This window comes from Lutra lutra, chromosome 8 (assembly GCF_902655055.1).
Source record: "Lutra lutra chromosome 8, mLutLut1.2, whole genome shotgun sequence".
Taxonomy (NCBI): Eukaryota; Metazoa; Chordata; class Mammalia; order Carnivora; family Mustelidae; genus Lutra; species Lutra lutra.
Genome location: NC_062285.1, coordinates 5293161 through 5437339, shown reverse-complemented (window position 1 = coordinate 5437339; position 144179 = coordinate 5293161). Strand labels below are relative to the sequence as shown.

The 144179-nt window shown below is 48.9% G+C and overlaps 1 protein-coding gene and 1 long non-coding RNA gene across 7 annotated transcripts; both read right to left on the bottom strand.

The window, feature by feature from the left end:
- Positions 1 to 47755: 47755 nt before the first annotated feature.
- Positions 47756 to 56026, bottom strand: LOC125106205 (uncharacterized). Its single transcript, XR_007129267.1, has 3 exons — positions 54914 to 56026; positions 54525 to 54625; positions 47756 to 47938 (listed from the first exon to the last, which is right to left on the bottom strand). It is a non-coding gene; the product is annotated as an uncharacterized LOC125106205 (long non-coding RNA).
- A 14114-nt stretch (positions 56027 to 70140) lies between these two features.
- PFKFB3 (6-phosphofructo-2-kinase/fructose-2,6-biphosphatase 3) lies at positions 70141 to 143243 on the bottom strand. 6 transcript variants are annotated; one of them, XM_047739928.1, is made up of 16 exons: positions 96921 to 97053; positions 88575 to 88700; positions 87577 to 87673; positions 87156 to 87222; positions 86501 to 86575; positions 86098 to 86154; positions 83876 to 84000; positions 82815 to 83022; positions 82376 to 82522; positions 82081 to 82185; positions 80694 to 80823; positions 79972 to 80034; positions 79781 to 79845; positions 77807 to 77980; positions 76433 to 76455; positions 70141 to 72736 (listed from the first exon to the last, which is right to left on the bottom strand). In XM_047739928.1, exons 1-16 carry the CDS (start codon positions 97030 to 97032, stop codon positions 72730 to 72732), a joined length of 1581 nt encoding a protein of 526 aa, XP_047595884.1. In that variant the 5' UTR covers positions 97033 to 97053; the 3' UTR covers positions 70141 to 72729. The 6 variants fall into 6 exon arrangements, with proteins under 6 accessions (XP_047595884.1, XP_047595887.1, XP_047595883.1 ...); XM_047739931.1 differs by lacking the exons at positions 76433 to 76455; positions 96921 to 97053 and adding an exon at positions 143108 to 143243; XM_047739927.1 differs by lacking the exon at positions 76433 to 76455 and having other exon boundaries at positions 96921 to 97052.
- Between the last annotated feature and the right edge of the window lie 936 nt (positions 143244 to 144179).

The window sequence follows — 144179 nt, the reverse complement described above, 5'->3', positions numbered from 1 at the left end:
CACATTGGGCTCTCTGCTCAGCAGGGAGCCTGCTTCCTCCTCTCTCTCTCTCTCTCTCTCTCTCTCTCTCTGCCTACTTGTGATCTCTGTCTGTCAAATAAATAAATAAAATCTTAAAAAAAAGAACGAAATCTTGCTATTTGCAGTGAAGAGGATAAAGCTAGAAAGTATTATGCTAAGCAAAATAAGTCAGTCAAGAAAGACAAATACCATATGATTTTACTCATATGTAGAATTTAAGAAACAAAACAGACGGACATAGGGATAGGGAAATAAACGAGAGAGAGGGAAACCATAAGAGACTCTTAACTATAGAGAACAAACTGCAGTTGGTGGAGGGGAGGTGAGTGGGGGATGGGCTAGATGGGGGATGGGTACTAAGAAGGACACTTGTGATGAGCCCTGGGTGCTATAAGTAAGTGATGAACTAAGTTCTACTCCTGAAATTAATATTGTACTATATATAAATGAACTAGAATTTAAATAAAAACTTGAAAAGGAAACAAAAAGAGGAGGGCTCCTCCCTCATGACCCCATCATTTCCCACAGCTCCCACCTCCAAATAGGATCACACTGGGGTTGGGTTTTCAACATATAAATTTGGGGGGTGGGGAGACACAAATCTTCAGTCTGTAATAGCATCTGATACACTGTCTGACATATTAAATCATGAATTTACATCGCATGGTTCTCAACCTGGTTGGCATCCTAGAATTACCTGGACATCTTAAAACATATACTGATCCATGGTCCTGACCCCCAAAGACTCTGGCATGGGGCATGGTCTGGACATTTGAAGTGCCACTGATGATTTTAATATGTGATCAAGGTGAGAACCACTGGCATAGAAAGAACATCACAGAGCTGGTGCCCTTTGCTGCACAGGTGAGGAGAATGCACAAAGGATTCCCATCCAGACACCTGCTTTGCACTTGTCCAGTGTCCAAGCTGTCTGTGGTACATTCCAACCAGTTCCGTCCAACCATCTCCCAGGAGACCATCTCCGGGGCACACTCTTCTCTTCTGCTCTAAAGTCTCCTGAATGCATTTCTGTGTCTTTGGCTTCCTCTCAAGAGTCAGAGGCCACTCAGCCTCACATCAAATGTACTTCCTGGAGAAGTTCCAGAACCCTCACATAAAGATTACATAACAGAGAGGAAAGGGAAGCCGACGTGTGGGCAATGAGGGTGAGGGAGGAGGCAGCTCAGCTCAGAGGCTTGGGCAAAGGTAAATGATCCAGTAACCCACCAGCGTCTCCATCTCCGTAAACAGCTGTACGTGTGAGTCTTCTGGAGAACAGAGCTGAAGAAGTTTTAATCAATTCAGCAGAAGGGGATTTGGCCTTGGAGAATTTTCTCGTGGCCTCCAGAGCACTCCAGTGATCAGCTTTCCCCTCCGCCTGTGTGCACAGCTCTAACTGTGTTGGGGGTGACAGAAGGATTAGGGAGAGGAAATAGATGGTTTCATTCCCCGGCTTTGGTTCTGTTGTGATACAATGTATCAGGATGCACCAGCAGGAGGAGGAAGCTGGCAGTGGGGCCCTTGGTCCTAGACCTCCACTTAGCCCTGCATTTTGGGCAGTCCGTACTTGCAGCGTATGCAGACCCAGCACCCAGGCTGGCTTGTGATTTTGAAGGTGCTGGTTTTGTTTGCTTTCCCGGAGCGGAGCCCAGATAAAGGCAATTTGCCGTGGCAGTGCCCATAAAGAGAAGTTGAAAGTGAAACCGAGATTTTGCCGGTTTCTTATATGCTACTTCAGAGACAAGGGGTAATGCATATTAATGCTCTTATTTTTTGGAAAGCTCTCGGCACATAGAAGTTTACATGCTTTTATAAGATTAATCAAGTTTTTTAAACTTCAGATGATTTCGTCATTATTTAACCTTGGATGATGACCTGAACGGATGCATTCACTTATACTTTTCACATAGGTAGATGTAGGACCTGCTCGACATGCCTCTATCCGAATTAGCGCATTCCAGAAAAAGCTAGAGGCAAAACAGACGTAATTTAATAACATGATGTCAAAGTCATTTTTCAATTTACTTTGGGGAAGGATTTTTTCATCCCTTGGTTTCAGCCAAGTACAAGAAAAGCAGGCGTGTGTGAATGGGTCTGTAAAAGTTTTACCCAGCATGGAGATCTTTGTTTAACCCATTGGCAAGATAGCGATCAGACACCACATTCTTGGTGAAAAGCCTCTTTCACAGAGAGAGTGCATTCAAGAAGAAAATAAAACTTGAATTGCTATTTATAAAGCAGAGTTTGAAAGACAGATGGAAGGAGCAGGTTCCATGGGAAAGGAAAGAGGGAAAGAAAGGGAAACACTGACTTGCCAAAGTAAAGCTGGCCGTGGCTTCGAGTTCTTTCCAAAATGCTCGGAACCTCGGGAAGCAAACAGTCCTCTCCTGGGAGGAGACCCAGGGCAAAATGGCAGTTTGGTAACTGCGAATGCACTTCTCCAAGGCAGAGCCCCACTTGGAAAGCGTTAAAAGAGTTCACAAAAGGCCTTCTCTGCTCTAGCGAATCAACTGCGGAATCAGTAAGAGTACACGAAAACCCCCGGGGTCAAGGGGGGCTTCACATGGTCTCCAAACCTCTGGAAGTTTCGTGAATGAGCCCTAGGGGTCCGTGAAAACCCCAAAATGTAGGTAACAGCTGAGTTCAGGCGGAGTGCAGAAGAAGAGCTCAAGGCCAGCCATCTGGGGCGTATTCAAAAGACATTTTCCTATTACAAGCATAGTTCTGCGTGTGCATTTTATTCAGTTGTGCACATATACTTGGCCACAAGTAACTGTTTGAGACAGCTCACCTTTCTTGATGTTCTAAAGCTCCTGAGCAGAACTTGTTCATGGGTCAGGGGTGGTGGTGGAGGGACAGAAATTAGTTCAGGGAAGTTATTACACTGATGTGTTTTTATGTCCATCTTGATGGACCACTGCTGAGTGTGTGCACCTCCGGGTTGGGCCGTATGAAGACACGTTTCAAGAAGTCAATGGAAACCTAAATTTTTGCTACCATTTTAACCCATCGATCTGATCAATGCCTTAGAAGCATTGTACTTACTGTGTTCTAATGCTTTATAGTTCACTTTAAATTGATCATAAAGGGGAGGCTGCCAATAATTTAATTCTGAAAACATCTTTATTCAGAGTGCTTTTTGTCTTTTAAGAAATTTTTGTCTTCATGAAAGGCAAGATTATATTTATTTTCCTGATTGAGTTGGTGTGGTGTATTTTTGGTTATTGAAATACTCCCGGCTTTTCCTGGGATGGTACTCCTCTTTCTGGGACGCCTGCCCCCAAGGTACCCCTTCTATTCACTGTGTTAAACTTACACCATGTTTTCTTCCCTTCTATGGCAAATGTCAGAACTCGCCCTGGATTTTCTGGAAGGATTTATGATCCTGCAGGTCATAGGGTAACTGGAAAACTTACTTAACATTTCCAAGAAGAGTGAACTTCCAGGTGAGTCACACCGAGATCGCTGGTGTCACTCCCTAAAGTGACACTTTCGGTCTCAGTCTCTCTCTCACACACACACCCCCACACACTTTCATGACTTTGGCTCTCTGGTAAATAGTCATGATGTATGAAAAAGCATGATACATACTATGTGACCTTAACTCCAGAACAATATGGCGGGCAACTAAGAAGGTCAAGGTCAAATGTAAAGTGCTTGTGATTACGGAATGATTTCTGTATTCTTTGCTCTTTGTGTTTTACATTTTCAATAATGCACACATTAGACACTTTTAAATGTTTTAAAACAATAAGTTCTATTTTAAAAATTATATGCTGAAGCTTGTATGGATATGTACGTGTGCATATTTGTAGAAAGAGGATTTGTTTTGATAGACTCCAAGAAGCTATTAACTCCCAAAATTAAGGCCAACTGTGCCTTCTCAATGTTTTTCCCCGTTTCTTTTTTGTGGCAAAATTAGAGAGGGCACGGATTGCATGGAGCACTGGGTGTGGTGCAAAAACAATGAATACTGTTACGCTGAAAAGAAAAATTTAAAAAAATACATATAACATAAAATTTGCCATGTTGACCATTTTGAAATGCATAATTGAGAGGCACTAAGTACACTCTGTGGGGTAACCATCTCCACCACCCATCTCTAGAACTTTTTCATTTTCCTTCATGAAACTGTGCCCATTCAACCCTAACTCCCCCGTGCCACCCTCACCCCAGCCCCTACACTACTTCCTGTCCCCACAATGTGACTGGGTGTCTAATGGAAGTAGAATCCTGCATTTGTCCGTTTGTAGGCTTACTGGCCTCAGTAGGACGTGCTCTAGGCTCAGCAGTGCCGGACCAGCTGTTGGAGCTTCATGCTGAACAATAACCCCTTGTACAAGTGGACCACATTGTGTTTATCCATTCTTCTGTGGACGGTCACTTCAGTTGTTTTGGCCTTTTAGCTATTGTGAACAATGCTGCTATAAACTTGGGTGTGCAAATAATCTGTTTGAATCTCAGCTTTTTTTAGGGTACACACCCAAAAATGAGATTTGGGGGTAATTTTATGTTTTATTTTTTTGAGGAAACACCGTACTCTTTTCCACAGCACCTTCATCATTTTACTTTCCCACCAGCAAATGCATGAGGCTTCCAACTTGTCCACATCTTCCTCCCCCACCCACTTGTTGTTAGATGTAGGAACATACCTGTATGTGTATGTGTGTGTATGTATATATGTATATACATATGTATATGTGTATTTATGTATATATGTATGTATGTGTTTTCATGTATGTCTATGTGTGTCTCTATGCATGTACACACATATACACATACATACACATGCATGTACACACATATACACACGTGTGCCATCCAAATGTGTGTGAAGTGGCACCAGTGCCCTTTTAATTGCCTTGCCAAGTCATGGAGTTAGCAGTCCTGGCCTCAGACCCTCACTTGTCCTAATGATCAACTTGAAGCCAGTTTCTTTCTCTCTAGCTAAAGTTGTTTCCTCATTTCTAAAATAAGAAGACTAAATTATTTGTATAGCAAACACATATAGTGTGCAAAACATTGGGCTGGGTCTTGCAGGGTGAGACCTGGGGGAAAGGATGTAGGATGAACAATCTGGAAGTCCCCTGCTTTCAAAGAGTTTGCAGTCTGCTGAGGACACCAGCCTGAGGTTGAGTGGGATGAGGAGGGGATGAGGGAAGGAGGAAGCAAGTCCCCTCAGGGACTTGTTATCCAAATTCCAAACTGCAGCATTGGCGTCACAGTGGCATTCCGAACACCAGCGCGGTGGGTGTCAGGAAGCTTTGTCCAGACCAGTGATGTCTCCATCACTCATGGAATTAATTCCCCTTCCTTCCCTCCTTTCCTTTTTTCCTTTCTTCTCATTAATGACTAAACTTAGATGTATTCAAAAACATAACCTTGTATAGTCCTCACAGCAATAAAATATAAGTAATATTGTAATTGTTTTTTTTACAGCTTGGGAAACTGAGTCTCAGAAACATTAAATAACTTGCCCAGAGTCACACTGCAGAGCCAAAATTAAAACCCAAGACTGAAAGACTCCAAGATCCATAATCCATGGATCCAAGATCCATGATCAGTCCATTTTATCAGTTTGTTTCTGATTTTTAAAAAAAGAAATCCAGGGACGCCTGGGTGGCTCAGTTGGTTAAGCAGCTGCCTTCAGCTCAGGTCATGATCCCAGCATCCTGGGATCGAGTCCCACATCGGGCTCCTTGTTCTGTGGGGAGCCTGCTTCTCCCTCTGCCTCTGCCTGCCACTCTGTCTGCCTGTGCTCACTTGTGCACTCTCTCTCTCTCTCTCTGACAAATAAATAAATAAAAAATCTTTAAAAAAAAAAAAAAAGAAATTCATTGTTGAGTAATCCTAAAATTTGCATGGAACTGCAAAAGACGTCAAATAGCCAAAGCAATTTTAAGAAAGAGGAACAAAGCCAGAAGTATCACAACTCCAGGTATCAAGATACACTACAAAGCTAAATTAATCAAAACAAAATGGTTGGCACAAAAACAGACACATAGATCAATGGAATAGTATAGACAGTCCAGAAACAAACCTATGCTTATATGATTAATTTTTTAAGTTTTTATTTATTTCTTTGAAAGATATTTGCAAATAGTATATCCTAAAAGGGGTTAATATCCAAACTGTGTAGAGAACTCATATAACTCAACACCCAAAATAAAAAGAACCCAATTAAAAATGGGCAGAAGACCTTAACAGACATTTTTCTGAAGAAAACATCGAATGGCCAAGGGACACATGAAAAGAAGCTCAACATCACTGATCATCAGGAAATACAAATCAAAACCACAGTGAGATACCACCTCACACCTGTCAGAATGACTTAAGTCAAAAACACAAGAAACAACAGGGCTGGCGAGGATGTTGAGAAAGGGAACCTTCTTGCACTGTTGGTGAGAATGCAAAATGGTGCAGCCCCTGTGGGAAAACAGTACAGAAGTTTTTTGAAAAGTTAAAAACAGAAAAACCTGATCCAATAATTCCACTACTGGGTATCTACTCAAAGAATACAGAAACTCTAATCTGAAAAAGTATATGCACCCCTATGTTCACTACAGCATTATTCACAATCGCCAAGATGTGAGAGCACCTCAGGGTGCATGGATAGATGAATGGATAAGGAGGATGTGGCATTATGTACACGGTGAGTATTACTCAGCTACGGAAAAGAATGAGCTCCTGTCATTTTCAATGACATGGATTCTCCTTGAGGGTATTATGCTAAGTGAGATAAGTCAGACAGGAAAGACAAATATGATTTCGCTTATACGTGGAATCTAAAAAACTAAAACAAACAAACAAAAAAACAAAAACAGATTCATAGACACAGAGAATAAACTGGGTGTTGCCAGAGAAGAGAGAGATTGGGGGCTGGGCAAGATAGGTGAAGGGGATTAACAGGTACTCTCTTCCAGTTACAAAATCATTAAGTCACAAAGATGAGAAGTACCACATAGGGAATATGTCAGTAACATTGTAATAACGTTGTGTGGTGACAGATGGAAACTATCCTTAGGTGATAAGCATTGTGGAATGTACGCAATTGTCAAATCACTGTGTCGAACACTTGAGACTAATGTAACATTGCATCTCAACCGTACTTCAGTAACAAAAAGTTTTTTAAAAGTCATTGTTAAAAAAAAACAGTAAAGTCTTTTGGGGGTTATTGAAAGTTAATTTTAGGGATGCCTGGGTGGCTCGGTCAGTTAAGCGTCTGCCTTCAGCTCAGGTCATGATCTCAGAGTCCTGAGATCGAGTCCTGCATTGGGATCCCTGCTCAGTGGGGACCCTGCTTCTCCCTCTGCCTGCTGCTCGCCCTGCTCTGACAAATAAATAAAATCTTAAAAAAAAAAAAAAGTTAATTTTAAAGCTAATGTTAAGGAAGAAAAAACTGGCAAAACATAACATAAATTGAGAAGTCAGCATGTTTTTATAGCCTTAAGCAAAAGATAGACTAGAAAGAAATAGACTTGAACAGGATGAAATGTTAGTGTTTCCAAGACTCTTCTTGATGCCTTATTAGAATTGCTCACCACTCCTTAAAAACCATAATATAATTATCTGGGGTGGGGGGAATTCAGGAACAAAATGGGAAGGAGAAAGGTGTAGACATGTCAGATGGTGCAAAACCTGGTAGAGGAAGCAAAATAGAATTTCCATGTGGATTTGAGCTTTCACTTAAGGGCAGGGTATGAGATTCTCCAACAATATTCAGTACTTCAGTTCAAGTACAAAGGAAGTAGATCATTAGATTCAACCGGGGTTGGAATTTTGCCAGGTGAGTGCAAAGGAGAGAAGATGGATTTTTTTTTAAAGATTTTTATTTTACTTATTTGACAGACAGAGATATTAAGCAGGCAGAGAGGGGGGGGGAAGCAGGCTCCCCACTGAGCAGGGAGCCCAAATCGGGGCTCAATCCCAGGACCCTGGGATCATGACCTGAGCCGAAGGCAGAGGCTTTAACCCACTGAGCCACCCAGGCATCCCAAGGGATTCTTAATATATGCTTACTGACCTGCACGAGAGTGGTGCCTCTACAGGGTGATTTTTTTCTTTCAGAGAAAAGAAAGCCAAATACATCGATGTAAATACAGAAAGATTATAGAATACACCCAAGAGGAAGAAAATGTGTCGCTTATCAGGGATCATCAGAATGAGTAATTCTTGTCAAATTTTTTGACTACACCCCAGCACCTAGAACAAATAAGGGACTCAATAAATACTTGTTGAAAGGTTACCCCTCGGCTCTCCTCTCGGGCTCTGTGCCAGACACCATGCTAGGATGTGGGAAAATGCAGGTCTCCAACAGCAAAAGGCCACGCTATGGAGCAGGACCATAGAAGCATGAGGATCAAGCACATGGATAAAGGCAGCCTTGGAAAATCTCCCTTGGCCTCCAAACCTTTGCCAAGCCTCCTGATGTTGGTGCATGACACATTCCCATTTCACCGCAAAGCTGGAGCTCCACGCAATGGCCTGAGTCCACAGCCCATGGACAGATTGCCGGCTGGGAATAATATTTTCCCCCTTTACACAAATTGTCAGTGGCCTCCCACACGCTTCCCTTCAGGCCCTTGATCTGTGAGGCTCCTGGGATTTTTCCACAGTGAAGTAAGTGACATCAATCACTACAAAGCCACAGCAGACAAATCATAGTGGTCGGGTGTAAACATGGAATGAGCATCTGTTTCAAGTCAAAACATCGCAATGATTGTTGCAGGAATGTGGCCAGCCGCGGTCTGCTGGCAAGAAACAGAAGCACGGCTCTGAAGATGGGCAGGAGACCTCACAACCTTCAGACTTTCCACCCACATCTGAGCTTCCAAGAGATAAAGCTGTCAGCCACTTGGGTTGTCCTCAAACCTCAAAGCCACCATTGTACCACTACCCAAAAAAGAAAGCAGGTGACGTGCCTCAAAACTCCCCACTCTGCCAGTATGGTCTCCATCAAAGAGGAGTCATTCAGGGCGCTGCAAGACACACCCGCCCCCCAGGGCCAGTCTCCGGAAGGGGCGGGTGGCCCACTGAGAACATTGGGTGGGGTTCTCCAGTCACCCTCTGAATCTTCCCCATTGCAGGAGACCTGCACCCATCCCTTCCCCCCAGAATGAGGAGCACATAGAAGTTCCAGAAGAACAGGTTCCTGCCAACAGTAGCTATTTCCTGGGAAGTGCATTTAGGATAGAGGGACCCAGTGCAGTGGAAAGGGACTTTCATGCTTTTATTTTATATATGTCTGTTATTTGATTTGTTACCATGAGTACACATGGTTTCTATCATAATTAATTTTAAAAACATCCTTGGTCACACTGGGAATAACTGAGATGCTTCCAAAGATTCTATACCTATCACACAAACTAAAGCCACTGGGTCCTGAGAACAAGCAGTCTGCTCAGTTTCCCCTCTCTGAAACACCCCTTCCCTGATCTGCCCCCTCCTGCACAGCCCACCCCCAAATATCTTCATGTTTTTTCAGCCATTCCTACCCTCAGCCTCCATCCTCCAAATTATATACATTTTACTAAGCACTCAGAAATGCATTTCATCTTGGGGTGCCGGGGTGGCTCAGTCGTTAAGTGTCTGCCTTCAGCTCAGGTCATGATCCCAGGGTCCTGGGACTGAGTCCGGCATTGGGCTCCCTGCTCAGCGGGGAGCCTGCTTCTCCCGCTCTCATTCCCTTTGCTTGTGTCCCCTCTCTCACTGTCTCTCTCTTTCTGTCAAATAAATAAATCAAATCTTTTTAAAAAATGCATTTCATCTTGTATTTGCTATCACCACTCTTTATGGAAGAAGGTAAGATAGAAAGCAATGTAAATGAGGTATCTAATTTGCTGAATCCTAGACCTCAGGGTTTTGAAGTACTTCATTTTCCTGCTACAATATCACCATCCAGCTCTCTTTGACTCCACAGTCCTGTCTGAGGACACAGCACCAATGCTCCGTACATGCACACTCTATTAATAAACATGATGATTTCCCAGACTCCCTACCTCTCCCTTGCCCTGGTCGGGTTGGACAATCTAGGAAGGACCTGGAAATGGACTTTTTCCTCAACCTTAAGCTTAAGATACCAGCTTTCCTAGATTCCAATATCTCCCACCCTACTTCTCTGGAGCCAAATACAGAAATCCCACTGGATACCAAAAAGTCATGAAACAATTTGTTAACCTCCTCATCACAAAGGCTCCCTACCAAAACTCAAAGAGAGGGGTCAAGGGAGAGGATGCCTGCCACTCATGGAGTTCCATCACTCAACAGCCTCTCAAGGCTTTCCCGCCCATATTGCAGCCATTCTTCCCCCATTAGATTTTGTGCCCTTGAAAGTGCCCTAAGCATGTCCCTGATGGGGTACCAACGGTAGGTGGGGAGTCAAATCCCAAGGTCTTTTAAGGTGGGGTCTATGAGCCTGAGGAATCCACGAATAACCTGAATTCAGAATTTGGGGCTTATAGGCTAGTTGGAATTTTTCTGGGCAAATGAGCCATAATTTTAATTCAATTTCCAGAAACGTCTGTGTGAAAGTTGAGTCCTCCAGGAAGCAGATGCTGAGGTAAGAGTTCAGAGTACCAAAAGCTGACTGGGGAGTAATACCTTTGAAAGAAAACTAGACAAGGAGAGTTGTCATACTCTAATGTAGACCCGATAAAGTGTCTCCCCACCAAATGGGAGCTCCAGAGCAGAGGCTGCCTACACGTAGGAGGTAAAAGGTGGGGAGATATGTTGCTACGACCCTAGAATAAGACAAAGCTTGAATGAATTTTAAAATCGTAACAATTCCTGAACCCATTATGTCTCATGATGGGCAGGCTCTCGTGCCATTGCCTTTCTAAGTCATTGGTCAACACGTCCACCCTGAGGAAAACACGTGCTGGGTGACCACCACCTTGCTCAGTCATTGACTGAGGATTCACCAGGAGGAGTGTGGCTTGGGAACCATTGAGGTGGATCCTGAAGGAGCTAACAGAGACTGCTGGTCAACCATAGTACTTGTAGTTGCGTGTGAATCCTTTCCTAAAGGGGGACTGAAAGGTAGATCTACCACAGTCTCTCTCTTGCTCCTCACACATCCACTCCTTCATACTCATTTCAGGATCAGCCCCCAAGGTTTCAGTGGGATGCTCTTCCTGAGGGCAAATTTACCTCCAAAGAGGGAGGTTAAGTAGGAAGAAATAAAGTTCTCATCACTGCTGCTAATCTTAGCACGACGACCTGTTACTCATTGCCTCAATCCATCCACCACCTACTCTCAATTCTTCTTGCTCTCAGCCTCTACCTCTGAAAGCCTTGGGAACTTTCCTGGTGATATGACACAAATCTTTATTCCCAGGGATTTAAGCACTTGGTAACCATACCTTTCTCTGGCAGTGTTGCTGCCCTTGTCCATTCAGTCACTAGGGGTACCCAAGTAAGTGACCTAAGGTGCACACAGCTCTTCCCTTCCCACACAGTATGTGTCACAGTATGACACAGCTCCTCCTGCTGATTAGGGTCAACCACCCCTGCCAAGATGGTGACTCCTCTCCTTGCCTGCAGGTCTCTGGACACCGGGAGCCCACAGTGCCTGGTCAGCATCCATGGACTCTAATTTAGTGGGACCCTTACTTATTTGCTGGTGAGAGAACACTCCTTTTGCAGAGCTCAGAGTCATGGGGACAGAAAACACAAAGTTTCTTAGTGGTTCACTGGGACTAATGATAAGTGGGGTCATTCCTGCTTCTATTCTTAGTTCCCAGACCAATGTATTTTTCCCAGTGGGCATGTAGAACCACATACAGGTCTGGAGTTCAATGTAGATATTGGATCTTGGAAATGTGTACCATCCACACAGGGCACTGCCTCTGAACTTCAGTGGTATCTTTGCAGTCCATCCCAACAATCTGTCAAGCTGATAGCTTCTGGGTGGTACAGAATGTATACAGCCAGCAATCCCATGTCATGGAGCCACATCCGTGCCTCCTCTGATAAAAGTGGGGGCTCTGGTCTGACACAGTGTTACATGGGGTCCCATGACAGTGACTCAAACACTCCATAAGGAGGTTCCACTCCCACCTAAGCTATAGAAAGCTAGCAAAAATATTGCTGTCACTCTGAAAAGAGGAAGCTGAATAAAATTTAAAAGCTTAGCTTTTCCTGAACCCATAGAGAGATTAAATTGTAGGGCAAGCAAATAGCTTAAAATCCAAGGAAAGACCGTTACCTCCAAGGGGAAATGGATCTCAGTCATCACAGCAGCACATAGGAAGAATTTTAGATTTTTAACAAAATGCTAAAATAAAATGAATAGGGGCTACCATGGGGATATAGAATACCAGGTGTTGCAGACCCAAAAAGTTTGCACCTACCTACAGTTTTCTCCATGGCTCTCTACGGTGTATTCATAAGAAAGATTGGAAGCAGGAAAGAAGACCAGAGTAAGTGACCCCTCAGTGCCATAGGCATGGGGAAGAAAAGAAAGTAGCCATCTCCATGAGAAAGGCACAGAGTCTCCTTGAAACCTCCCTTCCTATATAACAAAAGTCTTAAGCCCCTTGGAAAGGGGACAGAAGACCCTGGTACAGGTTTATAGGAAAAGCTGAAATCTGAGGGTAGAATTAAGACATTGAGGGAAAGTCTCCAACACCTCAGCTAAAAGGACAAGAAAATTCTAGAGAAATTTGAGATGAGCGATGAACTGAAGGTTATCATAGCCAAAACAAAACCCAGCTCCATCTCAATTTCTAATTCTATTCTGATTCTGATACCAATTCTAATGTATGTGGTGGTTGTGGTGGTAGAGGTTCCACACCAAACGATTCCCCAACAACAGCTGAGTGTACTATAATTCAACTCAATCCTGACCCTGTCTACCTAGAGATAGGTCAGATCCCACAGGTTAAGGGCTCAGTCCTACAACATTGTCCTCCCTCTGTTTCAGGTACCAAGTACAAGTCCAGGCTGTTACCTGTGCTTCTGGCTGACCAGCTATAGATTGAAGACTCCAATAACCACCCCCCGCCGCAATCACACACTCACTTTGAGTTCAATTAATTTGCTAGAGTGCCTCAAGGAACTCAGAAAAATATTTTACTTACTAGATTACTGGTTTATTATAAAATGAAATGTCCTTGTTAATGTAAATTCAGTTGTAGTTGAAAGGGGTTCATTTCCCAGAAATAATGAAATTCACAAACCATAGATGTAAGAATCCTCAAAAACCCCAAGCGATAAATAAATAAATAGATAAATAAATAGATAGATAAATAAATATGATAAAACATCTAAACATAATGCAAGTCAGAAACAATGAGATGACATTTTTAAGAGCTGAAAGAAAAAAAACCTGTCAATCAAGAATTCTATAGCCAGGAAAAAATATATTTCACTTACCATACAACCTGGAAATTGCATTCCTGGTCTTATTTATCAGAGAAATAAAAATGTCTACATAATCCCCTGAAGTATCATGCATGTTCCTACACCACCCTGACTTCTGTCCCTTTTCCTTGATTGTAAGAATAACCCTGAGATCACCTCTTAGTAGTGGTTTTAACCATTAGGTACAGTGGCTGTGCTGCTACAGGTGTATACATGTGATGTACAATGCACATATCCTTGGATCCCCAGAGCTTGATCCCCTTCTCAACTAGCCCTTTATAGTCTGATGAGTTAACAGGTTGGTGACATTTTCCAAGTGAGACACAGCTATTTAATTTCTTGCCAGACACCATCTCTCTTGGCACAATGGGGAAAATGTTATCTCCACACAAAAGTGTATACACAAATGTTCATAGGAATAGCCAGATACCTTAGGACCCTCAGAGAGAGGTCCTACTTGAAGGCTTGCAGGAACAAAGGGCAAACCCACTCCTGGAATGTGTGTCTACTCCTATTACAACAAACCTCTGGCCCTTCCATAATGGAAGGGGCCAATATAGCAAACTGGCCACCCAGTGGGTCTCCTCAATGTATAATCCTAATCAAGGGCTCACCATTGATTTCTGTTGCTAGCACGTTGAACATTAGGGAGTTGCAATAACCACATCACCTTGGTAAAAGGAGTCCATAATTATAAGCCCATGAATAGCTTTCATCTTTCTCCCCATGGACTCCCAGTTCATGTGCCACCAGCACTGACGCCTGACCAACATGATCCAATGAAAGCATCAGTGCCTCTGTTGTGGTGGGTGTTCCCTGGCAGCTGTTAACCTGTGATAAAAACTATCTCCACACTTCATTCCACTCCTCCCCCAACCGTTCTTGTCACTAGTCTTCCAATATCTCTCCTTCCAGGCTTCCATGTTTGGGTAAGCTAGCCATGCCATCATCCACTCCGATTCAACAAATATTTTAACCTCAGAATGCTTCTCCTTCAGCACAAAGGAGGCAACCAGCTTCAACACCCCAGATTTTGCCCACTGAGAGACTTCTCCCTCACTACTGTCTTTCAAGGCCACTTCAAACCAGCTGTATCATCGCTGAAGGTCATTTTCGGCTCGCCTCACCCACTCTGGCTCGCTGGAGATGGTATGTCCATAAACCAAGCTCAGAGACTGTCCTCCTCTATGTTGCTACTAATTTCATGGACTTCTGTCAAATCCTGTTCATCAACACATGAGGCTTTCAACTTTTCTATTCCAGAACATCATGTCTCTGTCAACATCCCACCTTCATCAAAACTGTCAAAATTTGTGGTGGATCTGAGATTTTACCCTTGAAAGCTATCAAGCTAGCTTGGCATAGCATAGAGGCTGGGACAAAACTCCTGGGTCAGAGATGGATGACAGCTTGTTAATCACAGCAATAGCGGCTTCCAGAGTAGCAGCATGTCCAAGCACTCCCCAGACCTTAGTTCCCATGAGGCTACAAATGTCAGGTAACATATGCGTGTGCACGGGGTTGCATTACAGGAGATAAATCCCGAGCTAAACAAATCTTTTGGAATAGGAGGTAAGACCACCTGACCATTGCATCAGAGAGAGACACTAACTTTGCCACCCTGGACAGTAAACAACCTGGCCTTTGCTCCAGAAGGAGGCACTATCTCTTGTCTCCCAAGGCTGCCTGCTATACAAATATCTTTGAAAAGATAACCTGAAACAAAGCCATGAGTGCCTCTGTTCACAAGACATGTAGAAACATGAGAGACCCACAGAGAATTGTCTCCCAACATAATCTGGAAATTCCATTTTTAGGATTTATCCTACAGATATAATTGTACCAAGGCAAAAAGATAAATATACAAAGATATTCATTAAAGCACTGTTCGTAACAACAAAATGTCACAAACAACATAAATGGCAATCCATTAGAGAGCTAGATAAATTATGTACATCCAAACAATGGATTGAAATACTACACAGTCACTAAAAAGAAAACCTGCTCTACTTGTGCATATATAAAGCAATCCATGATATATTAAGTTAAAACAAAATAAGATAGAATGATACATAGTAAACTATGTTTATATACAAAAATTAAGAATGCATTTTGTACATATTTGTCTGTTTATAAAGATCTCTGGAAAGATATATAAAAAGCTAACAACTGTAGTTGTATCTAGAGCAAGAAATTGAAAAACAGGAATTAGAGAAAGTCTTATTTTATATTGTAAGTTCTTTTGTGCATTAACATTTTAAATGTATGTGTGTGTTAATTATTCAAAATGATTAAATATTTTTAAAGAAAACTGGAATTTCAAATCTTTTGATTTGAATTTGATCCTGAAATTCCTGGCTGAGCTCCAGGAACAATATTGGATAATCCCCCCCATCCCTTCTTGGGGGATAGGGATTAGGGCGGGGCTTCTTTAGTCCCCCCAGAGCCTTCCCCCAACTCACATGGTTAACATTATTTTTAAATCCAAGGCCAGGAGAGATGAATCCAAAAAGCACTATTTTTCATCACATGCCAAAAACGGGATAGAGAGAAGGAGTGGCAGGCCTAGGCCCCTCCAATTGTCCCTTGGGGGTTACCCCTCAGCCCACCTCAGTATGGTGCTGGTAGTGGGGGTACCTGGGTTCTAACCTCTAAAAGGGGAGACCCCAACCTCTAGACAGAGACCTTTTTATTTTTTATTCTGATTAGCCATTTTAAACCAACAAGGAATAAAAAGAAATCCTGATCTAACCAGCAAAAAAAAAAAAAAAAAAAAGATGGTTCTTCATGTTCCTATGGATAGCGCATTGGAATTAATGACTTTTTGTTTAAGGTGATACCTTGATGGGCTATTTTGATTGAAAAAAGTAAAATCCCCCAATGATGGCCTAGAAAGAAAATATGGCTTTGCACAATAAAGCAACATGAATTTGTTATTTTCCTAGTGAGAATTTCAAAGTTTGGGGAAGGGAGGTGGGGGAAGGTTTGTAGAACTGAGAAAAAAAATAGAGTTTATGGTTGTGCAATACAACAATAATGATATCTAAGTAGAAAGATTGCCATTGAGAATATCCCTGTGACGTATAGAAGCTGTCCAGTACTGAGTCTTCAGCTTTTTATTTTTCTGCGTTCTGCTAAAATGCATTCTATTATTCCCAAATATTAGCATTATATTCTATACTTGCTTTATTTATATACATGTAAATTCTGTCATATAAGCACAAATTTGTATTGATGGTCCTTTGTTGAATAGAAAAGAAGGAAATCATTCTCGGCCCTATTCTTGGAATATGAAATTTAACAAATCTGTCCCTGCTAATAGTAGGACAAGCTGACATAATGAGCCATCTGGCATGACGCAATATGAACACAGCATACCTGTTCTTGTCAAAAATGTTTTACCTGAATCTAATCAGCATGCAAAAAAAATACTGGGGTAGAGAAACAAGTTAAACGACACCTCAAAGAATAATTAGATCTAGAATTTAGAACATTCTAGAAACAACTGGTCTGGTATCCTCAAAAGGTTACTGTCGTGGGGGTAAAAATAGTGGAGATACTATTCTGGCACAAAAAAGATTAAAGAGACACAAAAACACAATGCAGTGCACGACTCTTGATTGATCGCAGTTCAAAAAATATATAAAACATATATGTAAATATTGGGGGATGAGAGGGAGTTTTGAATATGGGCTGAATCTTCCAAGATATTGAAGTTGTTTTGTTTTGTTTTTGTGAGAGACAGAGAGTGTGAGCAGGAGTAGGGGCAGAGAGAGAAAGATAATCTTAAGCAGCTTCCACACTCTGTGGGGAACCAGACCTGGGCCTCAATCTCATGACTCTGAGATCATGACCTGAGCTGGTATCAAGAGTCGAACATTACCCTCACTGAGCCACCCAGGTGCCCCAAGATACTGAAGAATTCTTTTTTTTTTTTTTTTAATTTTTTTATTTTTTTTCAGCATAACAGTATTCATTATTTTTGCACCACACCCAGTGCTCCATGCAATCCGTGCCCTCTACAATACCCACCACCTGGTGCCCCCAACCTCCCACCCCCCACCCCTTCAAAATTCTCAGATCGTTTTTCAGAGTCCATAGTCTCTCATGGTTCACCTCCCCTTCCAATTTCCCTCAACTCCCTTCTCCTCTCCATCTCCCCTTGTCCTCCATGCTATTTGTTATGCTCCACAAATAAGTGAAACCATATGATAATTGACTCTCTCTGCTTGACTTATTTCACTCAGCATAATCTCTTCCAGTCCTGTCCATGTTGCTACAAAACTTGGGGATTCATCCTTTCTTTCTTTCTTTTTTTTTTTTTTTTTTTTACAGCTTTATAAACATATATTTTTATCCCCAGGGATACAGGTCTGCGAATCGCCAGGTTTACACACTTCACAACACTCACCATAGCACATACCCTCCCCGATATCCATAACCCCACCCCCTCTCCCAACCCCCTCCCCCCATCAACCCTCAGTTTGTTTTGTGAGATTAAGAGTCACTTATGGTTTGTCTCCCTCCCAATCCCATCTTGTTTCATTTACTCTTCTCCTACCCCCTCGACCCCCCATGTTGCATCTCCTCTCCCTCATATCAGGGAGATCATATGATAGTTGTCTTTCTCCGATTGACTTATTTCGCTAAGCATGATACCCTCTAGTTCCATCCACGTCGTCGCAAATGGCAAGATTTCATTTCTTTTGATGGCTGCATAGTATTCCATTGTGTATATATACCACATCTTCTTTATCCATTCGTCTGTAGATGGACATCTAGGTTCTTTCCATAGTTTGGCTATTGTAGACATTGCTGCTATAAACATTCGGGTGCATGTGCCCCTTCGGATCACTATGTTTGTATCTTTAGGGTAAATACCCAGCAGTGCAATTGCAGGGTCATAGGGTAGTTCTATTTTCAACATTTTGAGGAACCTCCATGCTGTTTTCCAGAGTGGTTGCACCAGCTTGTAAATTATGTACATCCAAACAAGCACGGAACTCATGGCTTTCTCCCCCTCTGGAATTCCGCCGCTCTCCTTGGTAGGTGAACTTGGTCCTGGCTGGGTTTCCCGTAGATCTTCTGGGGGAGGGGCCCGTTGTAGTGATTCTCAAGCGTCTTTGCCCCAGGCGGAGTTGCACCGCCCTTACCCGGGGCCGCGCTGAGTCATCCGCTCGGGTTCGCTTTCGGGAGCTTTTGTTCCCTGAGCGCTTTCCGTAGAGTCCGGAGGACGGGAATGAAGATGGCGGCCTCCCGGTGTCCGGCCCGGAGGAGCCGAGAGCCCGGGGCCCCACTCCTCAGTGCGCCCTCAGAGAACAGCGCCAAATGACTCCCGTCACCCTGGCCTCCGGCCGCGCTCCGAGCTGACCGAGCCTGCGACCGGTTCAGGGCAACCCTGAGCTGAGAGTCACTCCTCGGCTCTGTCTCTGCAGCCGGCTTCCCCGTTCTAATACCGGTAAGCTCTGCGACACTGAGACACCCCCGATCCTTCTGCGACCCTGCGGGACCTGAGGCCGCGCTGACCCCGCCTGGGCTTCACCCCAGTTAAGCCTCTGGAGCGATGTCCCTCAGCGGAACAGACTTTTAAAAGTCCTGATTTTGCTCCGTTGCTCCGCCGCTCGCCGGGAGCCGGCCCCTCCCCCCGCGGTCTATCTTCCCGTCGCTTTGGATTCACTTCTCCGCCAGTCCTACCTTGCAGAAAGTGGTTGATTTTCTGTTTCTGGAATTGCTGTTCTTCTTCTCTTCAATCTCCCGTTGGATTTGTAGGTGTTTGCAATCTTTAGATAAGCTATTTAGCTGATCTCCCGCTACCCGAAGTAGTCTCAGCCTGCTACTTCTCCGCCATCTTGACTCCTCCCCTCATATACTGAAGAATTCTTAATTGTTTGGATGACATGATGGTTTTGTAATTATGTAAGACAGTGTCAATAGGAGATATATGTAAAGTATTTAGGAAGGAAGTGTCGCGTACGTAACTATCCTACACATTTGGAGACAAGGCAAGTATGAAGTTTGAAAAATTTCACGGTAAGTAGTTGAGGACAGAGATCAGGTTTGAGCAGAAATTCAGTGCAAGAGACTCTAGAGGAAGCTAGGCGGGAATCTTTGAAATGTTCCCCAAATGTCTGGGTGAACTCTTAGCCTTTCCTTTGAATATTTTTTAAAGGATGCCCCAAGGAGGACTTCATTCAGTTAATCCTTTATTAAGCCCTCATTACATGCCAAATCCTCTGTCTGCAGTGGTGATAAGAAAGCAGACATGGGACCCTGGAGAAGTTTCCATTTGGGGAACATCTGTGACATCCTTCACCCTGGAGGCTGGCAGCCTATCCCCCCTGCCTCCTTCATCAGGGAACCGGATATGGTTCTGGCAGGCTGTGCCAAGCCCCAGACACTTGTCATGTTTGAAGTAAATCAGTCAGGATGATTTCCTCCCCCTTTACCACTGACTGGCCTAGAGACAGGCAGGCGAGCCAGGTCCAGCTACTGTGATGCAAGAGAAAGTCTCTTGGGAGCTTCTAGGTCAGCTTTTCCTCCTTAACAACAGAGGGGACAATGTAAGGGAAAGTTCCTCGCCCTGGGCCCTTCCCTTCCTGCTTGGGTTCTGCTGTGTGAGTACACAATGCTTTGAGCTGTGGCATCTGTCATTACCTGTGACAGGAGACATTACCAACACACAAAGAATGACAGCATCAAAAGAAGGGAAAGCCTGATCCTTGATGGCTTCATTGGGGCGGGAACTGACCTTGGAATCCCCTACCTCGAACCTAGGCTTCTTTCTATAGGACAGTAGCAAACCCATGTGAACCCTTTGCATCTGTTACCTGGAGTTTATCAACTTGTAACCTTTGATCAAGCAGCTCCACTTCCAGGAATTTACCTGAGGGTCTGATGAAGCATTTCCTTAAGGATTCATCTATAATTATAAACAGCTTATGTGTTGCTCTCAAGCAGTAAAGATAAGTTTAAAACAAACTCAAATATCCATTAACGGAATGTGGGTTAAATAAATTATGACATAATTGTACAGAGAAATACTAGTCAGCCATTAAATAAAATACTGTCAAGAGTATGTAATACCACTGAAAGATGTTGATGATACAGTCTCCAAGCCAAGCCTAGCTTCATAGCTACCAAGAACCACATCATTCTCCTTTCCCTTCCTTCTATCCTTCACTCCAAGAGTCATTATTTGGCACCTGTTGTATGCCGGGATTAGGCTCAGAACTGAGGATATTAAGATGAATGAATTACAATTCCTGCTCCTAACTAGTTCGCCATCTAGTAGCAGAGAAATTTACAAATAAATCATTAAAATTCAGGATTTTCAATGCAAGAAGAAAATAGTGTACAAAGAATAGTAAAGGCAAAAAAAAAAAAAAAAAAGAGGGAGTGATTGATCATTTGGGGGCGACCGAATCAGAAAAGTTTCACAGAAAGGTGATGTGTGATGTCTGGAGTTGCAAGACAGGAAGGACCTTCCATGCAAGGAGTAGCAGAGACGTGAGAGAGCCTGTGGCACTGGGGAATCACAAATCGTGGTGGGTCTGGCATATTTGCAACCTGGAGCAGGACATTTAAAACACCCCACCCCTACTCTATAAACCTATTTTTAGGGATAATCATGAAATTAAATGAAAAATAATAAAGGCCAAGGTAGAAATACAGGGGATGACATTTTTCTTGTATAGAAATTTCTGTCTATAATTATCCAGTTATAAAAACAATTGGTAAAATTTTTTAAGATTTTATTTATTTATTTGACAGACAGAGATCACAAATAGGCAGAGGCAGGCAGAGAGAGAGAGGAAGCAGGCTCCCCGCCGAGCAGAGAACCCAATGTGGGGCTCAATCCCAGGACTCTGAGACAAAGGCAGAGGCACAACCCACTGAGCCACCCAGACGCCCCACAATTGGTAAATTCTGATAAAATCAAAATATTGCAAAAGATATGATGTGGGCAACTACTAGGTTATATCACTAACACTTAACCTCTTGATTCATTCTTTAGTTCTAAAAGAAATAATGAACAATTAAAATGAAGGTTTCGTGTTAAGGATATTACCAAATTCAGGAAAATATTTTACACCCAAGCTAAAATTAGCTCTTGCAAAGCAAAAATAATATACCTACCAGCTCACACAGTTTTATTGATTTCAGTTTTAAACACTAATGAATAATTCCAGGTGGTCACAGACAACAGTGAAATAATGTGAGTTCTGTTTCTCTGCCTTTCCAATCACTGTCTGTCCTTGTTTATTTGAACCTATTTAAATATAAGACTATAGTGAGACAGCTGCTAGAGACTGCAGTTGTGTCCAAAATGTGCCAGAATGGTGCTGGACTCTTCCAAACTTCCTCCTGAAACAAAGGTGGGTAGCCATGTCCATGTGTGTTGGAGGCTGACTGTACAACTGGGCGTTCTCTGGATTAATGGTCACATGGAAAACAATATTTATGAACAAAGAATAAAAATCTGCTCACTTGAAATTTACATGATTAAAACCGAGCATAATCATGGCAACCATTTAGAACTTATATCAACAAAAGACTTTTTTTTTTTTTCTGGGAGGTATAGTCTATCCCTGACATTTTTAAAGAGTTTTAGGGAGATGTGTGTCAAGAATGTTGAGAAGCCTGTATGTGAAGACAGTAACAATAGTGATGCTATCTCCTCAGTAGTTTTCTTTCTTTCTTTCCTTCTTTCTTTCTTTCTTTCTTTCTTTCTTTCTTTCTTTCTTTTCTTTTCTTTTCTTTTCTTTTCTTTTCTTTCTTTCTTTTTTCTTTTTTTTAGTGGCATGTATTTCTTTTTTTTTTTCTTTTTTATTTCTTTCCAGCGTAACAGTATTCATTGTTTTTGCACCACACCCAATGCTCCATGCAATACTTGCCCTCCTTAATACCCACCACCTGGTTCGCCCAACCTCCCACCCCTTCAAAATCCTCAGGTTGTTTTTCGGAGTCCATAGTCTCTCATGGTTCACCTCCCCTTCCAATTTCCCTCAACTCCCTTCTCCTCTCCATCTCCCTATGTCCTCCATGTTATTCTTTATGCTCCACAAATAAGTGAAACCATATGATAATTGACTCTCTCTGCTTGACTTATTTCACTCAGCATAATCTCTTCCAGTCCCGTCCATGTTGCTACAAAAGTTGGGTATTCATCCTTTCTGATGGAGGCATCATACTCCATAGTGTATATGGACCACATCTTCCTTATCCATTCGTCCGTTGAAGGGCATCTTGGTTCTTTCCACAGTTTGGCGACCGTGGCCATTGCTGCTATAAACATTGGGGTACAGATGGCCCTTCTCTTCACTACATCTGTATCTTTGGGGTAAATACCCAGTAGTACAATTGTGGGGTCATAGGGAAGCTCTATTTTTAATTTCTTGAGGAATCTCCACACTGTTCTCCAAAGTGGCTGCACCAACTTGCATTCCCACCAACAGTGTAAGAGGGTTCCCCTTTCTCCACATCCTCTCCAACACATGTTTCCTCAGCAGTTTTCCACTGAAAAGCTATAGTAAGATTTACATTACCTGTTGGGCTGTCGCACCAGACAGTGGACTCTCAGACTCCCAATCTGGATCATCCTATTTCTATGACCAAGGAGGTACAAGATGTAATTGTGGCAGAAGGAAGGAAGGGGGAAAAGTCAGGGAAAGAGGAAGGGGGGAGGGAATAGCCTAAATGTTAATATCTCCCTAAAATTCATCCACTGAACCCTGACACCCCAAGGTGATGATGTTAGAAGGTGGACCTTTGGCTTGATGGTAAAATGAAGCAGAGCTTTCATGAATGGATTAGTGTTCTTAAAAAGAGTCTTCAGAGAGTTCCCTTGCCCCATGTGAAGAGAGAGCAGGAAGATGGTGGCCTATGAACCAGAAAGCAGGTCTCACCAGATATCAAATCTGCTGGCACCTTGATTTTGGACTTCCTGATTTCCAGAAATGTGAGAAATAAATTTTTGTTATTTATAAGCCACCCAGTAAATGGCATTTTTGTTATAACAGATCAAATAATCTAGGGAAGGAAGGAAGGAAGGAAGGAAGGAAGGAAGGAAAACTTCACTTCTGTAGCCATTCCAGGGACTACAACTCACCACGATCACTTATTGCTCATGTTCTAGATTTCTATCTTTTAATCAAGAATAAATAAATGCTCTTTTAGCATTTATTGAAGTCATGAGTTTTGTGTTAGACCCATCTATGTGATATTTACACTTATAAAACTTTTTATATTAAAACTGGGTGATGGGCATTATGGAGGGCATGTGATATGAGGAGCACGGGGTGGTACATGCAACTGACGAATTATTGGATAGCACATCGGAAACTAATGATGTCCTGTGTGTTGGCTAACTGAATTTAAATTAAAAATTAAATATCAATCAATCAATCATAATTGCTTTAACAGCAAACCATCATTGTATGGTGGCATATTGCTATCTTGTACCATTTGCTCATATTTTTGTTAGAATTTCCACTTCTCTACAAAGGAAACCAGTCTCTTCTTACTTCCCTTCTCCTCCTCCTTCTAGTTCTCTGTATTAAATTTCTTCTAGCTTCTGTAAACTAATCAATGTGTTGCCTACACAATATATGACATATTTGTTACTTTTGTAAGATTATAGTGCTCCATAAAATCCTTAAAGACATTAAGCTGGATTTTTTTAAGAGTTAATGAGTAAATAGTTGTTGAAAAACAAAATATCTGTGCTTTACAAGGCTTCTAGATGCTTGTTTTTTTTTCAGCATGTGCCAGAACAGCCGTTAGAGGAACAATTCTAGTCTCTGCCCTGTCCCACTTTTGCTGGGGCACGTCACAATGCCACATCACCAGCAGCTTCATTTTTATTGATATAAAGGGTACTGGGTAGATGCGATAACCAAAACTTCTTCCAATAGCTCAGCGTTTTTTCTGAATCCCACAGATAACTTCTTTAGTTCAGAAGTTAAGAAAGATCACTTTAAAACTAAGATCATTTTTTCTTTCTTTGCTTTGGTTTCCTACCCAAAAGGAAGGCGGGTGTGGAAAAATCACAAATATGTTCACTTTGTATAATTAATAAAATCAGCACACTTCTCTGTCCCTGTCACTCCAGGAGGGAGTGAAGACAGCAAAGTGACACTCCCATCACTGAACGGGTCTCACGAGGCACCTGTCAGGTTGATCAGTCATTAATCATTTACCGGAGCAGCTAACACAGCGGGTGGCCCTCCTCCCAGCTTTCTTTGTAGAGATAGTGTGAGCTCTCATTTCCCGGAATTTAATCATAATACAGGAATGATTTGCAGTGTGGCTTCCCTTATCAGAACGGAGAGTTGATAATTAGTTAGAACCCCATTTCCGCTGTGGCTTGCCCCCATTAGGACAATTCCCACATAAGACCTTCGAGCTGGGCTGCTATTTAAGGCAGACTTGTTGCCCAACTAAGCCAAGCTGTCACTCAGTTACATCAACAAGTGCCTTTCAAAAAAGGGGTGTGGGGGAGAACTTTCTTCACTCTATTTATCATGTTAAGAATCTGAAAATCCAGATTAGTGCAATTCTGTTTAAACAAGGACTCTTCACTTTAAGAAATGATGTGCTTCCCTAGTGTAATTAGAACAAGTTCATTTCCAAAGAAAACTCTGGATCAACACTCACTATTTTTTAAAGGTGTATCTCAAATAATCAGAGACTATGCATGACAATTACCTACAGTCAGAGCAAAGGAAACTAATCTTTATCAACTCCCTTGAACATCCAGGAACTGTTAGATGTCTTACATATGTGCTTGGAATAAGTCTTGGTCCTGCGATCAAGATATGCATGACTTATCACATGACTTTATTTCCTTAAATCAAAGTTAGTTCCAAGTCACTGAGAGAGTACAAAGTCCAACTGTGGAGGCTTCTTTCCATTCAACATCTTCTCCAAGGTGAGAAAGACACACACACAGCAAAACATTCATCTCCTGTTCATACTCACATGGCCCCCCGGAGTTGGGTAGCCTGTGGTATTCATGCCAACCTTGGGCAGAGGAATCTGCATCAAGATGGTAACTTCAGTTGCTAGGGTTCAGCCTGGGGGACCACATGGCCATTCCCTTCAGTGGTCTTCCCACCTTTCCAGATGTTGCCAGACAGAGAAGGGAGCAGAAGCCCCCTATTCGTGGGACCCACAGATTCCTGTTCACTTCTAAATCTTGGAATTACCCCTCTCTCAAAGTCAATAGCTTCTCTTTACTACCTATGGCTTAATGCCCTCAAGAAGCCCAGGCTTCCTGAACTCAAATCCAGGAAGAAATCAAATCCCATTGTACACAACTCCTGACTTCCATTCTGCATCACAAGACTGGCACTGCTGAAGCATAGGCTCCTGGGTGGCAGTTAATAAGAAAACAGCCTGGGGCACCTGGGTGGCTCAGTCAGTTAAGCATCCAACTCTTGATTTTGGCTCAGGTCATGATCTCAGGGTTGCTGGATCAAGCCTGTGATGGGCTCCGCAGTGAGTGGGGAGTCTGCTTAAGATTCTCTGTCAGCTTGTGCTCTCTCTGTCAAAATCTTTTTTAAAAAATAAATAAATAAAATGGCTAAACAGTGGGGGGAAAAAAGGAGTGAGAGATTCTCTGTTAGGACAGGAGATAACCTGACCTTCTCAGAAATGAAGACTGACATGACTCACATTCTTGAGTTATCTTTGCCGGATCTAAACCCCTTTGAACATTCATATCACTGGACCCAATGGAGCCAGAGAACTGAGGATGCCGACTTTGAGCGGGACTCAGTCACCTTAAGATGACTTGCCCCAGCTCCATGCTTTGCTCCCCCTTGTGTAAGCCCCTTCATGACACCCACCAACAGGCAGATCCAAATCCAGATCCAGATCCAGTTTTAAAAAGTGCCACAGTCAAAACATTTTCATGATGGGAATGTAAAATGGTACAGCCACTGTGGAAGAGAGTGTGGAGGTCCCTCAAATAATTGAAATGGAACTACCTTTTGATCCAGTAGTCCAACTTCTGGATACATATCCAAAAGAATGGAAAGCAGGATCTCAAAGAGATATTTGCACACCCATGTTCATTACAGCATTATTTATAATAGCCAAGATAAAAAAGCAGCCTAAGTGTCTATCAAAGAATGAACAGATAAAGGAAATGCGGCATGAGATCTATCCACACAACGGAATATTATTCAGCCTTAAAAAAAAAAAGAAGGAAATCCTGTCACACAGAACAATGTGGAAAAACCTTGAAGATGTTATGCTGAGTGAAATCAGCCATTCACAAGAAGACACATACTGCATGATCCTAGTTATTGAGGTAGGTAGAGTAGTCATATTCACAGAGACAGAAGGGAGGATGGTGTTTTTCAGGGGCTGTGGAGAGGGGAGAGGGTGAGTTGTTGCTATTCAGTGGATATTATATTTCAGCGTCAGAAGATGAAAAGGTCCTAGAGATATGTTTTACTACAACATGCATGTAGTTACTATTACTGTACACTTAAAATTGTTAGGGGGTAAAATGTGTTGTACGTTTTTTACTACCATTCATTTTAAAACATATTTTCAGGCTTTAGCCTTGCTCAGGAATCAGTTTTTAGGAAAAAAGGTGCTGTCTCTGCAAAGCCTCTGTAAAGGTTGGTAGGGGAAACAAGGTTGGGGAGAAAGGATTCTAAGCCAAGGAAACATACAGAGCCCATAAGACTGGGGAATTTCTTGGGAAGACAAGTTTGAGTGATTCCTGTTTGAGGAGCACAAGTAGTGAAATCAGAGAAGAGAGCTAAAGTACTATTCTTTATCAGCCCTAACAGAGGGAATAATTGCCTGTGAATGATCAGTGCCAGGAAGGGACTCAAGCTCATGTCCAACAGCCCCTGACCCACTGCACGTGATTCAGCTACACCATCTCCACAAATGCACATTAGCACCATGACATGACCCCACGCATTCCAGGGCATCTCTCTCTATCCCAACCATGGAAATACCACCATCTGTGGTCAGCCGACTCACACCTGACCATACATCCTAGTCAGGAAGAAAGGGGTGGAGCATAGACACACAAGTATAAATCCTATCTGTCTCTGAATAAAGATGAAAGCAAGAGTAGGTTCATTATAGCACAACAAAGTCATCGCTGAAAGCACGTACCATTCCTGGAAAATATAGGCAGAATGCATCCCTATGGGTTACCGACTGATGTGTTTCCCCGGTGGTGTGAGCTGATCTGTCTCCCCTAGTGTGGGAGCAAGGCCTTCAAAGAAAGACTGGGGAAAAAAAATTTTTAAGTCATGTATCAAGCAAGGAGTTAACAGCTATAATTTGGGTTCCTTTGCTTTATCAGGGAAGGAAATGAAATGAGCATGTGTCGGCATGGGTTTGGGGCAATATAGTAAATACGGAGATGGAAGAGACACATCCTCAAGGAGCTCGGAGTCCGGCAGAGAAGAGAAGACCTTTTACACATCCAAACAGTGGTTGGTACCCGTAATAAGTTCTTGAAATGATCAGCATCATTCACAGCCACAGAATGCCAGGTTCTTTTAGACACCAACAGATTTGGGAAGCCTTTAGAGAGTATCCATTTGAGGGTGCACTACAGAGATCCATCTGGAAGACCCTAAATCTTTCAGGACCATTCACAACTAGACGGGCGGCCGAGCAGCTTCCTGGGCCTGAGAATGCCTCTAAGGATGAAGGGCGACCCGAACAATGAATAAATGGACGTGGCTTCTCTGTTCTCCTGCCTCCTTTCTCAGTCCAGCTTCCATGGGCATCACCCAAGGACATTCTGTAATGGTTACCCTGGGAGGCGCAGATCTCATGGAGCCGAAATGTGGCTCTGGGTTTGGCTCGACTTACACCTACATGTCCCCAGGCTGGGTCACAGCGTGGGCCTCATCTTTTCTTTTGGCTTTTACTCAGATTGATTTGCAAGACGAGCAGACCGCCAGCCAAGAAGTCTCTTTCTTTTCCTCTTCTTTTGGTAGGGACAAGTTCCTTCACTAAATGGAACATAGTGACTTACAGTACCAGCCCAATTATTAAGAGCCACTTCAGTTTAAAAATGCAATTTGTATTTTTTCATCTGCATTCTAGACAGATGAACAAACTGATACCCTTAGGAAGTTGTCAGCAGAGGAGGAAAGCCTGGTCTTTGGGGACACCTCTGACTCAGCTGTTACACAAAAATGAAAGTATAGTTATTAGAACCAGAATACCTACAGACATGAAAGAGGCCCCACCTGTAATAGAGTGAGAAGGAAAGCTTTGCCGACTCAAAAGTATTCTCCACTTCACACAGCCTCCAATACCCCATCATCAAGGGAGCACTCACCCACATAACACACCTCCTGCTCGATGCAAATGACCTGAGACAAGTCCCCACACTCGGAAGCAGCTCTGCTTGTATTCTGTCCTTCATGTACCCCTCACGGTGGCATCTTGCCAGAGCTCTTACAGCAGAAAATATATTTCTTCCTCCCAACAGTATCACCACACCACACCCAACTGTGTTGCATCCATAAAATGTCTGCAAAGAATAGGAAGGACACCTCACTGACAGCTCTAGTCCTGATTCTGAATTTCATTTTGTCATCTGGGCCCTACAGGTGCCCTGTTCCTGTTCTTGATGCACACACATGCAGTCTCTTTATCCTTTACCTACTGTCTCCTTGGAAGTCAGACATCATCCCTGTGTCCTACCTTGGGAACAAGTGGTATATTTCATTTTCTCCCAGAAATCTGCACAAATAATTTCTCCCATGTTCTTCCTCCATGCATGTCAACCACTGCAAATGCATAGCAGGAAGGGGGACGCTGGGCCATCATTCTAGCACTCGGCCTAACTTTCACTCTGATTATGCTCTCGTGGAACACAAAAGGATGTCCTCAGACACCCCCCTTCAAAAAATTCCCAATTTGCCCAAGGAAGCCTGGTCAGTGAAGGAGACCCAAAGTTCATCTCAAGATTGTGTTGTTATCTTCCTTACACCTTTATCATGTACAGGTGAGGTCCAGTCCAATCATTCCGCTGCCTTAGGTCCCTATGAACTGGGTATGGGAGTCCCTTTTACTATGTGAATGTCTGACAATACTTGCAGACATCAGTCTATAGCAGATAATCTCAGTCCCCAAACTAAGCTGTACTGAAAAAGGCTAATTTCTTGCTTCCGGTCCAACATGTAAAGAGGTTAGAAGTCATCGCTACCATCCTTACAACAAGAAAAAAGGCTGAGCAAACTAACGATCAACAAGTCTTGTTAGAGTCAGAGAATTGAGGTTACAAGGCAAACAGCTGTCCCCAAAACTTGAGAGACAGAGAGGCAAATAGAAAAAAAAAAAAAAAAATCACAGCTCACCCAGAGCAGAAGCCCAAAAGCAGAAGCCTAGAGCTGGAGCCAATATTTGCAGGAACACATTAAGCTATAATTGACTATTGCTAGAGGTTCAGGGTAGATGAGCTTAAGAATCAGAAACTCGAATGGGACCCAGTCTTAGGGGTTTCCTCATGCTTTTATGAGTTTTACCTCCAAGAATCCTGCCAAATTCTCACTGTGAAGATTTGAGGAAAAAAAATCCCCTATTGCTTCTAAAAGGAGGAAGGGAAAACATTCTATTCTCATTAACAAGGCCTGCCCTCAAGGGGAATTATTTCCCAGTGTCTCACCAACTGGGGCTTTACCAAAGCCAAGGAGGGAAAGAAAATTCCAGCTCAGACTCAGGGAAAGAATGAGACCTCATCAAAGGACTACACAATGTTTATTATCCCTCACATATTGCCACCACATCAGTAAAGCTCCTATATAATAACAGCTGATTACAGAAGAAATTGAAGGAAAGAAAAAAGAAAGAATGAATGAAAGGGAGAGAAAGGGAAAAGGAGAAGAAGGAAAAGAAAAAGCAAACCTCAGACCCTATTTAAGAAGTCTTTAGGAAAATCCAAGACAGCAGGGGACACAAAAACAGGAACATTAGAGGAAATTTTAGCCTCTGACACCACAGCTAAAGAGTAAACACAGCCTAACTTCTAGGCAGCTAGACCTAAAACTCACATCAAAGGCCTACCCACCTCAGTTTCTTTCACCTGATGCATCATATCTGACTTCCAACAAAAAATTATAAGGAAGCTAAAAGGCAAAAAGCACAATCTGAATAGACAAAGCAAGAATCCTAACCAGACCCAGATATGTCAGAAATCTTGGGATTATGAGACTGAGATTTTTTAAAATATTTTATTTATTTATTTGACAGAGAGAGAGAGAGAGATCACAAGTAGGCAGAGAGGCAGGCAGAGAGAGAGGGGGGAAGCAGGCTCCCTGCTGAGCAGAGAGTCCCATGCGGGGCTCGATCCCAGGACCCTGAGATCATGACCTGAGCCGAAGGCAGAGGGTTAACCCACTGAGCCACCCAGGCGCCCCGAGACTGAGATTTTAAAAGAACTATGATTCATATGTTAAGTGCCCTAATGGAAAATGTAGATAATATGCAAGAACCCATGAGTAATGTAAGCAGAGAGATGGAAACATCTAAAAATGAATCAAAAGAAAATGCTTGAAATTGAAACCACTGTAAGAGAAATGAAGAATGCCTTTGATGCATTCATCAGTAGACTGGACATGGCCAAAGAAAAAACCAGTAAGCTTGAAGAGAGTCAATAGTAACTTTCAAAATGAAAAAGCAAAGAAAAAAATAATTAAAAAGCAGAGCATAATATCTAAGTACTGTGGAAAATTATAAACTATGTAACATACACATAATGAGAATATCAGAAAGAAAAGAAAGAGAGTAAGGAACAGAACAATATTTGAGGTAATAATAGGTGAGAATTTCCTTAAAATGACATATCTCAAACCACAGATCCTCAGAGAAACTCAGAGAACACCAACCAGAATATTTCTAAAAACCTATATCTAGGTATATCATGTTCAAACTGAAGAAAATCAAAGAAAAAGAAGAAATCTTGAAGGAAGCTGGGGGAGGGGGAACACTTTACCTATAGACAAACTAGAATAAGAATTACATCAGACTGGGGCACCTGGGTGGCTCAGTGGGTTAAAGCCTCTGCCTTCGGCTCAGGTCATGATCCCAGAGTCCTGGGATTGAGCCCCACATCAGGCTCTCTGCTTGGCAAGGAGTCTGCTTCCCCCTCTCTCTCTGCCTGCCTCTCTGCCTGCTTGTGATCTCTGTCTCACTTGTGATCTCTGTCTGTGGAATAAAAAAAAAAAAAAAAAAAATCTTAAAAAAAAAAAAAAAAGAATTACATCAGACTTCTCTTCGAAAACCATGCCAGCAAGATGAAAGTGGAATGCAATATTTAAAGTGTTGGGAGAAAAGCAATCAACCCAGAATTCTGTAGCTATTAAAATTATTATTCAAAAGTAAGGAAAGAATAAAGATGTTTACAGAAAAACAAATAATGAGGAAATTTGTTACTAGCAGAACTGTCTTGTAAGAAATAATTTTTAAAATTCTTCAGAGAAAAGAAAAATGATATAGGTTAAAAAAAATAAAACCTCAAATGTGCAAAAGAAAGGAAGAGCACTAGAGAAGTAATAAGTGAGGTTAAAATTAAATCTTCTTAACTGATCTAATAGATAACAGTTTGTTCAAAATAATGATAGCAACAATGAATTTGGTGATTAAGCTTACAGATAAGTGAAATGAATGACAACAACATTATAAAGGACAGGAGGGAAGAATTGGGAGTATCCTGTTTTAAGCTTATTTGCACAACAGTGAAGCAGCCTTGTTGTTTGAAATTGGACTTGAATTAGTTGTAAATGTAGATTGCATACTCTAGGACAACCACTAAAAGAAGTTAAAAAAAAAAAAGCATAATTGACATACTAAAAGAGGAGAAAAAATAAAATCATACAAAGTGTTCAATTAAAACCAGAGACGGCATTCAAAAAGATAAATGCATCCTTGTGTTCATTGCACCGTTATTTACAATAGCCAAGATGCAGAAGCAACCTAAGTATCCATCAACAGATGCATGTATAAATAAAATGTGGTGCATATAAGGGAATATTACTCAGCCATAAAAAAGAGTGAGATCTTGCTATTTGTGACAACATAGATGGACCTAAAGGGTATTATGTTAAGTGAAGTAAGTCAGACAGAGAAAGATAAATACCATGTGATTTCAATCATAAGTACAATCTAAAAAACAAACAAACAAAACAAAACAGAAACAGACCATTAATACAGAGAACAAGTTGGCAACTGGCAAAGGAGAGAAGCAGAACGTGGGTGAAACAGGTGAAAGGGATTAAGAAGTCCAAACTTCCAGTTATAAAAGATATAACTGGGGAATGTAAAGTACCATATAGGGAATACAGTCAATAATATTGTAATAACATTGTATGGTGACAGATGGTAACTAGATGTGTGGTCATTTCATAATATAGATAAATGTTGAATTACTCTTTTGTATACCTGAACTAACATAATATTGCATCTCAATTATACTTCAGTTCAAAAAAACAAAACAGAGTTGGCAGAAGGAAGGCCAGCACGGGAAAAAAGAAACAAAGAACCAAGGGCAAGGAAGCGATGAATAGAAAACAGTCACAAACATGGTAAAGACTAAACCCACTGTCATAATAATCACGATAATCACTTTAAATGTGAATGGTCTAAATGTTTCAATTTATTTTTTTTTTAAGATTTTATTTATTTATTTGACAGAGAGATCACAAGCAGGCAGAGAGGCAGGCAGAGAGAGAGGAGGAAGCAGGCTCCCTGCTGAGCAGAAAGCCCAATGCGGGACTCGATCCCAGGACTCTGAGATCATGACCCGAGCCGAAGGCAGCGGCTTAACCCACTGAGCCACCCAGGCGCCCCTAAATGTTTCAATTTAAAGACAGAGACTGTCAGAGGGAATAAAAGAACAAAAACCCACGCAATTACAAGAAACCCACTGTAAATTTAACAACACAGATAGATTAAAAGTAAACAGAGAAGAAATTGGAACCCTTGTGTACTTCTGGTAGAAATGCAAACTAGGAGTGCCTGGGTGCTCAGTCAGTCACATGTCGGACTCTTGATGTCAGCTCAGGTCACGATCTCAGGGTCGTGGGATCGAGCCCCATGTTGAGCTCTGTGTCAGTGGGGAGTCTGCTCGAGATTCTCTCTCTCCCACTTTTCTGCCCTGTCCCCTTGCGCTCTACCTCTGCTCCTCCCCACCTGCTCTCTCTCTCTCTCTCAAATAAATATTAAAAAAAGGAAATGCAAACTAATCCAGCTGCTGTAGGCAGTTCCTAAAAACTTAGGGATAAAATTACCATATGATCCAGGAAGTCCACTTCAAGGTTTATACCCAAAAGAATTGAAAGCAGAGACCCAAACAGATACTCATATATCCATGTTCACAGAAGCATTATTCACAAGAGCCAAAACATAGAAACAACCCAGAGGTTTACTAATGGATAAGTGGGTAAACAGAATGTCGTATATGCATACAAGGAAATATTATTCAGCCTTAAAATGGAATGGAATTCTGATACGTTACAACAGGGATAAAATTTGAAAATGTTATAAATTTTAAGCAGTCAGAGACAAAAGAACAAACACTGAACAATTCCATTTATATGAGGTACTCAGAACAGGTACATTCATATAGACAGAAAGTAGAAGAGAGGCCACCAGCTGCTGGGGGAGAGTTACTGTTAAATGGTTAAAGCTTTTGTTTCCAAGTTCTGAAAATGAATATCCATGATAGTTACACAATATTGTGAAAGTACTTAATGCCATTGAATTGCATAGAAAAGGTTAAAATGGTAAATTTTGTGTTATATAGATTTTTCACCGCAGGAAAAAAATTAAGAAAAGGGATAGAGAAAGACATTTCATTCTATCACTTATCAAAAGAACACTGGAGTGGCTATATTAATTTGAGACTCAAGAGCAAGAAAAATTATCAGAGATAAAGAGGAGCATTACATAATAATAAAAGGGTCAAGGAGACATAACTGGTCTTAATATGTATGTGCCTAAAATGAGGCATCAAAATACATAAAATCTGATGGAACCACAAAGTGAAACAGAAACACCCACCATTACAGGAGGGGCGCAACACCCCTCCATCCGAAATGGTCAGTCCAACAGGCAGAAAGTCAGTAAAGACAGGGTGAACGGAACAGTGCCGTCAGTCAACTGGATGTAACTAACATTTGTGGTCTGCTTCACACGACAGCAGCAGGTACACATCCTTCTCAAGCTCACATGGAGCCTACACCAGGAGACCACATTCTGGGTCAAGAAAATGTGTCTTTAAAAAAGTGCTCTCAGACCACAGTGGAATCAAACTAGAGATCAACAGCAGAAAGACAGTTGGAAAAAAACCCACAAAATAATTGGGGATTAAACAACACACTGTTAAATAACACATGAGTCAAAGAAGACGACTAAGGAAACATTTTTAAATGTTTTGAAGAAAATGAAAATACAACCCACCAAAATCTGGAGGAGCAGTGGGAGCAGTGCTTAGAGGGAAATGTTTAGCATGGAATGCATATATTAAATACACACACACACACACACACATACATATGAATTAGTGAAGACTACATCTGAAACTAATGATGTCAGTAAGTTGGCTAATTGAATTTAAATAGTATCTAAAAATATATATGAAATCAGTGATCTAAGCTTCTACCTTAGGCAACTAAAAAGGTAGAGCAAATTAAATCCAAAGTAAGCAGAAAAAAATAAATAAGAAAAATTAGAGCAGAAATCAATGAAATTGGAAACAGGAAAACAATAGATAAAATCGAACCACTAGGTAGTTCTTTGAAACATCAATAAAACTGGGAAACCTGGGGTGCCTGGGTGGCTCAGTGGGGTAAGCCTCTGCCTTTGGCTTGGGTCATGATCTCAGGGTCCTGGGATCAAGCCCTGCCTCGGGCTCTCTGCTCAGCAGGGAGCCTGCTTCCCTCTTTCTCTCTGCCTGCTGCTCTGCTTACTTGTGATCTCTCTCTGTGTCAAATAAATTTTAAAAAATCTTTAAATTAAAAAATAATAATAATAATAATAAATTTTTAAAACCTGGGAAACCCCTAGTCATGCTAACCAAGAATAAAAGAGATAAGACATGAATCATTAATATAAGAAATAAAAGTACGGACATCATCACCAAAGGTCCCACGGACATTAAAAAGATAATAAAGGAATATTATGGATTACTCTATACCCACAAATGTGATAACTTAGATGACATGGACTCATTCTTTCAAAGACACAGTCTACCACAACTCCCACAAGAAGAAGCAATCTGAGTAGGCTTCTATCTATTAAAGAGACTGACTCCGTAATTAATAATTTTCCCAAACGGAAAGCACCAGGCCTGGATAGTTCCACTGGTGAATTTTACTGAACTTTTAAGGAGCAAATCATATTCATTTTCTACCATCTGTTCCAGAAAACAGGAGAGGGAACACTTCCTAACGATTCTATGAGCATTCCCCGCACACCAAATCCAAAGACACCACAAGGAAACGACAGACCGTTCTCTCTCATGAACACAGATGCAAAAATGCTCAACAGCAAATTAGCAAATGTGACTCCAACAATGTATGAACAAAGAACTATACATCACAGCCAACAGAATTGGCGCCACAGAGGCAAAGCTGGTTCAACATTAAAAAATCAATTAATATATCCCATCTCATCCATAGGCTAAGGATATAGTTTTGTGATATATATTATGGCTTTTATGATTAATTATATAGATATAATAAGGGATACTCACTACAGAGGACAAAAAAACAACTGATTCTGTCTGGTAGAGGTAAGGAAGGCATCATAAAGGAAGTGACACTGGTAGGAGGTCTTGAGAGATGAGTAGAATCTCTCCAGGGAAGGGTGGTTGAGGGAGAGGCACCTGAGCAAGAAGGTGACTCGTCAGATGTGGCTGGTGTGTGGTGTGCACAGTGCAGAAAAGCTCCGGGGTCCCCTGCCTCTCGTATCTGGCTACTCCACCCGCCTGCAAATCCCAGATTCCTCCAAGAGGTACATCTTAACACCCTTTCTTTTTTTTTTTTTTTTTTTTTTTTTAAGATTTTATTTTTTATTTATTTGACAGAGAGAGATCACAAGTAGACAGAGAGGCAGGCAGAGAGAGAGAGAGAGAGAGAGGGAAGCAGGCTCCCTGCCCAGCAGAGAGCCCGATGCGGGACTCGATCCCAGGACCCTGAGATCATGACCTGAGCCGAAGGCAGTGGCTTAACCCACTGAGCCACCCAGGCGCCCCTTAACACCCTTTCTTACACACACTGCATCCTGCCAGGGTCAAGCACGATGAGAAAGTAATCTTTATAAACCCGACACTGCCTCTCACACAAGGACCTTGACATGTCAAAGCTAATTGACTCTAGCTCCATTTATGCAATGGTAAATATCACTGGTCTTTATCTGTCAAATAGCTGGAAATTTTCCTCACCTCCTCCTGCCCCTGGAGCTAGTTAATGGTTAGTTTCTAATTGCTGCCTCATGTTGTCTGGCGGGAGATTCCGTATGACTCAGGGCTTTACTGAGTATGACATTCCAGGAGGTCACTGGAGAGACACTCCCCCTGAACGTGACCCCAGGCACACAGGCTATGACCCCAAGCAGACAACAGCAGATAGCCTCTCCTCTCTAAGTGTTCAGACAGCCATGAAATTTCTGAAAAAGAAAAGGAAAAAAAGGAACCAAGACACTTGCCACTTAGAGTACGATGGAAAGGGAGAAATAAAATCTGTTCAGCCCACTTTTATGAGACCAGATGCCATTTCCCAAGGTTGATAGGAACCCTGAACAGCTCCACAGAAAAGAACATTCCCATCCTCCCAAATGTCTAAAGTATGCATATGCATGTTAGATATCTGACTATGAATGAAAACATTCGTAACTATGCATGTTAGATATCTGACTATTAATGTTTGTAACACTATGTTACCATGTTAAGAGATGTCACATCAAAGACACAAGATATTGTAAATGTTCATGTATACATAATTTTTTTTTTTTAGATTTTATTGAGAGAGAGCACAACAAGCAGAGGCGAGGGGCAGAGGGAGAAGGAGAAGCAGGCTCCTCGCTGAGCAGGGAGCCCGATGTGGGGCTCGATCCCAGCACCCTTGGATCATGACCTGAGCTGAAGGCAGATGCTTAATGAACTGAGCCACCCAGGTGCCCCTACATAAACATAATTTAAATTTGCCTAAATATCATATATATGATGGTGCATCTTCATTCAAACGTTAAAGTAATTCAGAATAAAAGTAATTAGAAGTTATGGCTAATGCATTATTATGATCTTACTTAGATCCATGATCTGCTTAGGGATAGTTAGTAACAACAGCTGAAATTGATCAAGCACTTACAGATGAACAGACTGCTCAGAGGTTCATGTGCGTCTTTACGACACCCTTAGGACAGCAGTCCTGGAATTATCCCATTTTGCAGATGAGGAACAGAGGCCTGCACTAAATCATCCAGGAGATGACAGTCAGGACCCAAATTCTAGTCTGGATCTAAATCTTTGATTTGAAGTGCCCCTCTACGGTCTCCTTGAAATGGCTGCTTCGTTTCTATCCCGTCACTAAGCATTTAATGAGCTCGTGTAGAGAACACTACACTAAGCACATAAAAAATGTGTATAAGACGCAATCTGCCCTCAGTCTAGTAGACAGTATCAATTTTACCTTTGAAATCACTAGGCAGAAAGCAGCTTTATTCGTAAGAGAAAAAATAAGAAATAAATTTCCTTCAGTGGATAAATGGTTAAATAAACCCTGGTACACCCACATCGTGAAATATTACTCAGCAATAAAAAGGAATGAATTATTCGTACATGCAACATTTTGGAGGATCTCAAAGGAATTGTGCCAAGTGAAAAAAGTCCACCAAAAGGTTAAACACTGTAGGATGCCACTGATGCAACATTCTTGAAATGACACAATTACAGAGATGGAGAATGGGTTAGTAGTTGCCTGGGGTTAGGGATGGGAGGTGGGTGTAGCTAAGGAAGATTTATGTTGATGGAACTGATGGACTCTGGTGAGTTACAGGAATTACACATGTGATAATATTGCATAGAACTATTCACACACACACACACTCACGAATGCACATAAAACAAGGGCAATCTGGATAAGCTCTGGGGACAGATGTCGATACCCTGGTGATGATATCGTATTGTAGTCATGGAGGATGTTGCCATCGGGGGAAGCTGGGTCAAGAGCACAAGGACCTCCCTGTGCCTTTTGTCTTGCAACTCCCTTGAACCTACAAGGATTTCAAATTTTTTAAAAAAAATTTAACTGCTATGCAAATAATTCTCCTTTTTTGGAGACTATTGAACTCCACCAGGGGCTGCGACACCTCTGTCGTTGCCCCCAGGCCATTGCCCTGAGAAGCCAAAAATTTTGTTGGTCCTTGGCAGAACTCAAATTCATGTTATTAGAGTCAATAGTTAAGTAAAGTCAGCTGTTAACATGCAACTAACCTACCAGGAGTTAAATGACAATCCCATATATAGAGATGTTTGGTTTTTGCTGAAGCATAATCTTTTTGTTAAATGGTTCCACAAACACGCATTTGGTACTTTTATACATTTTTTTAAAGGATGATCTAAAACACATTATAATTCATCCACACAAATAGCAACTCCTTCCATTCCCACGCCAAGCTTCTTTTTGAAGAATTATCCTGTTTGTTATCTATATATAAAATATGCTACCCATGAACCTGATTCAGAGGCCAAAAATCACCCCAAATTAAGGTAGCATTTGGCTAACTACTCTAAGCGACCAAAGTCTTCTCTTGGGTGGATAGAAGTGTCGGTCCTTTTCACCAAAATCTTCTACTTCCCTAACAGACTGTTTATGCACCCAATTTTGTCAAATACAAAATGCCAGGAATTATAAGAAACATCCTGATTTCAGAGATATCCAAGCATGAAAGAGGTGCATCTTAACATCAGTGGAACAGCGAGGCGCCTGGGTCGTTCAGTTAGCTAAGTTTTCGACTCTTGATTTTGGCTCAAGTCATGATATCAGGGTCGTGAGACTGAACCCCCCCATCAGGCTCCACATTGGGTATGAAGTCTGTCTAAGACTCTCTCTCTCGGGGCACCTGGGTCACTCAGCTGGTTAAGCATTTGCCGTCAAAGGGTCAAGATCCCAGGATCCTGGGATAGAACCCTGGGGCTCTCTGCTCAGTGAGGAGCCTGCTTCTCCCTCTCCCTCTGCCTCCCCTGGTCTCTCTGTCAAATAAATAAATAAAATCTTAAAAAAAAAAAAAAAGATTCTCTCTCTCCCACTACCCCCCTTCATACTTACACATTCGCGCATAAATAATAATACAATATATATAGTATATATATATATAAATGCAAATAAATAACACAACATATACTTATATTGTGTTATTTATATATATATTATATATATAAATGTATAATTTATATATTATAAATACATACATAGAAGAACCAGTGGAACACTGTAATGTTCCAACCAAACACCTCCAAAATTCTGCCCAGATACCTCCAGAGGTAAACTCTATGTTTATTTGAAGACCAGGATCCTTCCTGACACCATAAAGAAAATGTTTCTATTTATGGTGATGTAATCCCTCCACTTAAAGGACAAGGTCCAAACAGAGGTTTCATTTTCGTGTGATAAGAACCTGTACCGGGAAGGCCTGAGTGTGTGGTTATTTGCATTAATGAGATGAGCTCATGTGAAATTTCCCAGAGAGACCAGGGCCTGGGGTCAGCCGTGTGCGAGCGGAGACCAGCTGATGGGAGGCCCGTGACTCATCGACCACTGGCTCCATCACAAGGCAAGGATGCATTCCCTGGGATAGATAATCAGCTACTTCCTGCCTGTGTGGGACCCCAGCAAGGCTCAGCTGAGTCACACAGCGACGACCAGGGGGACTGGGCCGAGTCACAAGTCAGCTGTGCAGAAAAGTCTTCCCGAGTGAGCACTCTGGTGTTCGCGCCGGAGATGGGGGCCACGTCCAGGAACCAAACGGGCCCTGCCACCAAGACAACAGAAAGGCGGAGGGTGTGGCGTGACCACCAGCCCCTGGCACCAAGTCCCCTCGGCCCAGCTGGAGGGTTCGTGGGACCAGGTAAGAAGCCACAGATGTTCACCTCCAAGAGAAATCAATCCAGAGTCCCCTCATCACAGATCTCAAGACCTCAGCCATCATCCAGTCCAGGAACATGTACACCTGGATGAAAAAATTAAAAAAAAATCCTTGCTCTGCTAACCAACCACGGATATTTAGTGTTTTAACCATGAAGGAAGGCATCGGACCCATCAGCGGTGTCTGTGCCTGCGACCAATAAAAACCATATGTTCACGTCACTTTCTGGTTGTTGCCAGTATCTTCAAATATCCTTGGCCCTTCGCCTCTCCTCAGAGCTCACCGTTGTGTTAGACTTGCCCGATCTCTTGCCATTTAATCTGCTATTCAAGCAGCAACTGTGTTACTCTTCACAAATGTTCAGTATTTTGATAACTTTGTTTCAATAAACATGCTTAGTCATTTGGTATAATATTTTTTACATGGAGGCATTATTCTGAGGAAGGGTCTGGAGTCAACCTTCCATCACCAAAAGGGTCTATGGCAGGAAAAAGCATAAAGATGTCGTATTAGTCAGCTAGGGTTGCCGGAGCAAAGCAGAACAGGCTAGCGATTGCAAAAGAAATTGGTCTCGTGCTTCCAAAGGTTGCAAGCCCAGATCAAGGAGTCAGCAAGATGGGTTCCTTCTGAGGCCTCTCTCCTTGGCTTGTGGACAACGGGTTTTCCTTTTGTCAGTTCACGTCGTCCTCCTTCTCAGTGGGTCCCTGTGTCCAAATCTTCTGTCTCTCCAGCCACCGGCCACGTTGACTGAGGGCGCTCCCTAACAACCAACCGCATTTTAACCTCATTACCTCTGCAGCAACCCTGTCTCCGAGTAAGGCCACATTTGGGGGTACTGGGGGTTAGGACTCTAACATATGGTTTTTGGGGGGACATAATTCAACCCACAACAGACACATCCTTTCGTCCAATCTCCCTGATTTCTTCATGGGGGGTCTCGGGCCACGGGAGTGGAACAACAAGAAATTCGCTGGTGGAGCAAGGTTGCCGAACGCCTCGCTCAGGACCGAGAGCTCCGGAAACTAAAAAGCACTGCTCGCTATGGTCAAACAGGAGCGACACTCTCAGAAGCCTGAGACGCCCGATCAGAAGGCAACACCTTTCCCCTACCAGACAGCCAGTACTCCGACCCCAGCCGAGGAGCGGGCACCACGTGTGATACGATTTCTTTACTTTCTGCCTCATCTGTGATTGTAGCAGTGGTTCAGACCACCTGTAGCACAGCAGACAGGGTGGCGGGCAATGGGACGCGGGGAGTCGCCTCGTGGTCCCCAAGAAAATGCCTGCGACCCTGACTGCACTTACCACGCAGAAGATGTTTGAACTTTTTAGGAAATTGAGAATGTTTTCTCACTCTTTATGTTCTGTCGGGGACTCTCTCTGATCAATCTCCACCTCGGGCCTACTGACGCGACCTGAAATCCTGCCTCCCCTGTATGGTCCTGTTCTCAAGAGAGCTGAAATGGGGTGCCTGGGTGGCACAGTCGTTAAGCGTCTGCCTTCGGCTCAGGTCATGATCCCAGGGTCCTGGGATCGAGTCCCACATCGGGCTCCCTGCTCAGCAGGAAGCCTGCTTCTCCCTCGCCCACTCTCCCCGCTTGTGTTCCCTCTCTCGCTGTGTCTCTCCCTCTGTCAAATGAATAAATAAAATCTTTAAAGAAAAAGAAGCGAAAGAGAGAGCTGAAATGGACTCCTTCCATGTAGCTGAGGGCTTGCACAAACCGAGGATGAGGAACGAGTCCAATGGAAACCAGTCAAAGCAGAGAGCTTCTGGGATCCAGGAAGACCTAGTTCAGTGCATGGGCCAGAATCCATACACCTGAGTGTCAACTCAGGGTCTAGTTAAGAAACCAGCACCCCCATGTCTTAATGGGGCAACCAGAAGGATCACCTCTAGGCAGCTTGAAGTCACGGCAGGGAACTGGGGAGACACTTGCCTACGAGTCCTAAAGTGACGTCTGGGACACTTGTCAGCTCTGGAGCAGCCCTTTATCAGAGTGTACTGGCCTGGGGACAGCCCCCGCATGGCATGATCTTGGGGCAGTCTGCACTTCACCACGTACTCAACGCATACACAACGGTAGTGAAGCCCGGGACATCCGCGTCTTCCCTGCTCGATCAGACGCACTAGGAGGACAGGGGCCACTGCGTGCCTTTCCCAGCAGCGCACCTCAGTGCTAAGCACAGTTTCCCACACGGGGCCAACCCTGATCAATATTTGCTCAACAAATACATGAATGGCTCCCCCACTCCTCACCCACTCTCTGAAAGCCTATGCCCTTTTGGAGCACTTTCTCCCTTTCAAGTTTACCCAAGTTCATTTAAATTTAGCTTTAAAAATATGCCCAGAGTACGGGAGCAAAAAAGCCCACGGCAACCTGCTTTACAGACCCACCTCTCGGACATGGCACTGTGGCTCTCAGGTACCTGAACCCCTTTATTGCTTTCTACCAAGCAGGCACACTGCCTCGTTTGTTCTACACAGTGACTTCCTATTAGAGACTCACGGCTAAGGGCTGACCATCTCACACAAGGTCACACAGCTAGAGCGTAATCGAGGCATGATAGGAAATGTATTAGGTGTTTGTCCCCTATTTCTGGGGCAGAGTTCTGAAAACCCTCGGGATTTCCCGAGTAATAGCAGTGTCTTGTGTTATTCATAAGGCATTCCTTCTGAGCACACCCGAGTTTTTGCTCACGAGGTGACCCAGGTGGGGCCCCCTAGCTCACCCCAGGATGGGGCTTTCAGAGTGGGGAACTTTCAGCCCTACTCCCGGACCCCTCAGGAGGGCAGTGGGGCCTGCAGGTGGGCTCTCTGAACATTCTAGAACAAGATGAGCTTCCTGGCTGGGGAGTGTGGAGAGGTGCTGGGAGGGGGGCCCAGCAGAGAGATCACGGGAGCTCCACTCCCGTCTGGGTGGGTGTTCCTGAGTCTCCTCCTTTATAACAAACCGGTAACAGCAAGTAAGCTGTGTCCCTGGAGCTCTGGAGCCGTTTTAGCAAATCCTCAGACCTCAAGCGGCCGACTTTCCCGGCATTCACGGAAACAACCTAACACTTGTGATGGGTCTCAGGAGGAGGGGACAGTCCTGTGGGACTGAGCCCATCACCGGCGAGGTCTGCGCTAACCCCAGCAGACAGTGTCAGCATTTCATTGAATCAGGAGACACCCAGGTGGTGTGAGAGAACAGGCTGTTATTGGGGAAAGCCCACGTCTCGGGTCGGAAGTGTTCTGTTTAATCAGTACTGAGCGAGGACTGGTGCTCAGACACGGCTGATTCAAACAGGCTGTTTACCAGAGGGTTGTGTAAGCTACCGGATGTGGCTCTGCTGCTTTCAAAGTCCTTTTGGCTTCCCAGCCCACCTCTGAGCACTGTGACCATGAGGTTCATCCCGCCACCCCAAGCCATGTCTATAGTTTGACTCCCTGCCACTCAGCTCCCACCCTCCCAGCAGGCTCCCTTCAGAGCCCGTCCTCCCAGCAGGCTCCCTTCAGAGCCCGTCAGTGACTAGGGGACTTCCCGGACTATCCCGCAGGCACCAGGAAGTCAACTAAAAGAGGACACTTTTTTTCAGTTCTCAGCCCTATCTTATCTGAGGTGTGGCACACAGCGCTGACGCCTAGAACCCCCCGTACCAGACACAGCAGCAATCACGACCAGTCCCTCTGTTCCCTCTGATGATGACCAAACAGCGGGCCATGTCTCCCCATCTCCTGAAAATACCAAGGTCCCTCCCCGGACCCTGGGAGGTCCTCATTACGATGCCTGCAGTTTTAAAAAAAAAAAAAAAGTGAATGTATAAAGAACAGATTTTTCATCCACACAGCCTCCTTGGATATATCTTAGCAAATTGCATTACACGGGTGTTTCCAGGAGAATCTGTTTAAATTCTAGACACATTTTCTCTTGGCACTTGAAACCAGGTTCCAGACAGCGGAAGTGGTTGAATACTAATTACTTGTAGCCGAGGACATTTAAAGACCCATCTTTCATTTTTTTTCACAACTTGAATCATCTGTTCCTCATGCTTCTTGCCCAACCTGCTTTTCAGAAAAGAAGTTCGTAAAACCAGCAAAATCCATACTTGGGATGAGATCAATGAAATTAGCAAGCTTGCTTTCCTTCCTTCATTGATCTGACAAACATTTATTGGGTGTTTCCTATCCCCAGGCAGTGAGCTGAACACTGGGGGGGAGGGAGGGATGAATGAACACTGGCTCGGGGCCTAGCCCCAGGTGCCAGAGTCTAGTAAGAGAGCAGGCAGGAAGGAAAGAATCACACCAATGAGTCTAAGACAGTGACTCTGGGGGCCCAAGGGCAGAGAGGCTAGGCCTCCGGCCTAAGGAGTGCATTTCACAGGGATTCGAGCTGAGCGAGTTCCAGACTGGGAAGACCGCCCTCCGGAGTTGACACTAAGGTGTGTCAGGAGCTAACTGGGCAGGAGGGATGGAGGACACTTACTAGCCAGATGCCCCAGCAAGTGCAAGGTCCTTCCAAGGGAAGGGTGCATGGCCAGGTCAAGGGAACTTCAGAAAGTCTGTATGACTGCAGGAGTAAATGGTCTAAGATGAGGCCGGGGGAGTGGACAAGGGCCAGGCCACCAGGCAGGCGGAGAGTGGTGCTGAGCACGTTTGTCCCAAAGCCCAAAGAGCAACGGGACTCCCTGAAGGGCTCTGAACACAAAGCTGACACAATCAAACCATTACCCGAAAACATTACTTTCACGGTAGCATAATGAGCAAAATCATCCCTATTGTACTTGTCATCCGAAATAGAAAAAATGATATGGATTATTATCTCCTCTAGAGATGACAGTAATGACACGTTGCAACTTGGAGGGTCACAACACCCTGGGAGCTAAAACACGGGACTCTTGTCCCCCGTTCCCAAGTCTCTGGACATCAGTTTTTAAAGAGTAGATTGAAAATTTGCCCATTTTCACATTGGGTGACCCTCTCAGCTTATGCATTTGATACGCTCACTGACTCCTGAAGTGTGTGGGTATAAGGGACTCAGCCGGGGGTCAGAAATGCAAGCCACCTGATGTCTACCGCTACGAGCCGTGAAGCCTTGCTCCCTGTTCTCGTTGCACGCTGGCCTATATCTCCTCCCTTTCTCGGCTCTCAGTCACCCCAACTTCTTAACTGCTGTGTTACTCTCTAAGGCAAGTCTAAATCACCCTAGACCATTGAAATGTAAACAGTGGGAAAAAGACTCGGGGCTCCAAGGAACAAGCAGGAGTTGGGAAATGTCTCAGACACTCGAGGAGTGAAAATACAAGACTAAAAATTTCAGCAGAGAAATGGAAATTATTTCTTTTAAAAAAGAGCCAGTGGGTGAGGGGGTGCCTTGATGGCTCAGTGGGTTAAAGCTTCTGCCTCGGCTCGGGTCATGATCTCTGCGTCCTGGGATCGAGCCCCGCATCGGGCTCTCTGCTCAGCGGGGAGCCTGCTTCCTCCTCTCTCTCTCTGCCTGCCTCTCTGCCTACTTGTGATCTCTCTGTCAAATAAGTAATATCTTAAAAAATAAAATAAAAAATAAAAATAAAAGGCATCTACAAAAAAATTATTGGTGGAAAAATTACACGCTTCCCCTCTGAGATCAGGAATGAGACGAGAATGCCCACTGTTACCACTTGTATTCAATGCTGTACCAGAGGGCTGGATGGCAGTAAATCAAGATAAATGGGGAAAGGATAGAATTGGAAAGAAAGAAATAAAACTGTCATCATTCTCTAACTACATAATTGGTTTATGTAAAAAGTCAAAAAAAATTACAGATGAATTATTAAGAGCTAGTATGTGGATTTAACAAGGATAATTTCTTAAAAAGCAATTATCTCTATATAACATACATAATTAGAATCATACATAATTAGAAAATGAAATCTTTAATATACCTTTAATCTCTTTACGTTTGATCTTTGTGAATGTGTTATCCGGTCCAAAAAAAAAAAAAATGTTTTTGATTAAACAGTCTTTAGTTGTGGAAAAAGAAAAGATAATTTCTAACAATAGCAACACACACACACACACACACACACCCTAATCTGTAGGATAACAGCAGCCACTTGAGTTTAAAACACTCCACACCACCTCCCCCAGACAGCCCAAGATCACCAAGGAGTGAAAATAGACCACAGATGCCTTCGACATTACCAGAATCAGGAAGAACTTCAAATTATGCAGAGAAATGTGCACTTAAGCACAACAAAGCTGTCATGGGAGCTCTGTGGGGGTTCAAGACCTTGGGAGTAAAGAGTGGGGAGAGGAGTCTTAGGAAAGTTCTTGAAAAAGAAGAGTCCTGTACACGGTGCCATCACACTGAGCTCTGTGCTCAGAAGGACATTGCAATTGGTTTAAAGCTCTGTTGTCACCATCTTGAAATTCTTCACAATTTCATCTTTGAACCAATGCCTTCATCTTTGAACCAATGCCATCACGCATGGGAATTCAGGGAGGCTCAAAGCGAGTGCAAAGAAAGTGTGTAATGCCCACAACCGGGTAGGTGAGAAGAGAGCCCCAGAAGACCACTGTGTCTGACCCTGAACTTGTTTTGACCGCACACAGAAGGCAGTGTGTCTGTCCTAGGAAAGGCTAACGACCAAGCATCATCTTTCTTCTCTCCGTTCACTGACCACATACACTGAAAATTATGCCACGAAGGGAGGGGGAGAGATCGACAACCCAGAGTGCCTTTTCTTCTCAGTCCTTCGTCATTCATCAGTATCCCAAAGGTAGCAAGTGTTGTTAGAATGTGAGCATATCTAGAAGTGAAACAGAAACACTGGGGTTAGTTTGGTACGACCATCCCAACTTCTTCCTATGAAAAAGTACATATGCACATCCAAACTAGGAAATATTCACCATGTGATTTGGGGGGGTTCCACTCCGAAGTCAAAGGCTCTTATATTTGCACTTAAAATTGCCATTGTGATATAAAGATGAAGAGTAGAATTCATGCTAACGTTCAAATTTAATTTTTTCTTTACTTAGAACGAGATTAAATAGCAGATAAAAGACACCAGGGCAAGTCAGGAGACGGCAAAAGAAGAGAACGTGCTTTATGTTGTAGTGTCCTTCATGACATTTTTGCCCTTTTTGACCAAAGCGTTGGGCATCTTCATTTCGCATGTGGTTCCCAAACGATGTAGAAAGTGTGTTGCTATTGCCCGTGGGCATTCTCACTAGGGAAAAAGGGAAACACAAACGTGGAATGATGAAGACAGAGCCTACTTTGCGTGTGTGAGACACAGGCACTCATACAGACCTTGTGAAAAGAGCCCCTTGCTTGGTTCAGGGCTTTTTGGTGCTATTCTGGAGAAGTTTTGAACAAAGGACCCCACATTTCATCTTGCACTGGACTCCCCAAATTATGTAGATGGTCCTGCATGATGGCAAGGTGACCCATGGGTCCAGCTGGAATTGGAGATATCAATGTAAGCTTTTGTTTCTTACAATTCTATACATGAAGATATGTTATAATCAGCGTATAATTTTATTTACACACACATACACACATGCACACACATTTATCATAGGCCTGGCCACTGAAAAAGCAAGGATTTATCCTCCATCCAGATCCAGGAACAAGGGTTTATTGGAACCATGGCTCGTTGCATCGCTGAGACGGCTAAGGCACAGAGGAGCATGGAGTCTTGGGTCAGAAAGTAAGGAATTACTCAAAAAAAGAGAGGGAAACATGTCGAAGACAGAGGAACCAGCTCAACGATGTTCTCACTACCCCAATTTTGGGACAATTTGAGCATCAGGAAAGAAAGAGAGAGAGGGGGGAAGGAAGGAAAGAAGGAAGGAAGGAAGAGAGGGAGGGAGGAGACGGGAGGGGAGGATGGAAGGAAGGAAGACAGTAATGGATTATAATTCATTGAATATAATAGGAATCTGTGAGTCCATAAAATAAAAAGCAGAGAAGCAAATGAAGAAATAAATGAGGGGGAAAGGAGGGCTCTTCCTGACAGTCAAATGCTGAATGATAAATGTAGAAGTGGTAGAACTGGAAAATCACCTTTTTGCAATCATTACAGCAAAGATTGGTTTGGGCAAGAATCATCAGCAGATGCTAAAATTAAGAGCATGATATTTTCACAGTTTTAGTGTTTTCCCGCTAGACTGCCTACTAACTTCAAGGGGAAAGAAAATATGTGTGCAGTGGAAAAACCGAACGCTACTTTGGGCAGGGGACCAAAACCATTACGAATGAGACGTAGGTAGGTATCATGTGCCCTCAGATGGAATATCCTGAGAGAGACACGCACCAGAAAAGCACCAGTATCATTATAAGAAAACATTAAAAACCGAAATAAGAGAAAGAATAAACCATATTCATGGATTGAAAAAACCCAGTACTGTAAAGATGTCAATTTTCCCAAAGTTCTCTATAGAGCCAATGCAGTCTAAATAAACATCCCAGCAACATATTTATGACAACTGAAAAGCTTATTCTAGAATCAGATGGAAATCTGATGGGCCAAGACTAGCCAAGACAATCTTAAATAAGAACCAAGTGAGATGTTTTACTCTACCCAAGACCAAACTTCATTTTTTTTTAAATATTTTTTATTTATTTATTTGACAGAGAGAGAGATCACAAGTAGACAGAGAGGCAGGCAGAGAGAGAGAGAGAGGGAAGCAGGCTCCCTGCTGAGCAGAGAGCCCAATGCGGGACTCGATCCCAGGACCCTGAGATCATGACCTGAGCCGAAGGCAGCGGCTTAACCCACTGAGCCACCCAGGTGCCCCCCAAACTTCATTTTAAAGCCACATTGATTAAGGTGATATTGTGCGAGTTTAGATAAATAAATCAATGGAATATAACAGAGAATCTAGAAATGTATCCTCTGGATTTATAAGAACATGGCCCTGGAGAGCAATCTGGAAAAGACAATCTTCTAATTAAGTGATACTAAGTCAATTAGAAGTGGAGGTCATGAGGCAAAACTCCTACGGGTCACAAAAATCAATTCCAGGAGGACTGAAGGTCAATGTGAAAGCCAAATAATAAAACTTCTAGAAGATTATTGTCCCAGCTACCAAGCTCTGGTCTCTCAGCTCCAGACCCACTCTTCTGTGCTTGGTGATTCAGGGGCTGGGACTCTACATTTCTCCTTTGCCAGTTGGTTTCCTGCTAGATTCTGCATTAAGAGCTGCAAGAGGAAGACTGGGAGACGGGAGATACCAAGGAGAGGCTTCCTCCTTCCGGCTCCACATGCTGTTCCGCACGGGTTCCTCCAGCTGTAGCCATCACCCCCACAGCAGCTGGCTCCAGCCTCCAGCTCAGCCCATCCCACCGCTCCCGCCCAGGAGCTCGGAGAAGCAGCTGGACAGCACCTGAGCCTGCCTCCCTTCTCTGGCTTCGAGGTTACACTAACACCCACTCTTCTCTTTGTTCCCTGGTCTTAGGGGCATGACCTGTTTTCGGAAGCGGTTATTTCCATGTTGCTGTAAGGTTCCTTTTTTGTCTTCAGGCTGTGAGATCCGTGGAACCATTTCTCCTTATTAAATTATCTCTGTTGTACACGGTGTCTTTTCTGTTTCTTAACTCTGCCACGACTGATAATAACAGGTGAGAAGATTCTCATGACCTCGGGGTAAGGAGAGATTTCCTGCGCAGGACACAAAAAATGCTAACCATAAAGGAAAAGCTAGATGAGTTAAATTACTTTGAAAATATCAAAAGACAGCACTGAAAGGATTAAAAGGCAACTGGACCTCAATAAAGCTGATAAAAAGGGCCAAGACATCAAAATGTACTTCACAAAAGGTGAGAAGCAAATGTCCAAAAAATGCGTAAAAATGCATTCAACCTAATTTGTCACAAAAGGAATGCAAATTAAAATCAAGAGGAGCTATCACCACAAACGATCAGAAAAACTGGAATTAGAAAGACAGGCCGCAGCGTCACAAACATACCAGAGCACCATGGGTGCAAGTATCAGTTAGTACAACAGTTAGGAAAGCTGTATAGCATTATCTACCAAAATTCAAGGCACGCCAATCGCCAATTTCACTCCTACTTGCGCATCAAACTGAAATGCAGGCTCTTTTCCCTGAAAGTCATGCGCAAGAACATTCACAGAAGTTATTTTTAGTAATTGCCAAAAACCGGAAAACCACACATGTCCCAAAACAGTACATGGAAAAATAAATGATGCTATATTCATATAATAAAATACACACGGGAAAGAGAACTCACGTATGTATGCAACCTACTCTCAAATTATATAGAAAACAAAAAAATAATATATATTATGTATGCAACCAAACGTATGAATATGTATGAATGAAAGGATGTATGAATCTTAAAAATTTAATGTTGTATGCAACGTATGTCTGAATCCTAACAATTTAATGTTGAGGGGGAAAAACAAAATCACTAAAGAAAACATACAATATGATTTATGTTTAACAAAACCAGCAGGACCAAACCATAGTGTTTAGGGACACATGATTACATGGTAAAACTACTTTTTTTTTTTTTTTTAAAGTAGAGGTCATTATCAGGATGGTGACTTCTAGAAGATACGGAGTGGGTGGCATGGAAGGAGGGGAACACAGGTGCTGGCAATGTTCTTTTTCACCTTGTTGTATACAACTTTGCTTTTCAATAAACCATAGAGCCATCCTGTATTTGGGAGGGCACCATTTTGTATGTGTTGTATTTCACAATAAAGAGGATGGAAATGTCGCACACACTTCTTAGGATCACTTAAGGATTACATGAGATTAGGTGGGTGTACAGAGAGCTTTTCGAAGTATCTGACAGGTAATGAGCATTCAGGACATGGTAGTTGTGACCCAGTGCAGTACGACTGAGAGACAGAAGTAACTCAAACACAGGGCTAGGAGAAAACAAACCCTCATGAGAAGCTGTCAGAGGACCAGAAATGGTTTCCAGTAGATGATAAAGGCTGTAGGTAAAAGGTGGAGGTGAGGGGCGCCTGGGTGGCTCAGTGGGTTAAGCCGCTGCCTTCGGCTCAGGTCATGATCTCAGAGTCCTGAGATCGAGTCCCACATCGGGCTCTCTGCTCAGCGAGAAGCCTGCTTCCTCCTCTCTCTCTCTCTCTGCCTGCCTCTCCGTCTACTTGTGATCTCTCTCTGTCAAATAAATAAATAAAATCTTTAAAAAAAAAAAAAAGGTGGAGGTGAGTTTTAAGTATGTTTGCAACGGATAAATGCCAAAGACTAGGAATAATTCCTACCATGTTGCCTGGCTCATGAGAGTCTCCCAATAATTATTAGAAATACGGACAAGGAGATGGAATGATGGATGGATGGCTGGATGGATGGCTGGATGGATGGATGGGTTGATGGATGGAAGGAAGGAAGGATGGGTAGATGGGTAGATGAGCAGGAGGGTGAATGGACGCACAGGTGTGTGGGAAAGTAGGTGGGTGTGGTGAATGCATCAGTGAGGGGATCGGTGGGTGAGGGGAGGGGGGCGGATGCATGGAGGGACTGGACGATGGGTGGGAAAACTGAGACGAGAGTTGGTCTGATGCAAATCTTGCCACACCAAAGTGAAGAGACTTTCTCCACGCAGTCCTCTTTGCCCAGAGCTTAGCACAAGACCATACACAAGCTTTTATTTCAGGCTTTGTGATTACAGGGATGCGGGTGACCACTTTCGCAGACCTTCTCATGGTTCTTCTTGGTTGTTTACTGGCCAGAGGAAGGGATTATATCAACCTGGATCTCTACTACCTACCATTAGGGGGGAAGAGAGCTGATTTTACCTACAAATTAAGTGTCTGGCAGGGCTACCAATTCAGGCTGAAGGCAGAATATTAGAGCAGTTTTTCCACCCACACAGACCCCCCATGAGGGGAGGAAAGGCTAAGCTACTGAACATCCGATGGACAGGGACACAAGCCCGAAGAGGAGGCACCAGGCTAAAAACATGTTTTGCTAAGACAGCCTAAAATGACAAACAGGCATCCGGAACGGAGACCACCAAAGCCACAATTTCCAGTCCGGTATCATATGTAATTGCAGACTTCAAAGTTTTGTTCATTGCAGGGAAACATCACTACGTGCACCAAGCAATCACTATGTGCCTTTCACTAAGACTGTCTAGTTCTCAGAACTGCAGACAGAGACACCCACGGACTTTAGAGGCACATGCTATTGTCACATGACACAGGTCTGGTACATTGTTTCATTTCTTTCCTATTATAAAGCATAACATTCTTGTTCATAAATCTGAACATCTCCTCCTACCCCTCCACGCCCCCTTCCCAGTCCCTCATGTTGTATCTATTTCCTTCCAGACTTTTTTCTTTACATGCACACAGATGCACGTTTCTTTTTATTTAAAAAAAATGATGTCAAAATATACACGTATAGTATAATAAACAATCTAGTTGGTCTTTGTCCCCAGTTCCTAGAACAGAACTCTAAACCCGTAGAATTTCCTGAGCAACTGGAGTGCCTCATTATGCATAAGGTGCCCATTTTGATCACTCTTGAGTTTATGCAAATGAGGTGACACAGGTAGCGCCCCTGGATAGCTTCGGGATGGGGCTGGTCCCCAGTGATTACAGGACTAGAACTTTCAGCTCCATCCACCAACCCTAGGGAAGGGGAGAGGAGAGCGAGCTCTATTAAAAACTCTCACATGAGATCGGATGAGCTTTCAGGTCCGTGAGCTCGTGGAGGTGCCAGGAGGGTGATGCCCCCAAAGAGGGAAATGGGGACTCTGTGTCCCTTCATACATCCCTTGTCCTACACATTTCCTCCATTTTCCTGCTCCTGAGCTGTACCCTTTATAATAAACTGGTAAATATTGGTGAAAGGGTCTTCCTGAGCTCTGTGAGCCATTCTAGCAAATTCTTGAACTTGAGGAGGGGGTCCTGGGAGCCCCAGTATGTAGCCAGTCAGCCAGAAGGACAGCTGACAACCTGGCACTGCGGGGGGGATCCTGTGAGACTGAGCCCTTTCACTTACGTAACTGGACACTCCCTCCAGAATTGAACTGAATCACCGGATACCCATCTGGTTGGTGCCTATGATACATTACTTCTCACTTTTTCGCAGGGTTTACTACAAATAACTTCCAATGGAAGGACTCCACACTTCATTCTTTTCAATAGTTTAAGAGTAAAGCAGACACTAACAAGACCCTCCAATCCCGTCACCATTTCAGTGTGTGTCGGTCCCCTGGCTTGGGTGTGTTTCTCTCTAACTATAAAGCATCCGCAGCTCCTTTCTGGGACCTGCCCTTGACCTTCTGGAGCCATTTTGCCTGTTAACACCGAGAACTAGAAGGGGCTGTAAGATTCCGAAAGCCCAGCCCCTTCCTTCCAGTCAGTACAACTGATACTCTGGAGCTCCCCTACAGGGATCAGGTGAGTGCTGGAATTAGTCTGAAGTCACTCCCTCATTTGATTTCTTTCCCTTTCCCACTTCTGCCTCCCTTATCCTATGTTCCGTAATAAATCCTAACCAACCCAAAGCAGGGTATATTCCGGGAAGATGACTCATGACACACAATAATCCACAGATACAACATGCCATCATTTACCAAATTAATCTCCTGTTGATGGACTTTCATGTTCTTTCTGAATTTCCCTATCCCAGACCACGCTGCACCCACATCTGCGCACAGCTCCTCCGATCTCGACTTCCGAGGCCTCCCACCTGCCTACTCTTACCGGTTGCTTTGGTGGACAAGTCAGCTGTCCCGCCTCCTACCGTCATAGTTTAAAAATAAGAAGGTAAACACCCCTGCAAGCAACCCACTACCTTTATTAGCAACCCCAAAGATACATGACTCAGTGCGCGTGTTTATTTTTCCTGGTGTTAAGTTAGGATCAAAGAGCTCAGCCCACGCTGCTTCCCGAAACGCCCTACTCTCAGATTCCTAAGTAATCAATGGTTATTATCACACACCCTCCCTGCAGGCCGGTGTAGATGTATTTTCAGATCAATGACTCAGAAAGAGTCCTTTGTCTGAGAAAGTACGGGGTCTCACGTTTCAGTGTCTAACCTCTTTCCAGCTCCTTGGACGGTCCCAAATAAAAAACGACGAGGTCCGGAGTGTGGAGAGACTTCCTTGATTGATGCTCCTGGGAAATCTTGTGGGACTTCCTGAAAGGAAAGCACTCCAAGTGGGTTGAATATTCCTTTTTGAAACAAACGGCTAGGGCGTATGGAAATCTGTTTGGAACTCTTGTTTAGGAAACCTTTAAAAATGAGCTAAACTATCTTACTCTCCAGGGAATCCCCAGAGTAGGGACTTCCTCCACATCCTTCTCTCTTGGCACAGAACCCAAGGCATCGGTGATGTCATCCCTTCCCTTTTCTCTCCCCGTGGGTGAATTGGATCTATCAGTGTCTGAAAGCCCCCTTCATCTCTGCCTAGGGATTTCCACTCACTGAACAGCTGCAAACCAAGTTTCAGGATGACAAGTCTCCATCACCTTAAACGTGCCTGAGAGTGGGCGCGGCTCACGGGGGCAGCCTCCAGGCTGACTAAGGAAGTCAGCCCACTTACAACACAGCCTGCCAGCGAAAGAAGAGGTGTGGGGATCTCACCTCCCAGCTGCCTCACAGCGTAGCCTCCTCGTGGAAAAGGAGAGAACACTGCCGACGTACTCCCAACACCCAAACCTGGCACCAGCTGGGTACAGAACACAGCCATCTCCCCTGAGCGTTAGCACTCACATCCTAGCAAAGACACGATCTTATTTTTTTTTTTTTTCATCAGGGATGACAAACTTAAAACAGGTTGACTCACCTTCACCTCTCAGTCTCCTACTGACCCACCTCTTCCTGTCCTGGGGGCGGGGGGGGGGGGAATATCCTCAATTAGCCCCAGGCAATTCCTTCTTCTGATTGGCTGGATGCTGGGCCAAACCATCCATGAAGGGGAGAATGAAATCTTCAGAAAATCCTCTCCGGCCCGATGCTCGGAGCAAAAGACAAAGTAAGTATGGAGGGCACAGACCCTAAAATCTTAGTGGTGGAAGGGAAGCCCCGCCATCAGACTGTGCAGGCATGGGGTGGGGAATACAAGTTTTCAGAGTTTAAGTGGTTTACCCAAAGCAGACCATTAAGCGGCAAGTCAGAGGTTGCTGCCTACTTTCTCTCCTAGTTCCTGGCCTGCGGCTCTGTCGACTAGAGTACATTGTTAATGTTACTAGAAACACCAGAACACAAGAAAGGGCTAGAATACATTGTTAATGTTATTAGAAACACCAGGAACACAAGAGAGAAGGTCGCTGACTGGCAAGACCCCTCTGACCACCTGCCGACACTTTCTTTTTATTATGATTACTATTACTGGTATTATTATTATTGAATGCTGGTGTCACTTTTTTTTTTCACACTTAGCTAAGCTGAAGGTCCTGAAGGGGAAGCACCAGTACGTCCTTTTCCGCGGCTTCAGCATCGCGCCGGCCCAAGCTGTCCTTCTGGGCAAGAACCTAGGGCATTGCCAGCCAGACAGATGTCGTTCAAAACGGGGTCTTCACCCCCATGAAATCCACACATCCAGCTAGCTCTGGCCTCCGGCAAAGCCTTCGCACTGTTTGCCCGACCTGGCAGAGTTCTGCACACTAACCAAAGCAACACCAAAAAATTAGTCTTTATTTCTCTCAAGTTTGCACCGTCGTAAGGAGAGACACCTGTTGAAAGACTCTTACCCAGAAAGACAGAGATCCTGCATTTTTGCATTGAAATTGATTGATTTTTTTTTAAAAGAGGTTGATTACATTTTATTTCATTTAACGGGGGTTAGAAATGCAAATAGATGGAAATCCTCTCCCATGAGGCTGTTAACGGGACTCAAGAAAACTAATGGCAAAAGTGCCAGGTTAAGAGAAAACAACCATTTCCGATTGGTCTGCACAAAAAACACACTTGCTTTTTCACAAGTAATTCTGATCTGAGAAAGTGCCAACTGGCCACAGAACCAGGAAACCCTGTCTCCGAGGCTTATCTCTGTCCCAGGTGAACGTGGGCTCTCTCAGCCAGGTATCACCAGAGAACCAGAGAGGGGCAGACACAGTGTAAGACCAGTGCGGTCCCCAGGCTGCTGGCTCGAGTGCCAGCTCTGCATCTGGACGCCCGGGTCACCTCTCCAGCTGTCTCCGTACGGCCCACGAGCCAGGGGCTGGAGCCGTGAGCCAGGGTCCCTGCAGGAATCCCATTCTTCTACTCCTGAATGGGAAGGAGCACACTGTGGATTGATCAGCTCGAGTTTATCATCCGAAGGGGATAAAGAGGAAAGTACATGCTTTACGAGACCAACTATTCCTGGTCCCAAGTGAGACTTGCTACTTTTCACGAAAAGCTGCCGTGAGATTTCACTCTTTCCCTAGTCTTGGTGGAGCACCAGCGGCTCTCCCTGCTCTCCCCTACCCCCACCCCCAGGACAGCCCCAACTTTGCTTTCTCTTCTCTACACCAGCGACCCAGATGGAAGAATGGGGGAATGAAGCCCGGGAGTGCCCTTTCTGAGCTAACAACTCAGGTCACCAAACACACCCCACCGCTGGCTAGTTGGTGACGACATCCTGTCTCCCTCACCTGGAGCAAATCTGGCTGCACCAGGGGACCACATCCCGCCCCCCACAGATACACACGCCGACACAGCTGTGTGCAACCTCGCCAGGTAGCCCACTCACCTCAAGCCGATTACGCAATTCGTTTAATTGTATGAAAACACTTTAGATTTCTAGAAGGTAACTTGTTCTTTACCTTGCAATAAGCAACCAGACTCCAAGAGGAGCTACACAGGCAGAGAACTGCAAGTCAAGACTTTTTAAGATTTTTAAGAATTCATTTCTTTGAGAGAGCAGGCAATAGAGAGAGCATGAGCAGGGGAAGGGGCAGAGGGAGAGGGAGAAGCAGACTCCCCACTGAGCAGGGAGCCCTGTTCGGGACTGAATCCCAGGACCCCAAGATCATCATTTGAGCCGAAAGCAGACTGAGCCACCCAGGCACCCCAAGATTTTACTATTCTTAATTGTATACGTAATGGGAGTAACTGGTCTCCTTGTAAGAGATCGAAATATAGAAGTTTCTAGAGTAAAACACAAAGGTCCTGCGTTATCATCTCCACCCACTTTATCTCCAAAACTAACTTACCTGCAGTAACAGTTTGATGCGTATCCTTCTATACGTATAAGGTTTTTTCCATGCATTAGAATATAATATATATTAATAGCATATATAGGACATAGATGACACCATACAATACAATAATATGTATTAGAGATCTTTTCGAATCTGAACGTGTATGTTTATCTCATTATTTTTAATTGTTGCTGCTTTCCATTTTGTGACCATATCATAGTTCTGCAATCAACTCCATACGGAGCTAACAACTCACTGATGGCCACTTAGTTGTTTCAGCTATTGTTATGGTCATATGCAGATGATTTTACGTATATGTATATTGTCTATATCAGTCCTTAATGTAAGGCATTTCAATCATTTCTAAATTTATCCATATTATAAATAACTTATAAATAAATCTTTGACTGCATTTATGTCTTAGGACAGATTCCTAGGAACTGAATCACTGAATTGGAAGGACAAACTTTTTAAAATCAAAGTTTTACATGTTTACTTATCCAATTACCAATCAGAAAGCAGACACTACTGTTAATCAGAAACAACACCAAAAAGGTCACCAAGGAGACTTTGATAGAGCATATCCTAGGTATCTGTTACCAATTATATCATGCGTTTTGGCATAAGTTTTCTGAACTATCTCATTCTTTCTCAGATAAATACTTTCATTCTTTCATACTCATTCTTTCTCAGATAAAACAAAGTCCAATGTAGGAATCCCAAGAGCCAAAAGTATGTTCACAAATACTCCAGAATAAGAGCTGAGGCCAAACAGCATTATTTCTATATTAGCCACTCGGTGGGGACAGCAGCTTCCTGTGGCCAATTACGCAAAGGATAGAGACTAAAGAGTTCAGGCATTGGAGTTATACATGAATTTGAATCTGCCCCTACAACTCGAAGCTTCTTCTCTCATGATACTGCTCTCATTCATCAACTTCCGTTCCATTCTTTTTTTTTTTTTAAAGATTTTATTTATTTATTTGACAGACAGAGATCACAAGTAGGCAGAGAGGCAGACAGATAGAGAGGGGGAAGCAGGCTCCCTGCAGAGCACAGAGCCTGATGTGGGGCTCGATCCCAGGACACTGGGACCATGACCTGAGCCGAAGGCAGAGGCTTTAACCCACTGAGCCACCCAGGTGCCCCCTTCCGTTCCATTCTTACAACATCCTCCGTCCTGCCCATATCCCGGCTCTCCTAAATTTAACTCATCCTGTCTTTGCCCCCAGATGAACCTTCCCACACGGCAAATTTGCATGCCTCCCTTTACAGGGCATCCCAGTACCTAAGAGAACTCCACTTCCTAGAGCAATGTAGAAGACACCATCACGATCATCCACCCCAGCACCTGGAACAGAGGAAAAAGGAAAAGAAAACTGGATAAACTCACAAACACATATTTGTGAAAAAGCTGTTGGGAGCTTGGGATTCAAAGTAGTCTACCAACTAGATTGTAGAGGGGGCAAATGTCTCCTCCCTGTGAACGCAGATGGAGGAGATGGGGATGGGTGGGTGGTTGGATGCGTCTTCCGTGGACTGATGGAAAGTGATGAAAAATCCCTGTGAAGAGTCACTGAGATAATTAATTTGGTGGTTTCATCCGAGGTTTCCTCACATCAGTTTAGATTTATGCAATATGAGATTTGGAAAAGACAGTTCGTTTTAGTTCAATGGTTCTCAACCTTGGCTGCATGTTAGAATCACCTAGGAAACTTGAAAGAACAACCATGGCGAGGCGGGGGAAAGGGGGCATCCAGACCAATTACAACCAAACCTCTGTGCGTAAGGCCCAGACCTCAGCACTTGGTAAAGTTCACATGGTGATGCTGGTGTGCCACCAGAGTTAAGCAGCACAGGCTTAGTCAACATGCTCACATGATCCCCTATGGTTTAGGTCAGACTTTAATGTGTTAGACTATTTTATCTCCTTCGCGCTACTGAGGGCCCAGGTGATGTACAGATCATCTTTGTATCTCTCCCATTCAACATAGTGCCTTACCTAAAGCCAGTAGAAAAAGGCAATAATAAAAATTAGAGCAGAAATAAATGAAATAGAGATTTAAAACAAACAACAACAATAGAAGAGATCAATGAAACCAGGCACTCATTCTTTGAAAAAAGCAATAGAATTCTGTCAGCCAGACTCATTAAAAAAAGAAGAGGACTCAAATAAATAAAATCAGAAATGAAGGAGAAATTAGTACACCACCACAGGAATACAAAGGTTTATAATTCTATATTATACGTAAGTTAGTATACATATATATTAAATTACATGCCAATGAATTAGACAACCTAGAAGAAATGGATAAATTCCTACAAACATATAACCTTCCAAAACCGAATCAGAATGAAATTGAAAAATCTGAAATAACAAGTGTTGGCAAAGATGTGGAGGAAAAGAAACCTTCATGCACTGTTGGTGAGAATGCACATTGGTGCAGCCACTGTGGTTCCTCAAAAAATTAAAAATAGAAATATCCTATGATCCCGTAATTCTGCTACTGGCTATTTACCCAAGGAAAATGAAAACACTAGATCAAAAAGATATGCACTTCTGTGTTTATGGCAGCGTTATTTACAACAGCCAAGATGTGGAAACAGCCCAAGTGCCCATCAGGAGCTGAAGGGATGAAAAACACATGGTATATATGTCCAACAGAATATGACTCCGCCATAAAAAAGAATGAACTCTTGCCTTTGCAACAACATGGATGGAGCTAGAGAGTATATACTGCTAAGTGAAGTAAGTCACTTGGAGAAAGACAAACACCGTATGATTTCCTTCGCACGTGAAATCTAAGCAAAAAAACACGTAAAGAAAGATGAAGAGGGGCGCCTGGGTGGCTCAGTGGGTTAAAGCCTCTGCTTTCAGCTCAGGTCATGATCCCAGGGTCCTGGGATCGAGCCCCGCATCGGGCTCTCTGCTCAGCAGGAGGCCTGCTTCTCTTCCTCTCTCTCTCTCTCTCTCTCTCTCTGCCTACTTGTGATCTCTGTCTGTCAAGTAAATGAATAAAATCTTAAAAAAAAAAAAAAAGATGAAGAGACAAACGAAAAAGACTGTTAAATACGGAGGACAAACTGGTGGCTGCCAGAAGGGAGGTGGGTGGGGGGATGGGTGAAACAGATGAAGGGGATTAACGACGAGCACTTGAGGAGCACCAAGGAATGTGCAGAATTGTTGAATCTTTATACTGTACACCTGAAACTAATATAACAATGGGTGAATGATACTCAAATTTTAAAAATCTGTTAAAGCAGTAAATAAATAAATAAATAAATAAATAAATAAATACAGAGCTTTACATGTAGTAGGGATTCAAATAAATGTTCTTGAGGTGACTGATTAAACACACTCCCAAGAGTCACACTCTCGGAATTCAACACCAGGAACAAAATCCATTTTTTTAAAAAAATTACAAATATAACACCTCAAATAAAGGAAAGAAAGTGGCATTTCCAAGCCCCAGCCCTGGCCCAGGAAAATGGAAGTGATTACATTTCCAGGGAAATCACATGAACAGAAATGAAAGAAAAGGTCCATTCTCTCATCTCACAAGATTGTTCCCACAGGGCTTCTCCTCTTTCTGCAAACTCCCTGACATTTCTCTAACCAAGTCAGAGCCAGCAAAACAACAAGGACAGTGGCTTTATGGCCACCTGGTAACCATCGTTACCTGGTTTGATTCCTCCTCTACCTATGACTGCACCATCTAGGGCAAATTATTCAACCTCTCAAATGATTCAACCTTTGAGCCAAACCTTTCTCATGTAGGTTTTTAAAAGATAAACTAAAGCCTATTATAATTTTGGGAGAGTTTGAACAAAACTCCACTCAAATAGAACAGCATCTGATCTAGAAAACAGACAGGAACTCCAAATTGCTGTGAAAAATGACTTTTACAATCAGAAGGGAGTGGGAACAAGAAGGTTAAACTAGGCAAAAAAGCCATGTTGTTTATTGCTAGGTCACTTTCCTCAGAAGATGGCAGGGGTTCATCAGGCAGATGACTGACTAAGTTAAGATTCCATTTCTGGGAAAGCCCCAACTGTTACTAAGTTAAGTCTTGGTTTGGTGACATGGGCTTAGCACAAGTGACTCAACTTGGGGTCTTCTGTCTTGTTTTTAACAATATAAAATGGAGAAAAGAACATAGAACTAGTTCATAAAGCTGTGGAGAAGATTGAGGGCAATGTTCTAAGATTATACATCTAGCTCATAGCAGACATTCAAAGAGGACTTCTGTTTGTTCTTGGGGACCATTTTTTCCTATATTTTCTGGTAAGAAAATCAAGATCTTGCTTCTAGTGATTCCCAGAACCATCTGGGCACCCGATCGACCGTGGAAGAGATATAAGATATGAGATATGAGATACCCCTAGAAAGGTTCAATTAGGAAAGGTTTGGGAGAGAAAACATCACAGCAGCGGAATGGGGACAGAGCACTGGACTGCCCAGGAAGAGAGAGATGGCTTTTTCTCCGAATGGAGAGCTGAACTCTTGAACCTACTCAATGTGTTTTCCTTTGTTTTGCCTTCGCCTGGACTAGCCCAGAGCAGTGGGCGGATGGATGTCATTGCCTATTTCCTCCCCGTTGTTTTTATAGACCTACATTTTGAGAGGGCTAATTGTTGGAGTCCTCTTCCTTCTTCCCCACAAAGAAGAGAGCTTTGTTCAGCAATTAAATCAGGCTGTCTGAGATGGAAAGCCTTCCATTTTAGAGCAAGGTTTGGCCCCCAAAGTCAAAGAAATGTTGCCTCTATTTTATGGAGTGGACCATGGTTTCTCCCTCGGAGACCGAACTGGACGTTTCTGCCCCTCAGAAACACTGGTCCCTCCATGACCTTATACGGGGAGGGAAGACCCACTGCCAGCCCAGCGGGACACGAGGATGGCTATTCAGACTTGTTTCAACTTCCAGCGAACGAACACAAGCAGGTTGCCTCCGGTTTATCCATATAACAGCCTCGGACCTCTCTCTTCCCTTGTTTGGGACTTCTCGAATTTCAGATTCATAGCGAGGTAACCTCACCAGCCACTGGGCTGCCATCTCACGAGGTCTTTTTGACACCCAGCTTTGCAGAACAGACGTATTTTTCTCCAGCCTTCTAGAGCCCCTGAGAAAGGCTCATTGCTGTTCTTTTAAGTGATTGTCTGCTCCGAGATTAAAGGGTTTTGTTCTGTGGTTTTAATCTGAGCGTAAACCCCTTCAGTCCTTTCTTTGGGAAATACTGGCCGAGTTCCGTGGTGCAAGTCTTGTGGCAAATCCACCCTTCCCACTGGAGACTCAGGAGCATGGGTCTGGCAGGGTAGACAGCCAGCCCCACGAAGCACCCAGGGAGAATGCCAGGGCTGACGGCGGGAAGCAGGAGGCTGCGGGATCTCAAGGAGAATCTTCGAGAAGAACCAGAGGAGTCAGCCTTCAGGAGGGGAAGGAAACTGTCTTCTCCGCAGCAGCAGCTGAGAGCTCTTCGCTGAAAGCCCCACGGAGGTCTGACCCCTCCCGTGGCACTGTTTTCTCTCTCTTTCTGGGGAGATGACTCTCATTGAAAAAAGAGCTAGATCGGGGGTCAAGCTGTTTTGGTCCCAGCTGCTACTATGCCGGAAAGGACTATCGCCCTGTGGACCTCCGTTTCTACATCTGTTAAGTGGTGGAGTTGAACGAGAACCCCTCGAGCCCTCAGGGAATCTAAGCTTCTAAGATGAAAAAAGTTCATATTACATCGTGTTTACTGTTCTCTCAGACAAGAACTAATTTTTTCTCCTGCATCTCCTATAAAAGTTCCTCCTAGCATGTAGCACAGTGTTGGACCATAACAGGAACTCCATGAATTCTGACAGAGTTAATGAATGAATGAATGAATGAATGAACAGACGAATGAACCCCATTTAACCCTGCTCTTGGCACTTCTGATTAGTGCCACCCTGGGGAGCCGGGGCCCCAGACAGTAGTGTAGCCTGCCTTTGTCCTTAACTGCCCTTTGCAGCTTCTCATTCCTAATCCCTTGTGAGCTGTGGATTTAAAAGACTAAGAATTACTTGTCCACATAAAATCTGCTTGTCATTCTTGTGTAGGAAAGCCCAGATTCTTGACTGGGGCTAGGGTGTATTTTGGGTCCAACTGACCCACAGTGCCAGTCAGGGGCAGCTTTTCCCTGGTACTGTGCCCACACTCTCGGGCATGGTCTGATTGAATTATGGTTCATGTCTTTCTGAAACTGAGTAGCAAGCAGGTTGCTCCAAGGAGACCATAGTGTCTCTAGAAATTCCCTTCTCCTTTGACCAAACCCATCCTCCGGGGGCCTCTGGTGGGCCCGATACCTTGGAGAACTGAGTTTGGTGGTCATTAAATGTGCTTCGTCTCCCTGTGTCTGGTGCTTTGTTAGTCCGGGTAAGGGATCTGGTGTCATGTCACTCTCTCTGTGCGGCCTCTGAGCCCCGGAAAGGCCCAGACAGCTGAGCTGAGGTCACACTGTCCCCTGATGAGCTGAGGTCACACTGTCCCCTGATGAGCTGAGGAAAGAAAGAGCCAGCACTTTAACTCCCAAGCCCTGAAGTTATAAAATGACGAATAACAATGTATTGTTATCACACCTGCTCCCCCACTCCGTGTGAGGAGATGCAAAGTGAATTAGAAAGAGAGAATAAGGCAGAAGACATGAACAGACTCTTCTCCAATGAAGACATGCAAATGGCTAACAGACACATGAAAAATGTTCACCATCACTAGCCATCAGGGAGATTCAAATCAAAGCCACACTGAGATACCACTTTACACCAGTTAGAATGGCCAAAATTAGCAAGACAGGAAACAACGTGTGTTGGAGAGGATGTGGAGAAAGGGAACCCTCTCACACTGTTGATGGTAATGCAAGTTGGTGCAGCCACTCTGGAAAACAGTGTGGAGATTCCTTAAGAAATTAAAAAGTAGTTTAAATTATAAAAACCATATGGAGAATCTCTGAAAATGCAGTGAGCTCTCACTATGGAAAACGACGGACAGTACTTGTTAGAAATTTCAAGTTTTCAAATAAAATTTAGAACTGTAGAAAACACATCTATCATTTCAAGACTGATGGTTTTTCAATGCTTTAAGGATTTTCTGATGGGATCAGAGGGCTATTAATCAATGTGATTTTTTAATATTACATTTTGAAACGTGTCAACATTTAGAAGATCTCCGTAACTCAGTGAACCAATATCTCCCAAATGACCTATGCTGAATGTTACATAATCATGAGTGGATGAAAAATCAATTCAAAGAGCAAAGTCAACCAAATGAATTTTAACGTAACAAGGTATGAAAAGTTCACTGGTCTATATCTGATCTAATGCCCCAAGAAAACTTTAAAAAACTATCATGTGTCCACTTTGGGTGTAGGATCAAAGAAGAATACTCATGCTTTTCTGAAAAGGGTATTGATATACTCTGCCATTTTCATCTATATATCTGTGTGAGGCTAGAGCATCGTTATATACTTCAACACAAGCAATAAAAGTGTCACAACAGATGGAGCCCCAAACCAGATATGAGGATTTGCCATCAAGAAGATTTACGAAAACTATAAATGCCATTTTTCTCACCACATATTTTCTATTTTGAAAATCAGTTGTTTTGCATAATATGTTATTTATCACCTGTAATGAGATTATTTTAAAATAAATTATTAAATACATGTACTTTTTAAAAATTTCATGGTTTTCCTTTCAAATATACTATATATGGGTAGAAGTAACCCATATAAACAAGGGTTCTTTTTAAGAGTGTGAAGGAATCTGAGATCAGAAAGTTGGGGATTGGCTGCACTAACTTATAGTACTTTGCTTGTTCTCAATTCGGAACATTCCAGTTGTAGCCGAACTCTACCTTCAATAGAGAGCCAGGGCAGGAAAGAAATCCCTGGGGGTTCACAGTGCCAGGGGTTAATCATTAAAGGAGGCTTCCCTCTGCTGGATGCCCTGGAGGTGTTTCTACCCTGGGGCAATGCACTGTAGGAACTGCTTTGGGGATGGGGTAAAGGGTTTGCCTTCTGTTCGCAAAGCAGAGAAACACACTGCAATTGCGAAGGTCAGCAAACTTCTCAGGCTGTTTTACAAAGACCGAGTATAGAAGTTGAGGATCTGGAACCCTCTTCCCCTAAAACTATCTCGGCAGGTGTACCCCTGGGAAAGTCCTCATGGACACCCAGGAATGGGGTATCCCCAAAGATGCTCGTCTATAGGCCTTGTTTGGAAGAAGTGGGACAGGGAAAACGCAGAACCTGGGACACTGAACCTCCTGTCTTCAAAGCTCTGCAAGCATCCTGAATCACAGCCCTTTGAAGAAAATCGGCCCTTCGTTTGGATGCAGACAGACCTTTCCACAGCCCCAGGACACAAAAGCCTGCTTGCTAATTAACATGAGACTCAGTCCCAGACCTGTGGTTGGTGATTCATCTGGCAGGGCCTGGCTCAGCTGTGTGGTTCTTAGGCTGCGTGATCTGGCAGTCTGACAGACCCAGGCTTACCCCGGGTTGTGCCTGGGCAAAACCAAGCGGGATCCTAGAGTTCTCCTGGCCTCAGTTCCACATCCGAAAAGTGGGAATAACAATATCTACTTTGCATTGGAAGTATTAGAATGAAAGCTACCACTCTAGAGTTTACTCTGTGCTGGGATCTGTCAAGGTCTCTCTTCATTTATATGATTTGGTCCTCACAAAAAGCCTGAGAAGTAATTATGGCATTTCTTCACTTCTAAGGAGAAATTTTGTCTACATTTAACACATCCAAAAATTGAATTTTGTCTTGTGTTGGGTGTGCATATGGTTTGTTCTACTTTGCATTTAAAGTTTTAAAAATCTACGGTGAATCTTATAATAAAAAATGCAGCATGAACTTCTCCACTTTATGAACGGGAAACAAGTTAAATTACTTGTCCAAGGCCACACATCCGGAACGCGGTGGGACAGAGATGGACACAAGGCCATCTGTCTCCAAAGCCTGGGGTTGCCTGGTCAATTCATCACACCAGGCGGCCTGCCTCCCCTCGCCCCACATAGCCAGGACTTGGAAATGAACTGAGTCGCACCCAGGCCCTAAGTGTCCCCTCTGCCTCTTTACTCACCAAATGCAGTCACCAGATTATCCAGGTGAGGTATCCTTTGTTCAGTTTATCCAACGGGTGGGAGGTAGAGTCACTCCGATGCCTGCAGCTTAGTTAAGGCCTCAAAGAACTGAAAAGGGACAGCTTACCCGTACCCCCCACCCTCCTGCAGCATCGAGGAGTCATTGGTAATGCAACGTCATGAAGCATGTTGTATATGGGGACGCCTCTCCACTGAGCCCACCCTCCTCCCCACCACCATTAGTTTCTTTCTTACAGTCCCCCCACCCAGCCCACCCCAATCTGCACTTCCCCCTGTGCATTGAATCTTATGGGGCTAATGATCCCTGCACACGACAGACATGAGGCTTCCGCGATTGGCATGCGAGCCACTGATTATCTCCAAAGACTTCTCTCCGGGAGTGTGCAAGCAACCCTCTTTAGTCCTAAGTAGCAGAAGTCCCACACTTTGGTGTGCTTCTGTTGTCTTTACGGGGGGTTCTCTTTTAGTATATGGTCTTAGGAGTACGTCAGAACCTACAGGTTGAAACCAGTGCCTTTATAAAGATTACCCGAACCATCGGTGCCTTGTGAAGACCTGCTTATGTGCCAAGAAAATCTTGATCTAAACCCACTCACGCTGTGTGGAAAAATGAGAGCCCGAGAGGAAGTTAGTGAGACGACCTTCAGAACCACCCCCGCCAGTCTTCAGTGGCCCCATTGTTAGCTTAAAAGACGGCAGCGGTTCGTGATAGAGGGGAGGTAAAAGCCTCTGGGAATCTAGAAGAGTCTCTGTGTTTTTCCTATCGCTCTGAATGTGTTTCCAATCCATCTGCTAGGATAACTGCAGGGGTGGGGGTCAGATTTGTGGCAAAGTTTCTCAGCATGTTGCTTTCGTTTCACTCACAATGGTTGTTAATGACTTTGAAGGTAAAGTATTTATGCTGTGGAAACTCAGTATTTCCTTTGTGGTTTCTTCTACTGCTTTTAAGTTTGATTTTCATCCACCCAATATTTTCTTCTCCTTTTCAACAGTCCGATATTTGTTAACACTTTGGTCAAATGGATGGCGCAAGACTAGTCTAATTAGTTGCCTCTTCTCAAACAGTGAACTATTTTTCCCAGTTCTCCTTAGTAAATAATCCCAAATTAAAATATTCCCAACAATGCTGGTGATGGGGCGCCTGGGTGGCTCAGTGGGTTAAGCCGCTGCCTTCGGCTCAGGTCATGATCTCAGAGTCCTGGGATCGAGCCCCGCATCGGGCTCTCTGCTCAGCGGGGAGCCTGCTTCCTCCTCTCTCTCTGCCTGCCTCTCTGCCTACTTGTGATCTCTGTCAAATAAATAAACAAAATCTTTAAAAAAAAATAAATAAATAAAAATAAAATAAAATATTCCCAACAATGCTGGTGAGAAAAACGTTCAATGAGTCATGAGCAAAGTGTGACTCGAGTGTCAGACTGGCTGGTTGCTCCCACCGGCAGGTCTGGGCCACTCAGCCCCAGCAAGAGAGAGTCCAACAGCTCTGTTTACTCAGATGTAAACCCCTCCTAAGGCCCCACTTGCCCGCTCCCCACCCCTCCTGGCTTCCCACCCTCTGCTGCTTCTTGGAAGTGCCGGTAAAATTCTTGGAACTCCTGCCCAGATAGGTTTTGGGTATTACCTGGGGATTTCCAAAATCCAGGCCAGGACTCCCATGTACTCCTGCTGGGCTGCTGCTGACTTCTCTAAAGACCCTGACCATCTGATCACCAGCTGAGCACCACAGGGAGCATGACAGAAGGGACAGCTCACGCTTCCCAGCCCAACAGGCAGGCCGCGTAACGCTGAGCGGACCCCTCACCTGCTCCCCTGCTAACTCACATTACTGTGGGAAGACCACATTCACTAACAGTTAAAGCCACACACTTTAGAGTCCCGGCTACCTGGATTTGAATCACCAAAGTCTGCCTGTCAAGGCAAAGGCAAAGTTACCGTCACTGAGTCTAAAATTCTGCGTCCGTAAAACGGGCATCAGGCTCACCTCTTGGGGCACCCCGAGGAGGATCCCCAAAGACGGTTAACTAAATCTTTACCACCACGGTGGTTAGTACTTGGCCTAATGGCTTTATCTGCTACCGGGGAATTCCTAGTGTGGTCTTCCAGGTACAAAGAGCCACAGCGTGTCTGGCTCATATTTAGGCCCTCAGGAATGGATCCGTTTCCTCTGGCATTCACCTTCCTGCAGCTTTCTGTCCCCTTCTCCGCACCCCCCCAACTCACCTACCTGCTCACCATTTCGTCCATATTTATTCAGTCATTATAGCCCTGGCCCAAGGTCACACACAGACATACCACAGACATGCCCAAAAGGTCATGACACTGACCTTCTGTCAGTATCCGGTGTGGGTCAGGCCCGGCCCACAGTGGGCGTTCGTGCTCCGGGTGCCAGGCGAGGCCCGTTACCCGGACGCTCTGGCCTGCCGTGCCAGGTACAGATCACCTCGGAAGTCACTTCAACACGGAGGCGCCAAACTGCTGACTCCTAGTCTCCTCACACCAGGGCCAAGAAAGTGTGAGGGAGGCAGGAAGACTAATTTGGGAGCAAGGCCTATTTCTGGAGCGTAACCGTGGGGGCCACGGAAGGAACATCACACCCGGTGAGAGCATCGTGGGTCATCCAGACGCTGCCTGAAGGACATGCTTGGGGCTGCCTTCGGCCGCACGCGGCCCCCAGCCCTGCCTGAAGAGGAGGGTCCTCGTCTGTGGAGAGGAAGGCACGGACGTCCAACAGCCGGCCTCAGGCATGCCACAGTGGCCCGAGAAGCTCCTTAGAGCTTCCCCCCATAGAAACTGGGAAGGGGCAACAAGGGGGTTGTGGGGGGAGGTCAGGGACATGAAAGGAACCCAGAAGCAAACACCCACTGGCTTGCTGGAGTTCTGCCCGGGACTGTCCCGAGCGGCCATGCTCGTGTGGGTGAGCGCGCGTCTGCGGAAGGGGCTGTGGGGCCAGGGGATACGAACGCGGGGCGCTGTGTGTGTGCTGGAGGCACGTCCCTATTGCCGTGGATCAGCATCGGCAGGGGGTGCCCACACATCTGCTCTAAAGGACGATGATGTTGGGCACCTGGGTGGCTCAGTTGGTCAAGTGACTGCCTTCGGCTCAGGTCGTGATCCTGGAGTCCGGGGATCGAGTCCCACATCAGGCTCCCTGCTCAGCGGGAAGGCTATTTCTCCCTCTGACCCTCTCCCCTCTCATGCTCTCTCACTCTCTCTCTCTCAAGCAAATAAATAAAATCTTAAAATAATACATTTTAAAAATAAATAAAAAAATAAAGGACAATGACAAGAGCCTGGCAGAGGACACTTGGTGTACAGACCACAGGGGCTGACTGAAGACTTTTCTCTGCCCTCTCCTGCCGCCTCCCCCACCAAGAAAAGGATCAGAGGCACTTCATCAGCGAATTTCAACCAGGTATTTTATTGTTCTGGCAACTGCAAAATATACAAATTTCTGAAAAGCATCCCGTTTGAAAGCTGGCACAGCCTTATCCCAGGTCATTAATTCAGACAGTGTCCAGAACACAGAGGAGTCGTGAGTCACACGTAAAAGGCCCCCAAACCAACCAACGCACAACGAAACCCGATCTATACAGCTTTCTCTGTTCAAGCTCCCTTATACGTATTAAATAAATAAATAGCACATCTGCTATCAAAATAATAAAAAAATAAATTTCAAGTATTACAAACGAAAACATCATTGGTGTGGTTGCTTCTCCTCTCCCCGTGGAGGACGAGCTTCGCCCGTGGTCTCAGGACAGAATAAGGACAGGGGGTGAGCCCACCCCAAAACAACGATGCCAAGTTAACAAAATTGGTCCCAGATATTTTTCGGGGGGGAGGGGGTGAGAGGCGATAGTCAGAGCAGCCGGAGCCCCCCGTGACCACAGCTCAAACACGCCCTCCGTCCAGCGCCTCGAGTCAGAGAGCGGCCTCCGTCGGGAAGCACTGCGCTCTCTCTGGGGTCTCTCTCCTCGTCTGTGTTGACGTCCTCTGGCCCCATCGGGCCTGCACGAACGAATGTTCAGGATGCTCGCTTCCGTAGGTATGGACCTTGGCAGCTGGAGGCCGGGGAGGGCACCCGCACACAGCCCCGGGGATCGGTGGGAAGGGTCAAAACTCAGTCGGCTCTGGTGGCCAGTGTGACAAGGAGGCCAGAAAGAGGGACTCTAGAAAGCCGTGCACCACAGGCCCTTCTGTCTAAAAAACGACCAACCTACCAGCACACACTTGTGCGCACACACTTGCCATCTACCGAGACTCAAGGTGGCAAGAAAGGGACAATAACCCATCTTCATTCACACAGGAACACAGATGTCGGACATCATCTTGGGCAAAGTGCCTACTGGGGAAGAATGGGGGAGGATCTGAATGTTCCGGTGTGAAATCTGTGAACTTGACTGTACGGTAGCAGAAGCACGTCCCAGTGCCCCACTGAACCCCAAGCAGAGAAACATGCATTGTCTGACCCCCACTCTGGATGTCCGAGCCCCCCACCCCCACCCGACCCCCAGTACCTCTCTCGTCAGCTCAAAGGGGCGAGACCGTCAAGCGTGAAAGCAGAGGGTGAGCCAGGGAAGTGACCTTTGGCACCAGCTTTTGGAGATTCTTCGAAGGGTCATTTGGACAAATTCTACCACAGAGTCTCCAAATCGTTTCTTCTGGGGCCTCCAGACACCTTGTCATCTCCAGTCCACGGAGACAGCAAGGAGAAACCAGGAGGCAGAAGCTACAGGTGTTCAAAACCACAGGTCCCACAGCCCTGCTCTGAACCACCCCCAGAAAGGCCACAGGAGCCATCAAGGCAAACGAGGACATGCCCTTCTTCGGGATCCCAAGCAGCCCAGCCCCGGGCCAGGAGTATAGCAGACGCTCCATGAAGACAGGCACGATGGAGCTCAGGCCTGCCAGGAGCCCAGAGAGTCTCTTGGAGGAAGCAGCTGCAGGTGGCGGGGGTGGGGTGGGGGGGTCCCGGCTGGGCCACCAGACCCACCTGGGAAGCACAGGGTGACCGTGAACATCCTGAAGGAAGGACGCCAGAGCCTTGCTCATCTCTGCTCTGCCTCCGGGTCAGTCGGGCATGGATCCGAACAACTTGCTTCCCAGCTGCTGGACTGGGGTCCCTCTGAGCTCCCCATCTCTTGCACATGCCGTTCCCCATGTGCTTTCCGAGCTCTGGCACCCAAGGGTACGAACCCCAAACATGGAAGTTCCGGAAGAAAAGGTGCAACTTTCCTGTCCGCCTTCAGGCAGGAGAGCAGAGATGGCAGAGCGGCCTGGGCAGGGGAGGCCCTGGGGCTCTTCCGGCGCCATAGTTCCTTTTGCTGACGCAGCCAGACTGTCCTTGAGCGTCTCCAGAAGAAGAATGCGGACCCAGGAAGGAAGGTGTGGCCCGTGGCAGGGTGACAGCCCATCCCACACATGCGTCTGGCTCAGAGCCTTCTCCCTCCACCTCTGGCCCAGCCCGGGCGGGGGCCTGAATCCTTCCTTCGCGAGGCAGCAAGTGTCCGGGCCGCGATGCACAGAAGAGCCTTGTGAAAGTTCTCACCATCCCTATCTTCTTCTCCCCACACTGGGAACATACCGGGTCAGGATCACAGAAACTAAACAAACAGAACAGCATGAAGGCCGACGTCCCCTCCTCGGGGCCTTCTCCCAGTTCCTCTTCCGTGGCTCATCGTCCTTTCCGAGCCACACGGAGGGTCCGTGGGACCAGGGGTGGCGTGGGATGAGGGCAGCCACGGCGTAGATCCCACGCACGCACACGGGAGAGACCTCCTGGGTCTCGGCTGCCCCGCCACGGTCGGGGGCACGGTTGTCTCCGACCAGCAGGCCCCTCTTCCATACCACCCACCCCACTCCGGAAGTCCTTGGGATCGCCGGCCTCGGGCAGATGGGAAAAGCACTAAGTAAGCTGCAGGAATGGAACTGGGATGGAACCGCCGGGTCGGCCTCAGTGTGTCCTCGCGTCGATGCCGCTCTGGGCGCCTTTCATGTTCTGTTTCCAGGAGAAGAGAGGGCGAGGAAGAGGATCATTACTTCTTGTCCATGAGGCTTCTAAAGCCAAAGACTAAAGCCATGCAGCTGAGATGACCCCCTCGTCACACAAAGAGCACAACCCGGAAGAGCACTGTCGCCAGACAGGTGGAAGAAAGCCCAGGTCGGCTCCAGGACCAGTGGAAGTCATGCCCAGCGTCGCCCCGAGAAGGGCCCCGGCGAGGGCCCCTGGGGCAGAGGCCTGACATCTGCCTCTAGGAAGCAGGGAAGAACAGGCAGCCCTCGTGGGTGGGAGCTCCGGGCAACACCCAGCGCCAGTGCCAGGAGCCCTCCAGCTCACTTAGAGCCATGAAACTGCCCCGCCTGCCCCCCCTGCCCCCCCTGCCCCCAGCAAACTCCAGCTGCTCTGCAGCCGGGCAGGAGATGGGCCGGGAGCCCTCCAGAGAGGCAGGAGGGCTCTTCCCCCAAGGAGATCGTGCACTCCGGCCCTTGGATGCCAGATTCTATCTAGGAGCATGGGCTCGGCAGCCAAAACATGGGGGCCACTGGCCGGCGGTGTTCTCTCCCATCCTGTCTCCGCTGAGACCGTCTGCAGGTGGCGGGGTGAAGGGGAGAGCGGAACCCGGGCACACAGCCGTGCAGGGACCCTGGCAGCCCCCTCCGCCCCAGGCTCCCGTGCAGAACCAAGGGCCCACAGTGGGGATGCCTGAGAAGAGACTAGGGCTCAGCCCAGGTCTCCTCCACCTCCTGTCGCGGGTTCACAAGGCGGTGTCTGTTGGGTGGGCGTCTCCCCGGGAGGACCTCTAAGCCTTGCAGCCTGCCACTGATGGGATGGGAGCTCCAGAAGCTGCCCAGGCCTCCGCAGCAGCTGGCTCCCCCCCCAGCCCTCAGACCTCTCACGCCCACGGCTCCGAGCGCCCGCGAATGATGACAGATGCAACAATGACACTGGGGCGTGCAGGCACGGGGCACGTCACATCACTCACGCATGGTGCCCTGGCTCAGGCCATATGGAGGGAAATGAGGAAGAGAGAGAGAGAGGGAGGACCTTGAGACAATGGTGCTGCTTTGAAACAACACGAGTTCTCCGGCATGGGGTGCATGAGTCACAGACTTGACAATGGCCAGTCCTCACACAGACCGATGCCCCGACAGGCTGAGATGCCATGACCCAGGGAGAGGTGGAGGGGACAGAGAGGGACATGCACCGAGCCATTTACCTTGCCAAGGTTAGTAAGGAGAAAACTTTGAGAAAATGTGACAAACAGTTCGTCTTTCAAGCATAGTGGGGGGAAGGGAAGAACATGTTGGAAAAGAACAGAACAAAACATCTTTAGTAGCATCTCCTTTGTCGTGTGTGCACTTGCAATTTAAAAATCAAGGATACGTGAGGTCCTGCGGCCGGAGCACTCGCGCCGCCCCAGGGGGAGGACGGCAGGTGCAGCATCTGACCAGGCTGGCGGGCCTGTTTCACCAGGAAACTACGGTGGCCAGTGTCCTCGGGCCACCACCCGGAAGCTCCCAGGGGTTCTCCCCACTCCCCCGTCTCTCGGTGCTCCTGCTGCTCATGAGAAGAAACCCCCTGGCCTGTGCAGAAGGAGCAGGGGTGGGGGGCATCCAAATGCAGAAGGAGCACAAACGCAGTGCCTCGGGCATCCCAGCGGAGCCCGGGGCACTGTCTCTACCGTGGTAACGGCTGGTGTCCGGCCGGGCACGGACTGTGCACCGCTGGCCACTCTGCTAAGCGCTGCGTCTATATTCTCATGACCAAAACACCACGTACCGTTCCTGCATCCACGTTACAGATGAGGAAGCAGAAGTGCTAGAACTGCCCAGAATTCCAAAGACGGAAGGTAGTAAAACCAAGACCCAAACCAGGCTCGGTTGGACTTGAGCACCGAGAAGTAGGTACCTGTGACCTCGGACGTGGGCTCACACTCCCAGGTGGGGCCGGACACTGGGACCCCAGAGTGGAATGCAGGCGGACGGGTGCAGAGGACATGCTTTTGCTGAACTGGAGGGATTCCAGCCGAAGGCACTATGAGCCACAGAGATGGGCAAGTTTCACCTTAGGAGGTGGGGGGATGCGTTCGAGGGGCACCCTGCAGCCCGAAGGTTTCTTCCCCGGTCACACCAGGCCACGGCTCAAAAGGAGCAAGACACGCACGGGATGCAGAAGTAGAAGGCTCCAGATCCGAAGGCCAGTTTCACCAGAACGCCTGCTCTAAAAGCCCTCGGTTACAGTGGTTGGCTGCCAGGAGGTAGCAGACGGGACAGATCGTCTTTAAGACAGAATTCCCCCCAGTAAGGAAACATCCTAGCTGCAGAGGGCAGCTGCATGGGAGAGCTTTCTAAACTAAAAAGGACATCCAAGCAGCTCTGAGCAGTGCCCCAGGGGCCTCCAACATCAGGTGCCCAGGCCAGGGGTAGGTGAACAGGACCTGACTGTCCCCAGAAGGCAGCAGAGAGAAGGCGGTCACAGCCTTCGGGAGAGGGAGACGGACCCATTCATGTCCTGGCTCTGCTACCGACCAGCTGGACGGCCTCAGGCAAGTGACTTACCCTTGTTCATCTGGTAAAAAGGGATAAAACTACCCTATGGACCTCCTGAGGTTATTTTAAGGCCCAAAGACATGGAACATAGGCAAGCAAGCCCCTTTTCCATGAGCCATAAAGGATCGCAAAACAGATTTCGCCGCCGTTGGGGCGACCTAATCTAAGCACGATGTTAAACACCTATTTTCCAAGAACAAGCCACACTTCCAAGCTTGCAGGCCGAGCTCCTCAAGCCAGTTCCGTTCCTGCACCCATGACTCAGGTAACCCAACCAGCAAAAGGGAGGATGGGCAGGTAGTGGGACCTGAAGGGCTGGGGAAGGGGACAGATCATGGCGCCTGTTAATGGAACTCCAAGACAGAAGGCCTCGGCTCCTTCTGTGGTGGGGACCACCGCAGCAGTGGAGACTCTGAATTCTCTAGCAGCTGCTCTGCTCCAGTGGACCCCTAGCCGGTTCCAGGAGAACTCCGGCGAAGGACAGGGGAAACCAACGGGTCTGATTCGAGTGGTGCACCCACTTCCGGTCATGACCCTTCAGGCTAAGCAGATGCTAGTACAGGACAACCAGATCCACGGCAATGGTTCCCAAACTGACCTCCAGAGTGCCAGGGTCCTGGGGCGCCCAAGGGAGCGGGTCTCTGCTCGGACAGAAGGGAGAACCTACGGGGTTGCAGGCCCGCCACAGTCCCCCCCAGCAGAGTCTGTCCTCTGCTTTGCAGACAAGGCTCTGGGTTACTTTTCCTTTCAACACGAAAGGCCTCTCCTAGGGCAGGTACAAGACTTAAAAGTCGACGCATCAGGCATGAGACCTAGCCTGGTTCCAAAATCAGAAAAAAGCAGATTTATGTCAAGCCGGGACCACTGCAACACCAGCAGTAGCCAGGGGCCCGGGGGACATAAAGGAAGCCGGCTGTGGCAAGTGGCGGCAGCAGGACGCCCTGGAGAGAGCTGGGCCGGGTTGCTTCTTGCCTCTTTTTCTAAAAATTCATGAATCCCCCTCCGCCGCCCCCAAGGCCATCTTTCTCTGTCAGAGAGGACAAACGCGGTCATCGTCCTGCACACCTTATCAGGCAGGAGGCCAAACTGGCAAGCAAGGAGAAAGAGGTGCGAATAGCAAAATTATCCAGAGAAAAATACTTACAAACAGGCCTTCCCTAGCAAAGGCTGCAGAGAGAAAACGTGGAGAGAGAAAGAGAAGTTAGTAGAGTGACAGCGTAGAGGCCCCAAGTATCTGAAACCCGGACATTCTCTGCTGGGATGAAGCCCTGCGGACGCTTTTGCCGGGCCCCACCCGATGGCTGCCAGACTCCAAGGATTTTGAACCTCGAAGGACTGTCCTGTCAAAGTCGGGGGAGTCCTCTGTGACCCTGCATCACAGCCCCAGGTGCCACCCAACGCCGGCCTGGGCCAGTCCCCCCAAGTACATGTGGCAGCGGCCTCCTAACTTCCAACTGTGACCCCACAATTCACACCAAAACTGAACGTCACCCAGAAACCACTTCAGTTCTCAGTTTTCATAAAAAGACCAGGTAACATCTTACAAGCGGGGGCAGAGATGGATACCAGCATGCGAGACGATCAGCACAGAGGACCCCATCTGAACCGCCTTCTGTAGTAGGTGCTTTTTCCCCATTCCACAGATAGGAAAACTGAGGCCTGAAGAGGCTCGGTGGCCTGCCTGAGGCGGCCCGGCACTCCCCACCCCACTGCACAACGCCAAGGGCAGACACCACGAGATTTAAATGAGCCTCAGCCTGCAACTTCTTTGTGAAGAGCCCAGACAGGGTGGGAGGAGAGCGGCGATCTCGAGGTGGCCCTCAAATCCACGCCTGGGGACTGCTAGGTCTCACAGACTGGCAGAGTCCTGGCTGCCACAGAGAAAAGACTACTCTTCTGAAAATAAATCCTAATGCCCAAGAGCCAACATCTGTCAGCTTTTCCTCTTCACGGCAAACCCAACAAGTGAAAGCTAGCTGGGTTTTTGCTTTCTGGTGTCTTTACGACCTGGTACTCCGTGATACCCGTGTTGTGTGAGAAGGTGGCCCTCCCCGGGCCACCCTGCACGTGTGGCCGCCCGGGCTCTACCCCGGCTCTGGAGGAGAACGTGCTTCTCTACAAAAGGGCCTGGAAGGGGGCATGTAAGGAAGCTCCTCGACTATCGGCCTGGGACTGAAAAGGCGTCCTGGGGCCATGTGTGGCCGGTGACCCAGAGCTGAAGGGACACTCCTGAACTAGGCCTTCGTCTTCCATTTTGTTTGAGGAAAAAAGTATTCAGGAATGTGTGTGGGACACAGACATTTGGCCATTTCTTCTACTCTGCCCAGCTCTGCCCCGTGAAGAACGGCTCCTCAGAAAGGAGGCACCCAGGGTGCCACGAACCTTGTGGGCAGGGTGTGTCCATGTGCTGTCCCCCTCCCCCACCCGCACATGCAGGCCTGGTCTGAGGCCGCCACTGCCCACAGGGGCTCTCCTCCCGCCCCACACTGGCTGTGAGAAAGGAAAGGGGCCAACGCACTTGTCCGGGCAGCTGGGAGGGCACCTCCGGGGGCAGGCAGTTGGGCAGCGCAGCGGAGGTCGAAGCCACATGCTCCTCAAAGCTGTTGATGCGAGGCTTTTTGGTGGGCTCAGGGCTGGCTAGTGGGGTGACACTATTGCGTCTCATGAGCGGGTTAGGTCCCTTCTTTGCGTCCTAAGCGAGACAAAGACAAAAGAGAGAAGGCGACAGTTACAGGGAGTGGGGAGGTAAATAAGCCAAAAACCAGAAAACCAAAAATCCAACCAAACAAACAAAAACCCCCAAAACTGAACAAAACACGTTTCTCTGCTTCTGGATTTTATGGATTCGAAACTGACCATGGTCACTAGCCCTGGGACCACAGGGTCGCGATTTGGTCCTGTGACTCCCAGATAGCAAGAACGAGGGAGGGTGCTCGTTCCGAGGGCTCATGCTGAGCCCCTTCCGGCCAAAACATTCCAAGATTTCCACTCGGACCAATGCGACATTCGCAAGGTAGGTGAGGGCCGGACAGACAGCTCTGCAGACAGTCATTCAGGCGTGGCAGTCATGAGACTGGAGCAAAGAACCTTGCTGCCAGCCTTCAAGAGAGCTGAGAAAGGGAAGCGGAGGCCTGAGTGCGAGGCTCAGGTCCCCACGGAGGGGACAAAGGAGGGGGTGGGGGGGAAGGGGTCAGCTCCCCCCGCTGACCACGAGCTGAGGTACACACGGCAGACGGGGTGGTCTCCTGCTCCCCGTTACTACACCCTGGCTGAGAACAAGAAATGCAAGCTTCAACCCCCACCAGGAGACCAAAGAGGCAGAAAATCAGAGGTGGGCAGAAACGGCAGAGCCAGAGCCAAATGCCAGCCTTCGGATCAAGTGACAACGCAACGAGAATGAGGACTTTTGTCCCAAGGCCCTGAGACTCTGCAGCCTGCAGAGGGGCCTGAGTGCAGGCCTGTGTCCCTCCCGACACGGCCCCGTTCCACACAACGAGGGGCTCGGGAAGCACCAGAGCCCAGCTGCGGCCCAGCCCCACCGGCTGAGTCAGGCTGGGAGGCTGCTTCTCATCCCACCACCCAGGTTCAGAAGTGGGGGCCGTCACAGGGCCGTGGCTGGCCGTCCATCCTCCTTCCCCTTCAGGCCGCTAGACAGGTAATGGCTGCTGGAAGGTGGGATTTTTCATGCCAAAATATTCTGGCCGAGCTCCTTGGGAACAGGGAGGTGGGTGTCCTGCACGGACAGGAACATCACACTCCATGGAAGAGAAAGGGTCACCTGGCGAAGTGTCCTGGTTTGACAGTTGGTGAAAAGCAAATCCAATGTTCCTTCCCAACCACGCCCGGGCGGAGGTCTGCTCTGCCCGTGGTGGGCCCCAACCTGGCTGCTTCCCTGAGAAATCAGATGCCACCAGGCCTGGGGTCTCCTGATGAAATCTTCTACCCACTGTCCCTCGAGTCCCTACTTCCCAAACCACAGCGCCTGTCCAACCCCACCTGCTTCCACGACTTTCGTCTTCTTGCTCATTCTGCAGCAAGATGACTGAGCGATTTGCTAATCCTGTTTGCACCAGTCACTCTAGGACACGGAAGGTGTCTCAGCCACCCCAAAGGAAAAGACACCGGCTGGGCTACAATTACGCTCACAAGAGCAGACTGTGTCTTCCGCCTTAATACCCACTTCCTGGGTCACGTCAAAAGTGGGGGCAGAAAGCGTGGAAAGTAAGAAAAAGAAGCAGACAAGAAGCCACGTATAAAGACAGAGCGGGAACACACACACGGCGGAAAAAGAAAGGCAGGGGAGGACGTCACAAAGACCGGCCGATTCCAAACAAACCACTCCAGCGAGAACCCAGGGCTGAAGGGGACACAGGTGCATGGCTACAGGCCACGCCACGTGGGGGCCTCCCTAGGGATCACAGCCGCTAGCCCTGTCACACCACAGAGACCCCCCAGGACGGAGGATGACCACGGGAGGGCGGGGTGCACTCACCTCTGACCTCTCCCGGTGTGTGCTCACCGACTCCACGTTCAGGTAGATGGACTCCACACGGCAGCCTGTGGGGGGTGGGCACAGGGGTTGGCTTCCAGGGCAAGAGGCCAAGCCACTTCCAGCCCTGGAGCCACCAGGAGCCACCATCCCAGGGGAGCAGGGTGCGGCACAGGCCACGTCACTACACTCACCATAAGCGACAGGTGTCAGTTTGAGGACGGTGTGAAGGGGGCACTTCAGATAAGGCATCTCTTCTGAAAAGAAGAGAAAGGGCCCCACGATGAGAGATGAGCCTTGAGGACAGACACTCGCCGGTCCCCAGGGACAGCTTCTGCCACGGCATTAGCACCCGCGGGGTCCCCGCCAAGCACAAGCATCTCCACCCCACACATGGCCCCCTCCTGCTCCAGGCAGGCACCTAGCCCAAAGAACGTGATCAAAACCAACCCCAAACCCACCCTCACACAATGTACTAGAGTTTTCAAAAAAAAGTCATTCCCCAGTTTAAGCACATGGGGATTCGGGTGACACTTGGGTAGACACAGGCTTAAATTTTAAGTCTCACGAGTTTTCTGGGCACTTTGTTCTTTAGAGGTGGACCCAACCTCCGGCCCAAAGCCTCTGGGATGTGAGCAGCTGTCCTGGGAGGCTGTTTCACAAAGCCCTTGGGCCCATCAGACTGTGCATGGAACCAGGCTCTGAAGGCTCTCCCGCGGACTGGCCAGGAAGCCCTGCGCTGCGTTGTCTCCCCTCAGACTCAGCAGCACAGCAGACGACCGTGTGGTCTGGGTGGGGAAGGTCTGGTCTGCAGCACCCCACACTCCAAGGCCAGTTTCCCTCTTCCCTTCTGGGGAGCCCGACAGGCTCCTAATCCCAGCCCCCACCCAGAGGAAGCCTGGAAGGACGGTGGCACCTGCACTCTTATCCAGGAAGTAGGCCAAGAGGCAACGCAGGACGGCCTGATGGCAGATGACCAGCACGTTCTCCTGGCGTTCCAGCTCCATGATCACCGGCTCCAAGCGCTGGACCAGGTCTTGGTAGGACTGCAAGACAGAGGGACAAGGACGTTGAATTGGAGCAGAGGCACATGCGGGAAGGGTAAGAGCTCGGCCACCTCAGTCACACCTCTTCTGTGGTCAGAAACCAGAGGACACGGAATCAACTGAGCACCGGTCGCCAGCCAGTGGTACTTCCATGGTGCCTCCCTTCTGGGCGCTGGGGGACCCACTGGCTTCTCAGGAAAGGGGATCGTTCCCCTGTTGTACATTCTGAGAGAAATGTAAACCATCCTCTCTCCTGGCTGCTTCCCGATCCTCCACAGGAGGAGGGAGGGAATGACATCCTGACACGTGCTTACAGCATGTGGAGACGCCAAAGACCACGTGTTGTATGACCCCATTTCTATGAACTGTGCAGAACAGACATCTCCCCAGAGACAGAGTAGATCCGTGGTTGCCGGGGCCTGGGGGCAAGGAGTCACAGGCTGCGGGTTCTTATTAGAATGTTCTAGAACTAGTGATAATGGTTCCATAGTATTGGGAATATACTAAAAGCCACTGAATCATCTACTTTAAAATGGCAAAGTTTACGTTATGGGAACTTCTCAATAAAAAGAAATTGAAAAACAAACGATTGGCCTGTGGCTTTTAAAAAAGACCACCAAGGCTCTCACTCACACCACTCCCTCCGTGGCCCACTCTCTTTCTCTTACTAATCAGGTTCCAGGAACGGGGCCAGGGCCACAGAGGAGGTCAGCACCCTGAGCACGTGGGAACGGAGACATGACAAAGACTGAGACAGCCTGCAGACAGCAAGGACCCACTAGGTGTCACCCAGCGGCCTGAAGCAGAGCCTGAGGGCACCCCACATTCCAGAGGCTCCGTCCAGCACTCACACGGCCAGACAGGGCCACATGTGGCATCAATTCAATGAGTGCACGTGACCTGAGATGACACATCCACCATCTTGTCTGTACCCAAGGGGGGGTCCCTCGTGCAGAGCGAATGATCGCCCAACTGTTGTCCTCTCCTGCTCCATGAGGGTCTCATCAGAGAAACACCTCTGGCCGTTGCTCCTGGGAGAACAAAGTACGCTGCTCCTGGAGCTGTGTGCAAGGTTCTCCGGAGTATGACAATCGGCGGGGACAGCGCCAGGAACACGCATGGAAGGGGCACAGCGGAGGCCGGATGCAGGAGCCCTTCCACCCCACCTCCCAGAGCTCGCGGCTGCTGCGGTCACTGGGGGGCGGCCTGCCGGGCCCCCGCACCCGCTCTGGGCCAGTGGGGAGCAGGCGCACGTACCTCCCCCGTGGGGTAGCGGTAGTAGTACTTGTCCTGTTCCCGCAGGGCGTACTCCTCGGGGTAGGTGTCCTTGATCTCCTCGTATGTCATCTCCTCACAGACGCCCTGGGGGGGACACGCAGAGGTCACGGCGAGGGGCCCCCCGCCCCGCACAGCAGCATGTGCGCGTCTTCCAGGGCTCTGACTCCGGGGCCCGGCGGGAAGACCGCCCCGCCCCCCCCGCCCCCCCCCCCCCCCCCCCCGGTACCTGCGCCCCACCCCCCCACCCCACAGCCGAGGTCGGTCGGGCGCTCACAGCGTCGATCTCGTTGAGCGCCTTCCACTGCTCGTAGGGCAGGCGCAGCGCCTCGGCCGTCTGGATGGTGCTCTTCAGCTGGCTGGTCCACACCCTGAGGTCCTTCAGGTTCTGCTCCTCCACGAACTTGCTGAGGGCGTTCGCGAACTGAGAGGGCGTGGGACAGGGGGACCCGGGCTGGACTCAGGCTCCTGCCCCGCCCCCCCGGACGCGTCCCACTCCACAGCAGGGACATCGCTCTGCTGCCATCAGAACAGCAGGGACGAGCCCGGGAGCCACCGAGGAGCAGCCCCCCCCACCCACCCCCGCAGGCGCACCCTCCCCGAGGACCTGGGAGGCCCCGCCCCCGCCCCCCAGAGGCGCGCATGAGCATGCGACACCCACCGGGTCCCTCACCCACCGGGTCCCTCCGCAGCGCGCCCTGCCCCTGCTACCCTACCTTCCTGCCCCGGCTGGACAGGCCCGAGTCCCCTCCGATCTTCCCCTGGAGGTTGTGCTCGCTCTCGCCGTGCCGACACAGGTAGATGGCGCGGGGCTGCACGTGGATGTTCATCAGGTAGTACACGATGCGGCTCTGGATGTGGTCCTGGACCCTGTTCACCAGGAACCGCCGGCCCACGTCGATCACCTTGATCAAGGACAGGTCCCTGCAGGGGAAGGCACGGCGCTGACCCGCGGTCCCCGGATGGCGCAGCCCCGGCCGGAAGCCCGTGGCAGAGACTCAGCCCCAGAGAACCCCCACGTCCCGCTGTGAGCTCGGTGAGGGCCCACGCGGCGTCTGCTGTCTCGGACACAGAACCGGCCCGCACCCGTGGTCGCGAGGCCCCTGCCTCCCAGAAGAGGGGGCCAGCCAAGCGACAAAACAGACCAGAAAGGACACAGCAAAGGGACAGGAGCAAGACTGGGCTCAGCATACACCTTCCACACCCGAACACAGTGAGCGCCTGAAACACTGACTCCCGACATGCAATCGAGAATTTCTATATTATTTTCAAAAATATTTCATTTATTTATTAGAGAGAGAGAGAATGAGCGGGGGCAGGGGGCAGAAAGAGAGGGGGAAGCAGACTCCCTGCTGAGCAGGGAACCCACTGCGGGACTCCATCCTACAACCCCGGGATCATGACCTGAGCTGAGTTAAGCAAACGTTTAACCAACTGAACCACACAGGCACCCAAGGATTTTTTTAAAAAGAGGTTTTAAAAGAGCTGATGAAAGGACGCCTGGGTAGCTCAGTTGGTTGAGCAACTGCCTTTGGCTCAGGTCATGATCCTGGAGTACCAGGATCGAGTCCCACATCAGGCCCTCTGCACAGAGCAGGAAGCCAGCTTCTCCCTCTGCCCCTCATCCCTCTCATGCTCTCTCTCTCACATAAATAAAATCTTAAAAAAAAAAAAAAAAAAAGAGCTGATGAAAGTATCCAGGAGCAAGCACTTTGTGGGGACGGCAAGAAAACACTAAGGCAGGGGAACTCAGAAACGGTCACGTCTTAGGAATTACCTATCACATTTGTCGGGGTCGAGGGGCTGATAGCTGGCTTCATAGCAACTGATTCGCTTCATGAAGTCGTCCATAGCTTCCGCTGAGTTGCAATCTTTGTAATCTGGGCTGGAGATTTTAACCTCCTGTAACACCACAAACAGGCAGCTGATGAATCATGCTGTGAAGGCTTTCTGCTTAGACGAAGCAGGATTTGAGGCTTGCAAACCGGGAAAATACAGAGCAGCTCAGAATAATGATGACCATACCCGGCATTTAAGAGGAAAAAAAGAAATACACCAGGGGTTGAGTCAGAGCCCGATGATTACACTGGGAAGCACCCACGGGAGACAGAGGATCGCTCCCCGGAAGGATGGAGACAGGAAACCCACAAGGATTCTAATGAACACATCTGAATGGGCCATGCTTCTGGACTGACCCAGTAGCTAGGTCACCACCAGACTGCCGACCCTCAATTCGAGTTCCGGATAAGCATCTGAGACGTTCCCCACACCAACAGCAGGCTGCTACTTAGCAGCCTTACTGCCATCACCCATGTGGGGCACCACAGGCTTGTAACTGGTCCCCAGTTAGGCTTCTGCACCTAGACCACACACCCCATCCTTTCAAAGGCTTGCTCTCCTTTGAAGCAAAAATGACCCTCAGACCAACCATCTCCGATAAGTGACAGGGCTGAGCAACGGGACGGATTGGAGGGAAACTCAGAATTTGTTAACGCAGGTGTTCTTTTCCCCTACAACGTCTAGCACTGCCACGAGAGAGGCTGGCACTCTTCAAAAACCCAAGTTAAGTGGGGGACTAGTGCTTCACGGTGCAGAGTCTCAGTCTGGGAAGATGAAACATTCTGCCCATCGGGGGCTGGTGGAGAGGGGAGGCGGGGTGACCGCGGCGAGAGAGGTGTGAGCATGCCGAATGCCCACACGCTGGCACACTTACACAGGTCAGACGGCCAGTTTGGTCTTCTGGATATTTTACCACAGTGAAAAACGATCTAAGTTCCCAAATCCCTTTCCCCCTAGCACGGCCACCGCAAAAAGTGCCATGGAAGGGCCTAAGCCCTGCTCCGGGGCTGAAGTGGACCCCCGGGTTTCTGAAATGGGGAAAATGACCAGGTGTCTCAGTGGAGCACGAGGTAAGCGGCGAGCTCACCGCGGAGCACGTGGGGACACTCGCTGTGGAAAATTTAGTTGTGTACCTGCCCGGGGCCTCGCTACCAAGCGGAATAGCAGAACCAAACCCAAGAAACACAGCAAAACCCTTTGTTCGGATCACAGCAACTTCTGTCCTACGTCCCCGTTATTTTGTGCCTCCTCCTTTGGACACACTGAACTAATCCCAACCGACTGTCCACAGTCTGAAGAGCCCCTCCTGAAACGTAAACTCATTTCCTAGAAACGCTCGTAAGTATTCCCACCGCCTTGGAGAAGAGTTCCAGTGCCAGAAGCCAGTGACTCTCCAGCCACTCTGCGTACAGCCAACCAGAGCGTCCCCCTGCACAAGCATCAGCACTGCTTCTCATTAGAAACACGCCGGACTCTCCTGTGTTTAAGCTGGAGAGAAAACGGTCTCCTTGGGAAGGCGACCTGTGGTAAAGTCCTCGTGGTAACTGTTTCCATTTAGGATGTATTGCTCTCCAGCAGCAGACTTTAAGAATTGATCAAATTAAGCCGCCAACTACCCTCAGCTGATCTGGGCAAACCTCCCCCTCGGCACCGGGAGAGAAGGGAATGTCACAGATACAGAAGCGGGAAGACTTTTACGGCCTCCATTCTTCCTACAGCTGGTGGCTCTGCCTTTGAAGTGGGCCGCGTCCTACGGAGTTTTACTTGGTCGTTCTTACTAAGGACCTTGACAGCTGAAGAGTCCAGCTCACTGCCTCCTTCCCCAGCTGGAGGGGTAAGCTGCCCTTTGCCCCTGTCCCCCCCAAGGCTGCCAAGCTACTGCCACTCACAGAAACTGTGCCCAGTCCCCTGCTTCGTCTCTTACGTCCCACAAAGACTGCTTTCTGGCAACCGTCTGCAAGGAGCCCAGATAAAACCAGTCCAGTTAAGAGAACACGCTTCTAAGTTAAATACCACTTCCTGCCTCCCTGGACCCCACCTCTCACACAAAACCAACAAGCTGTGAGAGCCCTCCGCTCTCAGCGTCTGGTTATCGCTCTGGGCCCTGGTCCCCACTTTTCTCTCACTGCTGCCCTAGACTGGGGTCCTACGCGCTCTTACCATGATGTTGGAGGCTACAACCATAGGGTCGTCGCACACAGACTCGATGAAGAACACCTGGAAGGAAGCAAAGCGAAAAGTTAGGAAACAACAAATGTGATTAACACGAAGGGCGGACTTTGGTGTCACTCTGATGTCACCACATCCGAGGAGGAAGGACCCCATTTATAAACACCCAAACACATAAAATGAACCACTTGCTCGATCCCGAGTCCGTCACCCTCCCCGTTTCCCAGAGTAACCCCTCAGCGCCCCACCAGTGAGACCCAACCTGCAGGCAGCAGAGCAAGGGCAGTGAGAGGTAAAGAACCAGGGGCCCCGGACCCGGGAATCAGCCCGTCCCCGAGGTGCGTGTTCTCCCTGCTCCTACATACTCCAGAGCAAGACAAGGAGTCTGGCTCACCTTGAAATCATTTTCTTTGGCAAAATGAAGGATCATGTGTCTCCTCTCTCTGGTAGTGTTGGTGGCATCGAAAACCTGATGGGGAGAAACAAGGGCAGTGAAGAGAAGAGCCCAGGTGTCAGATGAATAGTATTTACCAAAGCACAAGTAGGTGGGGCCTGTCACCTCTAGGTGTGAGCCAAAACTGGTTCCAGGACAGACCACGCCCTGTGCTCCAGCCCCCACCCCGCCTGGCCTTCCGGTGCCTCTGGCACTCGGGGACAGATAGGAAGGTGGGAAGGGGACCTAAAGCAGACGAACACCAGCATCACCAGCATCGCACAGGGGAGGGTGCCCACGGAAGGGACACCCGCTGCCATGGCGGGAGCGACCCCAGGCCCACCCTGCCTGGGAGGGTAGGGTCCGCACAGAGGGGTGAGCAGAGCACACCAACCAGCCGCGCCTGAGTTGCACCCAGTTCACTACCTTCCTGGGTCCCTGTGCCGCTCCAGCCACCTGCTTCCCCAAACTCTCAGGATGGGGGCCCCTGTCCCTGTTGGAGGGGTCCCTGCAGTGGCTCTGGGCACTGCTCTGGCCTGTATCTACACCTCCCTCCCTCCAGGGCACCATCGGGCTACGGGCACAGGAGACAGAGCTGGCAATTCCCCAGACTCACCGCAATCTGGCCCCCCTCCTTGGTCAGGTAACTTTTGACGTCCCTCAAGGCAGCGAGCGCGCACTGCCTGCAGCACAGAGAGAGAGAGAGCGCCTGCCTCAGACCAGCCCAGCCCGCGGGGAGGCCCAAGCGGCCCCCCATCATCGTAAGCAACAGAGCGACCGGCCACTCTGTCGCTGAGCTGCCAGCCCTGGCCCCACAGCCCTGCTCTCAGGGCCACATGGCCGCTGACCTCTGTCTGCCACCCTCTGAACCGGACCCCCGGGAGCAGAGGAAGCCAGAGGCTCACAGAGGCCGAGGCCCATGCTAACTGGCTCGTGGAGGTGGGCACGGACCTCCTCCCCCGCCCGCGTCCCGTCTCTCCTGCTGTCGGGGAGCAGCGCAGACCCACGTCCCGGCCCCTGCGGCCACTGGGCCTTACTTGCGCACTTTCATGGCTTCCTCGTTGTCGGGACGGAAGAAGCTATAGGAGCTGTACTGCTTCACGGCCTCCCGGCGGTACTCGCCAACGTTGAACACTGCAGAGGCAGACACAAGGACCCTCCGCTGAGCCCCAGGGACGAGGGAGCCACACACACAATCAGGAGCTCTCTCGAAAACAGGAAACCACACCGACACACCAACGCCAACCTGAGCACGATGGCACTAGGACGGGGACACTGGAAAGCAGACCCCGACTGGCAGGACCGAGAGTCGGGAAGGCAGCCCAGACCTAGTGCTGCTCAGGGTGGCCCACTTTCCCACTGCCCTGGGGCGGTCCAGCTTCGTGAAGCCGTGCAAAGGGGTGACAGGGCAAGGATTTCTGCACCTGGTCCCCAGCAGAGCATGGGGTCTCACGCTGCCTGCAGGGTCCAGGTCGACCATTCTCCTGCTGACCCAGCAGCCCATGCCCGGGCAGAAGCACAGAGCACTGGCGGGCACTCACTGATGACACATGGCACCGGGCACCGTGGGGGACAGCAGATGCCAGAATGAGTTCAGCTGACCGCACGACCCTTGCCGTGTTGTTGGAAAGACCAGTCATAAAAAGGTAACCAACAGCATAGAGCTCAAGGCACAGAGCCCATGACAGTCAATGGGAGACTGTCACAACGAAGTGCTATTGGAACTTGAGAGGCACAGATCCCCACAGACTCTGTGGCCAGAGACGGCTTCCTGAAGGAGGGGAGAGCTGAGCTGGGCGGCTGGCAGGGCAGGGGGGGACGACAGAGCAGCAGGGGGGAATCATCCCAACACAAAGTCAGGGAACAGAGACAGCGGGGTGAGTGACACAGCCAGAAAGGGACTCACAACCACTGGGGACAGGCCCTCCCCACAGCAGCCCTGCAAGGTCCCAGCAGCCACTTTTTCCCGGTGTCAGGGGTCGGTGAGCAAGACGGCAGAAATCAACGTGACCATGGCCCGGGCCCGTGGCCTCACCTTTCGTGGGCACGCCGATCCAGTTGAGGTAGCGAGTCAGCTTCTTCGAGATGTAGGTCTTCCCACGGGCTGGGAGACCCACCATGACGATCACGGTGGGGGAGTTGGTCAGCTTCGGCCCACAGGCTGTGGGGGAGCAGAGAAGGGGGTTAGCCACGGAGCAGTGCATGCAGATGAACAAAATCCCGTGCCCCACAGCGAACTGGTAAATTCTGCAGAAATTGTGATTTCATTCCCACCTCAAAGCCCCGGGTGTTTGACAGTCTAGTGGGGCTGAGACTGTCCCCTGTTGACCAGAGGACCCTCCCCCCCCCACCCAGTTACATGTCTCCATCTTGCTTTCAGGTCATGGGTGGCAAGGGCTGTCCCAAGCCCAGATACCAGCCCAATCCCTGAGGGCCCTAAACCCAGCCAGGAACCCCATTATGAACCCCACAGGAGAAAGCACTTTGTGGGGGAGCATAAAGAAGGGACCCCCCACACACACCAACACCAATGAGGGTGAGGTTAACAGTAGTGGAGATGTTTCAATATGAGATAAAACACCAGGGAGAGAGGTTTCCCCTGGATTTTAAGAAAGGAACCCAAAGAACCCTGTTCTGGACATTTAAGGTATAGTATTTCCTTGGCTGGTGTCTTCCCTTGAGACTCTAAAGGGACTCCAGCATCCTGATGACAAGAGTGCCAGCGGCCGCCCGCTGGGAGCAAGAGAACGGCCACCTGCCCTCCCCCACCCAGCCCAGCAACCCTGCCTGGGCTTGCCGGCTACCACAGTCAGGCTAGCTCTCCCGGTCAGCTACGTGCCATTGCTTCCCGGACATGGCCACATGGATGCAGGCAAAGCTACTGAGACCAAACCAAAGATCTAGGCAGAAGTCAGGTTGAGACAGGGGCCTTATCTCTTTCTAAGCAGGCAAGTGCCAGATGGCGAAGGAAGGAGAGCCACCAGGCCACGGAGAGGCACAGGCTTGAAGGAGGGCACACACACCCCCCCCAAACTGGATGCCCCAGTACGGTCCCATGCTCAGCCTGTGACCAAACTGAGATCACAAGTGCCAACACCCACCATGTCATTCTAGGAGCTGCTCCCTGGACCCGTGGGCTGTGGGCAAGGAGGAAGGAAACAAAGCACGGAGGGGGCTGCTGCTTTCATGTGTTAGAACATCGGCGACCTTCTCCATGCAGAGTGAGGAGGAAGAAAGGCCATCAGAAGCCAGGAGACATTCAGGAGCCACAAAAACCCTTGACTGGGATTCCCCAGCTCCCAGGGCTGAAGACAAACAAGTTTGTAGAAAACAGGCCAGGATGAGCACACAAATGGAGCAAAGGAGCGCCAGTGGGCTTTCTTGAGTCCAAGGAGCAAGAAGAGAAAGGTGATGGCCTTCCTGAAAACCAGGAGGGACACAAGACAGACCCTGCTGTTTGCGCTGTGGCAGTTGCAGGTGACTCACGAGGAAAGTCTGCTCACTTAGGCCCGAAAACAACATTCAATCTACTAATCCTTCGCCCAAGCCCACTCTGGCTCTCCTCTCTCCACCATGCCACTGCTCCCAGGAGTGTCCGAACAGGCGGGGACCAGCGGACACACACTCCCGCCCTCCCTTCCTCTCTCCACCACCCCAGCTGTGCACGTGCATGGGATACTTGTGATGGACTCATGCCAAGTAAGTGGAGACAGAGGCTGACCGATTTATCAAATGGGGGATTAGTTCTACTATCAAGTCATCATAGGCACCAATCCCTGGCAGTCGATCCTTCGGGAGGAAAAAAACCGCACGGACATGGCAGAGGAAAGATCTTAAGCCAAGGATTCAAGTTGAATCTCAAACCCAAATAAGTCATCACTCTTTTATTTTTAAAGTCATCACTCTTTTATTCAGCAAAACAGAAGCCATTCCCCCTATTCCTTCGGCTTCTCGTACAAGATTCAGCAAAACTGCGAGAGGGGCCGCAGCCATCCCTCTCTCCTGGCACTCCCGGGTCTCAGAGCAAGGAAACCTTTTGACTAAACCTGTGAGTCTTACTCTCCTTCACCCCTACCTGCTCTTTTTTTAAACCCACAGGTGATCTCAAATGCCTTCATGCTATCATCACCTGGCCCTGCCTCGGTTCCCCCCCAGGCCCTCGGTTTCTTCTTCTCTGCAGACTTTTATTAACCTATGGAAGAAGAGTGCCTCCTCCTACCTCTCCTACCACATTCCCTGACGCTCTGCTCTCTCCTCCTCTCCCCCAACAGCATTAACACCAAGTTTTCCCAAAAGTTCCTATGTGTTTCATTTCATCTTATACACCTGTGTAACATTGTAACTTCTTTTCGACCACCCCCCCCAAAATTTTTATACTCGCACGTATTCGGATGTCCACATAAGCGTGTTTAAGGGGATACACATACGTTCGCAATGCTGAAGGGTGAAAGACGGCTGGGTTCACAGACTATAAACCCCTTGACTGTGGTTTATGCAGGGAGAGGGATGGAGCTTAGGCTAAAAGCCTCATCCAGGGTTAAGGCTGACACTTGAGCAAGAGCTCGCAGAAAGTCCCCAAGTTCTGGGAGCTCACCCTCAACTCCTGTTACTGCATTCACTCATTCACCCAACGGACACACGTGCCCGGTGCCCTGCGAGCGCCAAGCATCATGTGGCCACAGTCCCTGCGTGGGCAAGCACCTGGTCCGGGGTGGGGAAGAGACAGAGTACGAGCACATAAATGCAGAGTCATTTCGGAGAGAGGAGCACTGGGGCTGGGGCTGGGCGTGGCCGGGGGGTGAGTCTGGACTGGGCAGCCGGAGTCCACGTCCCTGAGGAGCACCTGCGCTGAGGGCTGACTGTCCACGGCCAGTCACACCGCTGTCCTGGCCCGTCATGCACGCTGACCAGTAGACACAGCAAAGCAAATGACAACCAGGAGGCCAGCTGCTGAGGGCAGTGAGCGAGCGCCAGCCTATGGGGTCACCTGCGGGGTGAGTCCTAAAAATGGTCAGCTAGGTGGGCTGGGAGAAACCCCATGACCCTGCACAGAGGCTGCATCCAAGGGCTCCGGTTCTGGCCCTGCTCCCCAGATTAAGTGACTCACCTCTGGGAGAGCGGGTAACGCACAAACACCAGCAGGCACTCAACAGCTGTCCTCACCCACCACACCGACACCCACAACCCATGCTCAGAAAAGAAACCGTTGGAAGACACTTCGCTGTTGCTCCCCTACCTCCTTCCACCCAAAGGCACTCCACCAAAGTGCCAACCACCAGAGATGCCAAGTCACTGGTGCTCTTTTCTGCAAGCAGGTAATCGGGCTTTGGTTCAAAGTTCCAGGAAAACGAATGGAAGGGGTGTTTCAGACAGAGGGCAAGCTGTGGGTGCGGACGGGGTCAATTCCCAGGCGGTCCCGCTGGGAGTCCCCCCACCCTGTGTCTACAGGAAGGTTTGCAGGAGCAAAGCGAACACTGTTCGCAAACACCTGCTGTGAGCCCACCACCTCAGAAGGGCTGGCTGGGAGGGTTTCATGCACTTGGCCCTGGGGTATGAGAAGGCAGGCCCAGAAAGCTCTTCCGTCCCACTGCTGGATACCAAAGCATCCATTACTTTGCACGCATGCTGTAACTCATGCCTAACTAACCCTCGGCCACCGAACAGCCCTCCTAATCTGACACAGCCTCTGACAACAATGGGGAGGCACTGGGCATTTTAGTGAATCATCGGACAACCTTGGGAGGCAAGCTGTAGAGTGGCTGAGAGGACAGAGCATTGAGTCAAATAAACAGTGTTCGAGGCAGGGCCCCAAGGGCCCCAAGGGCCCTGCCTCGGACCTTGGCCAAGCTCCTAGGGCTCTCCGTGTCTTAGTCTCCTTGCCCATGAAATGGAGGGATGCCTCATAAAGGTTCTTGGGAGGAGGACAAGGTGAACTACAAGGTCCTAAACGCACTGCTTGCCCTTGCCCACCTGTCGTTTACTTCCTTGTCAGTTGCTTCCTGGTCAGTAAGTCCTGACACGGCTTGCGATGGAAGGAAACTGCAGGCTGGGTCAGAAGGATTTATCACCACATGGGTGTAGCAACAAGACACCCAACTGATGTGCTTTAGACACTGAAACATCGTCCAACGAGCCCATCTGGAACTTTCTGTTGTCGTCTGACTGTTCTCTGTACACGAACAGTGATGTTCACCATGCCATCCTTCTACTGAGGAGTTGCCTCAGAACCTCAATTAGGACACCCTTAGAAAGATGGTAACAGGTTTAGAAGAAAACCCACCCAAGTTTCCAAATACCACTAAAGAAGGGGAGGAAGGTGATGGGGGAGGAAAAGGAACCAGGAAAGATTCTCCAAAAGGAAATACCCTCTTTTCCCCATTCTGCTGAGAGACAAATGTGATTTTTATCAACCCAGAAAGACACCACGATGATACGTTATGAAATAAGGTCATATAATAAATACCCAGGCTGCAGAGATTTTATAAGGAAGAATGTGTCTGAGACTACACCCCAGAACCACACACAGGGATTCCAGGAGTGGGCGGGGACAAGAGACTTAATCCACCAGCTTTAGCCCCCACACCCCTTTCCCCACCCCAGGCACACACCAGGCTCTAATGGTTCTCACAGGGATTTTAGACAAATCTCTCATCTGCGTGTGAGACGTGCAGACTGATAGCGTCTAATGGATGTGTCTCCGGACTCCGGAGGAAGCAAGCTGCACACTTGTCTCCCCAATTCTCACAACGGAGAGAACGCCAGCCAATCTCGGAACCTCACACCTCACCCCAAACCTCGGGGGACGACTGAATGTGTTCACATGTGTACACGCTTATCTACAAACACGTGTGTACATACAGAGACCCCACCTCTATTTGTATGGCCAACTACAGTTTACAAAGGGCTCCAGAAATACTGGTTTTATCCAAACGTCCAAAAGGGTGGGGTTGTTTCTGCGACTCGCCATGCCCACATCTCCTCCCGATTTAGGGCACTGTATTCCCCACTATCGATCGGGGAATCCTATGGTCAGCCCCAGTGTAGAAAGCTAGTTAAGAGTTTATCTGAAAGGGCTGGGTGCCAGAAACAGACCTGCAAAGCCCCCGCCCTTGGCTACCTCGCAAAAAAAAAAAAAAACAGTTCTTAAGGCTTCTGTGGCCCAGGTCCGGCTGAGGGGATAAGCTGGTGGAGAAGCAGCCCCCCGTGTCGGGAGCACCATGCCAGGTCCCCATCACCAGGATGACCTAGAAGCACCCCAGAGCCAGCTCTCCCCACCTCCTGTCTGGGGCGGGGAGGGGGTGTTGGTGATTCAGACCTGGGCAAAGCCTGAGGTGGCAAGATATCCCCATGGCCTCAGTGACCATCCCCAGGGAAACGTGGCAGCAGGAGAGGCCACCAGGCGGCCTGGCACTCAGGAGCCGTCACTGCCTAGAAGCACTTTGAGGATTTGCCCACAGGATCCCATGTTTCCCTTTCAGGAAACCTGACCCTGTCTGAAGCGGAACACCCAGCACCGGACTGACCCTATGCACCCTCCACAGCAGGTGTTGCCTTCAAATCCCTGGGACCGCCCTTCTAATAGGTGCCTGTCTCCGCAGCTTAGGGACAGAGCCCACGGTAAAAGGCAAACCTTTCCAAAGCATGCGCCACGATGACAGGGCAGGAAGAGGAACTGCCAGCAAATTCCAAGTACAGCACGGTGGATTGTGTGCGTGTGTGCGTGTGTGTGCGCTCACGCACTCGCGCAAAATGCAGCCGAATGTGCGGTCTCTGCTCCAGGGACCCTCCCCAAACCCAGGAGCACAGGCTTGGTTCCCGGCAGTTCTCTTCTCGCCCCCAGAGCAGGAACCGGACGGGGAAGCCGGGAGAGGGAGGGAGGGAAAGGAGAAAGAAAATACACTGAAGAAAAAGGAGAGAGCGAGGAGAGAGGGAGGGAGAGACAGAGAAGTGGGGACTAAAGATACGCAGAAGAGAGAAACAGGAGATGGAAATATAGAGAAGGAACAGAACGATGCAAAGCGGGAGAGAGAGGCGACGAGGAGGGAGGGAGAAAGGCGGAGTGCAGGGGAGGTAGCCAAGGCAGAGAAAGGGTGGGGAAAGACCTGCCGAGTCCTTCGGCAGGAGTCGGCCGGGCTGGGGGACCGCCCCGGGGGGCGTCCCTGGCCAAGCGTCCCCGCAGCAAAGGCTTCCCGCCCGGTTCTGCGCGCCGGCCCCCCGCGCTCCGGAGCCGAGGCCGGGACGCGCTCGGAGTTTCCGCGGGCCCCCCCGCGCTCCCGGCGCGAGCCGAGCGGAGCCCAGCTGGGCGGTGGGCCCGGCCACAGCACCCCCGACGCCGGCCAGGGGAGGCGCAGCGCCCGCGCCCCACCCGCGCCGTCCCCGCCCCGCGGCCGCAGCGACGCGACCCGCCCGCCCGCGGGGAGGAGCGGGAAGCGCCCGGGCCCGGCCCGCGGGGACGGCCGAGGAGGGCGGCGCCGGGCCCGGCACGAGCGCGCCCGCGGAGGAGCGCAGTCGGCACTACAGCGCCCCGCCAGCGCCCGCCACACAATGGCCGGGCTCTACACGCGGCGCGCCGCTCCCCTGCAGCCCGGCCCCCGCGCGAATCTGCACTCACATCTGGGCAGCGAGGGGCGGTGGTCGACGGGGATCCAGATCTTCTGCACTCGGCTCTGAGTCAGCTCCAAGGGCATCTTCACAGCCTAGACTCGGCGGCCCTCCGCCCCCCGCGAACAGTTCAGACTTGGGGAGGAGAGCAGCCTGTCGACCCCCGAAACAAAGGGGAAGGGAGGGTGCGTGCGCGGGAGCGCGGCGCGGGAGCTCTCCCGTGCGCTTTTTGGAAACGTGCTTTGTGCTAAATCACGAACGCCCGCCCGGGGCGTGGGGCTCCACGCGCGCGGCGACAGGGCAGGGGCTTAGGGCTATGCCCGCAGCTGCCACCCGGCCGGCGCGTCTACTCGGGAAGCCACCGGGATGCTCGGAGCGCCGTGACAGCCGCGGTCCCCGGGTGCCGGCTCGAGCCGAGGCCCTCCCCTCCCGCTCGCCGCCTCTCCAGCTCTGCTAGGCTGCAGCGCACCGCGCCCGGGCTTTTAAGAGTCGCGACCGGCAGCTACGCGCACGTCAGCCTCGGGGCGGGGACGCATTCTTCGGGATCCAGCCCTCTTTCACGTGGGGGTGGGCCGGCCCGGAGCCGGCCTGCTGCCGCCCCCTGCAGCTCAGCCGCAGCAGCGCGCTTTGCTGCTGCCATCCCGGTGAGGACGCCCTCAACTCAGCTCTGGCCCAAAAGTCCCACTCGCTGAACTTCGTCCTCCGTCCCCAGAAGATGACTGGCCTGCTTCCCAGAATAATGACCCCAGCGGCGCTGGGAAACAAGAAGCGAAGCAGTTCAGTGTGGTGCGTGGACCGCCGCAGCCAAATCACCTTGGATGCTGGTTAAAATGCATCCTGCTGACTCAGCCTCTCTGGGAGTGAGACCCCCCAAAACCCCACATTCTTAACACGCGATCCACGTTAGGCATCCTCAAGTTGAAGACCCGGGCTTAGAGCTACAGGTTGGACAGAGGTTGGGGGACTCGGGGGTGGGGGATCTCTGCTACCTTAGAGAGGAAGCCAGAACGGGGATGATGAGAGCTCCTGTGTGACATAGGTCTCTGGGTCATCCCTTGCCAAAGCTGCTCCCTGAAAATACCTGTGAGTCTCACCCACCACGACTCCTGCCACCCGTGGGGAGGGGGCTTCCCTGGTCCTTCTTCCTCCCCGCACCCACTTTCCTAAGTCCCTTGGAAACCTTGAGTTGTGCGGAACATTGCTCCCCCAACACCCAGCCCTGAGAGCTGGAACCTGGTCTTCTCCCTGCCTCCCCCGCCCCCACCCGCTGCTGAGAAACCCAAGGGGCTGGGCACCAGAAGGGGACAGGAAAGCCCCGGAGGCCGGACTGAAATGGACGGAGTCCTATTGATCTTTGTGATCACCATTTACAATATTTTCAATATACCCTAATCTCTCTGAGTAGAGGAGGAGGGAAAACTAGAGCCTCTTCGGACCTGCAATTCATTACCTGACTGTAAGCCCCCGGAAAACTACTGGGAGGTGGCACCTTAATTGGGCAGATCCCTAAAATTCATACATTTATCCAGCACAGCTCACATCTCTTCCTCGCCATTTTTGGGGGGCGCGGGGTGTATGTGTTTCCTTCCTCCACGGTCCTCGGAGTCCTGCATCAGCTAGGGACACGGGACAGTCGCGTGGTCGGGCAAGTGCCCACCCTGTGAAGATCCGGGTGGCTTTTAGCGGGGACTGCCGCCTGCATGGTGGTCTTCCATGCATGTGGCTTCTGCACGCCGCGCGTCAGCACAGAAGCGGGGCCCTGCCTTGCAGAGGTGCATACCTCCCCCTGAGATTGTGCTGTGATTGGAAGGAAGAAGGCGGCGCTCCCTGAAATCCACAAGGCCGCAGAACAGTCTGCGCAGAGCCTGCCACACGTCTCTCACGTCCCGCATGGCTCCGCCGGACCGCGCCCGCCAGGCGGCCGGCGCAGCTGCTCCCTCCCCGCCCCTCCTGGGCCTCCCTCCCGGGTCCTCCCTCCCTTCCCTGCACCGCAGCCCGCCCAGGGGCCGGGAGTGCCTAGCGTCGCCCACCGGGCGGGTGTCCCGGACCCCCACTCCGGGCACCCCGCCCAGCCACCCCCGCCCAGCCAGGGCCTTCCCCACGCCCTCTCCGCACCCCAGCCGACCCAGGGGCCACGACCGCCCCAACGAAGCCCGCAGCGCGGGTACTCCAGACCCCACCCCCAACCCCCGCGTCCCCACGGCGCTGGGGCACTCACCCCTCCCACCCCCCCACCCCCCCACCCCCCCACCCCCCCACCCCGCCCAATCCCCCCACCCCCGCCATGGCCCTCCCCGGAGTCCCGCTCTCCCTGACAGCTTTGCTGACTGTCTGGTTTCGGCGCTCGGGCAGCTGTTCAGAAACCCGAGTGCATTGCATTGGACTTGTTTTTCTGCAGTGGGAGCAAATGCCAGAGATGACACCCTATAACTCCCCAGGGAGAGTCCCACTCCACTCCTGAAACAAGAGTGGGCTGATCCAAAGAGAAAAACAGCAGCAAGCCAGCGCCGGAGCCCTGGGGAAAGTTGCTGGCTGGGGTTCCTGGGGTTTGGGAGGAGGCCCCCCTGCAGCTGCACCCCTCCATGCTTGCACACTTGCCTCCCCCGGGGAACAATCGGTGTGCCTGCTACTACCCCATCGGATTTTTTGCACACACAGGCAGGGCATGGGAACGAGGTGGCACTCTTCCAAGCTCCAAGCTTGCGAACAGCTGTGGGTTCAGCCCAGGGAGAGTGGGGTCCTTGCTAGCGGAGGCACGTCTTTAATGTGCTGACCCAGATAATGTGCCTGGCAGGGTCCAGTTCCGAGGGCACCAAGCAGTGGAAGTTCCTGGGTAAGCACTGGCACACGCCACCAGACCCCTCACTGGCCCTGCCTGTGTGTCAACAATGCCTTGCGCTTGTGTGTCCACGGCTACAGAGCAAAGACGAAATTCTTCCTCCTCGCTGCCTGCACCTGATAGGGGAACAGGGGAACAGAAGTTCACTTAAACCACCCCCCCCCCCCCCGCCGCCCCGGTTCTGATGTCTAAGTGCAAACAATATGAGACAAGGTGGTGTTCGAGGAGGACTTCACACTTGAAAATAAAGCAAGGGGACAGCTAGAATGGGTGTGGCATTTGCAACCCTCAAGTACATTAGGATAGTGTCCCTGTGAGGAGAAAATTGCCTCGTTGCAAAACTGTTTATGAACTCCAAGAATGTACTAGTTCAGACTTATGGATTTAGACATCCTCCTAACTCTTTCCCTAGTTCTGCTAATGGCTCCATCCTCTACCATCTCCCCATCACCCACTTAAACATGCAGTCCTTCAGAAAAGGCTGCAGAGGACATAAAATCTTCTGTAATACATCCATATTTCACAGACAGGACAGCTCCAAGTACTGGGGGAGATTCCACGGTCGGGGCACAAGTAGGGCTACATGGAACCTTCCAGATGAGTCAGCCCTTTGTGTTAGTTGAGGAAAGGGAAGTTTAGAGATGAGAGGGGTTAATGAACTAGGTCAAAGGGCAAGACTGCCGTTATTAACTCTGTTCCCGGACTGACACAGACCTCTGATAGTTCCCCAGGGGGACTCGTGATGGGCGCAGTTTCAGCCCAGGGTGCTGAGTGGAGTCTGGTGAAGGGAAGACCGCCCTGTGCTTCAGACCTTGTCACCCCGAACAGCTGAGCCATTGGATGGGAAAGAACAGAGAGAGACCTTCCTGCTCAATAATGTCTGGTGCAGGTGCTTATAGAGAATTCTCTAGCGCAGCGGAGACTCCGAAAACGATGGTGGAAATGATTGCTGGCCAACGTCATCTAACCCTTACCCTTGCTCCCCAGTGGGTCTAGACAACAGCAAAAAGCAAACCCCACTTCCAAGGTCTTATGCCAGCGAGCCAGACTGCAAACCAGGCCATACCCACCTGCTCCCCCGCGAGAGAATGCAAGCACAAGCCGCGACAGGCTGGGAGCCATCCGAAGTTGTTAATTAGACATGAAGTGTCGTCATTTGCTCCTTTAACAATCCCATGTCTGAGAGAGTGAAGTGAGACACCAAATAAAAGACTGAAATAAACCCTTACCTCACCATCCATCCAAAAACAAGAGAGAGGGTGATTTTTTTTTTTTAAATGTTTGTCAGTGGTACATGAATGGGAACACGGACACAGATGTCCACACGATGCCACCTCGGTGGGTTGAAAAGCCAACTCAAAACTTGCACGGGGAGGTTTATGGCATCTCCGTTCATAATCACCAAAAAGTGGAAGCAGCCAAGATGTGCTCTGGGAGGTGAATGGATGAATAAACAGGGGTCCACCCAGACAATGGGATTATCATTCAGCACTACAAAGAAATGAGCCATCAAGCCATGAAAAGACATGGAGACCTGTGTGTGTGTTACAGAGTTCAGAAGCCAGTCTGAAAAGGCTCCCCGCTGTATGATTCCAAGTCTGTGACATCCCGGACCAGGCACAGCTAAGGAGACAGTAAAATGATCAGTGGTCTCCAAGGGTCGGGGGAAGAAACGGTTAAGAGGAGAAACACAGGGTTGTGCAGGGCTGTGAAACCACTCTGTGGGCTACCGTAATGCTAGATACACGTCATTTATCCAAACCCCTAGAATGCCTAACATGAGGAGTGAGCCCCGAGGTAAACTGGGGACTTCAGGAGATGGTGACACATCTGCGCACGTCATCCTTAGTCAAAATGCTCCAGCTGGTGAGTGATGTGAACAATGTGGGAGGCTGCACACGTGTGGGGACAGGGACATACAACAGCTCTACACGTTCCTCTCAACTTTGCTGCGAACCTAAAACTGCTCCAAAAAATAGAGTCTATTTTAAAAATTGCTATGTCTCGGGACGCCTGGGTGGCTCAGTTGGTTAAGCGACTGCCTTCAGCTCAGGTCATGATCCTGGAGTCCCGGGATTGAGGCCCATATCGGGCTCCCTGCTCAGCAGGGAGTCTGCTTCTCCCTCTGACCCTCCCACTTCTCATGCTCATTCTCTCTCTCACACTCTCTCTCTCAAATAAATAAGCAAAATCTTTTTTAAAAAATTGCTATGTTCCTGCCAGTGCCATACACTTGTCTCCAAACAAGGGGGCTTACATGTCTCATGATGGGGCTGGACAACATTGCTCCGTGGCCACAGCCGGGCTCCATGTAAACAGATGCAAAGTGGGCACCCCAAGTCCCGCTGAACCCTACAGCAAGTTTCTATCTCCTTCTGCCCAGGCTATGTTTCTCCACTTTCCTTTCTCCAGACCTTTCTGTTCCTTAGGGCACGCCCCTGAGCTTGAGACCAGGCTTTTAAAACTGCCCATTGGTGTTTCTTATCCTGTATTGAGCCCAGCTGCTACTCTCAGAGTATCTTATACTCCTCATCCACCTCCTCATCCAATACCAAGACATAAATTATTTGTGTTTTAAAAGTATTATTTTGTGGCTTCAAAATATTTGTGCTTTCTAAAAACCAGATATCCTACAGTCTAGTTCATGGGATCAAACCCATGTTAATTTCCTGGTTTTGATATTTGATAGTCACATAAAATTTCACCAATAGAGGAAGCTGGGTGAAAGGTTCACGGGACTCTGTGAACTATGTTGTAACTTCTTATATTTCAAAATAAAAAGTGTTAAGAAAACACAATATTTAAAATCAGTGAGAGTTCAGTTTCCTCAAATTCTGCAAAAAAAAAAAAAACAACAACAACAACAAAGAAGACACAGATAGTGTCGATGTGGGGGAGGCACTGAGGGAGAAGGGAACTGGCCGAGAGGCATCAAGAACTCTGTGGAGATTTGCACATGTTCCTACCATCTTTGCTTCTTGCAAATGACACACACAAACAGATTTTGCATGAATCCTGTACCTGCGGAAAAAGGGAATCAGGTTCAAATTGTGTTTTAACGTAGGGGGAAAAGATTCTACTTCTGGGCTTTGCATAGAACTTTGGGAGAATTATCAGTAGGTCTGTAGCTTGTCCCCGTTGTGCATGCCTAAAATAAGAGAAAGACAGTCATGCAGAGTTCAGTTGAGGGCTCCAAAAGGTCCTTGCTGATCCTGTCTTTCCCTGAGGGGAAAGGAGCACAAGGAGAAGCCCACTGCCCATCCTCTGGGGTCTGGCATTTATTAGATACTCACAGCAGCGACTGCGTATCAGCTGCTACAAGGAGCAAACTGTGCCGGCATCTCAATGATCCTGGGTCCCACCACGGGAGAGAAGTGGGTGGGCAAACAGCTGTCATCACCATACTGGGTGCCCAGCCTGACGCTGAGTATTACAAAGAAAAAGCTCCCACGCCAAGAGTTCGTAACTTAAGAACGGTGGGGTAAATGTCCATGCCTGAGAATAAAAACGGAACGAAGAACGAGGTGGTAGGTAAATGCAGGCTGTGGGGAGGTCCCTTGGGGACGGTAGGAAAGGTCCGCACATAATGGGGGCAGGTCAGGCAATTTCATATTCATCTCATGGTTCTTTAGTTTTTCTCTACCTCCGAGAGGACACATGGAACAAAGTCAACATCTCTCATTTCTTCCTACATTCAACAAGTATTCACCAACAGCCACTGCACCGGAGAGGAGAAGGGCAAGTAAGATCTGGTCCTTGCCAGAATTACAAATTTGCTCTGGAATTTCATAGTGTCCCCCCTGCATGTGTGTACACACGCACATACACACACACACTCACTCACTCCTCCCTCTGTTCCTTATAGTTAACCAAACTGAGGCTCAGAAATATTCAATTCCTTGCCTGTGATCACATAGCTAATGAGCCAAGGATTAAAATTAAAAAAAAAAAAAAAAAAAAAGGATCTTCAACGAGCCCCGCAGTCTTTCAAGCCTCTCCCGTTTCAAGGAGATTGAAACCTTCCAAGTGGGAGGTGCAATTTCCTTCCCAATAACAATGCCAACGACAAAATCTTGAATCCAAGTGGTTTTGACAACGGTCCCAAAATCACTTAGCATTTGGCTATGATATGGAACAATCATCTTCAGAAACTACTGTGAGGATTCAGACCTAAAAACTTTCATAAGGCCCTACAGTGGAAGGTGCTACTTAACATATGAAAACAAAGCCAGCACCGCAGAGATTCACACATCTTTTCATTTCAGCGGGTACACCTGGAGAGCCTCCACCTTATGATGTAAGAAAGGCTCATGGTCACTACCACAGGAGAGCAAATACCCCAGTGTTTCCCAATGTTTAAGTCACCACGTCCATAAGAGCTGAAATATGGGAAGAGCCCACATGTCCATTGACAGATGATGGATAAAGATATGGTAAATATATACAACCGAATATTAGACATCAAAAAAAATGAAATCTTGCTATTTGTAATGACTTGGAGAGAACTAGAGGGTGTTATGCTAAGTGAAATAAATCAGTCAGGGAAAGACATTTAGCATATGATTTCACTCATTCGTGGAACTTAATAAACAAAACAGAGGTTCGTAGGGGAAGGGAGGGAAAAATAAAATGAGAGGAAAACAGAGAAGGAGATAAACCATAAGAGACTCTTAACTCTAGGAAATAAATAAGGTTCCTGGAAGTTAGGTGGGATGGGGTCACTGGGTGATGGACACTGAGGGCATGTGATGGAATGAGCACTGATGAGTCACTAAACTCTACCTCTGAAACTAATAACATACTATATGTTAATTAATTTAATTAAAATTTTAAAAAAGAAAGAACAGTTTTGTGAAAGGAAACTACATCAACATTAAAAAAGAAAAAAAAAGTGAAGGAAGCCTTGGGCTTCTTGGCTACCTCCCAAAGGTCTTAGCATGTCTTAATTTATTAGTAAAAGGAAAGAAGGAAAGAAGAAATACTCCTACACCTCCAACATCACTCAAATCATTAGATAAATCTCAAATTTCTACTGTCATTAATACATTTTTACAGAATGGCTGCTTCGCCCAGGTTGTCAACAGCCTGACATCTCTGTGCCATCCCGTGGGAGCTACGATCTTAGCTGAAGAGTTTCTAGTAGTCAGAAGAAAACAGCTGAAACTAGCACCAGGAATATATTTTTAGTTAACGTCTTTTACATCAAGTTAAGTCCGTTTACATTCCGTATGTTAGCCATCTTCGCGCTCCCTTCCATACATCTGGAGTAAGAGCCATCCGAGGAGGGAAATAGGAACAAAGGGTCCAGAGGGGGATTCTGATTGGGGATACAGCCAGGGTGGGTGGCACAGGGAGGTAGAAGGCGCCCCATCAAGTAGCATCTTCTAGATCCATCCGGAAGGCTGGTTCCTCTTCTGAGAAAGCTAGGAAGCCCCCGGAGGGCAATACGAAGACTGAGCAATGCAACGGATGACCCGTTAGGACAGGAAGGCCATATTCATGAACACTTTCATGCTGGCTGATGTAGCCTTCCCAAGTGTCTGGAACAGAGGCACACCCATGGTAGGCTCTCAGGGTTGACCGAAGGAGAACTTGTTTAAAGACTGGCCTCTGGTTGCTGTGTTAAAAACAGGTTATAACATGCAGGCAATGATCTTGGGACCCTGAAATAATCATAAGGTCCAGAACCTCTGATGTGGATTTATAAGAAGGAGGGAGTGAATGACAGCTCAAGAAACAGGCCCCTGCGTGGAGATGTGTTTCCAACAACTTGGCTCTCGATTCCTCCTCCAACACCTCCCCCAAATAATGTCCTTCCTTGTGAAACTGAAAGAGGAGGGCGAACCAGAAAAGCTTTAGTCCGCAAAATTTCTCTCGAAGGCTTGAAAACAAGAGGGAGAGTGGGGGAGAGAGAAAGCTGGATGTCGGAACCCGTATCTGAGCTATATGAAGGAGGAAGGGGCCCTCACATCACAAGAAAAGTTGTCAGCTGCAGTGAGAATAAATTAATGGACAATTCATTGAGAAACCAACATATCAGGCTGCCTTAGCTCTTCGAGAATAGCCAATGCAGTAACTAACCCTCTTTCTCCTGTCTCTGTGCCACCATGCACAGCAGCCTTCTAATTATCACTCACCCTCTCTCGCAGAGACAACCACCACTTACCTCCCCTCACAGAATTACCATTTGTCTTCTCTCACAGGGAACTCCCAGGTGAGCGGCCTTTCCAACCCACAGTTGGAAATGTATCAGGTGGGCAAACTACATTGACACAGCATTCTCTTACCAGTTTGGTTTGCGACTCAGCCTCCCAAAGCCTGACTATCTCTGGATCCACTGCTAAAATCCACTTCTAATCTTTTTTTTTTTAAGATTTTTGTTTGTTTGTTTGTTTATTCATTTGAGAGAGAGAGAGAGAGATCACAAATAGGCAGAGAGGCAGGTAGAGAGAGAGAGAGGGAAGCAGGCTCCCCGCTGAGCAGAGAGCCCAATGCTGGGCTCGATCCCAGGACCCTGAGATCATGACCTGAGCTGAAGGCAGAGGCTTAACCCACTGAGCCACCCAGGCGCCCCTAAAATCCAGTTCTAAAGAGAAAAACCTGAGGACCAGACCCACACAGAGCCAGCCACCGGGAGGGCATGGCTGAGGGACCAGCCGCGTTTCTCTCTACTGGCGCCATCTTGCTTCTCTTCATTGTCAGCATGGAGATACGCCTGGGAACGCTTGAGGCTCTGTTTTTGCCACAGTAGTTTCCCAATGACAACATTTTATAGCCAACAGATACAAAACAAAGAGAGATTGAAGAAAACATCCAGGAGTGTGTTAAGATCCAAATTAACTGAGGTAATATCTCTGGGAAGAGACAAACTATGGCTACTACTGACCCCAGATGTCTCCTGTGTAAGGGTCTTCTGTGACCCTCACGACACTCTCTCCCCAATCACAGGTGAAAAGGAAACAGGAGAAAACTCACCTTGCTAAGAAAAAGACTATGTGACTTTCAGAAGGTAGAAGATTTTTGGAGCGCATCGCTGGATACCTTGGACATAGGTCTGTTCGAGGAGGATAAGCTGGACAACCCCTGGCATTATTGTTCTTGGCAGTTCAGGCTCTTTCTCTATCAGTAAGAAAACTATTACTCAGACATCAGTCATCCATCATCGTGGATCAGAGATGCCAAGGACGGTGCGTGACCAGCTGGATGGTGATTAAGCCGGCAAAAGTTGCAAACAGCCCGACAGGCGGCCACTGTCCCACAGCAAGCTCACAACAACACAGCCTGTCGCCAGACACCTGTGTGCCAGCTTCAGGGGGACGGTGGCACCAGCACTGCCCTGATATGGAAGGCTGGACACTGAATGTGCACTCAGCCACCTGCCACCAGTGTCTGGGACAATATTACCTGCTACCTGGCCCTCTTCTCCCATCCGTCCCCCAAAGCCGGGAACCTCTTTGGGTAAAGAGACAGTGGGCGTAGCAGCAGCATTCACAATAGCCAAAAGCCCAAGTGTCCACCAACAGATGGATGGAGAAACAAAACCTGGTCCATCCATCCAGATAATGGAACACTCTTCAGCCACAAAAAGGCAGGAAGTACCAAAGCACGCTGAAACATAGAAGAATCCTGACACCCCCATGACAGACCGGAGCTATGTCCTCCCAAAACCCCTATGTTGAACTCTAACCCCTAGCACCTCAGAATGTTTCTGTATTTGGAGACACTGTCTTTAAAGGAACCATTAAGGCAAATGGGGTGAGGATGGGCCCCCATCCAGCTTGACGAATTTCTCTGTGAGAAGAGGAAGTGTGGACACACAAAGAGACTCAGGCATGTGTGCACACAGAGGAAAGACCATATGGGGACACGGCCAGGCGGCGGTCACCTACAGGCCAAGGAGAGGCCTCGGGAAAAACCAAACCTCATTTTGGACTTCCAGCCTCCAGAACCGTGAGAAAATAAATTTCTGTTGTTCAAGCCCCCAAGATCGTTTGTTACAGCAGCAAGAGCAGATGAGTACGATTCTGCTAAGGGAAAGGAATCAGACACAAAAAGTCATGTGTCATAGGATTCCGCTGACATAAAATCTCCAGGATTGGTAAATCCATAGAGAGAGAAGGCAGATTTGTCAGCCAATGCCTGGGGTAAGGGGTGAAGGGGGACTGCCGGCTTCTTGGGGATGGGGCTTCCTTTTGGAGTGATGACAACATTCTGAAGCCAGACAGAGGTGAGGGTTGTTCAACACTGTGGATGTGTAAATGCTACCCAGTTGTGCACTTTCACATGGTTGGCTTTATAACGTGAAATCAGAGAGGGAGACAAACCCTAAGAGACTCTTAATCCTAGGAACCAACTGAGGGTTGCTGGAGGGGAGGTGGGTGTGGGATGGGGCAACTGGGTGATGGGCATGAAGGAGGGCACGTGATGGAATGAGCACTGGGTGTTGTATGCAACTGATGCATCACTGACCTCTACCTCTGAAACTAGTAACACAGTATATGTTAATTAACTGAATTTACACAAAATTAAGATAAACTTTAAATGGCTTTATATTATGTGACTTTAATTCAATAAAAAGGCGGAAAAATAATGGCAGTAGATGAGAGACGGAAAGCTGAGAAATGAAGCTATGAAGCCTGTTAAAGTCATAACAGGGTAGTTAACTAGACCAAGAAGAGGATGCTAGGAAGGGTAAGGACAACCAAATCCAAGAGACTGGAGAGAGTTGGGAGAAGCCATGGTCGGCCCAGAGCTCCTCACCAGAGGCCCAGTGCAGCAAGAGCATGAGCGGTGGTGGGCAGAGGACCACCATGTTAGAAAATGGAGGGTTTCCCTGGCTCCTCCTCCTTGTCCATTCCTTCCCATGCCGTGAGATCAATCACATGCTTGGGAGGTTTCGTTACTTCCTGTGTTAGGGCTCCTGAAGGAAGGAAAGAAAGAGAGAGGAGGGAGTGATGGAGGGGGATAAGGAAGGGGAACGTTTTTAAGTGGAGTCGGGAAGCCCAGAAGGGGGAGCTCTTGAGCACATACCGCCCAGGCAGCTGACTCCACATTCCGGGGCAGGAAGAGGTGGGCTTTACTCTCCCCAGAGGACTAAGGAAGCTTTCTCTCCCTGCCCAGCAACAGCCCAGCCTATGAGAAGCCGCTATACTTCAAACTCCCCGTGCCCCCCCCCCCCCCCGCCCCGGATCTGACTTTTTGACAAAACCATCCCTTCCAACTCCCCTCTATTCTCCATGAAAGAATGTTCCCCTCCCTTGCTCTCCAGGTTTGCCTGTGATGTACCACAGTGTGCATGTCCCAAACTGCTATTCCCAAATAAACTCATTGTGCTGGTAAACGAACTGGTTTTCTTTTTTAAGATTTTATTTACTTATTTGAGAGAGAGAGAGAGAGAGAGAGAGAGCGCAAGCATATAAGCAGGGGAGAGGCAGAGGGAGACGGAGAATCTCAAGTAGACTCCACCCTGAGCACAGAGCCCACTGAGGGGCTCAGTCTCACGACCCTAAGATCATGACCTAAGCCCAAACCGAGAGTCTGTTGCTGAACCGACGGAGCCACCCTGGTGCCCCTGGTTATTTTTATGTTTAAAGTTGAAACTATGTATGTATGAGAAGAGATGTTCTAGTAATTGGCTCACATGGTTCTGGAGGCCAAGAAGTCCCATGACATGTCACCTGCAAGTTGGAGCACCAGGAAAGCCAGTGTAATTCAGTCTGAGTCCAAAACCCTAAGAACCAGGCACACCGCTGTGCAAAGCCAGGAGGAGATGGGTGTCTTTGCTCAAGCAGACAGAGCACACTCACCCCTCCTCCACCTTCCTGTTCCATTCAGGACCTCAATGGATAGGGTGATGCCCCAGTGCAGTGGGGAGAGTCGCCTGCTTGACTCCGCCCCTCAGATCAACTGTAATCTCTTCGAGGAACATCATTATGGCCACACGCGGAAAAAACGTCTTACCAGCGATCTGGGCATCCCTTGGTGTAGTCGGGCTGACACATAAAATGATCTGTCAGGCACCCCATCTTCCTTCACAGGACAGCCCCAGTTTCTAGCTGCCTGGGTAAATGATATTTTTCAGGCCTGCAGGTTAGACATGGCTAAATGGCTAAGGCAGGGATAGCAAAGCAGGGTCAGGCTCCAAAGTGCTCCACCGGCCGTCACCTGGGTGACACCTCACCTGGGTGTCTTCTGCTGCTGGAACAGCCTCTACATGAGGAGCAGCAACGGGGATGGTTTCCCCAGCAGCGAACCAACTCACCTTGCTACATCCAAACCTCACATGTCCCTCAGGCCATTTCCACCCTGAATCTAGAAACCCCTCTCTGACAGCCCTCCTGGGAAGCCTCGGCTCAAACTTGTGGCTTCAGGCAGCTTGATCCCTTTTTAGACAGTGCTACTGGCCAGACTTCCTTACACTGAGCCCAATGCCTCTTCCTGGAACTCTCCCCCACGGGTTCTCATTCTGCGCTGGGGACACAACAAGCCTGTGCCCATTCCAGCAAGAGGCTTGGCCTCCAACATTTGTGAACAGCTGTCATGTTCCCACAAAAACATACAGTCTTCAAGCTAAGCAGCTCACTCCCGGGCTTGAAAACAGTGTAAATATGGTCTTCACACAGCACACACTGCAAAGCCGACTAAAAGCGTGAATGTGTCTCGTGATGTTAAAAGCATCGGTTCCAGAGAGAAGTCAATGGAGTGATGCCATTAGAGGTATGACAAATACCAAAATGAGCCAGGCCCTCGAGATTCCCAGGACAAAAAGCAATTCTCGGAAACCTATGGATGATCTAGGTTTTCTCAGCTACTGCGAACCAGATCTGTCTGGTCTCCAAAGCTTAGCCAGTGGGAGTAGGGGAAGGGGAGGAAGGGGCCTCAGCTGGGAGCAAGGAGCTTGGACCCTGCTGCCCACCCCGCTACACCAGGCCACAGGGCTTCTGGACCTCGGTTCCCTCCTCCACAAATGAGCTGTCGAGATGGCCTCTCAGATCTCTTCCAAGAGATCCTAATTAGAGCCTAATCCACTCTCCAAGGATCCTAATTGTTCTCCACGACGCAGAAATAGAAACTTGATAAATGGGACGCCTGAGTGGCTCAGTCGGTTAAGCCGCTGCCCTTGGCTCGGGTCATGATCCCAGGGTCTGGGGATCGAGTCCCACATCGGGCTCCTTGCTCAGTGGGGAGCCTGCTTCCCTCTCTGCCTCTGCCTGCCACTCTGCCTGCTTGTGTGCGCTCTCTCTCTCTCTCTCTCTGACAAATAAAATCTTTAAAAGAAAAAAAAAAAAGAAACTTGATAATAATTACCAGACTCTAAGCAGCTCAAAATGGGGACAGCTGTTCATCCTGGGGACACCAGAGCCTCAGTGTTGGGCACGTGGGAGGTGTTCAGTACAGGTCTGTGAGATCAAGGGGGGTTCCGTTACAGCGACCCTGGGGGGGGGCTCCCATTAGGGAATGGAAATGGCCTTCGTAAGTGCTCCAGGGAACTTGCTTATGAGGAATCAGATAGGGATGCAAACGCTCTCCTAAAGACTGTGAACTACTCCACAAATGCAGGAAGATGAGAAGTTTTGAATTGCCCTGGCCCACCCCCAGGTGGATGACTGAGATGGCTGAAAGCACTTCCTCTGAGCCTGACTGCCCTGGGATCCAGTCTCCACCCCCAGGTGTCCTCCGCACCCCAAGGACATGCCCCCAGCACACGCACAAAATGAGGGGAGGAGCCCAGGTCCAAACAGAGGAGGTCCGCACGCCCGGACTCCGGAGCAAACAGACACTGGCCAGCGGACCACCTTCTGCTGAGTAGGGCAAGAATGTCTCGGGGGCGCGGAGGGGAGCCCGAGGTGGGGAAAGCGGGGAACGGGCACTATGTTGCAAGGCCTGCTTGCGTGGTGTGGTGCCTGCAAGGCCGGGATTGCCACATTCGAATGGGTATCCTTGCCTGCCCTTCTCTGTGCCCCTGATACTTCCTTCCCCAGTGGAAAGCGCTCTTAAAATAGAGCTAAATCCAGACCAAAACAATTTTTTAAGTAGCCCCCACACCCAGCGGATCCCACCAAAGGCTTATCCACCTGGAATTTACTTTGTGTGTGATAGAAGTAGTGTATAATCTTTCTTTTTTTTTTTTTTAATTTGGATAATGCATTGAACCAGAATGTATTTCTAAATTTTTTATTTAAATTCAATTTAATTAATATATACTGGATTATTAGTTTCAGAGGGAGAATTCAGTGATTCGTCATAGAACACCCCGTGCTCATCCCATCACGTGCCCTCCTTTGTGCCCATCACCCAATTACTCCATCCCCCCGCCCCCCTCCCCTCCAGCAACCCTCAGTTTGTTTACTAGGATTAAAAGTCTCTTATGGGGGAGCCTGGGTGGCTCAGGGGATTAAGCCTCTGCCTTTTGGCTCAGGTCATGGTCTCAGGGTCCTGGGATCAAGCCCTGCATCGGGCTCTCTGCTCAGTGGGGAACCTGCTTCCCCCTCTGTCTCTGCCTGCTGCTCTGCCTGTGATCTATCAAATAAATAGAGAAAATCTTTTTTTAAAAAAAGAGAGAGAGAGAGAATCTCTTATTGTCTCCCTGTTTTCTTCTCATTTTTCCTTCCCTTCCCCTATGTTCCTGTTTTGTTTCTTAAATTCCACATGAGTGGAATGGTATGACAATTGTCTTTCTCCGACTTATTTCATTTAGTGTAATACCCACTAGTTCCAACCATGTGACTGCAAATGGCAAGATTTCGGGTTTTTGATGGCTGAGTGATGTTCCATTATAAATATATACCATATCTGTATCCATTCATCTGTCGATGGACATCTAGGTTCTTTCCACAGTTTGGCTATTGTGGACATTGCTGCTATAAACATTGGGGTTCATGTGCCCTTTTGAATCACGATGTTTTTATCCTTTGGGTAAATACCCAGTAGTGCAATTACTGGGTCATAGGGTAACTCTAGTTTTAACTTTTTGAGGAACCTCCATGCTGTTTTCCAGAGTGGCTGCACCAGCTTGCGTTCCCAGCAACAGTGTAGGAGGTTCCCCTTTCTCCGTATCTTCTCCAACATCTGTAGTTTCCAGACTTGTTAATGTTGGCCATTCTGACTGGGGTGAGGTGGTGTCTCATTGTGGTTTTGATTTGAATCTCCCTGATGCCGAGTGACGTTGAACATTTTTTCATGTGTCTGTTGGCCATTTGTATGTCTTCTTTGGAGAAATGTCTGTTCCTGTCCTCTGCTCATTTCTTAACTGGATTTTTTGGGTTTTGGGTGTTGAATTTGATAAGCTCTTTACAGACTTTGGATACTAGCTCTTTAACTGATAAGATATTTGCAAAAATTTTCTCCCATTCCACAGGTTGTCATTTAGTTTCGTTGACTGTTTCCTTTGTTGTGCAGATTTTTTTCTTGATAACGTCCCAATAGTTCATTTTTGCCTTTGTTTCCCTTGCCTCAAGAGACGTGTCTAGCAAGAAGTTGCTGTGGCCGAGGTCACAGAGGTTGTTGCCTGTGTCCTCCTCTAGGATTTTGATGGATTCCTTCCTCACATTTAGGTCTTTCATCCATTTTGAGTTTCTTTTTGTGCGTGGTCTAAGAGACTATGACCAGTGCTTTACAGTACACAACAAATGACATCTCTCTGCTTTAGGCTACTGTTGGTCAGGTCTTCTGTTAGCTTTAGCCAAAAGCATTCTTAACTGGTTAATACGTCATGAATATTATCAAAATTTTACTAATATAAACTTCATAATTACAATGTTAACAATGTAATTGAGAACAGTTCTACTTAAAATCATTTCCCTATTCTAGATCACGAAAAACAGCACCCAAAACTTTTACTTTTGGCCACTTTGCCACCAGTAGCCACCAGCAGCCTCACTGAAAATTTGGCCAAGGCTCCTGCTCTTGCAGGAGAGTCAGCAAGACGACAGCACCGTGAACAGGTGAGGTCTGAACCGCGCAGAGTTGCTCGGCTGGGCCTTAGACGAAGTACTGGTCCAGCCACAGCAGACGGAGACAAACGAGATCAAAAGGGACACCTTGGAGGCCCTGGTCTTCTTCCAACGTCCTCCTCACCCCGTCAATAGACAGTTTTTAGGGTCTGTTCTCTCCACCCTTAGTAAACTTGCTTTCAGAAAAGAATTTGCCCCCATTCCGGTTAGATCCTATGATTGCTAAATGGTGTGGAGCATATACCCCCCTCTCACAATGCTTGACTTTCAACTTTCATCCAGGCCTTGCACAGAAGGAGGAAGCTGAAGGAACAGCATGTCAGGCACCCACCACCAAGGTCCCGCACGAGGTGCCTGGTGGGCATGGGAATGGCCTCTCCTGGTTTACGTCTCCTTCAAGGGACTGGTCTCTCCTGAAGGGATCAGAGTCTGCCCTCTGAAGGGGTTCTCCCTTTGCGGAGGCACTCAGTGATGCCCCAGATCACTCCCCAAGAGTTGGAAGACACCCCCAAAGAAGGCAGAGGAAGGAGGCTGGACTGGCAAAGATGTGTGGGGAAAGCCGCCCTCACTCCAAATGAGACAGCTCAGGAGATGGAGAGGCACAGCCCTGTCTACAAGGGTGTCCTTGGTGTGTGTAAGTCAAGTTGAAAGCACCAGCGTAGACGAGGACCCTATCTGATGACACTGCTGAGTCTTCAGAAACTCCTCACCAGGGAATAAGAAACAAGGAGATAGAAGCTGGCACACACGGATGGCACAGGGCACAGAGGGCGGCACTGTCAACGTGACTGAATTCTTTAAAAACTCTAATGCACCATATATAAGGTGCAGTCCAAATAGCAAAACATTGTGATTACGCATTAAAGTAACGCGAGTGGAATGTCAATTTTCTTAAATATATTGGGTGTTTCTACACATCAGAAATGCTACATCCAGGTGGCTGAATTAGATGCAATTCTCAGTCTTGTTTTGCATATGTGCCTTCCCATATATTTTATAATAACTCTCATATGGTAATATTATAGCAAGTACTTTACAGCCTAAGAGCAATCATTATTAACACAGCTACCACCTCCTGAGCACTGATGCTGGCCAGACCCTGTGCTCAAATTTTGCAAATATTTTCCCAACAACTCATTGGTAAGTAAGTGTCGGTATTTTTCAGATAAGGAAATGCAGGCTGAGGCAGGTAAAAGTCTTAAACCAGGTCACAAAAGGGATTCCAGTCCACATGAGATCTGTGCCCTACTGACCTCCAGAAATGCAACTTTTTTTTAGGAATGCATATATACATCCGGTGAAAAGGAGCAAGAAAAGAGGAAGGTCCGCCAGGAAACCTCAGGCAGGAGGGGCCGCCAGGAGCCCCCATGTCATTCCAGAGGAGGGGGCTACCTGGGAGTTTATCCCCTCAAAGAACCAAGGAAGCAGTTAACAAGTATAAATGAGGGTTTCTTCTTCTGATCCCCCCTTTTTTGGTGAGGGGACAGTGGTGTAAGAGAACTCAGGAGCCCCACATTGGAAGTTGAGGTTAAGGCATGGAAAGGAGAAATTCCTGGGTCAGAGACAGCCAGGGTCAGACAGGGACAGAGCAAGGCTGTGCCTAGCCACAGGTAATTTTGACGTGGCTCTAAGTGTTACATGGGTTGACGTATAATACTGAAAGCTTTCTTCCACAAGGTAAATCACTGAGAGATCCCTGTGTGTTGCCTCTGAGATGCTGTGTGCCCTCCTTAGAGGAACACTTGGGTCCACTCAGCCCTTTCCATATGAAAGAGAAAACTGAGTTGCTCTGTCCCGTGTCACACCGTGACCTCTGGGACCCCCAAGACATTGTACAATTCAGATGGCTCTGCCTAAAATGATAAGCCTCACAAGCAGGAGATGATAATCAGTTATTCGTGGTTCAAAATTAGGTATTACGCAGTAAAGAGGGGCCAGAGGCTCCCCGCAGCGTGCACCCCGGGAAATGGAGCCAAGGTCAGAACACGTTGGCTCTGGACCTTACGGCATCTGTGGAAAGTGGAAGAGCTTAGCTCCCTGCAGAAACAGCCCATCCCGGGATGCCTTCTAAATGGATTATGCAATAAACCAGCCGCTGTTCCTATAATCCTCTCAAAGCAACGAGGGGGGTCAAATGAGGATGTACAGAAGCAGCTGGAAGGCCTTGTGGGCAGATAGGAGAAGTGACACAATGTCACCAGGAAGCCCTCTGGGGCCCAGTCTGGTCACCTAAATATTTCTTCCACTGTAGTCCGCATGTAGAGCCAGAACGTGGCCTCCCGGCTATTTAAATCAGGTCTTTTCTATCTTGGGTTTCAATAAATGGAAACGCCCACCTGATATGCTGGATAATCGAGGGAGGGGGCAGAGAGCGAACACACAACATCGATGAGTCTGAACCACAATATAGGTCGTGGTTTTCAACATCTGTGATGTGTAGGAATCATCTGGAGAACTCTCTAAAAAATACCCAGTCTGCCAAGCCCCTGCGAGGCCAATCAGATCAGAACTGCTGGGTGGGGTTCCGGCTATGCAATTTCTCTAAAGCGTCTCAGCCGAGCCCCGCGGCTGCAGAATAAAACCTCCCGTCTTCGGGGCACCAAGCCACAGTGCCAGCAGGCGCATGCACGGAGCCTCAGGCCAGTGCTGCACGAAGAGGGAGCCCTATACGGCACCTGACTGCTAAGATTTTATACCTTGTTGAGGAAGCAAGGGAAGGATGCGCGGGGAGCAATCAGCAAACAAAATCACAGCGGAGGCTGGAGGTGTTTTGGAGAGATTTCTGAGCAAAGAAAAAAAATCAAGTAGAACAAGTGAACCCTCTGGATTTGGTGTTCCTGCTGCATCTGCAATTTTTTTTTTCCTCTGTGGCTTGTGCCCAGCCATTCAGCAGCCTTGAAAACCCTTTTTTTGTTTGTTTTGCTTATGAGAAGGAAGAACTGCCTCCTTCTCAAAGAAGCTGGATAAACCTTTAGGATATTCAACTACTAGGTAGTTTCCAGAGAAAATGACTTCCTGCTCGCTATTATAGGATAAAAAAGTCCCCTGGGAGGTCACTTACGGCACCCAGTGCTTCACGCAGCACACAAGGAAACAGGCTGGAAGTCCCCGATGATGAGTACAGCAGGTGCGGCACGTAGGGACCGGGTCGGGGGGGCCGGGCTAAGCGCGTGCGCATGCGCGTATGCAGGTGCACGTATGCGCTCCGAACTCTGCTGCTGGAAACCCAGCAGGGCTCGGCCACGGCCGCTTCCTAAGCCTGAGGTTCACAGAATGGGTGCATGGGGACAGACAGCCACTCTGGCTGACCCCGCTGCGAAGCAAGCAGGGCCCCTGGGGCATTGGTAAATGCGGTACGTCGCCTGGCACAGACTGGGCCCTCTGCCCTCCTGGCCCCAGACCCAGACTGGATGACAAACTTCACCCACATTTGGACCCTGTCCTGCTGAGACAGTGAGAGCGCAAGGGGTCTCACCTCCCTCCTCCACTGGCCCACAACCAAAGCTCCCTAGTCCCAGCCCGTTGTGACAGAAGCCAAACAGAGGTGCCGAGGGGGTCTAGGGGTGCCATGCAGGGGACCTATGGCACTACCATTTCCAGCCCACCAGATGGGAGCCTGCTGCTCGGCCAGTCTGGCTGTACCTTAGAGCGAGCTGGGTGTAGAGAGCTGGCCTGTAGAGATCCTGGGGAGGGGGTTGGGCCTATGACTTAAGGAGGCCCTGTTTCTCCCAGAAAGCGGCATTAGGATTCAAAGCTGACCCACTTGAGCCCTGCACCCTCCCATCAGCTCCTTTTCCTTCCCACTCCCCTCCTCTTGTCCATGTTACTCTCTTAGTCTCATCTTACTCTATCGCCCCCTCACCATCCCCACCCCAACCCTGCATCATAAACTTCTACTAACTCCATTTTATTGAACTCTGTGATGTGTAGGGGGGAAAATCTGATAAGAGGAATTCATACTAAAATGTGAATGGCTACATTTCAGTCATCAGGTAGCTTCTGAATTTCTCTGTCCACTAGGAGGAAAACCAAAGAGTCCATCTACCCTGTTAGAGTTTACAGCAGAGCTAGGAAATCTGTCCCATAGGAAGACGTCACAGAACAATGGAGTGCTGAAGTAGGTCCACACAGGCTGAGTGCTAGAAGCCCGGAGTTGCCTCCCAGTGCAGGAAAGGCAGCCCGACAGCCCCCCGGAGCATGCAGTCAGGGTGCTCCTGCCTGCCTCCTGGAGCCCCAGCCAGAAGGACACCACAGCTCCTCGGCTACTGTCATTCCCAGTCTCGTCCCAACCCACGTGAGTGGTTTCATACTTAGATTTCATACAAAGCTCTGTTTGCAGAGATGGTTCTGGGCTACGACTGATTTGCAAGCCAAAGTCGGACCCAAGCCATTGATTTTGCAGGAAGTGGATCCAGACAGACGTTCTTTGCTTGAGGCCCTCACAAGTTAGGAGGAGCGAGGACTAGGGCCCAGGCTTCTTGTCACCCAAGGCAGGTTTTAAATAAACATATTACTGAAACAGTAACAGGTAACAGTAACAGGTAACAGACCTATAAACATGCACAGTTCCATGAACGCTCAAAGCAAACACACCTGAGTAAGCAGTGCTCAGCTCGAGCCTCAGAAGCCCCCAAGCCCTTTGCCAGTGCACCCCACCCACCCCCACCCAGTAACCAGTGTCTTGACTTAGAGCAACACTGATTAGTCTGTATGGTTTGACTCTGCATCAGCGGAATAGGGCAGTATGTACTCTATCACGTCTGGCTTTATTCACTCAACTTTTGCCCACAAGCTGTTTCCTCTTACTGCTAAGGGTCCCCGCTACCATGGTCCTGTACGTTCCATCGTACAAATACACCACATGCATTTATCTATGCTGACGGGACACTGAACGGTTCCCCATCAGGGCTCTCACAGGTGACACTGCTGTGCACATTCTCGTGCCTCAGTGCGCACATAAAGGCATTTTTGTAGGGTTGATGCCAATGGCACTGCCAGGTCTTGCTGGGTCATATGGGTCGATGCCAATGGCGCTGCCAGGACTTGCTGGGTCATAGCTGGTGCCTCTATCCCGTGACTACTGCCAAATGGTTTTCCAAAATGATTACACCGCTTTTCCCTCCATGGGAGAGTTCCCTTTACTCTACTCTGGTATGGAGTAGAAAAGAGGTGGACAGTAGCATCTCACTGCAGCTTTAATTTGCATGTCCTAGCTGATTGCGGAGGTGGAGTGGCTTTTCATTACTTAATGGCCGTTTGGGTTCTTTTTTTATGAATAACCATAAAATGTGTAAGTGTTTCCGTGTTCAGCTATTTTCGGTTTGCTTGCTTTGTGTTTTTCCTTTCTCTAGGGTGACTCTGGTGGGTCTATACATACAGGGACATACTAAGGGCCATGGAGCCAAACTCCCTGGCTGCAATGGTGACCGCCTGTCATTCTGGGCTCCTCCGGTCCTCTCCAGGCCCCCACCGTACTGGCTGTAAGATCCGATGAGGGTAACAGGACCTTCTCCCTTCTGTGTGAGTGAGCAAATGCATGCAAACAGCTAGCACGATCTTGGCACATCAGGAGTGCTCACTACGCTGGGATTTTTAGTTACCCCTGGCAGTCTGTCTCGAAACTGCCCAAAACCGCAGGTAGCAAGTGCACACAGCAAGGCTAGGATGAAACATCACTATTTGTCGGTAACTTATCACCACCGGAACAGCAACTTCATACTTCTCCCTACTAAAAAGAGTTCTTTCCCTTGAGCGTGGAAACCAAAGGAGAGGTAAATCTGGTATTTGTTAGAGATGCTGGGACCAATCCATCCCAACCAAAAAGAAATGAAACAGAAGTGGTCCATGAGCACACATGAGGACCCCGTGTCCGGGCATCAGCCGCAAAGGTTGCTGAAGAGGGATACCGAGTCTGTGCAGCCGGGGAGCCCGCTAGCCACCCGAGCAAGTACTTGGCAAGCCCCCGCCTTTCCTCTCACCTCAGCAGTCGCCCACAGCCCATGGGGCCATGCGTTCCGACTCCCCCAGGCCTGCCCCAGTTTTAGCCCCTGCTCGGCGGTCAGGTGTCAGCAAGCCTGGTTCCAGAGACAAAACTGCCCTGACGCCTGCGCTGGAGGCCTTGGCTTCCTTGGTCCCTCCAGTCCGGGACTGCAGGCCCGCCAGCAGCAGGAGGAGGTCAGGCTGGGGTGTGGAAACCCGCTTCCAGGACACACGGCCTGAAGGGCACGGGCCAGGGCCAGACCGGTGCTGCGGGCACTGTGGCTCTCTGGAGGGCCCCTACACTGGACTGCAAAAGCAGGTTATGTGGCCGGACAGGAAGAGGTCAGGGAAGTCTCCGGTTCTTCGGGGAAACAGACCTGGGTCAGCGAAACGATGAGCACAGCAGGTCGGTGCTTGGAGACCAGGTCTAGCATGAAACCAGAGTTAGTCACAGAGACTGAATTCCCTTATTTTACACACAAGGAAACTGAGGCTCCCCAAGGCTTGCAGACAAAGTACGAGCTTTAGAAGGAGGCCCACCTGATCAGCACCGATCCCTCCTTTACCACGACTTGCTGGTTCACGTCTTCCTACTGCGAATTCATCTCTGAATCCTACCTTCCCTGTGCCACTCACATGGCTGACCGGCACCACCCCCTCCCCCGACCCCCCCGCCGCTGCGACTGTCTCCGCTCCCATTAAACCCCAACGACCCCACCCAACAACCCCTCCCGGACCACAGGTCACCATTCCCATCTCCTTCCCCGGAGCCGCTCCCGCTCCAGTGCAGGGAGCCCACCGCAGACACACTCGTCCAGGACAGCACTCGGGTTCTGTCCCTCCCCTGCTCGGAAAGGTCGCTGTCTCCCGACTTCCTCTAGGACCGCTCCCAAACCCCGGGGCTGCATCCTGGGTTCTCTGCGAAGGGCTCTCCAGCAATCTCTCTGCACTCTGGTCACCTGACCTGCTGCTTCCCCCAAACAGCCCGTCCTCCCGGACACTTCTGCTTTCCCAGAGCATTCCCCCCCGAAACCCCTCCTCCTCTTTTCTGAGTCCTCCTGTCTGGCGTGACTCTCCGCATCTCCCTCTTGCCGGGTCCAGACGCCTGCGTCTCCCACGCAGCATCCCCGCCTGCGACCGGTCTGCGCCCGCGCACCGGGGAGCGGGCGTCTGCTCGCGTCCCACCCGCATGCGAAGCTCTTCAGCGCTGCGGGATCCGTCGCCGCGTCGGGCCCAGAACAAAGCACCAGCCCTGAGAACACGGGTGGGAAAATCGAGGCAGGCGGGACCCACAAAAGCCGCCAGCACGGACGGCCTCCTTGGCCAGCTCGCCCTCCGGCAGGGGATGTCATGCCTGGCGCTGGGCCCAGGAAGGTGACAGAGGAGCCCCTCCGTCTCTCGGGGGCTGCTGGCCGGCGTGGGCAGGGGCACAGGCAAGGACAGCGGGGGCAGGGCTCCTGTTATGAGGAGCGTGAGGGCCTGGTGCGAGCTCCGAGAACGATGCCCCATCCCGCCGCCAAGACCAGGAGGAAGGCTTCGTGGAGGAAGGGGTGTGACGTGAGTTCTGGGGTGGACAGGTCGGGGGCTGCGGTGTCAGGGGCCAGAGAGAAGAGGCCGCCCCGGGTAAGAGGAAGAGGTGGGGTGTGAGGGGCTATGGGGAGGACCTGAATGACTGGCATGGGTGATGCCTCATGGATTACGATCTGAGTCTCCGTGAGTCTTCACGCGGGGTGAAGGCACTGGAGTCAGCAGGGGCCTGTCTCCAGGGAGCGACAGGCCCACGTGCCCAGCGCACAGCTGAAGCCTAGCTCTGCGCCTTCCACGCCATCAAGCCGGCCGGCCGTGGGCAAACCTGTAAGTTGCTCCAGTCCCGGGTGCTTCCCAGCATCCGTCAGGGGGACCCTGAAGAATCCATCTGTGCCTTAGGAGAACCACACCTGAAGAAGTGACCCGCTACCCTGCCAGGTGTCCCTGGGTCTTCAGGTCCCGTTTAAGGCACTGGGAATCATGCCTCTTGTTCCCAACCAGGAAGGAGCCCAGCCCCACTGACCCCGACCCTTTAGGGACCTGAGAAATGAGTGCTGGGACTGCAAGATGACTGCACGGGGACAGGATGCGCCAACGGGGTATCTGGATATTTACCGGGAGAATGTCCCACTGTTTGGATGGTTCAGACACAGAGGCGGACATCCTTCCCCACACCCGAGCCAATCCCCTTTGTGACAGGACGCGTCACATCGCCCCTGGCCCCTTCACTGTAAGCTTGAGAAAGGAGTTAGAAATTCTGCTTTTGAAGGGATTTTTCTTCTCACTGCAGCCCAGAGCGCCATAAGATTTACACTGAGTGAGTGTGCCCTGCAGAAGTAAACCCCCTGTGCAAATCAGTCAGTTCTCTGGCCTCATAAGGTATCATCATGAGCCCAGGGAGCTTTTTCAGGCCAGAAAGGGACAAGGGGAAAAGCTGGATGCTTTGCATGGCAGGATGTGGGTGTGAGGGTGGGGAGAGTTGTTTCTACACTGGCTACACCTACTGGCCGTCACTTTCTCAAGACAGCACTCCACACCTGAGCCCCACGAGCCCACACCCAGAAGGCCACTGATCCTGGGGCCCACTCCTGAGGAAATCTTCTCTAGAGAAAGCAGGCCAAACCCAAATCCAGACTCTGGCTCAGAAAAGACTGGAAAAACCACTCTTGCTACCCCCCATCTTTGCCCCCCATGAGGGGAAGGGGGACAGGGAGCTTCTGGTTCTTGTGCTTGAAGACAGTTGATAATTACATTAAGTATAAATGGTCTAAACACTAATCAAAAGACACAGTCATGGTGGATAAAAAGAAAAAGCAAGCCCAGCTCTAAGAGATCCACTTGAAACATAAGAAATGGATACGTCAAAGTAAAATACACCAGGCAAACACTAACCAACGGAAAAGGGAGTTGCTCGATCAAGAGCTAAGTCGGTTTCAAAACCGAGAATATTTGTGGGGTTCAAGAGGAACATTTCATAATGATTAAACCAGCTGATCTGGAAAAAAGAGACACAGCAATTAACAGGCATGTCATTAGGACTATCTGTTAAGTTTCAAATGTATTAATTACTATCGTTTCTATTTGGGTCAAATTGAGGAAAGCTTCCTGATGTCTGCGTACTGATCTCCCTGCTGGTGGCAACCTCCCCCTCCATATCTTGCTAGGATCATTCGCCCTTCGGACACGCTGCTATCAGGTAACCTTCTCTGTCGCCCCCTCTACGGGCCACGGGATCCTGCACCCACCATGGCACTCAGCAGTCCAGTGAACGCACCTTTGCGTCTCAGTCTCCATCCTTGAAGCCATGGGCTGTTTTGTTCACCTCTGAATCCCAAACACATGGGACCAGACACATCATATTGCTCGAAGAATGAATGAATGAGAAGTTCAGTTCTCAAAAACTCTGACCTCTCAGGGCCTCCCAGGACAGCGGTGTTCATTTGACTCGAACAGAAAGAACACTGACCACTCAGCCAGCGGAACGTGCCCTGCCACACGGCTAACAAGACCCGCGATCCTAGATACGCGATTTAAGTATTTGGGGCCCCGGTTTCCTTATCTGCAAGGTGGTGAAAGAGAAGAGCGGCCTCATGGAAGTGTCCCTTGAGAGCCAGGGGATGGAAATGTGTTGGGCAACTGTTCGTGCACATCAGAAGCAGGAGGCGTGGTGTCCTCGTGTCAGCAACACCCCAGAGGAGGGCAAGGAACGCTAAGGAAAGCATGGCTGTCTGCCAGGTACAGAACAGCGGGAGGGGACAGGGACCTTGTCACGAGCGCACCTGTCCACCCATCTCCTTCTCCACACTCCCCAGCCACCGGCTTGTCGCGGCTGCACCCAGCACCTTCCCTCTCTGAGAAGTGGGCCACGGACACCTTCTGGACCAAGGAGCAAATTAACATCACAAGGCATGTGACAACGACACATCCCTCATGGGAACAGATGCCGGCGAGCTGATCCACCATGCGTCTGTGCGGGACATCCTGCAGCGGCGAGAGTAAGGGCTGAGCATGCCAGGAAAGAAAGCGCCAGAGCATCTGTCCCTGACCGCCCCATGGCTTTGGGTTTCCCTCTACGTCTGAGACACCGGGTGCAATGCTGCGGCAAGAAGAGGAAAACACCATCTCACCCCTTCTGAGTCAGTTCCAAATGCAGAACCTGGGGCTCTACCCCAGACCTACGGACTACAAATGTGCATTGTAATAACACCGCCAACGAGCCTGGCACATTCAAGTTAGAGAAGCACCGCTGTTCCCCTGCTGGGTCATTTCTCTGAGGAGCAGCATCCAGACTTTGACCACACAGTTTCCTCCCCAAAAGGCATTTCTTTAAGTTGTTCATTATAAACACGGGCTCCTGTGCTGTTATACCATAATGATCATGAAACTTAAGCAAAAATTAGAAGTTAAAAAGGATGCACTAAAATAAACAGGAAGGGAAGTTGTCATATTTTCTTCCTGCACCCAAAGTAATCTTTTGGGGGCCAAGGAAGGACATGAGGTATGCCCTGCCTGTCCCAACTCCTGGATTAATGGAAAACGTATTGGTCATCTCCTCTTTCCAGAAAGTTCTTATTGCACAGTACCCCCCCACACACACACATGCCCCACTTTTACTCCTAATTTTTCCATTCCCATCATCAACAGCCCCAGGAATTTCTGTGGCTGGGTGTTTCCAGTCGATTTAAATGTGTATCTTCTGCATCTCATTCCTTGGAGAATCAAGAAAGAAAACATAAACAAGGGATGGAGGGGAGTGGGAGGGAGTCCGGCAGGTGGATTTCTTTTTTTTTTACCTTAAAGGACTTAGCATTCCTTCTCAATTTTAGGTCACCAAACAAAGGAAGAAGCCACTCAAGCTACGGTGACCTCAAGAGCTACAGAGGTTTTCAAATTTCTTCTCCCTGTGCCACCACCTCCTGTCTTAGGATAAGCATCTATTTTTGGAGCTCTGGTGGCTGGTAAACATGGTTCTCCTGCTTGAAAGCAAAAGCACTCATTAGAGAACCAGAGGTGGGCCCCCAGGGCACATTCCCCCAACCCCACAGCTTCTGAACCACCACCAGCAGCAGTCCAGGAAAGTCATTGCAAAAAAAGATTCCCAGAATGTTACTAATTTAAGGTTCCTAGAAATAGGGAATAGGGAAAGCCTTTTCAGGGAGTAATACTACATACTTCTAATAACACATACTATCAATCAGTATTTCATCTTTTCAGTATCTCGACCCAGACTCTCCAAGAGGCTGGGGACAGTTTGCGAAAATGCACATCCATGAAATAACTATAGAAACACGAAGCTGGGAACCCGCCAGCGGCCGGTTCTCCCTCATCCTTCTGAGCCTTGTGGCCATTTTTGTGGGTGAGAGCGCCGCGACAGGGATATCACCCCACAACACAACATTTAGATGGTATGGAATTTTTCACAAGTATTTTTAAAGCCTCTTGCATACATGTAAGCCTTTGTCTAGACCACAGCAAACAACCCCTTCCTCCACATCCCTTAGGCATCTCCCTTAGGCACCAGTCTGCAAGGGCAATTTCACCCCCAAGGCAGCCTAAGGAACAGAAACAAAGGCCCAAGATCAACATCAAAAACCCCTGGGGAAAGATGGGTCTGCTGGGTCCCTGCTCATGCCTCCTGTCTCCTACCCCTTCTTATCAACTCCAGTGGCTCCAGCCCACTTTGGAGCCGCCTTATTCCTCCTGCACTAAAATGAAGATCCAGCTCTGTGTCACCGCGAGACCCCATTACAAATCCCCCAAGTAGGAGAACCAGAAAGAATGGGGAAGTGTCTGTTTCCCCAGTGCATCAGCCGCCCAACCAGCTACCTCGTGGCAAGAGAATACAAGGATGGGGACTCTGTTAGAGAACTCTGGGAACAGAAAGGAGAGGCATGTGGCTAAGGACCATTTTGGGGGGCGGGGGCTGTCCTGGGTGGCTGGACCATCAGCAAGTTCCCTGTACACGAGTCAGGGCCCTGCACATCGCCCGGTTTTCCGCAGGGCAGGCCTGGCGGACAGGTTAGCACTTGGGGCAGGGGAGCGGCTGTGCTGACCACCCATCCTTGAGTCTGGCAGCCCACTTAAGCTCACGAGGAAGTGGAGGTGAGAGCAACCACAGTGCTGTCATTGCCGGACGGGGCTCCTTCAAGTCAGGAACCAAAGCCACCACCTAGGAGCACCCAGCATGCGACAGGCACGTTTGGAGTGCTTGGGGCACAATCCTCACAACCACCCTGCCATCAACAGGCGAGGAGACGGAGGCACAGAGAGGGGAAGGAAGTTCTCTAAGGTCACACAGCTTCTACACGGCAGAACTGGCGTCTAAGGCCAGGAAGTATGACAGCAGAGCCCAGGAGCAACTTCCCGCCTCGCTCGCTCTCACTCCCAGCTGCAGCAAGAGCCTGGGGGGGGGGGGTGTCCATCTCTGCCCCTTACCCGTTAATACAAAGACGACCAGGGTGGGTGATCAGGGGCGAAAGACAAGTCTTCCAGCACACTCCCCACCGGAGCTGCCCTTTAGGAGGAGGATGCTGGGGTGGGGACACCGAAAGGCCAATGAAAGAACAATGTGTCTGGACTTTTGCTCCTAGCCTCTCCCTAAGTTGTTTATGCCTTAAAACCTACTGTTAGGGTACCACCCCTTGAGTTCCAGATCTCTAAAATCAGTTCAAATGGGAACTGAGCTACTTCGGCTTTAAGAATCCTCCTTAATGAAGGATCTGAGGGAGGAGGAGGCAGGAGAGGACTTGCAGACAGACAGGAACATTTCACCTTCTCTACAGCACTGCTTAGATCTTAATCTGAGATCTAAGCACTACTTAGCTGGGCTGGACTGGCTACTTGGATGATCTCCAAGGCCTTGATACCCTGGAGGAGACACATATGACCCAGGAAGCTTAGAAGGAATCACCCGAGACTTACTGAAAGGAAGGTATGTGGACCTTCAGAGACAGCATCTAGATCTCTGAAAATTACATCCAGGCCAGAGAGGAGACCAACTCTGGATGCTGCCTCCAGGGGAAGAGGGCTCAGTTTTGTTTTGTTTTGTTTTTTTCTGGATTTTGGTAAGAAATTACAACCACGTCTGCTGGAGAGCCAAGAAAAACCAGATATTGCCTCTTTATACCAATTCCATACTCCCACCTTCCTCCCAGGGATGCTATTATGGGTTTTGTTTTTGACAATTTAACACATGGAGTAGAGGCAAAAGTAGATTCCTAAAGAGCTCCTGTCTTTTCAGAAAGTGTTAAGCTATTAGTTTATAATATGAATCCAAAACTTCAGAGAGGGTTTCCCCCTCATGCATCTGCACTCCGGGCTTGGAGTCTGCAATGTCAGACACTGAGGGCCACAGAGCGAGTCAGAGCAGCCCAGGTGCTTCCCTCCTGACCTTTCTGTACACCGGATCTGTGCTGCCTCAAGGGCTGACATGAGCCCAAGTTAGTCACCCCTCCACTCCTCAGTCCTTACTGTGTTGGTCCCCCTTTTAGACTGGTCAAGGCCCAGGGGCTGGACAAGAGGAAGGAGCATCAGATTTGGAAAGTGGACAGGCTAAGAAGCAGGACGAATGTTGGATGACAGCTGGACACTGTGATCACATTTGTTACACTGCACGGCAAGATTACTGCTTTACCAAGGTGGAGAGCACTTATAGGCACAATGGGTCAGACGTGCCCTGCTGGAAAATTTGACTTGCTGGTGAGACAGGTGGCCTCCTCCCTCTCAGGTGGTGCTGGCATCGTCCTCTGGCCCAGGATGACCTCCCTCTTCATCCCAGGTGGAGAATTGTGATATGGCTAAACACAGCCAAATGACCTCTAGTGTCATGAGTTCCATCCACGAAGAAACCCTTTGGCACTAATCCCAAAGTGACCCATTCCATTAAAACAAACGCATCATGAAAGGCTTTGGAGTCTGGCACATCAAACTCCGATCTGAACTGCCCCATTTTCTGACTGATAAATGTATATGCCCAGTTGTACCTGGTTCCTCGAAAGAACTCCACAAAGGGTCATTCCTGCCCCTTCTCTATAACCGACCTGAAATTCCCCTCCCGTGAATGGTCTGCTCTGTCCCCTAGGACAGCACTGCGGCAGGGGACCACATATGACCACAGGAGTCTCGTAAACACTAGCAGACGGCCTCACAAGGTCCTGGGACCTCTCGGCGCAGGGCTAACCACCCCGTTCTTGGAGGACTCCCCCTAGAGCCCGCCTCCTGCCCCTCCCCCAGCTGAGTCACTCTGGGCAAGTTAACTCCACGCCCTCCCAGGGAACTCAGATGCAACCCCGGCCCCAATTCATTCCAGGCTGCGGAGAGGGGGTGGAGGTGGGAGGGGGTGGAGGTGGGAGGGGGTGTTCTCGGCTCGCGGTGAGGAGTCTGGGCCCCACACCAGGGGCAACTGGCCCTCAGAGGGTGGCTGAGGTTTCAGGGGACCCCTGTGGCCCACGGCACCCGTGCCGGCTGTTTACTGATGTGACTGACAAAGAACATCCCGTCCAGAGTGCCGAGCAGGGACCAGCGGCGTCGGGCACTTACGACTGTTTACTCCCCACAGAGAAAAACACCGCACGCTCTGTTGCAATGTCCCCTGTTCGCCTAACGCTGCCCCGCGTGTCCTTCCCCCTGCGCCGCGCGAACCACCGCCCCGCCCCGCCCGGACTCCGAGAGCCACCTGCCGACCTATTTCCGCGGGCGCACAGACCTGATGGCGGGGGGGGGGGGGGGGGGGGACCCGGCGGAGGAAACGAAAACAGGCCACTGGGCGGAGATGCTCGGAGCCTCCACGAGGCGCGCAACTGCGCAGGGTGCACGCCGCGCCCACGTGCCGGACCCGGCGGCGCGGGGCAGGCTGGGCGGCGCCACGTGAACGCAGCGTGCCGGGCGGGGGGGCGGGGCGGGGCGCGAGCTGACCGGCCCGTGCGCCGCGCCTGCAGCCAATCCGGCCCGCCGGCCACGCCCCTAAGGCCCCGCCCCACCATCCGGCCCCGCCCCGCGCCGAGCGTCCCGGGCTGACCCGTCTCCCCGCCCGCCGGCCCGCTCTGCTGACCTCAGCCCGGCAGCAGCGGGAGCGAGGGAGCGGCGGCCCGGCCGGCTTTGCGGCGCCCCCGGCTTGCGGCTTGCGAGGCGGCTCCTGCCCCTGCCCGGACAGGAAAATTGGCGCAGGCGGGGGCACCGTCCAGGAAGCCCTGCCCTCCACCTGCCACCGTCCTTAGCGCTCTGTCCGCACAGTGCCTGGGTCCTAGGAGGTATATGGAAGGGATCCAGAATATGCCACCCCAAAATATGCCTCTCTGGCATAAGGGTTATTTTGCGCTGGTTATTTCTGAGAAACTGCAGACACGCAGGAGCTCTGCAAAGTATAAGATACCCTTTTGTAGAGGGAATTACACGCAAAGGGGGTCTATGCCAGGAAGAGAGCTATGCCCACACATCACCTCACTTACATGCGCGGCTGGGCAAACTGTTTACCCTACATTTCGCCTTCTGACCCTTCTGTGAATATTCTTTCTTGCCTTTGAGGCCCTGGGCCCTTGTCCCTTTCCTTAGCTCAGTTGGGTCCATGAGGCCCAACTGTCTGGCAGTTCCAGTCTAGTATCTTTGTGGGACACGTGAATGTATGCACATCACAGACATAATGAAAAAGTGGCTTTTTCCTTCCTGATTATTTTTTATGGGGGCAGGGAGAGTCTCAGCCAAGAATGTAAAAAGATAAAGAAAAACGTATTTTTTCTTCCCTAAAATATGTAGGACCAAGGTGTTGACATCCAACCTATGTAGGTTTCTTTTGCCTTAAAATATCCCTATTTGTTACTTTAAAAGTAATATACATTCATTGTGAAATGACTGGGAAATATGGAAAAAAACATAACATATTCCCAGTTGTGTTTCCTTCAGGCTCTCCTATCTGTGCAGATTATTTTTAGAGCCTCAGGAAATCTGGCATTAGCCTTCACCTGTGCACTGAATTTATGATCTACTCAATGTCATCACTTATGGGAAAATAGACCTCAATCATGAGGATTTTTATTTTCATAATAAGGCCAGGAGTAAAGGAGATTCAAGATGAGTGGGAACAGAGTACTAGATTCACACTTTGTGAGCCGTCCCAAAGGATCCTCACAGGTACGTCTGTAATTGCGAAGGGGAAAAGCTATTTCTATGAGATGCCCTAACAAATGGCCAAAGTTATTCAACGTCACTGTTAAAGGGACAAGCCGACCCCTGGTCTGTTGATGGAATGCCAGTAAGAAGGACACACAGCATCTATGCAGTTTTCTTGCCAAACATGTTGAATCTGAGAAGGAAACCATCAGGCAATTCCAAATTGAGGGGCTTCCTGCAAAAGAAGTGGCCAGGGTCTTCACAAGTGTCAGTATCATTAAAATAACACGAACTAAGGCTGCAGAATTCTTCTAGATAAAAAAGAGACTTCTGGATAAATGTGTGACCTTTGATTGGATCCTAGATGCAAAAAGAAAAAAAAAAATCTATGAAAGACACTACTGAGACCACTCAAATACGGACCGGCAACTAGGTAACAGTCCTATGTCCCAGCAAGTTTCCAGCTAGGATGATAACTGTATGGGGATAATTTAAGAGAATGCTCTTGTTCTTGGGAAGAACATGCTGGAGCACTGAGGGATGAAATGCCGTGATATCTGCAGCTCATTCCCTGATGGTGCGACATCAACAGAAGCAACGGAGTAGCTAAGATGGTTAGACCAACAGCCGGTGCATCCAGGTCCCAGAGGTCGATCACTGGGGTCACTCCTGCAATGCTGCTGAAGGCTGGACACTCTTTAAAGTAGAAGGAGACAGAAATGAAAACTTCCCCAGGCCAGCACCCCTCCTTGTCCTCGCACACATTTAGTTTCCTAACACACAATCAGTGCTCAGTGGGCCAAGACTGCATTTCTGCGTCACCAAGCAAACACAAGTCAAGCAACTCAAGTGGTCTATTTGTGTAGCTACATAAAGAAAATACATGCGAAATTAAAGGGACAAGTCTGTGGCGAATGAGTCCCTAAGCCCCAGGTGTTGTAGCTGATGTTCAGTGTCGAGAAATACTTCCCATCTGCTTACAAGGCATGTCTCCGGAGCAGGATAGCTCTTCCCTCTCTTGGAGGCTCGGTAGACACACACACAGAGCAAGTGCCTGAGACCATCATGTGGTTCAGCAACAGGGCCATGTCAGTGACCGACTTTGAGAAGGAGCACAGATTCTGCAACTTCTGTTTCAAATCAAAGAACACCATGGACATTGGTTATCAGGAGGCTCAGTGGGTCAAAGAGGTCTCCTGAAATCGAGGCCTCCCTTCGGCCAGTTCAGCTGCGATGCATTTCTGGCTGTTGCTTAAGTATTGTTACGAGAGGCCAGCAAAGCCTGTCTTGTCCACTCATTCAACAGACGTCGGCAGTGGTTCTCACACCTTCTAGGGGAGACCCGCAACCACTGATCTTTGGTGCCTGGCCTAGTCCAGGGCCACACCCTCTCAGAGGTTCTGTTTCCTTTTTAATGTCTACCTGACCAGCCAAGTGGATCCTGACGGAGGATGTTCCCAACTAGAATAATGCAGGAAGCAGCATGGAACCAGAAGTGGTCTCCCTTGGAAAAATCAGTGTGTAACTTGCTAGCAGGGGGAAGGATGAAGGAAACGTGCTCAGGAGAGTGAAATGAAATAAGACACCCCAGAGTAAGTCATGTGAATGAGTTTACATGTTGAACCTAAAGGCTAGAAGTTCCATGAGCCACTCTGGGAAGGCTGCACACCTTCTATTCCTTTTTTTTTTTTTTTTTAAGATTTAATTTACTTATTTGATAGAAAGAGAGAGAGAGCAAGCAGGGAGAGCAGCAGGCAAAGGGAGAAGCAGGCTCCACAATGAACAGGGAGCCGATGCGGGAATCAATCCCAGGACCCCGGGATCATGACCTGAGCCGAAGGCAGACGCTTCACCAACTGAGCCACCCAGAGGCCCCCACACCTTCTGTTCTTTCCTCAGCAGGTCAAGCTCCCCTAACCACACCTTTCATATGATCGTTGTGAGGAAACAGTATAAGATTCTAATGCACTTTGAAATTTCGATCAAGAATAGAGATTTAAACAACCGCAAGTCAGAGAATGATATTGTTTGAGGACTCTTATGTGCACGGAAGCATTAACCTTCCCATAAATGAATCACCTGAACATACAGTTCTCTCTCAATCATCCCCCAGGCACAAGGCTGGGCAGCAGGAACACTGCCCGGGGAGTTTACTGTCAAGTTGGGGAGACGGAATGAACACAAATTACAGCACAAGAACCAGGAGTCCCTCCGGCTTGAAGACTTCAAGGCAGACTGTGGTTTGGGTGGGGCCTTAAAGATACGGCACAAACATACCCAAGGAGGGAGCTGATGAGGAGAGCACAGCCGGGAGGGTGAGGGGTGTGCAGGGAAAACCATGCAGTAAGACAGCTGACGTCAAGAAATGGGAGACAGTGTTTTCAGGGGAGAAGGCATGGTCAGCAAGATGTGAGCAGAAAAAATCTCGAGAGGGTAGATTTTCCTGAGGAAGACAGTACCTTTCCTCTAGATCACATAGATAATACAGTCCCTAGGTTACAGAGGGGAAAATCATCCAGAGCAAGGCTGATTTAAGAACTAAACCTACCACCCTGCTTCAACCCAACAATTCCAAAGTGGACACTTGTGCCGACCAAAAGTCAGGTACACACAGAGTGTTCGTGGTGGCTCTGAACGTCATGACCCAAACCAGAAACGACCCAAAGGTCCATCAACCATAGAAGGGGGATGATGAGCACGGAGTAATGGACAGAAGTGTTGAGTCGCGTATTGTACATCCAAAACAGTAGCACACTGTATGTTAATTCAGTATAACTAATCCCAGTATGGATTAAAAATTTTTAAATAAAAAAATTTAAAAATTAAAGAAAAACAATGAAAGGGATAAGATGTCAACTATTCGCACAAAATACTACACAATAGAATACTACTAATAAACGTAGAATACTACGTTTCTAGACGTGACAACACAGAAAAAATCCAGAAGGGATGTTGAGGGAAAGAAGCTACATTGAAAAGATACATTAATGTACAATTCCACGTATGTGGATTTTGAGAATGAGCAGAACTTACTCCTAATGAGAGAAGTCAGCCTAGTGGTTTCTGCTGAGAAGCAAGGGCACCAGGGAGCCTTCTGGGGGTACTGGAAATGTTCTGTAGCTTGGTCAGATGCTGAGTTACATGGATGTACACATATGTATAAAACCATCTGGAATTTGCACACTTACTACACATATGGTATGCCTAAGCTTTAAAGAGACGTAAAATGTAAGCCAGAAACAAGAGAAAGAGTGACGTAGGTCTGTGAACCACTAAGGACAAAAAAATCTACTGGCTCGCCACAATTTGTTCAAGTTGGAGAAGAAGGAAGAAGGACAAGGACGGGTGCACGAGGCAGAAGTTGAGCGAGCCTGGAACGTAGGTCCCAGCCTCAGCCTGTCATCCGTCCGCCGTGACAAAGTCTGTAAAATCTCTGTATCTTTCTGCTTCTCCAGAAAATGCGGACAAAGCCTTGCTTCTCGAAGGCTGAGAAACGAGCTGCCGTGGAGGACGATGAATTCCTTTTGTTTGTTTTCTGGAACAGCTTTATTGAGCTATAAATCACCCATTTAAAACTGCGCGATCCAATGTTTTTTATATATAAAACTCACAGACTCGTGTAAACATCCCAATTTTAGAACCTTTCCATTACCCCAAAAGAACCTTTAGCTCACACCTCCACATCCCTCCTCCTCAACCTGTAGGCAACCACAAATTTACTTTCCTATTTCTACAGATTTGCTTTTTTTGGACATTAAATATAAATGAAATCACACAATCTTCTGTGAATAGCTTTTTCACTGAGCAAGTGTTTCAAGACTCATCTGCTTTGTAGATACAGGATTCCTTTTCACTGCTGAAAGATATTTCATTGTATGGAAATATCATATTTTATTTATCGATCAGTGGATGGACATGGGGTTGTGTCTACTTTGGGGGTATTGAGACACGCTGCTCTGAAAAATCCATGTGTATCTTTTTGTGTGGACGTGTTTTCGTTTCTCGTGGGTAGACATCTAGGAGCAGAAGTGCCTTGCCTATACCCTCAGAAGCGATGGGAAAGCCGAGAGGAGAGAGGGATGGGATCGGGTGAGGGCTCTCAGCTGGGCGCTCAGGGAAGGCCTCTGTGAGGAGGAGAGAATCAGCCAGTGCTTTGCAGGAAAAGCTCTGAGGGAGGAATATTCCAGGCAGAGTGAACATGGCCCTAGGCCATGACCTGGCACCTTGAAGCACGGAAGGATGGGGCAAAAGCAACTGGAGGATGGGATCAGCCAATGAGGCTGGAGAGGTGACCAAGCATCCTTCATTCCGTTTTAACTTCTCCTTTTGACATCATTTCAACCTTACAGAAAAAGTCCCATGCACGAGGCATTTCCCATGTATCCCAGACTTCCCAATTTACCCTAACATTTTCCACATCTGCTTTATCATTCTCTCTGTATGTTAGTACATTTTTTAAATCTATATTTTATACATAGAAGATAGTACATAAGTTAACATTTTTAAAAATTCATACCTATTGGGGCACCTGGGTGGCTCAGTGGGTTAAAGCCTCTGCCTTCAGCTCGGGTCATGATCCCGGGGTCCTGGGATCGAGCCCCGCATCGGGCTCTCTGCTCAGCAGGGAGCCTGCTTTCCTCCCTCTCTCTCTGCCTGCCTCTCTGCCTACTTGTGATCTCTGTCTGTCAAATAAATAAATAATATCTTTAAAAAAAATTAAAAAATGAAAATAAAAATTCATACCTATTATTTTTTTCTGAACCATGAAGATAAAATTTGCCCCATTTCTTAATCCTTCAGTGTGTATCACCTAAAAGCAAAGATGCTTTCCTACGTGCATAACTACAATACAACCATCAAAGGCAGGAAATGAACTTGAATACAACACAGACGCCAAAAGCATTTGGCCAACTGCCACGCTAATGGCCAGGCTCCAGTCCAGCCTTTACAGTCAATGTCCATATGTCTGTCTGTCTCTATCTATCTATCTATCCAATCTGGGTCTCTACCTCCAAGGACCTAATATTTAAAAGTACCTACTACTTGAAATGGACTCTCTAAATAATTTCATTTCTGTGTTAAAACTTAAATGTCACTGGTAATAATAGAAATGAGCAACTAAAATTTAAGACTACAATATTAAGTTCTACTGTGGCGAAGCAGGTTTCCCATACTCTTCTCACCGTGTGTCCACTTCACTCCGAAGGCGCCCACTACTGTACGCACAGAGGGCACTCAAGTTGTCCTACAACTATTTTACGAACCATTAAAAACACAGCTTTGGGAACCGCTGATCTAAACAAGTGGGAGGAACCATTCTTCATTCTTTCTTGATCTCTGGGCCCCAAGCACAGAGACCAGGGTCCATCATAACCCCTGGTCCATCTCGTACACACATCATTGATCCCCGAGTGGCCCTCTTCTACACCATTTGTTGAAGGGATGTAATAGACAAGCAGAAACCCATCAGTTGACGTCCGAGCTTCTCACTCTACCTTCCATCGAGATACACGTTCCCCCATTCCTGCTCCTGCCTCCCTCCAAACACAAGTAACCATTATCCTGAATTTTAGAAAAGAAATACTGGTTTTGTTAGGTGCATACTGCTTAAAAGCATATTGTTCAGTTTTAGGCATTTTAACTTTATTTAGAAAGTATTTTACCGCATCTAATGTTCTGCAATTTTTTTAAATGGTCGTGACAGCATCAAATACCACTGTCTCTCCATGTCGGGCTCATCCAGACAGCGCCGCGACCGACACCGCACTGCGTGACTGCAGCGAGAACGCATCTTCTCCTCTCCTGTGCGTGCGCTGGATTGCTGAGTGCTGCTCCTCTCGGATGGAACATGGCCTGTGCAGGAGATCCTCTCCGTGACATGCCCAGGAGGGACACACCTGGTTACAGGGGATGTGAATCCCACCTCTACAAGAAAATTCCAAACTGTTTCCTGGACATGTGTACAACTGACGTGCCCATCACGATGTATCAGAAACGCTTCTGACCCACATTCTCTCCAACACCTTACCCCGGCAGACCTCTTCACTTCTGCCAACTAAGTCAGAGTGAAACGGGGTCTCCCGCTGTGGTCTCCACGTGTGCTGTCTTGGGCCCTGAAGAGATTCAGTGTCTTTATCTCCTTATCTTATATTCCATAGCACCTGATTTTTTTTTTTTTAAGATTTCATTTACTTGACAGAGATCACAAGTAGGCAGAGAGGCAGGCAAAGAGAGAGAGGAAGAGAAACAGACTCCCCGCTGAGCAGAGAGCCCGACACGGGGCTCGATCCCAGGACCCCGAGATCACGACCTGAGCCGAAGGCAGAGGCTTTAACCCACTGAGCCACCCAGGTGCCCCCGAGCACCTGATTTTTAAAAGTCGTTTGGTTCTTCCTAACAAATGGGCAGAAGACATGGCCAGACATTTCTCCAGAGAAGACATCCCAATGGCCAACAGACACATGAAAAAGTGCTCCGTATCATTCGGCATCAGGGAAATACAAATCAAACCACAGTGAGATCCCACCTCACCCCAGTCAGAATGGCTAAAATTAACCAGTCAGGAAAGGACAGGTGCTGGCGAGGATGTGGAGAAAGGGGAACCCTCCTACACTGTTGGTGGGAACGCAAGCTGGTGCAGCCGCTCTGGAAAACAGTGTGGAGGTTCCTCAGAAAGTTGAAAATAGAGCTACTGTATGACCCAGCAATTGCTGAGAATGTACTACTACTGGGTATGTACGCTAAAGATACAAATGTAGTGATCTGATGGGGCACATGCACCCAACTGTTCACAGCAGCAATGTCCACAATAGCCAAACGATGGAAAGAACCCAGATGTCCATCGACAGATGAAAGGATAAAGAAGATGTGGGACAGGGGCGCCTGGGTGGCTCAGTGGGTTAAGCCTCTGCCTTCGGCTCAGGTCATGATCTCAGGGTCCTGGGATCGAGCCCCACATCGGGCTCTCTGCTCAGGGGGTGGAGGGGAGGCTGCTTCCCCCTCTCTCTCTGCCTACTTGTGATCTCTCTCTCTCTCTGTGTCAAATAAATGAATAAAATCTTTAAAAAAAATATATGGTGTATATATATACAATGGACTATCATGCAGCCATCAAAAATGAAATCTTGCCATTGGTAACGACGTGGATGGAACTAGAGGGTATTATGCTTAGTGAAATAAGTCAGTCAGAGAGAGAAGTATCATATGATCTCCCTGATATTTAAGAAAAAAGACAGAGGATCATAGGGGAAGGGAGGGAAAAATGAAAGAAGACAAAACCAGAGAGGGAGACAAACCCTAAGAGACTCTAAATCTTAGGAAACAAACTGAGGGCTGCCGGAGGGGAGAGGGGAGGCAGATGGGGTCCTGGACGATGGACAACGAGGAGGGTACGGGAGGGAATGAGCACTGGGTGTTATAGAAGACTGATGACTCACGCCTCTACGTCTGAAACCAATCATACACCATATGCTAATTAATTGAATTAAATTTTAAAAATATAAAAAAAAAAAAACATTTAAAAAAACCTTAGTTCCTTCTAACAGAAGGCAGAAAAAGGAACACAGCCACAGAGAAAAAAGGACGATCTCACCGCCCGGGACAGTTGGTTCTTCGGTCACAGGGATTATGATTTTTTTGACAGGCCATTGATGACTTATCAGTAGGTACTCCAAAATGAAATTTTTTTTGAAGTTTGATAAGGTTAAGAAATGTCCTATAAAACAACTGTGACAACATGACCTTTTGCTTCATTCAAACGACTTCAAATAAAAAGTGCAGCTTCCATTCGGGATTTGCATAAAACGTGGTTCCAGCCTGAAGTCGGTCCCTGCTTCTGTTCTCCATCCGCGGTCCGCAAGCATGAGTCATGGTAAAGTGGGCACCAACTGACTCACTTTTTTATTATAAAAGCATGACATTCAGCTTGTAGGTTTTTCACACAGAACCCAGCCCAAGTGCAGACTCAGAACCCTTTCCCATGCGGACAAGGCGGCAAACTGATGACAAAATTCCCGTTTGATTCTCTTTGAGACGGAGCCCCACAGTCTCCGGGCTGCGGCCCGGACCGCAACATTTATTGGTTTCTTTCCTTTTGTTGTTCAAACGTTAATGAGGTTTTAAAACCAGTTTCTCTGAATGAGGCCGAGAGCCTGGGGCCCCGGGGTTGGCTGGGGGCAGGTGGGGTGACCAATCGCCCCGGGAGCGAGGAGGCCACTGTTTCTTGCTATTTTCCAAGCCAAAACAGGGGAAATCCGGGGCAAATCAGGCTGAGTCGGTCCCCTCGGCCCAGAGGCTAAGGGGGGCCGCTGAGGGCTGGGCTGAGTTTGTTCAGGAAGCCTTTCTGGAGTGGAGTTTCCCCCTGCCCTACAATGAGCCCTTCACAGGCTAAGGAAATGAAGAAGGGACAGAAATTAACCGGCAGTTGGGTACCACTGACACAGAAAGCCCTGCCACATGAAAACCCACCCCTGCTCCTCTCCCTGCTTGGACCCTATCCGTGCGCAGCGTCCTTGGGTAAAACACATCAAAACGGAAGAATCCCTCATGCGTGGCAAGAACACCCGGCCCTGATTCGGAAAGCCAGCTTGTTCCGAAACAAAGTATCTGTCCGGCAGCTGGCCTGGAGCACAACAGATCTTTCTAGAATGCTTCTTGCGGAGTCCCAAGCCTCTGGAACCATGGATACAAAGTGAACCATTGCCTGCGGAGATAGATCCGCTACTCTTGTAGGTTAGTCAACGGTCACTCCACGGAGCCCCGCCGGCCCCCAACCCTGCTAGCCGCACAGCCGTTAGGATACCAACAGGTGTCCTCAGCACCCCTCCGGGTCACCTAGAGCAGCCGCAGGAGTCCTCCGTGACTCAGTTTTTCTCTTCCCCTACACCCAACCCCTCCCAAACCCTGCGGTCTGTGCCTCCCCTGTGCCTCCCCTTACAAGCACCTGTCCCTCCCCACCCTGACCTCGCCCAACAGACCCCCAGCTGGCCTCCCTGATTCACCCTCGTCACCCTGCACATCAGTCTCAGGAAGGCAGCCACATGCTGCATATTTGGCTTACAGTATAAAATTAATTCATGCCACCTCTCTGCTTAAAAGCTCCAAGGGCTTCCTGCCCCACCCCAAGTTAGAGGCCAAGGCCTTAGAGGAGCCCTGATTTACAAGATCTGCCCTGCTACCCTTCTGAATGGTGTCCTACACACACTTGGCTCCAGCCCCACTGGCTTCCAACACTCAGCCCACTCTGGCCACAGGACCTTTGCACCTACACTTCCCCCTGCTAGAACACTCTCCTAACATATTCCACAGTCTACTCCACACTCCCTTCAGCCTCTACCCAAATGTGCCCCCCCAGTGACCATCTTAGTTAACAGCCACTTGCCCCCACCTCCCTCCTCCTCTTTCCTGCTTCACTTCTCTTCATGGCACTCAGGCCCATTAGGCACACTCTGTATTTACTCACTTCTCTATTTACTGTCTGTATCTCCCCGTTAGAATGTAAGTCCCACGGAGGCAGGCAGCTTTGCCTATAGTGGCCACTGCTGTACCCTCGCCTCTTCACCCCCACCTGGCCCACCAGGCACTGAAGAGATGTTTGCTGAATGACTGAAGGGACAGGGAAGTGACTGAGGTAACACCACCAGCTAGGAGAGGCACCAGCAGGCGGGGACAGCTGGCTGGCATCCAGCTGTGTTTTCTGCCTTTTCTACTAAGCGTCCCCGGCTGACAAGTCTACACCCTCCCTCTCCTTGTGTTCCCCCAAATGGTTAGTTTGTGAATGTCCCCAGGGAAATGTGGCCCTTGCAGATGGCTGACTGTGCGTGGGGCTCCATCCCTTCATCTGGATTCTCTGCTTCCTCCCAAGGCCTCCCGGTTCAGAAAGCCCCCAGGAGAGGCCAGATGCCCCCACAGCATACCTACCAGAAGCCTTGAAGCATGACCACTCGGATCTCACAGAAGATCCTAAATCACGCCCAGAGCCCTAGCTGCAAGGGAGTCTGGGAAATGCGGCTTACCACTTCCCAGCCTCCAGGGGAGAGCAATCACGCGAGAACGGTCCTTTCAAGATGGCGTGTCACTCCCCACTAGTGGCCTTGAAATCAATTTACTGGAAGCAGACCAGAGTCCTTTTTAATGAAATGGAACAGATGACAAAATATCACAGTGTACTATATATTCTGGGATAAGTACTATTTCATGAGAATGTCTGTCCACGCATCAACCCAAACGATTACATCAGAATTTCTGGTGCATCAGACTTTTTAAAAAGCTCCCTGATTAATCCAAATGTGTGGCCAGGAAGGAGAGCCATGGGGTCTGGTCCTTTCCATAGGACCAGAAGTTTCCCCATGACTCCCGAAGGGGATCCCTTCTGCCCCCTGCAGCCAGCTTGGCCAAGAACCTTGGGACACTCCGTGTATGTGTGACCAGTGATTAGAGGGCACTGAATCAGATTTGGAGGGAATTTTAGTTCACACCTTCTTTTTCCTGATGGGTAAACTGAGGCCATATGCTCACAAGTGGCTTGAGATAACCAGCCAGTACCTGACACAGTGGGCCTGTCATTACCAGGTCTCCGAGTTCCCGGGCCAGTGTTTTCTCCCCAATGCCATGGTGTTTTCATACACATCACCCCTGGGTCCCCTTCCCTGGGGAGGAGTCAGGGACATGCTGCAGTCACGTCAGGAACAGAGCTCCGAAATGCCCAGGGAGCCCTAACCTTATCCAGTAAGCCTCTGGGCCCCCAGGGGAGGAGAAGGCACCCCAGGACCCAGCCTGGGGACACAGACACCCAGGGTGCAGAGCGGGAGCCCAGGCCATCAAGGACGGCACCAGCCCAGCCCCTCCTAGAGACGGTCTTTTCAGGATCTGCTCTCTGCACGGCCACTGGGGAACTGGAGAGAAAAGGAGAGATCCAACGGCTTACAGTCCAAAAACGCTGACCCCAGGTAGCAAAATCGTAAGAAACGCAATTGATTTCCTTCCTGCCGCCCGTGGTTGAGTCGTAGGAATTCTGAAGGGGCTGTATCCCTTGTGATGGTGGTACTTGGGTTTTGCTTCTGTTCCCTCATCATCCCTGAAACTCAGTACCCAGCAGGCACCTGTCAGCTCAGCAAGCCGCCGTGGCCTGTCATCTGGCTGGCCCCTCTCAGCTCCACGACACCAGCCGGGGTTATGGGATCAGCACAAGTGACAGCAGTGTCCTGGGGCCACCCGAGGAGAGGCAGAAGGCTGGGATTTTCCTGGACAGGCCCACCTGCATTGGTCTCTCAAGGATCCCGACGAGTCAGTCCCCTTCGTCTGTCTCTCTGCTCACGGCCAATGTGAAAGAGAGCTGGTTCCTAATGGCGGACTTATCGGACTCTATGATCCCTGCCTGGCGGCACCCAGCCAGGACTGTTTCTCATCACGGGCCATGATGGAAAGCACAATGCAGGGGGTGCCTCCCAGCCCTGTTCACCACACAGCTTGAGGAGGGAACCAGACAGGCCACATAACCCCTGTGACCCACATGTCCTTCATCTGTACAGTGGACACAAGGCCACGTGCATCAGAGGGCAGCTGGGAGGTGGGTGCACACACAGGAGGCACTCAGGGGGTGGGGGGAGCTCAGTAATGTCAGTTTGGCTTCTGACCATCAGGCAGGACCTCCACCCACTATTCCCCTGGCCCCTCTGAAGGCGGGAGGGGGGCGGTGTGTGGTGCTAAGATACTCGGTACCCTACTCTCTGAAGACAGTGTTACAGACTTGTCGACCAGAAAAGGCCCTTGAGAATTTCATCAAGACCCCAACCTCCGAACAGAGCCACACACGAATCACAGGAGAAGGGTGTCAAGGGAGAACTCCCCCAGCCTTCCCGCACAGCTCGGCCTGGCTTTCCCCAGCCAGCTGTGGTCTTCCTGTGGGAACACGGCCTAAGCTTTTCCTGCCCACCCGCCTCTTGTTCTCATGGTAGCACATTTCCTCCTCTGACTCAATCCAACCTCAAGGCTGACTTCTCCAGACCTACTTCTTCCAGCCACGTGGCGGAGGAACGAACCCTGTTCCCCACCATGGCCACCATCACCCTGGAACCGTCCGAGAAGAGAAGTGAGTGTTCATATTTCATTCCCACCTGCCTGGAGCAGGGCGGTCACTGCTGCCCGGGCTGGTCTCAGTCATAGACACTCAGGGCTTTCTGACTGACTGACTGACTGTAGCACTGTGGACCATGTCGGGGAGACAGACTGTGGAGGTCTCCCTACAGGGAGGGAACTGCCAGATCTTACCCAACCAGCACCTCCCATGGGCCTGGTGTCTACAAGCACTCAATCTAGAGAATGAACCAACGAATGAATGAACCAACGAATGAATGAATGAATGGCACGGCATGCAATCTCTGAACTCTGCATTCTCTACACTCAGGAAATACCAGGCGCATTCCTTGCACACCCAAGACACAGGACCAACACCTAAGACCCTGGGCTGCTTATCTGTTTGTCTCACCGGATCCACCCTTCACGAAAGGCGAGTCTGCCCAGTTCTGCATCCCAGTGGGCGGACATGCAAGCAAATTCATGGGCCAATGCCCTGAGGTCAGAGGGAGGGAGGGGCAGAGGGGCTGACTTGCCCAGTTTGTTCTCTGGAGGAATCCTTAAGGGAAGGTCATCTCCGATCAGGCCACAGATCAGGCCACAGGCTCCTCAGCCCTTTAAGCTGGGGTGGTAATGCCCAGGGTTCTGTACTCTCTTCTTTGGCTTTCCTAGACCCCACCCAAACTTCTGTAATAATGCTTTCAATTTTTCTCAGCTCGCCCCATATACAAGCATGCCCCGTGCTTCTCACCAGGCCTCTGATCTCTTGATCCCAAGGTCTTACCTGTCAGGGCACAGAAACACCTCATGGGAAGGGAATGAGTGGTCCAGTAACGTTCTAGAGGTTAGCTAGAAGGAAGTCCTTCTCCACCTAGCTTCTGTTCGTCTTGGGGCGGGGAGGGGCAGAGAGCAGGAAAGTCTTTTCCTATTTTTTAAATTACTTTCTTTGAATAGTTAATATATTGATTCAGATGGTTCCAAGCCCAAAAAGACATGAACGAGTATCTGCACTCACTCAAGTCTCCCCCACCTGGACAGTTTCAGGGACAGAGCGCCGAGCCCCCCTCACAGGCAGACCTTTCCCCCTCCAGCAGCTCCAAATGACGTCCCATCACCGTACTGCACGGACCCGTCTCCCCACAGCTCCCACCCGTGCTTCCTTCGAGATAGGAGAGCACAACTCAGTTAAGCGCGAAGTCCCTCCTTGGACTCCAAGCCCTCCAGGGTCCCTGCCCTGGCTGCCCGCCGGAGCTTCCAGAACACCCAGCCAGGACTGTTTCTCACAGCCTGGGACCTTCAGGAATTGGCATCTACAGAACGGAGGAACGGCGTTTTTCCTCCGGCAATGTTCTCTTCAGCTCAAAAAAAGAAAAAAGCCTAACATCTCGCAGTTTGCAAACATCTGGTCCTGTATGATCGATCAGTGCCGTCATCGAGTGCAATCTCCACGCGTAAAACGTCATTCAGCAGCCCAGGTATTTCTTCCCTCCGTGATGCAGAAGCCCCACTCCTCTTCTCCCCCCAACAAGTGCTGGGACAAGCCTCCTGGGAGTTTGCCAGCAGAGACCACAAGGAAGCAAGTGCAAAGAAGGGGTGAACTTGGCACACCTGGGACTGTTCCCACGGCAGCTAAATGCGGTCACGTGAGAGCTGAGGGAACCTCCCGGCCAAGGCACCATGTTATACGGGGAATCCGGGAGACCCCGAGGACAGTAACGTCATCAGCTGACCGAGGACCCCACGGAGCTCTCCGGCCCCGCTCTCAGAAGCAGTCACCTCACTTCTCACCATCCCCCAAAGAACAAGGAGTGCCAACCATCCCCCTTCCCAACCAGGAGCTCCTAGTGGCATCTTAGCAACCTCTGTTTGCGAGACAAAGGCCAACAGGGCAACACGGGCAACCACAGCATTAACCTATTAATCCGAGTTACAAGGAAAGAGAAGAGAGGGCAAGAGGACAGGGATGGAGGCAAGAGGGAGAGGACCACACAGCTCAGTCCCAGGCACCCCGGCGGGAGGGGAGGCCTGCTCTCACTTCTCGCCAGGCCACGGTACCCAGGTTGGGGTGCAGAAGCCTTGGGTTCTGAGGGACAGTGGGTCAATGGAGCCCAAGCCCCTCCCGGCCCCAATAAAACAGGAAGGAGTCGGCGCTGATTGCAAAGTAAAACCGAGTCTTCCTCTCCACCCCGGGGCCAGCCTTCCAGCCGAGCCCTACGGGGACTTGGGAGCATCAGGGCCTCCATCACCTGCCCGCAAGATGAGGCCAAATAAAGACAACGGGGGCCCCTTTCGGGGCAGGGGGGCCATAGGAGCATCCGGGGCTTGCTGACAGGCCCTGTGCGCCCACCACGCCCCCCTGCAGAGGGGACGGTCCCAGTGCAAGAGCCTAAAGGCCTGCAGGTGGGCCGGGCGGGCGCGCTCCATGCAGGGGGCCCGGGAGGGAAGGTCTGGCTGGAGGGCACCTTCCGTGGCCAGACCCACCTCCTCCCCATCGGTTTGCTCTTCTGTGCCCTGTCCCACCGGTCCCCGTGCGGCGTCCCTACTCCTGTCCATTCCGCCACATTAGAACTGAGGCTCCGGGCGGCCCGAGGGCTGCTGCCCAACAGTCAGAGGGCAGAGAAAGGCGGCGGCAGGACTCGCACACAGACCTGCCTTCCCCACCCGCGCGCCCGCGGCCGACCCTCCCCCAGACTCAGCCTGCAACCGGAGTGCGCGACCGGGACCCCACGCGGCGACGCGGCCGCCCCCGAGGGCCCCCCGGCCGCGGGTCCGCGCGCGAACCCGCTCCCGCCGCTCCGCGAACTTGAACGCCGCGCGCCCGGGGGCTGCTTCCAAGTCGCGCCGCTCGCACCGGCGCGGGCACGTGCGGCGGCGGCAGGGGTGGCGCGGGGCGGCGGCGGGCGCGGGGAGCCCGAGGGCAGGGCGGACCCGGGGGGCGCGGGGGGAGGCCGGGGGCGGCGCGGGGGCCGGTGGACTCGCGGGGCCGGCGCCTACCTTTCCTGAAGGGCATCGCGGAGGGGGGCGCCCCGTGGGGCCGGCCCGGGACTCCGAGGCCGGGCGACGTCCGAGTGGCAGCCCCGCGGCTCGGGGGCGCCCTGGCCGGGCGAGGGCGGGGGGGAACGGGACATATTTGGGCAAAGCGGGGCGCGTCACAGCCGGAGGGAGGAACCGCGGCGCGGCGGGCGGCGCAGCCTCCGGGGCGGGCCCGGCGGAAGCCGCTTAACCCCTGCGCTCCCGGCGCGCCCGGGGCCGCCCACCAGCCCCTCGGGAGCAGGGGCGGGCGTCCGGCCCGCTGGTCGGCTCCTGCGGGCGGCTGGGGACGCCCTCCCAGGAAGGGTCTGGGGACTGTGCCCCGCGCTTATCCCTCGGGCTCAGGGGGACGTCTCAAGGGGCTGCGCTGGCTGGAACTGAAATGAAACGAGGGGCGCAGGGAGTCACCCCTACCAGTGCGTCTACGCGAGGCTCCCTGGCCACCCTCCTTCTAAACCCTCAAGCCTTCCCACTCCTGGACTCCTGTCCCCCTTTATTACTAACCACCCCCACCCCCCCACCCCCATCAAACCAGCAATTACCACCTCTGTCGAACATTCTAGTTTTCTCCTTTGGTCCCTGCTGTCTCCCGGGAACCTGGAGCAGCACCTCACATGTAGGTCGTTATATATGTCAAAAATAATAAAAATAATGGGACTCGAGGAGCTGTAACCTAGAGAGATGGAGGAGGGAGGCCATTCCACGCATCACTACTCATTCTGCCTCTGTAAAGGCCAGCGCCTGGGAAATACTTCGTTGTTTGATGGGATCGGATACCTCACAGGCTGAGTTAATGCCTGTGGAAAGTGCTATTTTATACTGCAATTTGAAGAAATGATGTTACGAACAATCTCCTGATCTAATACTTAAGACGCTTGTGCAAATAGCAATTTCCCCACTTTCTATGTAGTGAAAAAATCCATCCAGGTGAACTGAAAACTCAGTGGGTTGTCTGTATTTAATCATTTCTTAGAATCAGTTTCCCGGCCTGCTCTCTTTTATGGGTAGTAGTCCATACTCCTGCCCCATATTTGGA

Excerpts from the sequence above, each read along its gene's own strand:
- PFKFB3 (XM_047739927.1), bottom strand. The coding sequence starts at position 97,032 with ATGCGGGACGTGAGAGACGTGTGGCAGGCTCTGCGCAGACTGTTCTGC. Across the intron at positions 84,001-86,097 it reads TTGTAGCCTCCAACATCATG|GAGGTTAAAATCTCCAGCCC; the intron begins GTAAGAGCGCGT and ends GTGGTGTTACAG. Across the intron at positions 80,824-82,080 it reads ACCGCTACCCCACGGGGGAG|TCCTACCAAGACCTGGTCCA; the intron begins GTACGTGCGCCT and ends TCTGTCTTGCAG.